This window comes from Mchenga conophoros, linkage group LG15, assembly GCF_057382185.1.
Source record: "Mchenga conophoros isolate Kocher_MC1m ecotype Shallow Benthic linkage group LG15, M_conophoros_male_GT1.1, whole genome shotgun sequence".
Taxonomy (NCBI): Eukaryota; Metazoa; Chordata; class Actinopteri; order Cichliformes; family Cichlidae; genus Mchenga; species Mchenga conophoros.
In genome coordinates, this window is record NC_140540.1 from 7,339,011 (window position 1) to 7,482,287 (window position 143,277).

At 40.5% G+C, this 143,277-nt stretch overlaps 11 protein-coding genes and 2 pseudogenes across 16 annotated transcripts; 4 read left to right on the forward strand and 9 right to left on the reverse strand.

The window, feature by feature from the left end:
- Nucleotides 1–2,280: 2,280 nt before the first annotated feature.
- LOC146557640 (leukotriene B4 receptor 1-like) lies at nt 2,281–5,842 on the reverse strand. The gene is made up of 3 exons (XM_085247698.1): nt 5,819–5,842; nt 3,802–3,821; nt 2,281–3,154 (listed from the first exon to the last, which is right to left on the reverse strand). The coding sequence occupies exons 1-3, from the start codon at nt 5,840–5,842 to the stop codon at nt 2,281–2,283; spliced, it is 918 nt and encodes a 305-aa protein (XP_085103824.1).
- A 9,072-nt stretch (nt 5,843–14,914) lies between these two features.
- LOC146557641 (uncharacterized) lies at nt 14,915–16,357 on the forward strand. The gene has a single exon (XM_085247699.1). The coding sequence runs from the start codon at nt 14,915–14,917 to the stop codon at nt 16,355–16,357; it is 1,443 nt and encodes a 480-aa protein (XP_085103825.1).
- Nucleotides 16,358–18,610: 2,253 nt separating this feature from the next.
- Nucleotides 18,611–19,605, reverse strand: LOC146557642 (leukotriene B4 receptor 1-like; annotated as a pseudogene).
- A 4,893-nt stretch (nt 19,606–24,498) lies between these two features.
- LOC146557643 (C-C chemokine receptor type 8-like) lies at nt 24,499–25,482 on the reverse strand. Its single transcript, XM_085247700.1, has one exon. The coding sequence runs from the start codon at nt 25,480–25,482 to the stop codon at nt 24,499–24,501; it is 984 nt and encodes a 327-aa protein (XP_085103826.1).
- A 4,010-nt stretch (nt 25,483–29,492) lies between these two features.
- On the reverse strand, nt 29,493–30,467 carry LOC146557644 (leukotriene B4 receptor 1-like). Its single transcript, XM_085247701.1, has one exon. The coding sequence runs from the start codon at nt 30,465–30,467 to the stop codon at nt 29,493–29,495; it is 975 nt and encodes a 324-aa protein (XP_085103827.1).
- Nucleotides 30,468–35,889: 5,422 nt separating this feature from the next.
- LOC146557645 (leukotriene B4 receptor 1-like) lies at nt 35,890–37,743 on the reverse strand. The gene has a single exon (XM_085247402.1). It carries the CDS (start codon nt 37,741–37,743, stop codon nt 36,769–36,771), a length of 975 nt encoding a protein of 324 aa, XP_085103528.1. The 3' UTR covers nt 35,890–36,768.
- Nucleotides 37,744–39,717: 1,974 nt separating this feature from the next.
- LOC146557646 (putative G protein-coupled receptor 33) lies at nt 39,718–41,641 on the reverse strand (annotated as a pseudogene).
- Nucleotides 41,642–41,843: 202 nt separating this feature from the next.
- On the reverse strand, nt 41,844–72,393 carry LOC146557647 (clathrin coat assembly protein AP180). 6 transcript variants are annotated; one of them, XM_085245774.1, is made up of 23 exons: nt 71,697–72,393; nt 71,302–71,580; nt 61,264–61,406; nt 60,718–60,793; nt 59,032–59,134; nt 58,791–58,884; nt 58,567–58,678; nt 58,340–58,446; nt 58,186–58,227; nt 57,598–57,671; nt 56,843–56,855; nt 56,617–56,750; nt 55,974–56,047; nt 55,753–55,767; nt 54,979–55,149; nt 52,566–52,664; nt 49,594–49,668; nt 48,435–48,509; nt 46,100–46,186; nt 45,044–45,105; nt 44,090–44,167; nt 43,873–43,984; nt 41,844–43,213 (listed from the first exon to the last, which is right to left on the reverse strand). In XM_085245774.1, the coding sequence occupies exons 2-22, from the start codon at nt 71,429–71,431 to the stop codon at nt 43,898–43,900; spliced, it is 1,851 nt and encodes a 616-aa protein (XP_085101900.1). In that variant the 5' UTR covers nt 71,432–71,580; nt 71,697–72,393; the 3' UTR covers nt 41,844–43,213; nt 43,873–43,897. The 6 variants fall into 6 exon arrangements, 4 of the variants coding, with proteins under 4 accessions (XP_085101900.1, XP_085101897.1, XP_085101898.1 ...); XM_085245771.1 differs by lacking the exon at nt 49,594–49,668 and having other exon boundaries at nt 45,074–45,105; nt 71,697–72,378; XM_085245772.1 differs by lacking the exon at nt 49,594–49,668 and having other exon boundaries at nt 45,074–45,105; nt 46,100–46,171; nt 71,697–72,377.
- Nucleotides 72,394–74,539: 2,146 nt separating this feature from the next.
- On the forward strand, nt 74,540–79,943 carry pgm3 (phosphoglucomutase 3). The gene is made up of 13 exons (XM_085246821.1): nt 74,540–74,693; nt 76,550–76,758; nt 76,860–77,044; nt 77,147–77,214; nt 77,409–77,542; nt 77,687–77,882; nt 77,965–78,122; nt 78,222–78,305; nt 78,395–78,493; nt 78,599–78,718; nt 78,803–78,925; nt 79,158–79,331; nt 79,455–79,943. Exons 2-13 carry the CDS (start codon nt 76,552–76,554, stop codon nt 79,542–79,544), a joined length of 1,638 nt encoding a protein of 545 aa, XP_085102947.1. The 5' UTR covers nt 74,540–74,693; nt 76,550–76,551; the 3' UTR covers nt 79,545–79,943.
- Nucleotides 79,944–80,009: 66 nt separating this feature from the next.
- On the reverse strand, nt 80,010–86,091 carry ngs (notochord granular surface). The gene is made up of 12 exons (XM_085246822.1): nt 85,969–86,091; nt 84,273–84,499; nt 83,977–84,142; nt 83,590–83,739; nt 82,373–82,492; nt 82,172–82,267; nt 81,761–81,895; nt 81,563–81,673; nt 81,375–81,485; nt 81,159–81,283; nt 80,363–80,632; nt 80,010–80,247 (listed from the first exon to the last, which is right to left on the reverse strand). The coding sequence occupies exons 2-12, from the start codon at nt 84,467–84,469 to the stop codon at nt 80,154–80,156; spliced, it is 1,575 nt and encodes a 524-aa protein (XP_085102948.1). The 5' UTR covers nt 84,470–84,499; nt 85,969–86,091; the 3' UTR covers nt 80,010–80,153.
- On the forward strand, nt 85,216–93,140 carry ccnc (cyclin C). Its single transcript, XM_085246823.1, has 12 exons — nt 85,216–85,358; nt 85,711–85,817; nt 86,000–86,084; nt 86,311–86,380; nt 86,483–86,534; nt 86,638–86,693; nt 88,002–88,037; nt 88,128–88,219; nt 88,322–88,389; nt 88,486–88,565; nt 89,099–89,217; nt 91,859–93,140. The coding sequence occupies exons 1-12, from the start codon at nt 85,327–85,329 to the stop codon at nt 91,911–91,913; spliced, it is 852 nt and encodes a 283-aa protein (XP_085102949.1). The 5' UTR covers nt 85,216–85,326; the 3' UTR covers nt 91,914–93,140.
- A 1,321-nt stretch (nt 93,141–94,461) lies between these two features.
- faxca (failed axon connections homolog, metaxin like GST domain containing a) lies at nt 94,462–105,380 on the forward strand. The gene is made up of 6 exons (XM_085247296.1): nt 94,462–94,932; nt 98,080–98,215; nt 98,396–98,592; nt 98,684–98,901; nt 99,534–99,650; nt 100,589–105,380. Exons 1-6 carry the CDS (start codon nt 94,673–94,675, stop codon nt 100,891–100,893), a joined length of 1,233 nt encoding a protein of 410 aa, XP_085103422.1. The 5' UTR covers nt 94,462–94,672; the 3' UTR covers nt 100,894–105,380.
- A 2,426-nt stretch (nt 105,381–107,806) lies between these two features.
- On the reverse strand, nt 107,807–111,315 carry pou3f2a (POU class 3 homeobox 2a). Its single transcript, XM_085247381.1, has one exon. It carries the CDS (start codon nt 111,186–111,188, stop codon nt 109,791–109,793), a length of 1,398 nt encoding a protein of 465 aa, XP_085103507.1. The 5' UTR covers nt 111,189–111,315; the 3' UTR covers nt 107,807–109,790.
- Between the last annotated feature and the right edge of the window lie 31,962 nt (nt 111,316–143,277).

Below are 143,277 nucleotides of genomic sequence, written 5' to 3' on the forward strand. Positions count from 1 at the left end.
GTTACTGGTGGCAAGGAATTTATATATATATACACGTAGTTCCTTGGTTTCCTTGTATTTTGCCTCCACTATACCCCCTGTTTCTGCTATGTTAGTATAGTTCCATTGCTGTTCTCTTATTTACTTTGATGTAATTGTTGGGGTTTATTTGTTTTTTTTTTAATTCAAAGGTGCTTTATTGGCATGACATTTGGTTTTCCCTTGTGTTTTGTCTTTACTATTACTTACTGTCCCTGATTTGTTTAAGAGGATCTCCTCCCACCTGTTTACATTAGGCCATTACTCCATTTTTTGTGTTATTTTGTGAATTACAAGGTTTTGGACATTTGAGTTTCTTTGTTCTGTCCAATAAAGGCTAGCTTTAAGTTAGCAGTATAATGTGTCACATATGACCCTTCCGAAAGATATCCAGCAAGTTTGAAGCAGAAATATTGTTTCAGTGACAAGTTATAGGCGGCAATCACTTTTTAGCAGCTGGAAAATGGCATATTAGCAGCTTTAATGTTCCCTTAAAGGGTATTCAAAGGTTCCAAGGGATTGGTTGGGGTATAGGGTGTCATATATAACTCTTCTGAATGATTTCCAGTAAGTTTGGAGGAAAAAAAAGTATTTTAGTCACAAGTTATAGGCGGCAATCAGTTTTTGGCAGCTGGAAAATGGCATATTATCAGTGTTAATGTTCCTTTAAAAGGTATTCAATGCTTCAAAGGGACACTTTGGGGTATAATGTGTCACATATAACCCTTCTGAATGACATCCAGCAAGTTTGAAGCAAAAATATTGTTTCAGTGACAAGTTATAGGTGGCAATCAGTTTTTGGCAGCTTGAAAATGACATATTATCAGTATTAATATTCCTTTCAAAGTTATTCAGAACTTCTAAGAGACTGTTTGGGGTACTACTATGTGTCACATATCGTGAGTAGAATAAACCAAAGATTAGAATACAATGTGCTCAGGTTTCCTTAGATAATAGGGGCAGGTGCAGATCAGAAGAACAGGAAATGTTCCATAAGTTTGTTTTTTAAGGATGACTTGGTCAACCCTTGTTTAAAGGACAGTTGTGGACTTTTATTCTCAAAGCATTTAATGTGACCTTAAAGCTCTCAACCTCTGAATCCCAAATGAGTTGGATTAGCTATAATTCCTGGTGTGCAACTGTGTAAAGTAGGGACTTTATTGACAGTGGGGGTTTGCCTGTCATAAAATGAGGAATAAAAGTTGCCTCAGTAAGATAAACAGTAAGAGGCAGTTACAAGCCAGGTGAGGACAGTCCCCCTGTCCCCGGTTGAAAAGATGGTGTCTCAAACTGATGGTTCACAATCCTCTTATTAAACAGCCGTGTATGTGAACACACTGTAAGAGCTACAGCATACAGGACCATTTGTAAATCGAACCGTGTGTTACTTTTGCCCTTTTCCTTTTTCATTAATAACAATTAATTATCTTTACCTTACATAACATATAACAGTGAAACTTGTAAATCATTGCAATCATTAACAACCTTGTTCCCTCATCAACCAGGTGCTAAGGAACCACTTGCAACTCAGAATTGCACCTTAACAGCCGTTTTTTCTCGTTCCCGTTCCTTAACTGTCTCTCTGTGCATTAAAAATCTCACGCTTCTACTGTATAATTTACACCGCTTGATTTATCGCACCTTGTGGCTCTATAACTTTCAAAGTAAAAGCATCAGCTGGGTCCAAGCTGCAACAAAATAATAGCCAGTACAATACTTAGGTCGGCAGGGCATAATTGCAGATGCCGTGTAAGTGCATCCGCCTTCCCTGCATGTCACCGCAGACCACGCCCTACCACATACCTCCATAGGCCGACTGAGGTGGGGCAGCCATCCGGCCGAATCTACTCCCCTCCCCCCGCGAGCGGGAGAGGGAATCGGCTTTAATAATAAACAAGAATTCAGAAAGAAAAGAAAAACAAAACAAGAAATGACAAAAATGAAAAGAAAACTGAGATTATATATGAAGATTATATATGAAGATTATATATGAAGTAAATATATAAAGTTTGCATGCTGAATTCAATTTAATGTGTACATTGATTCTTTTTAATGCTTTTCCTTATTTCTTTTCCACAAACATGTAATTCCACAGCTGAGATGTTGCTTAACCTTAAAAATTTTATATTTACACCAATCACCAACAGCTTTAAAATGGAGAGCACCACACTCTGTGTGTAACAGTAGGAAAAACACGTCACCAAAGAGCTTTCACCTTCGAAATATTACTTCTGCACTGACATCACTTGACAAATATAGATTTTAAGGAATTCTGAACTTCTGTATTAACTGTTGAGTAATTTTTTCGCAGCAGGTGGCCAAACGCTTAGAAGTAAAGGCATACAGGAGTGGATTCACGGCACTATTTACAAATGTTACTGATCCAAGTATGCGCCAGCTGTCTTCAAAAATCTTCTGCAGGTTCTCATCATTTGAGTAAATAGCTGCCACACCCAGCACAGTTACGGTACGATATGGGATCCACAAGACAACAGAAGTCACAATAATGCTGGTAATCAGTCTGGTGGTCCGTGGATTGTTGAACAAGGGGGCCTGATTTACTTTTCTGTAGAGACTGATGTATGAAAAAACAATAGCAAACAGTGACACAGTTCCTACAAGAGTCTCTGTCAACACCACAGCCATCCTCTGCCCCTTGGAGGCGTACTGACTACTGCATGTTAAATGGTGCAGTTTTTCCACCGGCTGTTGAAAGACTAAAGCAGGAGTGGACAGGATGATCACAACCAGCCAGAGTGGAACCAGCAGCTTCCACGCTTTAACCTCATGTAAACTCCTCTCAAGGTACACTGCCTGAAGGTAACGCTGAACACTCAGCACAGTCACAGTCAGCAGGCTGCTAAAAATGCTGCAATAAATAAAGTACATTATGAGTTTGCAAGAAACCAGGCCTAAAGTCCAGCTTTTGAAGAAAGAGTAAATCAGTACTGGTGTGGTAAGCGTGCAGAGCAGGTCTGACACAGCCAGGTTCAGCATCAAACTTTGACTCAGACTGGACATGTTCTTCCAGTTTGGCTTGAGAATGATGACAGCGATGTTTCCAGGGAATCCCAGCAGGAAGCAGATGGACAGCACCACCGCACCAAGTGCACCACTGGACCAGAAAGAATGAGGTAAATATCCAGGAGTGGAGGAAATGTTCAAGGTAATCGCAGTAGAGTGGAGTTGTGCCATGCTGCAGGTTTGCTAACAATGTCATGCACCGAGAAAGAGATGATGATAAATGTGCAGTCAAATGAGTGAAACAGAAACTAATAACAAAGACACTGTGACGCCAATGCAAATGACAAAAAAACAAAAAGCCAAATTAAATATAACATTTGCATTTAGTGCAGGATTTTACATGTCATGCCGCTTTCTATTCTTATTCTTTGGAAACAACAATTTTGTTACGCTCTTTGCAGTCAGTTTGACATGATTATACTCAAGAAACAGAAGTTGACAATATGAAACTAAGACAATGGCATCTCCATATGATGATAACATGAAATTAAAACCACTGGAGCAGATCATAAACAAACCTTGAGGCGAGATTATTTTGCAAACTGTTGTTCACACAAAAATGTGCTCAATAAAACTGCATCAAACCCTTCTTGCGAATTCTTTAGGTATTAATGCATGTAGTACACATCCTTTACTATTCAAATGGAGTTTATGCAAAAGTTCAATAAGGAAGACCTGTAATCACTCATCTTGCTGCTTTCCTGGATGTTCGGCTGCTTTTCTGTTCTTTTAATGACTACCACTTTTCCACACTCAATCTCAATACTGAAATCATTACTCTAGTCCGATCATCTGGTTTCAGTTGTTGCTGTCAGTCATTCTCCTTTTCAGAATCCCTTTCCATTTAACAACCTCCTTCCAATCTCCACCTTAGACACCTCAGCCAGAGCTCCATCCAGCCTCATTCATCTTCACCACCACCAGTGTCTGGAGGGTCCTGTCCTAAATCCTATTACTGCATGGATTCTGTTCTTCCATGGTGGGTCATCAATATAAAAATTGATTAAAGCCAGAAAAAAGGTTGTGTTGTTGGATAATTGAAACAATGAGATGTTAAAAGGAACACACATCATTTTAATTATAAAAAAATAGTGTGCCATCTGCTGGTCACTTAACTCTTGGCCTCACTGTAAAATGCAGACAGTGGTATTTCTCCCAATCACTTTGCTATGATAATATATACTCAGCACGTTTCTGTAGAGACTGATGTATGCAAAAACAATGACATAAAATGACCCAAATCCTATCAGGAACCCTGTCAACAGCGAAGCCACACTCCGGCCCTTTGAGCAATAGTGAGATTTGCAGCATGTTATTGCTCATCTTTTACCAGGAGAAACACTAAAACAGGAATAGACAGGATCATTGTGACCTGCCAGAGTGGAAGCAGCAGCCTGCTTGCTTCAACTTCATCTAACTTCATCCCAATGTAGACCATCTGAAGATAATGCTGGACACTCACAAATCACAGTCGGTATAAACATTGCAGTAGCCGAGCTACATTGCTCGGCTACTGCAATGTCCAGCTGTAAAGGAAAGAGTAAAACCACACTTGAATAGCAAGCAGCATGCATAGCAGGTCTGACACAGCCAGGAAGCAGGTAGACTTTACCGCTGTGGGAGATGTTGAGTTGTTCCTTGCTGCAAGCCAGATGGCAGTGTTGTACACGGAACGACTGATAGTGATACATGTGCACTCAGGTGAACAAGATGTAGTCGAATAGGAACAAATAAAAAGGAAACTTTAATGCTGAACATTTGCCTTCATGGTTTCAGGATTTTTGCATAGCTCTTTCCATGAATCTTTATTTTTAATCTATAGATTCCTACAGAACACCAGTGTAAGAACACCTGGAAGTAGAAATCAAACACTAATTTTTATACTCAAATATTTATGGCTATATTTATTGGATCTTTTCTACTTTTTAAGCACTTTGAGACACATGGAACTAACATGAGGACATCTCCATCTGATGATCATATAAAAAAAACCCAGAACAGAAACTAAATGAGACTCAAGGTGTGTTTTGTGACCAAATTCTGTTTACACAGAATGTGCTTAATAAAACTGCATTAAATCCTGTTGTGTTTCCTGTAGTGTTAGAAACCAAACTGCACCACTGGTGTTGTTGTAAAAAGAGGAAGCAAAATGTTGTTGAGCGATATAGTTAAGATGGCGAACTGATGAACACACATGAAACGTCCTGCTGCATTATGTAAGTTTACGTGTTGTGTTCATTAAAAGGCACTTGTTCCTTGCTGAGGACTTGTGTCAGCTACCATCCTGCTATTCGTGCAAATTTTTTAAGCATTCATGTGTATAATACACATAATTTACCATTAAAACTATGTGGGATCATGTTCAAGGAGAGGGGAGGAGCTTGTGTAATAAATTGACTACAGCTGCATGTAGCAGCAAAACTGGCTGTTAAAATAAAACTGCAGGGGTTTCAAAAAAGGGTTACCCTTGGCTCATTTATGTGGCATTTGCATGCTCATTCAAACATAAATTTAAATTTAACATGGCTAACTGCAAAAATCAGCAGCAAATTTCCTTTAACAAAAGCATTGCTGTTCTATGCACATTTCTGTCACGGTTCTGGGTCGATTCGACCCAGTATTTTGAGTTCTGATGTTTTGGTTTATTTTTGAAGGTTTGCTGTGTTTTTCGGGTGACAATTTCATGTGTATATATTTGTTGAACCCACCCAGATCGGTGTCCACATGGCTCAGACTTTGACCTCAAACATGATGCTGTCGTTAAATTCAAACCTACATTCATTCTGCTGGACTGGTTCATCCATCTGCATGTCTATAGATTTTTTGGTAACTTTTGCCAACCAGAAGTATACCTATACAAGGTTGCCTCAGGGATTCCAGAATAGCCCCACTCTTTATGCAGAAGCTCTAAGAAAACCCATGTCATTTTGCATGCTTCCTGCCCCAGGTAAATTCCTGCTATACGTTGATGATATTTTGATTACAGGCTACACACAGACTAATTGCGTAGCAAACACACTGACAGTTTTGCAACATCTAGCGGAGCAAGGCCATAAAGTCTCACAGCATAAATTGCACTTGTGGAGCCAAGAAGTAATGTACCTTGGCCACAGACTGACAGGACAAGGCAGACAGCTGTTAGACAGCAGAAAAGTAGCTGTACAATACGCTTCTAAGCCTGTCACCAAACAACAAATGATGAGTTATTTAGGTCTCTGCAACTTTTGCAGATGTTGGATACCTGAATATGCACTGCCCAACCTTTGCAAAACTTGATCTATGGCAAACACTTAGCTCTGAAAGATGAAATAGAATGGACACCAGAGGCAGACAAAGCATTTATTGACTTAAAACTTGCCCTGCAAACAAGCACAGCTTTAGCTTTGCCTGACTGTGACAAGCACTCTCCTTCCTGCGGTAGTAGATGGTGCCGAACACAGCTGTATGCAGAAGCGAACTGAAAAAATGAAACCCCGACCAGACATTTTTAGTACACTGCAGCCTACTGTTTTAGAAGCGAAAGCCCTTATTTCCTCTTTTTCAGCACAGAGTGCAGAACTAGCGGCTATCATACGTGCATGCTGCGCAAAGGTCGAGAAATAGAAATATATAAATATTCACACTGACAGTCAATATGCGTTGCACACCAAAAAAGATAATTCAGAAATTACTGAAGGCAATAACTTTGCAGACCGAGCAGCAAAGAAGGCAGCACAGCAACCTGTACAGACTTTGATGTCTGAAACCTCACATCTAATACCCCTTGGTAAGTCTAAAAAAAAGTACCCCTTATGAGGTCCTAGAGCCAAAAATCGACCACGCCATAAAAAGTGCTATAAAAAGATTATACATTAATATTTTTTCCACTTTAAATTAGCCAATCTTTTAGACCTACTTCTCCTTGAAATATTCATGTCAAGTTTTAATTACATTTCGCGGATTTTAACCCTCTTGTAAAATTATGATATTATTTTATGCCATGTTATACCCCTAATTAAAGATTGTGAATTATTATGTAGTTTTAGTTTGCATTATTCTCCTGAATTAGAAGAAGCTGATAACTATTGCATTAGTTAATTTTGATTTGCAAACAATGATACATGCCTGTAAGTAAAACGCTGATTTTGCTGATTATGATACTACAAATAAGCTGTTAAGTAGTCTGCAGTGCAAAGGTGGGCGTCTTGCCTGCTAGTCTATTTAACAGTGATGAAAATGATATTAAATAAATCTCTCAGTGTGTTGATACAGGTGGCTATGGGGCTGGACCAACTGCCCCCACAAGCACGGCGGCCGAAGCAAAATTATAGTAATGGACACAAAATCAGCAAGAATCAGCAGCTGTGGAAAAGACAGCAGCTAGCAGAGAATTAAAGGAGAAATTAAGAGAAGTTTTACATATAAAATTGCGGCCAACAGACTTGTGGAGATTGGGAAGGCGCCTGGAGCATCACAACAAGAAGGTGAAACAAAAACACACACAAGCAGAGAAATGTGAGAGAGAGGCACGTGCTAGAAAAATGCCTCGTTTGAGAAAAAACGTTAAATTAGCCCATGTACAAACGCACATACACGCAATGAAGAAACAGCTTACACCCATGAACACGTGAAGATTTTCCAGCAAGTTTAAAGCAGTGAAACTTAACATACACCCGCCGTTACACAATAAAGTTTATCCACTACTAACAAATAAACCCTCTGGGTTGCAGGACAACAACTTAACTTCAAAAAAAAAAAAAAAAAAAGAAAAGAAAGAAATACTAACTAAAACTGTACTGAATGTTCACAAAACTAACTAAAATTAACTAGATTTATAGCAAAATGTGTTTGGTTGCATTGATGTGTGCGTGCCCTGCTATAGTGAAATTAAGGTAGTACGTTAGTCGAGTCGTCTGTGTTGCTGCTCCGTTCACGCGCAGAATCAGGTCAGGAAAAGTCGGGAGACAGCGCCAGAATAGAATTGAGGATGATTTTAATATGACTGTTTTGTAGACATAACAAGAGTCTTGTAGTGGAGAGGGACGTAATGTCCTCCTGAGACCCAGAGAATAAGAAAAAACAGGGAGAAAATATTTTCGTTTTTTCTTTTTTTCTTTTTTTCTTTTTTTTCTTTTAAATGAATCAAGTGTTATTAAAATAACAATCTCATAAGATGAAGATCAGGGACCAACCCAGAAGTCACTGACACTTCACTAGCTGTAAACTATTGGTTTAGGAATAGGTGATGGCACTGAACTGTCTATTTCACAAAAGTCAATTTATTTAGGATATCTGAGGAAGTACTGATTTTATTTGGAGACACAAAGGAACATTTGGCACTTCCCTCATCTCACATCTGTTTCATTGTTGTACCCAATCATTCTACAACTGAAATGCCTTGGACTGCTAACCATTTCAGGCAAGTGGAGTGAACCATATTTTGCTAGACTCTCATCAGATTGGGGCTTCCTTTTATTGATCTTTGGAGAGAAGTCTTCATTACTGGTATTATTCAGGTCTTGTTCACATGTTTGTCCCAGGTTTCTCAGCCAAGAGGAGCTTAAACCCCAGATACTGTGAGTTCTTTTCACACATTGAGATCACTGATAACTCTCAGCAACGACGTGATCTCGTAGAAACAATTAGGTGTTATGGATTCAACTATAATTGCGACACTTTTTTTTTTTTTTACTTTACTGGAAAAGATTTCTGCATTTTACCCATATTTTATTTTTAACTCAAAATCAAAATTCCAGATTCTACTACATGTTGGTTTTGCACCAGATAGGATGACAGATTTCAGGTGGCCCTGTGTCTTTCTCTATTACATCTGCCACTGCATCTCGATAATCTTCTCTGTGGCTTTTAGTGGGTCCTGACCCTCTCATATTTTGAAAAATCTATGTTTGAATCTCCCTTAATAATTGTGTTAAGAATTCTCTCCGCCTTTGTCAAAAGTTGGGTATTAGGAAAAAGTGAAATAAATATAAATATAAAGTCCCAATGTGTAGAGCACACATTAATAAATTAGTCATGTTCCCTGTGAAAGTAAATGAGCCTAATTCTTAAAGACCCCTGAAATTATTTACCAGATGTTTATTTTTTGAATAAAATAAAAATCTGAGTTTAACAAAACATTTTAAATGTAAATATCAAGCTTACCTTTCTCTCTTCCATAAAATATGCTTGTGGGCACGCCAGCCATTTTGAAAAGGTGGGAAAAACAATTGGCAAGGCCACACCCCCACACATGTGACATAATTTTAAAGGTACTGTTGTCCTCTCTAAGAAACATCAGGACTTAGAGGAGTGGCAAGTAGAGTATGAGAGCTACAAGCAAAAAACTAAATGTGTACTACAGTGCGCAAAAATGAATTACTGGGTCATCAGGGGGTCTTGAGGGACATTTATAAAACAAAAAATCCCACAAACCTTAAAAGTGCACTTGAAAAGCTCACACAAGAAGGTTAACCTAGCTTACCTAGAAGACCTCATCAGGGGGAGCACGCTCCCCCTCGTTGAAGAGCTCACCCACTTAACTCGCATCCCAAGAAAATAGCTAACCCCAGATAAGGCAGCGTGATGTATCCCGAGATAACAGGACTGGGACATCTAAATAAAGGTGTGAAACAATCGCCTTCAAAAGGTTATCAATTGACTTCAACCAAAATTAGGACCACTCGGTGCGGCAAGAGTTAATAGTTATTAGTCTCAACACCCAAGGATAATTAGAAGAGCATGACTGATATGATGGAACTGAGATTTTGTTACACTTAACTTTTGCAAAACACAAATAAAACTAAATTGAAACTAAGGATTTTCAGAAAATAAAAACTAGACTAAACTAGCAAAGAATTGGTAAAAACTAATTACAACTGGCAAAAAATTGAAAATCTGGAGTCGAAACTAAATAAAAGATAAAACCTAATGAAAATGGCGAAACGTTTAAAACTCTGGTGCAGAGATTGGCAAATCTGACCAGGAACGTTATAAAATGGATTGTCAGAACAGTCAGCGTTAAAGCCACTTTTGACAGTCCATACTAGGATGGCATTGGACATCTTGGGGGTGGAAAGGGGTTGGTGTGACCAAGGTGTGGTTTGGCTTGTCGTATGTATATTTGAGATCATATGGCTCTGGATGGACCAATTACCAGGGCATGGAAGGAGGACAGACTCATTAAAGGAGGAGAAGGCATTTCCTGGGATTGGAGATCCTCTGGGTGAGTGGTTGATTAAAAGCATGCATAAAATAGAAGTTATCTGTTGTTATTGATTGGTAATAGATTGATAATTGGCCACATTTACAGCTGTATTGACTTGTTGTGGACGTAGTCGACTTCAGGTTTAAACACTCTCATTAACAGGTTGAAAATAGTGATATTAAAGGAAGAGTATGCAGCGCCACCCTGTCAGACGCCAGTGATGGTGGAGCTCACTGATGAATCAGGTGAGCTGGATTCATGGCTGATTCAAAACTAAGATCCCCCTGCTGTGGTCAGTAAGGGGAGAAAAGGGGGAAATAAAATCAAGAATTAAAGAGGCATTTATAAACGTTTAGGTGTCAAGTGAAACGGGACAAAAGGGGGTGTTATACTGTTATTTTCAATGTCAGCATTATTATTGTATGAGAATCATGCAACAAGCATTGCATCGATGATCATTTATTGAAGCTTTTGACCTTATACTAACATCTGTGTTCCTGTGATTGTTATAACTTCTGATGAATCTTCCATTTACAGGTGTTAGGATAATGATATAATTTTTCATTGCAGGTGTAACCATGATCATTTTTATACATATTGCAACTTGTTGCTCATTGTGGAGTTGTGCTCAAGTTAGTAAGGGTTAAAAGCTACAGTCAGCGCGAATGTCTGACTGATCTATTGAGGGGAAAGGCTTCGAGCATAGAAGGCCGCACGCGCTTACAAAACACTGATATCATGTTATTCTTTGTGATCTTTTCTTAAATTATGTCTTTAAGGTTAGTTTAAATAGTGGCAGTTAATTAAACGAGATTTATTAAAATATTAAATACCTGAGTCAGAACGTTACACGCGGATCACCTTAAGAGTCTGGGAAACTTTGTAGCTGCCTAACTTTTTTTTTTGAATGTTCTAGCTCCGTTGATTTGACACATTGGAATGTGTCAAAAAAGGGGGGGAAGGTTGAGCTTTAACATCAAACCAGGATTATTTGAACATTTTATAACTTCATTTGTGTCTTTAATAATTTAGGAATGGTAAAGCTTAAGCTAATAGCGGTCCGAGAAGACGGACCTTTTAGAGAATCAGTGAAAAAGCATAAACTATCACTTTCATGTTTAATCATTACTCATTGAAATGAACTGAATAGCGTTTAGAAGATTTGTTAATTTTTTGTCTTTTGTTAAAAAGAGGGGTTTCAATAATTTTCAGACACACCTTGCAAATGTGCTTATAACGAGTTGGCACTCGGCCTTTTGAAGGTCAGAAGCTTCGTTCGGCGTGACTGTCCGGACTGATAAAGTGTAAGAAATGCCTTGAGTGCGGAGGGCTAAATGCAAACATGCTTACACACACATAAGATATGATTAGAATAAGTCCCTGGGACATTCTGAATGTTTTAGACCAATTCTGAATCACTAGAGGGTCAGTAGATAATAACATTAGATTATTAGGGTTAGGAAGAGAGGTGTTTTGGTTTTCTGTCTCTTACAGAGAAAGGAACAGACACCAGACGAGGTCACAGAGATGCGAGGATCCTCCGTAGCAGAGTCAGACACAGTGACTGCCGAGACATCAACTGGGTCCAAGGGTCATGGCGTTTGGGCTCCAGCTAGTCACCACAAAAGGATGGATCCCATAAACACAGCAATAACCATGAAGGGGTTGGCGGAAATCCGGGAACACCAGACCAACGAAGCTCGAGAGGCTTTTGGGCAAAAAGGGGACACCTTCCTGGTCAGAGGGCCCGGTGGCGCCAGTGTCCGGCAGCCTCGCCTCTGTCAGTGCGCCCCAGGGTGGCTGTGGCTCCAATGTAGCTTACCATCATCAGTGTGTGAATGTGTGTGTGAATGGGTGGATGACTGGATATGTAAAGCGCTTTGGGGTCCTTAGGGACTAGTAAGGCGCTATATAAATACAGGCCATTTACCATTTACCATTCCTGTTCCTTTTTCTGGAGAATACACAGATCGTTGTTTGAAATCGGAGCAGAATAATCCCCTGATCTGTGTTACGACTGAAGGGTTGTCTAACCCCTAAGGTTGAAGAATTAAGAGCAGAGGATCACCCAACTGGACGACACTGGTAGCTGCAGCAATAAAATAAAGGTTAAGAGCTCTTCGGACAGAGGTTCTAGTCTACGTCTGAATGGTATAAGGGAACACCAAATAAAGCTGTGGGAGAACAGGGGAGTGTCATCTGGACCTGCTATCCTTGTAGTAATAGTTTGTCTTGCACCTGACTTGCGCAAACACAGAGATCATCTTACATATGGTTTGCCCCTCAGGGGGACAAAGGACCTCAGGAGTGAGAAGAGATGAACCCGGCCACACTGGGCTACAGGGTGTTTGTGAGGTCATTATTCTAATGACCTCATCAGGGGGAATTGTAAAATTATGATATTATTTTATGCCATGTTATACCCCTAATTAAAGATTGTGAATTATTATGTAGTTTTAGTTTGCATTATTCTCCTGAATTAGAAGAAGCTGATAACTATTGCATTAGTTAAACTGATTTGCATTACATTAAATTGCTGACTTGTTGTGAATGAATGATATTGTTTTATGATGCATTATATTGCTGAGTTATAAGAAATACTGTTCGCAGAAGGTTATTGTCTAATTTGTCTGAGTAGAAGAGAACAGAGTGTGCTGGAGTTTTCTGCCCCATTTCAGCAGGAGCAGATAAACAGGGAGCCAAGGTCGTAGCTTAGGCGCTGTGTGAGAGAGAGCATGTGAATGTTTAGGCTTTTTATGATAAGGTGGAGGCACCAGAGGTTATAAAAGTTTGAGCAATGCTCCACCATTTTGAGATTTTGAGGCTGTCTGCATCAGTGTCCATCTCCCACGTGTGTGATCATTAAATCATCGTTTGACTCAACCCGGCCGGACCAGTGTTGTTATTGTGGTTTTTTCTCTTGTCTCCATCCCCAATATTTTGAACCTTAACACTCTATATCCCGGTTTTGTCACATGAGCGCACGGCCGTTTTTGGCGAAAAAAATTAAATATTTTCCATAAAATACATTTGAAAGTTATATTTTATTGTACTTTTAATTAGGCCTTTGGATGGACTAAAGATTGGCACCAACAGTCATTTCGATCGCCTTTTATTTTTTTTGCAGGAGCGCATTTCATAAAATGCACACACTATCGGTCCTAATCGACCACGCCATAAAAAGTGCTATAAAAAATTTATATATTAATATTTTATTCCACTTTAAATTAGCCAATCTTTTAGACCTACTTCTCCTTGAAATATTCATGTCAAGTTTTAATTACATTTCGCGGATTTTAACCCTTTATATCCCGGTTTCGTCACATGAGCGCACTGCTTTTTTTGCCCCAAAAAACAAAAAACTTGAATATTTTCCAAAAAAAACATTTGAGGTAATATTCAATTGTTATTAAAATTAGGCCTTTAGATGGACTAAAGATTGGCACCAACAGTCATTTCGATCGCCTTTTATTTTTTTTTTCAGTACCAGAAAATGGTCTCCAGGCGGCAAATGCTCCTCCTCTAGGCCGAAATAAGTGCATCTTGCCGGGGTAAGTCGCGACGATTACCGGGGCACGATCACCGGGGACCCCTTTTTCCAGCACACACCCGATACCACGTGACAACAAATACGTCATTTCCTGTTGACTAAAAAAAAAAAAAAGCACCCTCTCACGGTCCTAGGGACCGAAAATGGTCCCGCCCGATCAGCGGGCGAAGTCGCTGCTGCACGCCGGAAATGAGGCTTCATTTCCCGCAGGTCTCTCTAAGCAGCCCGCTGTTTTCCAGCCCGGGGTCAAATGTGGAGCAAGGGCACCACCCGGTGGACAAATAAAAAAATTACAATTCTAAGGCCTCTTCTCCAAAACAAAAACGAAACCTAAGCCATCACCCAGATGTTAACGGTATAAATCCTGCAGTGAAAAATAGCGTTTATAATGGGTTTCAATGGGGCGATTTATGGCTCTAGGACCTCATGTGGATGGCGGTTTGTAGCTTAGCCACTTTAAGCTAATCTAATAAACGGAGACGGCAATTCTAAAGAAAAAAGGAAAAAAAAGGGTTGGAAGGTTTGGCTATATTCTATTCAACACAGTGAAAATGGCCTAATATTAAAAAACGCTGTGGATGAAAAATGGCTGTAGGTCCTACAGAGGGATACCACTTGATGTACTTAAAGACGAACAGAAAGCCGCACCTATTGCAGAGCGTAAGAAATGGCTAAAGTGTGGAGCAGAACTACACAATGACTTACTGACCTGTAATGGCAAACCAGTACTGCCAACATCCCTACACTAGACAGCAGCATTAGCGACACACGGAACAGCACGTGTGTCGAAAGGGGGGAATGTCAGATATCCTCCCTAAGCACTTCACGGGAGACCTTTTTTCCAATGCCTCTCACTAGTGAGCCTATTAATAAGTCTATAAGAGAAACCACCCTAGCAGAGTGGATGACTAAATTATTTGAGAATAAAGAGATTCTCTCCAGTGTTTTGCAGGTTGCAACCAGGTGATTGGATCCACCGAAGCCACTGCAAAAAAGTGAGTGACAACACAAGCATAGACGCCGGTTCCCCCGACTCCTAGGTGTTCCCTGGTGGAGGAAAGGGCTGTTTGGGTATATCCCGCCCTTTTGTCTTCTCGCCAGTGGTCTACTCACCTGGAGCCCGGGTGTGCCTGGTCATCATGAAGAACCTTGTCCTCATAATGACTGGCATTGCGCTCCTAGTGAGCCTACTGATACTCACCTGGAGAGACAAGGACCCACAGCACCACCTGCAGAAGAAATGGTCATATGACAACTTACACCTGAAGGATATGGATAAAGAGCATAACCACCCCTGGCTGAACAATGCCTGGTACCGGTACGTCTACAACCGAGTACATACAGAAGACAACCACACTGGCTGCTACGTCTGTTCACACCTCCCAACAACAGCAATGCAAGCCACCCTATATGGAAAATCACCCAGCCTTTCCGAAGCCCTATGTATATTCTACAAGGCCACCAGCGGAACATGTTCCCCCGAAGACATCTTCGCCTTCAAGTTGGAGTTAAAAAGACAAGTCACAAAAATCGACCTGCGACGGTGTAATGGAACACTGATCAACTATAAACCTAATGAGGTAGTGTTCTGTACACCAGAGATCTCAGACTGGAACTACAGCTGTGATGACCGATACTGGGTACACCTGAATGCGACCAATGACAAGGGAAAATCTTTCAACGTCAGGAGGGAACCAGGAATACAACATCCAATGTGTTTCACCTTCGCATACGGCAACAGAAAGCTGGGGATGCACCAAAACTGCTCCCAGACTTTCCGCATGCCGCAGGACAGAAAGGCACGGATAAGCTTCCTGAATGGCACATATTGGGTGCAGGGTACAGCTTGGGCATGTGGCTCAAAGACATACTTCACCATCCCACCCAACAGCACCGGACTCTGCGCCCCAATTTTAGTGTCAGACCGCACATTCAGAATATTCCATCAGGACCAACCAAGACGCAAGAGGAGCACTGATGACGTGCAACCTCATGATCCAATCTGGGGCAGTGATGTGCCAGCGGAGTTCAAGTTGTGGACCACCGGACAGAAAGTCCTGCACTCACTTTTCCCATGGATCGGGAATGGAAAAAACATGCTAAGAATCGAGACTCTTGACTACCGATTTGGACTTTTCCTGAACAGCTCAACATGGATAAACAAGGCTCAGAATGAGGAAATCGACGCGATCAGAATAGTGGTCATGCAACACAGAGTCGCCCTGGACATGATTCTCGCTGAGAGAGGGGGCCTCTGTGTCTTATTCAACACCACTTGCTGCACCTATATTCCAGATAACGTGCATTCTTTGACCATGACCACCGCCCTGGAGAAGTTACGACAACTGAGTAATGCACAGCAACAAGACTATGTCATGAACACAGAAGATTGGCTGACCTGGCTGCTGAGCGGCAGCTGGAGGACCCTCATGATCAAAGGACTTGTCTTGATAGGAGTTCTTCTTTTATTGCTTTGCATGTTCTCAACTTGCATTCTACCCTGTATCAGATCGATGATTGACAAAATGGTACAGGCCACAGTGATCACCTATGTTGGACTGCCACAAGAAGATTTAGTATAGGAACACACACTCTCACACATACTGAATGATGCTACAATTGAAAATGTTATAAGAAGCAAGTGATTGTTAGCTGATAATAAAGTATGATTGAAGTGGTGAAATACGGTAACAACAGGGAGGAATGTTAGGGAGTTTTTATTGTTTTATTTGCTTATGCTTCAAAAGTTATGTTATACATATTTCACCAGACAGTTTTCTGTAGAAACAGGAAGCTGACCCTGTGACACTGACAAGAGACCAGCACAGAAATACATATCCGCAGAAGTTGACTTGCATTATATTATTCTTAGAAATTGACCTGCAACACACATACTCTGTGACACACACACACACACAGCTTGCATGCAGACAGACATCAGGACCTGCGTAACAGGAAATGTGATTATATTTGCATATTGACGATGTAACCTATAAAAATAAATGAATACTTCAGTTCGGTGTGATTTGCTCTGAGCTTTTCACCCGTGCAGCACGTTAACCTACACAAGTGTCTCATTGTTGTTTATTCACCTGACTGTTTGTTAACTGTAAATCTCTGACAAGATCAGAGTGGGTTGCCAGAGCGTTCTCACTCCCGAGGCGTAACATGTCGACGTTTTGTCACGTCCCGCGGCGTTCCTGAGGAACGCGAAAGGAGACCTTCGGCGTTCTTATGGTACGCGGCGGGTTATGGCTGGAATCCAGTGAATGACACTCCCGCGGTAATAGACGTTCCAGCCCTGTATTCCAGCCCTAAACCTAACCAGGTCTTTAATGATGTTAAATAGCGTGTTTCTAAGCGATTTGAAGAAAAAGAGCGAACATGTGTAGATTCAGTCCAGACGGTTCTCATATGTCCTCTTTTTTCCGAGGTCGTCATTTAGGAACGTGGTGGGTAGCCGAAAGCGTAATATGGTGACGATTTGTCACCTAGCGTAAAATGTTACGCTTTGGGAGTGAGAACGGGTTGGGGTTGCAGATTCCTGAGGACCTGCATGAAGCCTGTTGTTGTGCTTCATCTTTTTGCTTTGAGCCCGTGATGGAATTAATCTAGTAGTTTTTTTTCTTCTAATTTTTATTTTATTGACAAGGCAGACAAAATTTTATGTGTTTTGAATATGTTTATTTTGTTTGCATGTGAGAACGTTTTGAATTTTGCATTTTTGTAACACAACATATTTGAATGTTTTTCAGTGCTAACATAAAAGAAAAGAACCAATATTATAATGTTAGTGGGTTTTTTTTTATGAATTTAGATGTCTGCATCCATTTATACTGCACTCAATGATATTTAGATTAACATTTTATATTTTCCTACAGTTGAATTGTTTTAACCATCACACCATACAAGCTCATACAAAAAGTTTGCCTGTAACCAAAAATTAACCAAAACTGTAAAATATTATAACTTTGACAATAAAAGTTCTAACTTCTATGTACAGTTGCTTGCACAATGAAAAAGTCCAGTCTTTATTTTTGGGTAGTGTGGCGGAGGGCCTCGGGTTGTCCCTGTTGAACATCTACATTAAGTGTCATATCTCAGATGTGTGACCTCTGTAATAAGGAAAAATCCATAAAACATTGGTTCTGGGAATCCTGCCGCCTCTAGTACTGGTTTGTCTATAAGTGCTGTAGTCTCTTCTGTGGGAGTTTTCCATACATTCAATGTATTTCAATGGAAGGTAAACTGCCAGCTCTCTCTGGCTGTACGAGAGAGAGGTGGCACTTGCACCAAAACCACATTCAGTTCAGCACCCCAGTAAGTACAAAGCTACCCCCCCCCCACCCCTTCCCTCTCCCTGCTAATAGCAGTGACAATGCTATAACTAAGAGAAAAAACAATAATCCTTGGATATAGAATGCTTTAAAAAGAAACAAGAATTGAGAAAAAAGAAAACCAAAACAAGAAAAGAAAAGAATCCCTCATTCCGTATTTCCATAAAAACTAATGTGCAAAAAAGCAAAAAAAGAAAGAGAAAATGGAGATTATACCATAAATTAAGGTAATAATTGATTGCCTATAATGGTATTTCATTTAATATGTACATTGATTCTTTTTAGTGTTTAGTGTTTTCATAATTCTTTTCCACAAAGATGTATATCCTCTGTTTGAGGACCAGCTGTAATCAGCACACAGCTGGTTTGAGGGGAGATGTTGCTTAACCTCAAAGTTTATCGTTACACGAGCAATCACCAACAGCTGTCTGTGATAGAGTGGATGGCACACTGTGTGTATCAATGGGATAGAGGAGATTTTTTGACTTAATTTCCCAATCAGCTTTTGTCATTGAGTTGCTTCTCCAGCAGTGAGATCTGTGGACATAGTTTGGGAAAATCTGAACTTCTGTATGAAAAGTTGAGCAGATTTGTGGCACAGGCTGGACAAACGATTAGAAGTAAAGGCATACAGGAGTGGATTCAGGGCACTGTTTACAAATATTATTGCTGCAACAGTGCGCCTAATGTCATCACAAAATGTCAGCAGGCCCTCGTTCTTTAGGGAAATCGCTGCCATGCTAATTACATTACTGACAAGATATGGCGCCCACAGGACAACCAAGGTCACAGTGATGCTGGTAATCAGTCTGGTGGTCTGTGGATTGTTGAAAAGTACTGCCCGACTCACTTTTCTGTACAGATTGATGTATGAAAAAACAATGACAGAAAGCGACACAAATCCTACAAGAGTCTCTGACAACACCACAGCCATCCTCTGGCCCTCGAAGGAGTATTGATTACTGCATGTTGTCCATCGCTGATCTTCAGATAACTGTCGAAAAACTAAAGCAGGAGTGGACAGGATCATCGAAGCCAGCCAGAGCGGAAGCAGCAGCATCTTTGCTCTTACCCTATTTAAACTCCTCTGCAGGTGAACGACCTGAAGGTATCGCTGGACACTCAGCACAGTCACAGTCAGCAGGCTGGTATAAAGACTGCAATACACAAAGTATGTTATGATTTTGCAGCCCACCAGCCTAAAGGTCCACCCATAGAGGAATGAGTAAATCCACAGTGGAAGGGTAACCAAGCACAGCAGGTCTGACACAGCCAGACTCAGCATCAAACTTTGACTCAAACTGGACATGTTCTCCCAGTTTGGCTTGAGAATGATCACAGCAATGTTTCCAGGGAATCCCATCAGGAAGCAGACGGACATCACTACTGCAGGAACCAGACCCCTGGAGTCCAAGGAAGGATGAGGTGAATCTCCAGGAGAGGAAGAGATGTTAGAAGTAACCATGGTGGAGTTGAATTGTGCCATGCTGCAAACTTGCTGACTGTTGTGCACTGAACAAGTGATGATGATGATAAATGTGCAGCCACATGAACAAGTCGTTACTTTTGATGAAGTCAAAGAGGAACTAATAATAAAGATACTGTGATGCTGATCCAAACATTTGCATTGATGGTTTCAGGATTTTTGCATGACTTTTTCTATAAATCTTTGCATTTATTTCCATTTATTCAGAGAGCACCAGTGTAAGAACATCTAGAAACAAAAATTAAACTTTATCACTTTGATGTCATCAAATTGTAGATTTTCTACAATTTGAGCCATTAAACATCATAGAAGCCTAGAAATGTGGGTGGACAGCTATGTTTTTTTTTTTTGTTGTTGTTGTTTTTTTACAATGAGGACAGCATTTATTGGGAGCTGTGGATGTGTTTATTTTATTTCCAGCTGGGCATTTCTGGATTTTTGCATTTTTGTATCCAAGCATATTTGCATGTCTTTCGCTAACTTTCACATGAGCTTTTTTTAGACATAGAGTGGAAAATGAAACCACATCAAATGTTTTTTCCACCTGCAAATCATCATAAGATTTTTTTTTTGTTGTTGTTGTTTTAACCGTCATGGTCCTGAGTCTGACGACTCAGTGTTTTGTGTTTGCATCTGGCCGGGCAATAACATGAGTGAGGCACAAGCTCATTATTAGCTCATTCCCTCTCTTATCCTGTTCATCTTAGTCTTGTCTCTGTCTGTTCTTCCTACCATCCCCTATATGTAGTCTGTCATGTCCCCATGCTTGTTTATCTTTTGTCTATGCCAAGTTTGTGTGTCTTAGCATAAACACTCACTGTTTACTAGAGACAAAGACCATATCTATAATCACCCTCTTGGTTATCTGAATCTCCAAAGACTGTTATTTCTCCTGAGCTAATCCCTCCACTAATCTTAACCCCAGGGTGAGAGCAGCCAGGGCCAGGTTCCAGCCAGTCCCTGAACCTTTCCTTGTTCCTAGGGTGAGGCTTTCCCATACCCAACTTGTCCCTCCAACTCTCAAGGTGAGATCAATTGGGGTCTATTCTGTCCATACACTCGTCCCTCTTCCTCGGGTGAAGGTAACAAAGACCCAGGAGGTGAGATGGTGGTGCTCAGTGGCAAAGACATCTGATGATTTGATGTATCAGAACTGTTATGTGCAGGCCGGTGTACCAGGTGTTTACATCTGAGTCAGACAGGAAGCAGGACATGCATGCAGTAAAGGGAAGTTGCAGAGGAGGGTGGCTGGGGTGTTTTCAAGCCATAGGTGGAAATTGAGGAGCGTGAGCATAGGGACTTAAATGATGCAGTGAGATTCACACCTATTAAATATCCCAAGATCTGCCACTGGATCCTTGAAGTCTTTGTAAATACGTCTGAACATTGTGAGATTATTATATTATCTTATGCCACGTTAGACCCCTAATTAAAGATTGTGAAATCATTATGTAGTTTTAGTTTGCATTATTCTCCTGACTTAGAAGAAGGTGATAACTAGTACAGTTAACTGATTTGTATTACATTAGATTGCCGATTTATGGTGAATGAATGATATTGTTTTATTATGCATGCTACTGCTGCGTTATAAGAAATATCGTTTTCAGAGAATCATGGCCTTATTTGTCTGATTAGAAAAGAACAGAACATACTGCACAGGAAGCCAAGGTCATAACTTAGGCTCACTGAGAGAGAGAAAGAATGTGGATGTTTAGGTTTTATGACTGTGGAGGGGGGCTGAAGGTATAAGAATGTGAGAAACGCTCAGACACGACGAGATCAGGCGGACACCCTCCCGCGCTCATCTCCCCTCCGGATGGTTTATCCTCAAAAGTGTTGTATGGAATAATGAGAATTGTATGGAATAAAATGATTGTTGATTGAGCATTTATACACCGAGTGTTGTCCTTCCTTCAGCCCAAAGATCAAAGAACTGAGAATTTAACAACATACAAAGCAGTGGGTTTATGGGAGGCAAAGACCTGGTGTGACTTTGCAAGAAAGATTTTTGAAGCAGGACAGTGGTCACGGTCCTGGGTCTGTGACCCAGTGTTTTGTGTTGTTTATTATTAGTCTTTGCTTTTGTGTTATTTAGAGTTCTTAGTCTTTTGGTTTCTGTCTTTGTCTCCCCTGGCAGGCATATCCCCTTGTCAAGCCCGCGTCTCTGTGTTATGTTTCCTGTTTTACTTTGACAGTCTGCATCCTATGTTAATGTTTTCAGTTTTGCTTCCCCTTGTTCGTGTCATGTTTGATTACTCCCAGCTGTGCTCTACTCCTTTATCTCGTTCCCTCGTTATCCCACTGCGTATTTAAGCCCTGTGTTTTCCGATCTCCTTATTCCATGGTGTGTGTTCTGCCTGTTTAAGTTAGGCTACATTCACACTGCAGACGAAAGCGCATCAAATCTGACTTTTTTGACCATATGCGACCCATATCGGCTCATAGGATGACAGTTCTAACAGCACAAATCCGACTTTGGCCACTTTCATATGTGGTACTGAATCCGATACATATCTGATGTTTTAGAAAGCGACTGCTGTTTGAATGGTCATGTCACATTAAATCCATCTTTTATGTCACTGGCACAAGACAGACACCAATTATCAGTGCCGGAGAAGACAAACGAGAAAGTATGGCAGTGGAAACTGGAGATGGAGCGAGTCAATAGACAGAAAGTGAGGTTTTGGACTAGTTTAGCATATGGGGAGACAATTCTATTCAAGCTAAACTTGAATAACTAGCACTGTGGCCGCCATTTTTACTTCCGTAAACAGAGCGCGTTGTGTGTGACGTCTTCTTTTGCGCATGCCGGCCACTTTGAGGGCCGTGAACCGTTCACACTAGAGCGTGTTTGCTGTCATATTTTATTTGTGGTGTGAACAACCAGACAAAAAAAATCGGATTTGATCAAAAAATCGGAATTGAGCATTAAGACCTGCAGTGTGAACATAGCTTTAGTTTCTGTTTTTTGCCCTCCTGCAATAAAAGCTGAGTTTTGCGTTCACGTTTGCCTCCTGGAGTCTGCATTTTGGGTCCTCCATTCCTGTCTGCTGCACACAGTCCATGACAACAGCAGAATCTATTTACAGATTTACTGTAAATAAGAAGACTGAGGTAAGGTAATTATTTTGTAGATTTATACATATAATACAACGGAAAAAAAAAGAAAATCAAGTTGTTTTAAAATGTGAACATGATTGAATGTAATGTTTTTTGATACAAGAATGTGTGGAAGAAAAATGAACATGGCTAAAAGAAATAAAAAATGGTGTAAAATTCTTTTTAATAACAAGATGAGGAAGACCCTGCAGAAAATGACTTTTGAGAAAGTCATTAATGGACACAGAAGTAGCTTTTCAAGAAAATAAGGGGAATTCATTTCTGCTGCAATATTGTTTTCTTAGGTAAGACATAATCAGTCAGTTGCTTTGTTTTTTGTTTTGGCTCATATTACCATGAAGTATCAAAGCCTCTACTGCGATCTAGTGGTAAAGCATAATATTGCTATACAAGAGGCCAAAAGCAGCGAAAGCAGATGATATTTTAAGCTGAAGAGTAAATACGCTAATAGAATAACAATTCTTTAACACGTCATGGGGCATTTCAGTGAAAGAACAATGCAAAGCTTCGTTGAGATTTTCCAGTGAATACAATCACAGAGGCGAGTGAAGCTGACAGTGAGTGAAGCTTTCAAAAATAAAAATACATTTCTCTAAAACCTTTTCTGAAGGAAGAAGAGAACACACACATGGTGCCAGATATAGTTGTACCTTTACAGGTTTTAGTTAAACAGTTGAAAATGTGCATAATATGATGCACTGTAAAAAAACAAAAAAACAAAACAAAACTGTGCAACAGTACATAAAACAATGCAAAATTAGTTCCACTGTAACCAATTACAACAGGGAAGTGATGTTAATCTTATTTACTGCATCAGTATTAATAATCTCATGCTATACAGAGTTGCAGGAGACGATTTAACTACTTTTTGTGTTGTTTCTACATTTAATGCATTTCTACATATTATATTACTTACATATGGTATTTGGGAAATTTACTTTATTATTGAGTGTTGTGGATGTTTTCCATTTAAATAAAGCCTGCAGACAAGCGGTGAGCGGTAGCTAACATTCTTTAATCACAAACAAAGAACAGAAAAACCAAGCTTGGTGGAGAGCCTGCATGACCCCGGGGCAGACAGTCAGCAGTCTATTCCTGAGCCTAGCATGGCTCCCAGTTAAATACCTACTCCAGGAACAAAAGGCAGTACACAGTTGTTTCACACCTTAAGGTTCACACTCCCTTGCTACCTCCCAGAGTCATCGAAGAGACAAAAGATTCTTCCTGTGGAGTTGTCTGCTTCCCCCCAACTTCCTTACCAGACCCCCACCATCTGTCTAACTGCATGAGTGTGAGACATGCTAAAATCCAGTGGCACCAAGGCATTATACAATAAAATAATGTGATTAATACATAAATAAAAGAAATTCCTATACACTGAGTAAGGTCAATCTCTAGTTAGCCAGCTGCTCTCATCAAATCCTCGGGAACATAGATAAGCACAAACACATCATCAGAACTGGCAAACATTTCTCTAAGAAATATTAAAACTATTACAAAACATTTTCAGCTATAGTGAAGTCATTTTTCATTGTGTTCCCACTCTTACCAGGAAGAACACACAGCTGCTTCCTCTAATGTAATTGGTCTTTTAATTCTTTCAACATTTGTCTGCTTCCCTGTCAACAAACATGTATTTTCACATTTAGAGCTTAAACCAAAAACTCATTGTGACAAATAGAGAGCACCACAACCTACATGTAACAGCAGGAGAGAAATCACTTGACCAAAAGATGCCTTTTCCAGTGTCACAAGGGAAAATTAATTCCCCTGAGAGCTTTTAACATTGAGATATTGCTTCTGCACTGATATCTCTTGACAAAGTCAGATTTGGGGAATTTCTGAACTTCTGTATTAAGTGTTCAGCAAATTTTTGGTGCAGAGTTGTCAAACGGATTGAAGTGAAGGCGTACAGGAGTGGATTCACTGCACTATTTATAAATGTTAGTGCTCCAACAATGCTCCAGCTGTCTTCACAAAACTTCAGCAGTCCCTCGTTTTTCAAGGAAATAGCTGCCACACCCAACACATTTATAGAAAGATATGGCATCCACAGGACAACAGAGGTAACAATGACCCTGGTAATTAGTCTGGTGGTCTGTGAATTGTTGAAAAACGCTGCCCGATTCACCTTTCTGTAGAGATGGATGTATGTAAACATTATGACAGAAAGTGAAAGAAATACTACAAGAGTCTCTGTCAACACCACAGCCAACCTCTGGCCATCAGAAGAGTGTTTATTTTTGCATTTTGTCCACTGTCGTTGTTCCACCAGCTTTCGAACTACCAACTCAGGAGTGGACAGGATCATTGCAGCCAGCCAGAGTGGAACCAGCAGCTTCCATGCTTCAACCTGATTTAAACTCCTTTGCAGGTGAACGACCTGAAGGTAACGCTGGACACTCAGCAGAGTCACAGTCAGCAGGCTGACATGAATGGTGCAATACACAAAGTATGTAATGAGTTTACAAGATGTCTCACCTATCATCCAGCTATTGAGGAAAGAGTAAATCCACACTGGAATGGTAAGCATGCAGAGCAGGTCTGACACAGCCAGACTAAGCATCAAACTCTGGCTCAGACTGGACATGTTCTCCCAGTTTGGCTTGAGAATGAGGACAGCGATGTTTCCAGGGAATCCCATCAGGAAGCAGATGGACAGCACCACTGTAGGAGCCATGCCTGTGGACCAGGAGGTGATGGGTGAATATCCAGGAGTGGAGGAAAAGTTAAGGGTATTCACTGTGGAGTTGACTTGTGCCATGCTTCAAGCTTGCTGACAATGTTGTGCACTAAGCAAGTTATTATAATAGATGTACCATCAGGTGAACAAGTTGTTCTCATTTGATGCTGTCAAAGGGGAACTAATAAGAAAGAAACTGTTGTGTTGACGTAAACACCTGCTGTCATTGTTTTCAGGATTTTACATGCCTTCTGTATGCATTCTGTCAACACCCAAACTTGATTCATAGTCCATATCTCTTAAGCTTGAGCATACGCTTTCATATTTAGGAGTTCATGCTATACAATTGGAGATTTTGCCATTTTTTTCCAACACTGACACATTTAAAAAAGGGAGAAATGATAATATCATATAATAAATCAAAATAAAGGCTGACAACACGAGACAAACAATAAAATCCCCGTCTGATAGTGATGGGCCACAGTGTTTCGAGGCTTTGAAGTATGTGTCAAGAAATCCAGGAAGTCCCTTATCAAGCATGTATTGAGGCTCGCTTGCAAATGAGAAGTGTAGGGACTAACGCGTTATTAAGTAACGTGTTACAGTAACTACGTTATTATTGTGGTAACGAGCACGGTAACTAGTTATTATGCCAAAATGAGGAACGCGTTAATCGTTACTGGGATTTAGATAGGGTCGTTATTCGTTACTTCTTGTGGTGGCTATCGCGGAGCTTCCACAGATTCAGTAACATTAGCTAGTGATGGAGGCCAGCGGGTGGATGAGGGAAAGAGGAGGCAGGAGGAGGAGAGACCCAAGGCGGCCGCCGGTCCGAGTGTCAGGTGAACTGAACTTCAGGTAAGAAGTTATGACCTGATGTCTATCTGGGTCAGATATAAACCAAGTTTAGGTGGAGTTTATTTTCGTTATGCTGACTTTTTCGTGCAGGGTACTAGCTAGGATGACGGAGTTTCTATACAGCTGGGTGGGTGCCATGATGTTACTGATGTTGAACTTTATTATGTTCATAAGGTTAATTATTAGAATTGCCGTAAAAAACGGAATCATCCCATATTCAGAGAAAATATTACGCGTTTCATATTGAGGTGAAAAGGAACGCAGTTTGTCCCGGACTTTAGCTAGAATGAAAAAGACACAAAGCTGGAGTTATTCTGTGTCTTTACGCTGTCAGCTGCCTGTTCTCCTCTAATTCTCTCCCCCTCCCTCTCCTGTTGCTACTTCAATCATGAAACTGATCAATGATCAGCTGATCGGATTTTCTCTCTTGTTTGTTTATCGCCCACTTTGCGCCAGAAAGAGGAAACCAGCAGATGTCGCGTTAAACAACAGCAGCATGTTTAAGCTTGATCAGCTGTTGTTAGAATTTATTTAATATTCATTTCTAGTATCAGCTGATGTTTGCTGGAGCCACAGCTGTAAAAGCTGCTGGTCATTATGTCGGTTTGGATATGTGGTGAAACATGAAGATGAAACCAGGAGATGTCTTTACTGAATCATCAGAGCTGAACAGGTGATGGAGAAACAGGTTTACCTTTTGGGTGACATGAATGAGTTAAAGGGAAGTTATTAACTGTTTCTGAGAGACAAATAACACCAGGATCCTTTTCTATGTAGCTGACAGCTGGTAACTGTGCAGGGGCGGGTCTAGCAATGTTTTGCCAGGGGCGCCAGGTAGGGCATTAACAGGGAAACGGGGGCACAAAGAAATACTTTTCTTTCTTATTCTCATTTAAAATATCTAGCTTTTAAAAAATAATTATCTGAATCTTACAACAAACGATTGATAGATTGATGCATATATACCATCAAAACAGTGTACACAAAGAGGTGAAGAGCTGCTCCACCCATGAGGTGATCTCTACCAATAAAGTATTACAAATAATATGCCTGTAAATAATGAAATGTGTTACTACTATAATATACACAAGTCTGTTTTCTTTTTTTCATTCCATTGGGAAGTGTTAATTGTGTGTCAATGGCAACAACACTGCATCTATGGGTATCATCTAGGCAAGATTACTGTGGGATAGTTTTGCACTCCTGCCTCTCAGCACAATGTGAAACGGTTTCTCCAAAGCCAGAGTGGTTATTAGCAAAAAGAGAAACTGAGTCTAAGCACAATGGAAAAAATATAATATCTTGATAAAAATGATAAAAGTCAACATCCGCACAGTATTCATTAGCACAATCACTGTCTCATCATTTGAAAAGACTGTGATTTTAACATCAACATCTCATGTCATGGATTTGGATTGGATTTATTCAAAAATATACTGAAATCATACTGACAAGGTTTTTGACATTGATAGACTTCTACTACTGTCAACCGCACATCAATCAACATTTTTTTTGATAAATGAATGAGCCACATACAATCAAATTAGAGTCGTTGTTTTTTTTTGTTTTTTAATTCTAGGCAGTGATTACGTCTATGTTGACACTGTTGCATGACAGCCAAAACAACGTCACAAATAATTGAAATGACAATAATGGTTTTGACCAGCAGGGGGGAATGTTTACACATGAAGCCTTAAGAAACTAACCTTTTTTTAAAATCATTTAAATGGAAAGCTACAAGTCTCCATGAGGCTTCATCTGTCACTATCTGACAACATGTTTAAATATACATTTATTATAACCGTGCTATTTTACATGGAAGCGTTAGTATCAGCAAACAGGGGTGAGTCTAAAAGGGGGCATGGGGTGTACTAGACCTTTTTTTTTAATGGCTTTCGTAACCAAACAAAGCAATTATCTTTATTATCTCACATCAGTATAATTTTATATGAATTAAGCATATTTCACAAGATTTTCAGTAATTATTAAATTGTTGTGTGTGGACATCGGGAACATTCTAAAATTGTTGTAAAAACACCAATAACTAATTTTAGGGGAGGAAAAAGGATCACAATGTACACCAGGCACAACTGTACATGTTGCATCTGCAAGACAAATATAAGAAACTTAAGTTCAGTATCAGTAGCTTGCTAATATAACACACTACCTTTACTGTAGTTAACAGAGGTGTCAACTAACTATTTTTTAACTACTGAACCAACCCTTTGCTTTCATAATATTCAGAGGAGAGTGGGCTTGCTAGCAAAGTTAATGACTGAGGTAATGTTAGTGGTTTCAGTTTTTTAGCTGCTTGTACCCAACAGTTAGGATTCAGTACACATGCCTCTTTAAATTTAGACATATGTATCTATTTTAATGTGTCCTTCCCTCATACAGACTTGTTATTGTTTCTTTCAGTAGATTCATTATGACTTGTTGGTGTCAAGTCAAACCTGCCTTACTTACCAAAAAGGTAAATTTTCAACCATAAGCATTTTAAGGATGTTCAGAAATTACACATCTCAGTGCTGTGGTGTTTTAGTGAAAACCCTAAAACTGCTCCTAGGTATCCTACTTATAGATAACCATATTTTATTATGACTATTATAACGACTATGGTTTTTACTAGCAGTAACTGTACATAGTTAAACAACGTACAGCAGTGGTGGTGTACATGGTTTTTGGTATTAGTAACAGATGGATAAACATATCTGTATTTATAAATGAAATACCAAGGAGGAGTAATGATATATAAATGATAAATTAAGCACTCACTACAACCATACTAATACTTACTAATGCTTAATAGTGTTACATTATTATAAAGTGTTTTATTAAAATACACACAAACCCCCATTAGACAGTTAGTATAATAAAAAAAAAACATAGGATTGCTGTATTTTTAAACCCATTTACTAGTTTAACAAAAGTATTTTGATTTTTATTTAATGGGTGTTACATTATTATGACATTAATTATGGATTAAAAGTAAAAGTATAACATTGCATATAAGATACATAATAAAATCCAACAGCACTGTTATGTTAGGTCTGATTAATTGTATTAGAACAGTGATTGGCGATATTATAGGTAATTTTGTTGTTTACACACAATTATTTTACTGTATATTTCTGTTGTTGTTGTTTTACAGTGCAGGACAGAGAAGATCCAGCATCACAGGGGGAAAATCATTTGATAAAAAAATCTAAATAATTAAAGAGCTTTCAACGTTGTCATCTTACGTCTGAAACGGTATTTGCTGACTTAGATTGTGGGGTAATTCTGAGCTTCTGCATTAAATGTTCAGCATTTTTTTGGCACAGAGTGGACAAGCCATTAGAAGTAAAGGCATACAGGAGTGGATTCACTGCACCGTTTGCAAACGTTAGTGCTGTAACGGTGCCCCATGCTGCTTCGCAAAACTTCAGCAAGTCCTTATTGTTTAGGGAAATAGCTGCCACACCCAGGACATTTATGGCAAGACATGGCACCCACACGACAAAAAAGGTTACAATGATACTGGTAATGAGTCTGGTGGTCTGTGGATTGTTGAAAAAGGCTGCCTGATTCACCTCTCTGTAGAGGCAGATGTATGAAAAAACATTGACAGAAACTGAAACAAAACCCACAAGTATCTCTGCCAACAACACGGCCATTGACTGGTTCACCGAATAGTATTGATGTTTGCAATATGTCCAATCTGACTGTTCTACCAGCTGTCGAACCACTAAAGCAGGAATGGACAGGATCATTGCAACCAGCCAGAGTGGAACCAGCAGCTTCCATGCTTGTATGTGGTTTAAATTCCTTTGCAGGTATACCACCTGAAAGTAACGCTGGACACTCATCACAGTCACAGTCAGCAGGCTGGCATATATGCTGCAGTACCCAAAATATGTTATGATCTTGCAGCCCACCAGGCCCAGGGTCCAGCTGTTGAGGAAAGAGTAAATCCAAAATGGAACGGTAAACATGCAAAGTAGGCCCGACACAGCCAGGTTCAGCATCAAACTCTGGGTCAGACTGGACATGTTCTCCCAGTTTGGCTTGAGAATGATGACAGCGATGTTTCCAGGGAATCCCAGCAGGAAGCAGATGGACAGCACTACTGCAGCAGCTATACCACTGTAGTCCCATGAAAAATGGGGTGAATATCCAGGAGAGGAGGAGATGTTAGAAGTAACCACAGCGTTGGTGAGCTGTGCCATGCTGCAAGCTTCCAGGTAATGATGTGCTCTGAGCAAGTGATGATAATAAATGTCCAGTCACATGAACTGTCAAAGAGGAACTAACAACAAGGAAACAGTCATGTCAAAGTAAACATTTACACCCATGGTGTCAGGATTTTGCATGGCTCTTTTTATACATTTTTGAATTTATTACAGGTTATAACCATGTACCAAAGTTTGCTGCTGTTTCCACAAAAATGTGCTGAATAAAACTCAACCCAAATCCTGCAAATACTGTAAATGCTTTATGTCTGTAATACACATCATTTGTCAGTAAAACTTGAGAATTTTTATTTTTGCATTTATTTATTTTTGGATTTTGCATTTTTCTACCTATACACATTTGCATGTGTTTGTATAACTGGCATATTAGTTTTATTTACAAATTGAAAGGATCATCGTAGTCTAATGAGCTTAGAAAGAAAAGCATGTGGACTTCTTTAAGTTGCTTGAAGATGTTTCACCTCTCATCCGAGAAGTTTCTTCGGGGCTAGAGTCAAATGGTGGAGAGTCCCAGATTTAAGCTCTGAGTTAAATTGTATTGATATAGCACTGAAACACAACACCATTTTTTTTTTACCTTACAGCACATATACTGTAAGATAAAGACCCTACAGTAATACAGAAAAAAAACAACCCTACAATCAAATGATACCCTATGAGCGATCATTAGGTGACAGTGAGAAACAAAAACGGCCTTTCAACAAGAAGAAGCCTCTGGCAGAACGAGGCCATGTACTGGATTGGTTGGGGTAAATGAAAAGAAATTAGACTTTCACTTAAAAAAATCTCTAGAATCTGTTATTACGGTCACTGATAGGGTAGGTGGTGGCAGGTGTTTGGTTATGGTTAGGCAGTAAAGTTAATTAATTTGGTTATGAAAAGATTGTAGTTGGAGTTACATTTGCTTACTGTATGTACTCTCAGTTGTTTTCTGTTTGTTATTCACTAGACTTGACAAAACATGTCCTCAGGCTTAAAACTTGTATGAAATTTAGAAGAATAATAATAGAATAATCCTTTAATTGTCCCACAAGGGGAAATTTGGGTGTAACAGCAGCAAGAAAGACACATATACAAACAAACAGTACACAAGACACAGAACAGAAACATAAACAATTTTACATGTTTACATCAAGGACAATTGTTACCAAAAACAGAGTACTGTACCTTTATTAAATTAAATAAAATTAAATGAAGTTATGAGGCAAATCCTGGTTATAGTGTGAATTTGTTGATAAAATAGTGCAAGTTACAGCGCTGATACAAGCCTCTGTGTTTGTTCGGAGCAGTTTTGATTGTACAGTCTGACAGCTGTAGGAAGGAAGGACCTGCAGAAACGCTCCTTCATGCATCGAGGATGCAGCAGTCTGTCACTGAAGGAGCTCTGCAGTTCAGCAACATTTACATGCATTGGGGGGGGGGGGGGGGGGGGGAACTCTGTCCATCAGAGATGTTATTTTGGCCAGAGTCCTTCTGTCTCCCACCACCTGCACTGGGTCCAGGGTGCATCCCAGAACAAAGCTGGCCTTCCTGATGAGTTTATCCAACCTCTTCCTCTCAGCTGCCGATAAACTACTGCTCCAACATACAACACTGTAAAAAATGACAGATGCCACCACAGAGTCATAGAAGGTCTTTAAAAGCACTCCCTGGACTCCAAATTACCTCAGCCGCCTCAGCAGGTAGAGTCTGCTCTGACCCTTCCTGTAAAGAGTATCAGTGTCGTGGCTCCAGTCTAGCTTATTATTCAGGTGAACACCCAGGTACCTATACGAGTCCACTATCTCAATGTCCACTCCCTGGATGTTCACCAGTGTCAGTGTGGTGGGTCTGCATCTCCGGAAATCCACCACCAACTCCTTGGTTTTCCTGGCATTGATCAGCAGGTGGTTCTGCTGGCACCAGTCCACAAAGTCCAGTCCACTGTCTGTACTCTGAGTCATCCTCACCTGTGATGAGGCCGACTATGGCAGAGTCGTCAGAGAACTTCTGTAGGTGGTAGCGTGGGGAGTTGATGGAGAAGTCTGCAGTGTAGAGGGTGAAGAGGAACGGTGCCAGCACAGTTCCCTGTGGGGCCCCCGTACTTCAGACCAGCGTATTAGAGACACAGCCCTGTGACCTCAATGCCCAATAAAGTATGATCATTAAAATCTAAGGAGCTTAGAACTGAAGCAGCTTCTCAGATGAGAGGTGAAACGTCTTCAAGCAACTTAAGAAGTCTAGACGCTTTTCTTTCCAAGCTCCTTAGATTATCATGACCTGGATGACTGACAACCTACATAGACATAGGATCAGGAAAGTGATTACAATCAATAATATTCTGTTTATCTGCTTAAAACTTTCACAGGTGAGGAAAAAAATCTAATTGATATTATACTCTAACTTAAGGTAAGATTGTATCCAATTCATTAGAAAGTTTGAGTCTTTTGAGATGTCTCCTTTTCAACAAACATCTACAATATTTTCACAGTTGAGGACCAGTTGTCACAAAGCTGATTTGAAGGGAGATGCAACCCAGTATCACAGCAAACTAGAAATACTGGTCTACCCTGTTTATTTCATACTTTGCCTCTCCAAAGCATGAAACATAAATATATGTAGAAGTTTTGGTAATTTGCTGCAAGCTCCAGTAACAGCAGTGGGAGGTATTTTGTTTCAAGGCAACATGAAAATAATTTGAATAAAAATACTTTTGTGTTTTATTTATTGATTTATTTCTTTATTGATTTACTTTTTTTTTTTATAGTTTTGTATTTCTTGCATTTCATTGCTAAAAAATGTCACACTAGTTTTATTTACATGAATACATCCTTAGAATATTTGCAAAGAATATTTTACATACAGATAATGAACATTTATTTTCATTTTTTTGGGCAGTCTGTGCCCAGACTTATGGGCCAGCTTTTGAGGACAGAGTAAATCAGCACTGGAATGATACCCAATTCCACGTGAACGACCAACACAAAGTGGTGTACGTCCTGGGCCATCTGACCTCAGGAAATCACATGATAAGGTGGGGCCAGGTTTCACAATGAGCTCACCCGAAACCCTGGCTGATTGGGACCCACACCCAGTTTCACACCTTGGCTCAGGCGATTAGAGGATCATCAGGGGGTCCTTTTGTCCCTCTGTGGGGGGTTACTCCCACTAGTTTTAAATCTGGGACTCCCCACCATTTGACCTTAGAACTGAAGAAGCTTCTCAGATGAGAGGTGAAACGTCTTCAAGCAAATTAAAGAAGTCCAGACGCTTTTCTTTGCAAGCTCCTTTGACCATAGAGGTAGGTGTTTCAATAATATAATATATATGATATGATGTTGTTAAATTTCTCCCTTTAAATAAATGCATGTTGTGCTAAACAACTGTTAAATTGTTTCTGACAAATGTGGCTGTTCAACTGACTAATCATTAAAATCAAAGCCTGTAACATACCTTTATTAATTTTTATATTATTTTGAATGTTTCAGTATTTCAGTGTTTCAACATATTTAAAATGTAACTTCAGTACCTCATATTGTAATGAATATTATAAAAACACCTCCTATATGTTTCAGCATCTTTGCAGAGGTTTCTTCCTGTTAAAAGGGAGTGTCACCAAGCACTTGCTAATACTTGTTGTCTGTTGATGTTTTCTCTGTATAATTGCAGGGTTTTACAATACAAAGCGCCTTGAGGTGAGTGTTATTGTGATTTAGCATTATGTAAATAAAACTGAACTGAACTGATGACATGATTTATAGACTTGTAGTGTCAGTGCAGCACCTTCTCTGCGCTTCTTCTTGTCTATTTCTAACTCTTTCTGTTGTTAAGAATGGAGAAAGATGGTCAATTCTGGTGAAGGAGGAGCTCCAAAGCAAACATTTATTCATTTTTTTTCATTAATTGTTGTTTCCACCTCTGTTTAGTTTCAATGCAGTTTTATTTATATGTCACCAAATCACAGGAGCAGTTTTCTCAAATCACTTTATACTGTAAAAAAAAAATTACATTAACTCAGAATCTACACAAGCCTCTAAAATCGAGAAAGAAGAAAATTAAAGATGTGGAGAAGCTGCTTTGGTTGTCATGAACTCACTGAATGGTAAGTTTGAGCTGTTGTCACTGTCATAGATATGTAGTAGTGATGTACGACGTGACTGATTTCCATTCCGATCTAATGGCAAGTCAAATTCAGGCTGTATCGATGGTACTGATCTGATGCCAGTACAACAACTTGTGTTTGGAAAATCAAAAGTAGCGTATTTCAAACTGTAACTTTTCTAATGAATACAAGACATGGGACTTCTTGTTCTTATTGTTTAATTATGAATAATTATCATAGAAGAAATTAAAAAAAAAAGATTTGAAAATATTCAATTACCAAAATGTGACTGAATGAAAATAATAATACAGCTGAGAAACATCTTTTTAGACTTTATAGATCCATATTATTTTAAAGCTATCTTATCTAGAAAATATTTTGCGTTGTATTTTGGGATTTTTCAAGCCTACAGCAGTTGTTTTACTGAGAGTGCCCTGTATATTTTAAAGATACCTAGTCTACATAATCCACTTTTAATGCTCTACGATTTAAAAAAAAAAAAAAAAAAAAAAGGAAATCTGTGGTTTTAAGGATGTGGGGAATTGTCAATGGAAAATTGTACTTAGTAGTCAGTATAATCTTTTAATGATATAAGTTTGCATATGGTAGAATACTGCATGTAATCATTTGTGTTTAGAAGTATATAGTTGTGGCATATTGAAAGAATGTCTCATCCTAGGAGGTCTGTAACATTCCAGGGTGTTCTGGCGTTCACCCCCACATCCTAGGAGCATGGGAAAGGTTGTACCTTGTTTTATTGTTTTACAGTAGGATTAACGTAGCTATGTTAGTTTTAGTCTAAGTGCCTTTTTTACATATAGATGAACTGTTGGATTTTCCAGACCAGCAGGTTAAGGGAAGTCGTTTATGGGGTCACACTCTGACACACACACACACACACACACACACACACACACACACACACACACACACACACACACACACACACACACACACACACACGTACACCTCCACATTCCAATGTAAGGAACAAGTGCTCACTGAAGTATATAAATAAAGACCAGGGCAGTCCTCAGTGCGAGTCTCAGTTCTGGAGGCTGCCCTTGCTAGCAAGAAGTTCTGTGTTTCTCTTCTCTGATTCTCTACTGAAGAAGTGTTTTAGAGTATATCTCTTAACAGGAATTCACTCATTTAAACACAGATACAATAGAATAGAATAGAATTAAACTTTATTGTCATTGCACATGTCACAGGCACAAGGCAACGAAATGCAGTTTGCATCCATCCAGAAGTGCTTTAGCCATGATATAGATATATTACAAATATATATTAGCAATAATATAGATATGTGAGTATATTACAGAAATGGGTCTATTATGATATGTTATAATGTACACGGTATGAAGTATGTTATGAATATGCTATAACTATAAGTATGTACAGGCTGTAGTGAGGCAAAAACCTAAACCCAGATGCAAGTCACTTTCCAAAATTCAGCTACAGTGCTACATATTGCCAGCAACTCCACATTTTGAGTGAGCACACATGAGCAGTGATGCATTTAGACAGTCGAAATTAGGATATCATTATGAGAGGCGGAAAAAGAAGTAGTTCCTACCAATCATTTAGACAATGCAGATAATATAGATGCTTTCCATTATGTTCCTGTTAATCATAAACTACAAATTTTCCCCAATTTACTATGGGAACTTCTAGATAAGAGCTAGATTATTTCTAGAACATAAATATCTGGTATTATAATTGATATTTCAGCATCAATTCACAAACCAATAGTAGTAGCAGCCCTGAGTGGCTTAGTTGTCTCAGCAGGCTTCTTTGGAGTAGCTGGATGTAGTTTGCTTAGTTAAGATTAAGGAATTCATGTAGCTGGAGACATGCTACACAGGTCCTCTGGCTAACAACTAATCTAAAGCTCAATCTGAAGTATGATCATAAGAGTGATGACAGTCGATAAGAGTCAGTTAATGGGCCTCATAGCCTTCATAGCAGGTGAAAAAATATTTTGGAGAGTATGATATAAGTTAAGGAAAAATTATATGTAATTAGAGGTCATTTAATAGGTACTTTGATTTTTTTGAATGCTGTTTGAATTCTCTGGTTGAGAACCAGCTCAACGAGTAAGTCCATTATCCGCAACAGCTTGCTGTGACAAATAGAGATGACCACACACTGTTTGTATCAGCAGAGTAAAAATCATTTCTCAGGGAGCTTATATCAATGAGGTGCTGCTCCTGCAGTGACATTTCTTGACCGAGAGCGATTTCTGAACGTCCTTCTTAACTGGTTACCAATTCTTTGGCCCAGAGTGGACAAATGAATAGAAGTAAATGTGTACAGGAGTGGATTCATGGTACTACTTAGAAATGTTAGTGTTCCAACAGCGTTCCAGGTGTCTTCACAAAACTTCAGCAGGCTCTCATTTTTTAGGGAAATAGCTGCCACTGCTAGCACATTTATGGCTAAATATGGCACCCATAGGCCAAAAAAGGTCACAATGATGCTGGTAATCAGTCTCGTGGTCTGTTGATTGTTGAAGAAAGCTGTCCGATTCACCTCTCTGTAGAGACTGATGTATGAAAAAACAATGATAGAAAATAAAACAAAACCAACCAGTATCTCTGTCAACAACACAGCTATTGACTGGCCCTCTGAGAAGTATTGATGTTTGCAATAAAACCAATGTGGTTGTTCTACCAGCTGTCGAACCACTAAAGCAGGAACGGACAGGATCATTGCAGACAGCCAGAGCGGAACCAGCAGCAAGCTTGCTCCTACCTGAGGTAAACTCCTCTGCAGGTGAACGACCTGAAGGTAACGCTGGATACTCATCACAGTCACAGTCAGCAGGCTGCCATAAACGCTGCAGTACATGAGGTATGACATGAGCTTGCAGCCCGCCAGGCCCAGGGTCCAGCTACAGACAAAGTAGTAAATCCATATTGGGAGGGTAGCCAAGCACAGCAGGTCTGACACAGCCAGGTTCAGCATCAAACTCTGGGTCAGATTGGACATGTTCTCCCAGTTTGGCTTGAGAATGATGACAGCAATGTTTCCAGGGAATCCCAGCAGAAAGCAGGTGGACAGCACCACCACAGGAAGTAGCCTCCTGGGTTCCAAGAAGAAACTAGGTGAATATCCAGGACAGGAGGAGATGTTATAGGTAATATTGGTGGAGTTGAGTTGTGCCATGCTGCAAGCTTGCTTGCTCGGGTGTGTACTGAGCAAGTGATGATGACGATAAATGTGCAGTCAGGTAAACAAGTTGCTGTTTTTTGATGTAGTCAAAGAGGAACTGATAACAAGGAAACTGTGAGCTATGCAAAATCCCAAAGACACCTGCCACCATGTTTTCAGAATTTTGCATAACTCTTTCCACAAAAGGAAATATGGACACGAATAACTGGGAGTTTTGAATCTTTTTATTCATTTATTTTGCTAGTAGGAATCTTTTGGATTTTCCTTTTTGATTTTTGCATTTAGTAGCACATTTGTATGTCTTTGGTGAAATGGAAAATTTCTTTTAGTTTGAGATGGAGTGGAAAATAAAAGCAAACATATCTTCTGTCTTGGACTATCTGAAAAGGATACAGTTTCTTGTCCTTTTTTTTAGCTTTGTAACTCTGGAATATCGTCAGATCTTCAGCCTTTTTTTCAATTCTGACATATTACCCTAAAGCCAAAAGTTTTTGTGCTGTTGAACTACATTTCAAGGTTGTTGCTTGGCTCTGCGGTCTCCACCAACAAGTCCTATCTGAACAGGATATAGTTCGTTGTTTGTGTTTGTTTGTGTAACTTGGACTTGAGTTAGAAAAAAACAAAATCCAAGGATTTACCCACATCCCCTTACTCACACAAAGAGCTCTACTAATAATGTGACCTGCAATGCAAACATACATGGAGCTCAGAGGTATCCCACATGAACCAAATCGTAGGTCTCCATGTTGAACTACTGAGAAAAAGAACACACTTTGATTACACCTAAAATGTTGAACACTATTTTTCACACATTGAAGTTTATGTCATATAATTGGATATTGACCTTTTTGTGTGGGGTCTGTTTTTTTTTTTACATTTGCTTTTAGTAATTTGATCAGTTTACCATCATGTTACCCTGTAATGAGAGAAAGGTTGACTCAGACTAACAAAACGATGGTCCGATCATCAAAAAAGATCAAAATCTCTGGAGCAGAAACTGCTGAAACTGCTGACTCTTGCCTGATATTTAACTGCAAAAGTGCAAGGTAAACCCATACCCATGTTCCTCTCTTTGAACTCTTATTTTAACAAAAGCTTTATTGTTTTGAATGTGTTGGTTTTCTTTGCACCCAAGAGCTCTTTGGTTTTTGCATTTTTCCTCAGCATGGGTATTTGCATGACCCTTTTTTGTATGTAACCTGTGTGAGCTGTTTATCATGGACCCGAATGCAAATAACTGTAGGGAGGAGTACACTCATTAAGTGAGTATTAGTTCAGAGCTCCACAAACACAGAGAATTCTGGAAGAGAATCCAAAAACCCCCCAGAATAAAACAAGAAATCACCAGGAAATACACATAGTCAGGGTTATGTCACAAAGCTCCAAAGGAGCAAGAACAAAAGAATAACTGGAGACTAAGACAACACACATCCATGCACCCTGTATGTGCCCGTAGGTCAAATTGGTTCAAAAGTTTGCTGGAACAGGGAAGGCAGTGACAGATTTCACAAGTGATGAGAGAAAAGATAAGTAGCGTCGTACATGTTTTCATTTACAAAAAAAAATAACATACAAGAAAACATTTCATCTTTTGAGCAGCTTTACATATACTGATGTGAACCAACAGTAAAACAGATAAAATGGTCGTCTCCGATGTGGTTTTAGTATCAGAGTTACAATTAGGTTGTGGTTAGGTTGTGCCTAAGGGTTAGGTTTAGGCATTCATATTTGATTGTTAGATGTCCTCACTAAGATATAAAAAGAAGTGTGTGTGTGTATTATTTATTTACTTATATGAAGCAGCATTCAATTATAAATAACAAAAAATGAAAATATTCCTCTAAATATGTTCACAAATGATACATTTATATTCCTGTCAACTGACATTTTGAACTGCAAAAGCATGAGATAAACCCTTGTAAGATCTCTCTCTAAACAACACAATACATCTTTATTTAATAAAAGATTTTATTTTTTATACAGGAAGGAGAAAAATAAGTTGGAATGATTTTTTATTATTATTGGTTTTGTTTTTGCTTGGAAGCTGCTTATTGTTGACCCAGATGAAAAAACACAGGAGGCTGGAGTAAACTCAAAGCAATCATTTATGCTGATTAGTAAAAAAAAATTCCAGAACACGGGGAAATCAGCAAGGACGCCCCCGTAAAAAAAAATTAATAATGATAAGAATTAAAAAATTACATAAATACATGAGAATGAGGGGATACGATAACAAGTGCACAGCTGGAGATAATAGACCTAATGAGATGGGAGAACTCAACAGAAGAGCACTGCGCCTTTTTAACTTACATTTTCTTTGTGAATTATAACTATAAACTATATTATCATCATTAGTATTAGGATTAGTATTATGAAATATACTACTTATTCCTTCTTTGTTAACTCGTGATTTTTGGACAGGCTGCTTTCAGCATTGGCAGGGTCGGTGGTTGGCTAGGTTTATTCTGCAAAGCTAATTGATTTGGTTTTGGAAATTTAAGATCTACTTGTATGCATCTGATGTCTGAAGTATGGCATGCAATAGGGGATGGTAACAGTTAAAGATGATTATAATGATGATTTAAACAAGATTAAAAACTATGGAGATTAGACTATAATTTATGGTAAAATATACGTATATCACTTAATACTGGGTACTTTGTTTTGAATGTTTACCTGATTCCATGTCAACAAACATTGCATTCTATACAAACATGTTGTTTTGCAGCTCTGGGTGAGGACCAGCTTTAATCAGTACACAGCTGATGTGAGAAAAGATGTCATCATTAAACCACCAAATACCTACAGCTTGCTGTGACAAACACAGAGTACCACAGCACCTTCATCACTGAGCAGTTTCTGCAGTGATATCTGATAACTCAGGCAGCTTTTGGAGAATTCTGAACTTCTCCATTAAATATTTTTAATATTTACAAATGGTACAGAGGCAAAAGTGCCCCAGTTGTCCTCACAAAACCTCAGCAGGGGCTTGTTATTTAGGGAAACAGCTGCTATCTCCACAATATTCATGGCATAATATGGCACACGTAGAACAAAAACAGTCACAACAATGCTGATAATCAGTCTCGTGGTCTGTGGATTGTTGAAAAAGGCTGCCCGATTCACTTTTCTGTAGAGACTGATGTATGAAAAAGCTATGACAAAAATGCCACAAATCCTACCAGGAATCCTGTGAACACCACCGCAATCCTCTGGCCCTCAGAGGAGTAGTGAGCTTTGCAGCATATCCAGTGCTGATCGTCGTCCAGGTTTTGAACCACTAAAGCAGGGATGGACAGGATCATTGAAACCAGCCACAGTGGAACCAGCAGCCGCCATGCTTCAACTTCATGTAACCTCCTCTCAAAGTGCACCACCTGAAGGTAACGCTGGATGCTCATTGCAGCCACCGTGAAACAGCTGCCTCTAGCGCTGCAGTAAATAAGGTGTTTTACCCGACACAGTATGTACCAGCATATAGAGGAAGTGGCTCACATCCAGAAATCCTACTAGTGGCTGGACAAAGATCAAGTGAAAGACAGCAAAGAGGCTCTAATCATGGCAGCACAGGAACAAGCTCTAAGTACAAGATCCATAGAGGCTGGGGTCTACCACACCAGGCAGTACCCCAGATGGGTGAGAAGGGATTTTTTTTTTTTTTTGGAATGTATACATATGCAAAACATGCAATGTTCACAAGTGCTCAATATGTCCCCCTGCGACAGATAGCTAACAATCATATTAGATTCATTATATGAATCTAATAATATGATAGCACAACTTACATTTGCTTTTGCAAGCATGACTAGAGTCACTACAACCTCTGTTGTTGTTGTTGTTGTGCAATTTCACATTTAGATTTTCAAGGCCACTGCTACCTACCAGCAACCATGTGAAACTCATGAATCCCCTCTTTCTAACAATATGTGCTTCAATTGTTAATTGTGAATATCCACCTTTTTTTTTTTTTTTTAGTTTCCTTTTTTCATTATTTTGGGTAGTGTTCATGTCACAAACACTTTTTTTGTTGTTAAATATAAATAGTGCTGATAGAAACCAAAGCAGGCATAAGTGATGAACTGAGGTCACTGAGATCAACAGATGTGTCTTTTATTGCATCTCATTTGGAGTCACATGCAGGTGGGGTTGAGGGAGGGGGGGTGATGCCATCCATGTAACAAAAAACAAAAGAAAGGAATCCTTAATTTTTGATATTCATCCACATTCTTCTTGTTTTTAGGTGCCATTTTTATTTTTCCTTCAACACTTTGTTAATGCCACAATGGATTAAGATACAGTCACTTTTTGAAATAATACACAGAACATCCAGCGTATACTCGAGTGCTTTACAGTGAGCCCGTTAGCAGCACATGAACAAATGTACCAACTGCTGCTCTATCACAAATCACCCAAAAACAACTGAGGCCAATCACAAACACTTCCTCGTGTCTTTGTTTCCACCTTAACTTGGACTCATCGTATGTAGAGATAAAACAAGGAATGCAGCTCTTTCAGAGTGCCTCCCAGATTCACCTGTTTCACGTCATGATGCAGTACCACTCCACACCAGCAAAGGGCGACACAGCACACACTCTGAGCAACATTTCCACTCAATATTTGTTACAGCTTCAGAGGTATGTACAAAGTGGGAAACTTTTTAGTCTACTTGCATTTTTATCCAACCATATAATTTAATGTAACTAAAAATATATGATACACTTTTTCACTTAAAATAAAGAAAATATGTATAATCTGTCATTTAAAATAGTCTAAAATGCATATGTCAATTTTTGCATGTTTCATACAATCCCTAAAAAAAGATAATGTGAAAATGAAACGAAACACTGTTTAATGTCTTTAGTGATAAGCCCAGATTTGCAGTGCAAGTGGTGTTTAAGTACATTTTGATAAGGAGCTTTTGTCCAAAAAAACTTGAAGTAGACAGGTAGGATGGATGGCCATCAGATATATATGGGTACAACCAAGTCTTTAATGACAATAAACAGTATTAGTCTGAACAACAGAGATAGAGGAGTGGGAGTTGGCCAGTGAAGTTACACCGAACACAGTCCACATTGAACAACACAGTCCTCGTCTGGGAGATGCGCAAAGAAACCAACATATATCCACCATTCCAAGTCAGCTGATACGCCAAAATCCAGAATGAATCTAAATACACATTTACTGATTTTTTTTGTTAATTTTTCTGTAGTATATTAAGTAAATGTTAACACTGAATAACACACACACCCACACACACATAAACGGAATTCTCTTTTTCTGTATCTAGGGTTCACATTCACAGTTGTGCTACAACATTAGATAAAGAGGGCAGGTTGCTTTCAGGGGTCGTGGGGGGGCAAAGATCGAAGAGTTGATGGCTGGCTGAAGAGGCTGAGAAAAAAGGGGGGGGGGGGGGGGTGCAGACATCCACTTCCACAGAGCTCCAGACACGATGACAAACCTACACAGAGAAAGAACATGGTCTTGTTTTAGCTTTCTGTCAGAGGAATGTGTTAGCAGACACAACATATTGCATTATTATTATTAAACAGCATGAAACTGGCATGTGATATCTGATTTAACTGTCACAAGATGTTTTCCCTAACCATAATGTCACACATTTGGTTTCTTTACCTTATCGGTACTGTTGTGGATCCCAATCCAAAGCAGCTTTTAGCACATTTTGTTTTGTGAATGCTGATCACTTAAAATTTGTGAAGTCTACTTTCAGAAAAAATCTTGATATTTGCCAGTGACTTCTGTCTGTTTACAGAAAAAAAAAAACTCAGAAAAACCACCCTTAATTTTATCTTCAGGTCTGGGAACCACTTTTCCAGCATCAAATTGAACTTGCATGTGGTTATTGTTTAAGGCTCAAATTCTTCTCCTTATGCTTTGCTATTTCATGACATATGAGATATTTTAGTTTAGCAATTGCACAACAGGTTTACAACAAGCAACAAGCATGTCTACATCTTAAGCAGAATAACTGATGGTAGTAGTGCTGTAGATTACTGTTATGCTGAAACCCCAGCCTGTTCTACAGAGAAAAACTATACGAATGTTATCCGTAATGAGAGGAATCTGCAGTTTCAGCATACTATCAGTAAAGATGTGTACCTTGGGGGTTTCTGGATCAGTCAGTCTACATGAAGTCCTTAATATTGAGGTCATCCAGAGCGTTCCTGGGTGGTGGAGGCTTCCTGGGGCTCTGGGCGATTCCAGGAGACATCTGTAAAACACCTTATTTTAGCACTCATATTCCTTCTTTTGTCATTGTAACCTGTGCAAATAATAATATTTTCCATTGTAAAAAAAAAAAAATCAAGTGTGTTACCGGTGCTCCTGGGGTCACCCCAGCGGCTGGGAAGCCTGGTCTCGCCATTGGCATCATGGGAGCTCCAGCAACTGGTGCCTGATGGAATGGAAAAGAGTCAATAAAACTAGATGTCTGTTATTTTATGGGTGTGTGAGGGCCACCCAAAGGGGGTGATTGTCCATTAGTTATCCAGTAATGTCCTGCCTGGGCATTACTAGACTGGACTGGAGGTCTTACCATGGTGAAGCTAGGGTGAATCCCCATAAAAGGACTGACACCCATGGGTATGGTCTAAAGGTGTGGACGAGAGGGGATGGAGAGGAGGAGGTGGGATGTTACTATACTACATTTCAGATGAAAATATGGCAAAATGAACACAGAAAACAAAAATTTAAGGTAAAAAAAAAAGGACAGACACACCGAATGCTGGACAAAACAAACTGGCACACAAGAAACGAGGACACGCCACAACAGAAAGCCCAACTTCATCTTCAGTTTTTGTTGTCTATTTGCATATGAACAGGGGTTCAGAGAGCAGTGAAGCTTGTTTCATGTAGCCTTCAGATGGAAGCGTCAAACCAACTGCAATGTCCAGGTTTGCCTCAACTCAATCAGGTTTCAAAGAAAACTCAAAAATTAATAGCTGTTTCCAAGCAACAGCTTCTTAATGCAGTACTATCACTTCCCCCTTCATCACTCTCCAGTAAATATTCCAGAAACACACATTAGGCTGAATTAAATTTATGCCCTGCTTCCTAGCTTTATGGTACACCTGGAACCTGGAGAGCTGGGCCATATTGAAAAGAAAGAGGACAAATCTCCAAAACATAAGCATTTGTTATAAGTTTTTTTTTTCCTGTTTCTTTTCCATATGGTGATGAAGGCGACACTTGTGACTGCTGCTACAGGTTTGCCCTATCTGTCGCTGGCATGCGGCTCCACTCCATGCTTTAAGACACAGACAACATTTACCATCGGAGCACCCCAACTTGGGGGAGCTACCTGAGGGGCCGCTGGAGTTCCCATTGTGAGATCTTGGAAGGAAAGAAAGAGAGAAAAAAGGTACTGCAAAAAAATCTGTCGCATCATTTGTAACTTGTAATTTACTGCAGTGATTTCTAAGTTACAAGACAGAAAGTCAGTTAAAGTAGATGTTTGCCATTTTAGTAGATGAGTTTCTTTGCTTTCTTTTAACAGAGGTGGAAAGATTAATAAGTTGGCTTATCTTTAACACAAGCACTCTTAAAGTTCACAAGAATGATTTACTTTCATAAATAATTTTAAGTGTAAAGAAACATATTTGTGGTTTATAGGGGAGTTAGAGCTACTGCTGCTATTTTTACTTGACTTTTTTTTAAATTGTGAACTAAGTGTCAGATGGAGTCACACACTCAAAAAATGACTCTTTGCCCTCATAAACTTTAAGCAACTCACTCTGTGAGTTTGGTGCTATCAGAGGTTTCTTCCTTTTAAAAGGGAGTTTTTCCTTCCCACTGTCACCAAGCACTTGCTCATAGGTGGTCATCTGATGATTGGTGCTTTCTCTGTAATTTTATAGAGTCTTTACCATACAAAATAAAGCAACTTAAGGTGATTGTTGATGTGATTTGGTCCTATAGAAATATAACTGATTTGAACTGAATATTGAATAAATGTAATGATTGTACGCCACTCAAATAAAATTCATTTCACCAAATTCCCAAATGTTTTACATTGTAACAAAATTATAAGTATTCAAATTACTTAGTTAGCATTTTGGGCATGTATACCATAAATAGGTTTGGCTCTGTTAAATATAAAAGAAAATGTGACTGCCAGCACATCTAACGTTCCCAAGACTGCTTTTCTCTTTTGTTTAATATGTAAAGAAGTAACTCTCAAGCCTTTCACAATTTATTTAGAATGAATAAATAAAGCAAACCTTGCAATTTAAGAATCTCTGCTGGAGAACAAACAAGCATATTTCTCAAAATGTTAATTTACTGCATTACATAGTCCAGAAATCTAGAAATCTAAAACTCTACTTACTACTTGCCATGTTAGCCATAGAGGTGTCAACATCCCCAGCCTGGGGAGTCACTGTGGGCTTCATTACATCCCCTAGGCCATCAAATACTACAGCAGGGAGGAGGTGCAACAGGGAAGGGAGAAGATGGACAGGGGAGGGAGATATTAGTATCCTTCACTACAAGCAATTCTCACACTCTACTACAACTCAAGAGCAGGCCTTCTTATTACTTGGGATATTACCATGACAACCAACAGATGTCTCCATGACAACAGCGAAAAGAGAGCATTGAAATGTAACCTACTGAGGAAGAGTTGGTTCATTTAAAATACGACATATGGTTTCTTTTTGGAAAATACTAAATCTTAGTGAATTTCAATCATGTGAAATAGAATATAACATAAAACCATCGAATATATGACTCAGGAGACATCTGTTATGATCAATTGCAGTAAGATAAAGAACTTTAAAAGTACATATATATGTGGGACAGATATAAACCTGAGCTTGCTTCTGCATAGCATCAAACATGATGTCAAGAATGCGACCGTTAATGTAGTTTTCCCATGAGTTTGTGACTGCTGCAGAAACTGGCATGAGGGCAGAAGCACTGAAGCTAGAATGAAGCTGGGTTAAATGCTAAAGAAGCACTGAATAATAACTGCTACTTCACACAGTCCTCATAACCGTCAAGCATCTGGTGTTTCAGGAGAAAGTGCAGCTGAGCTTGCCTTGCACCACCGCAATGCAGTGCACTGTGGGAAATTAGCGTGTTAAAGAGCAAGGGGACTCACCCAATCAAATGGCAGGAAGCAAGAAATGAGCCAGCCCAAGAGCCAGATGGAGAAAGAGAGCGAGGGAGAGAGAAAGAGAGGAGAGTAAAAAAAAAAAGCACAGATGCCAAAGAGAGAGGGGGGAAAATGCAATGAGGTTTCAATAGAGTGTTTTTTTTCTAAGGAGGTTATTGTATGGTTGATAGAAAGGAAGGAAAAGAGAAAGAGTTAAGCCTTAAAGCAGAAGTATTGCAGACCATTAGTTATATAATATGAGACCAGCAGCACAAAAGGAGAGGACCAGGAACCACATAAGCAGGGATCAAGTATTGAAAGGTGAGAAAGATTGGAGGATTTTCCGAAGAATATAAGTCATCATAAGCAAAATGTGATGCTGTTATCATGAAACTGAAGCAAAAACCAAGCCAGCAGAAACATGCACCATTTTGTGTGGCACAAACAATGTTGATGTATGTTGCTGTTAAAAGTTAATAAATACAATCCAAAGAGAAGCTGCTGACAGCAAACCATTTCATTAACCATTACCAAAGTTAATAGAAACAGTAAGTGATACATCCACTGACACGAAACAGCTAGTCTGGCAAGCAAACCGATTTTAAGATTATCAAAGAAAGTGTTAGTAAAATATTGTAAAGTGATATTATGGTATTAGCAAGACAACAACAAGGAATCATGAGTGTTATTACAAGATGAACAGCTGTAGCCATGGATGAATGATCAGGTTAGGGCCTCTGAGCTAAGCAGAAACCCCAACCTATTCTTTTTTGGACAGGGCATCCAGGGCCCAAAAGACAGGAGAAGCAAGGTCGATAGATCTATTAACACATAAAAGTTCCACAATATGTTTAAGTCATGTTAACTCATCAACCAAAGCCTTACTGTATTCAAACAATATATTATTACTAATATTATGAATCAAATCCTTTTGTGCTGTCTGTCATTTGCAGAACATGCATGTGAACCTGTTGATGTCAAGTATGCAACTGTTTTTGTTTTTGGCAAGTGTCAGAAAAAAAACAGAGTAGCTCCTCTGTTTAGCAAGCCAAAGCAAAAAAAAAGTGGTCCTTAAAAGAGGAAGGAGAGTAGAGGGGAGGACTTTGGACTTAAGGAACTTGAGCAGCACTGACTTTGCTGAGAGCATGGTCTGAAAGGTGAAGTTCTGATGAGTGAGTAGTTTGTTACCGCATATATATTAATAATATAGACTCATATTGAAATAATTGTTGAGTGGGGAATTCTATAAATGAGCGTGCTTGTTCGGTACCATGACGCCATCCAGTCAGTCTGTGAGGACCTCTGGTTAATGTTCTCTCTTTTATTCCACGCTTACAGACTTTACAAAACAATACCATCAGTCTATTTCCACTTTAAACTCGACAAAAACAAACCTTAATACAGAGGCTTTAGCTCAGGAGCCTCCAGACCTGTGCTCATAATATCTGTTATGAAATCCATCCATGACCACAATACATGCAGTGAGAGGGAACTATTTCATACAAACATGATGATATAACCTTCACTGATCACATTCAGGTTGGCACTTCCACATCTGAGGATTTACCTGACATCAGTTCAGCACCGGGGGCAACAGGAGCAGGGGCAGCAGCAGCAGCTGGGGCATCTCCTCCTGTAGGCTCTGGCAGGTCAACCAAAAAACATAAACACAGTCCACCATTCATTCCATGACAGGGTCGCAGTGGGTCGAGCCATTTCCATCGCAGCATTAAGGCAAAGAAGGGGAACAATCAGCCTTCAGCTTCACACTATTAATGTCAGACAAAATGCTTAGAGTTAGAAAAGAGGGCTTGAAAGCATGAGCGCAGGATTTTCGATTTCAGAAAATGAAAACATCACACACACATACTGCTTATAAAAATGGCCTTTTCACATGTAACACTCAGATATACACAGCAAGGAATTTTAGTTGTTAGATTTGGGCTCATAATCCTATTTTTCTAGAGGATAAATGAGAGCAAGTATAATTGTGCTGAAGTAGTGTAGCCACTTTTAGTTTAACAGAAAGAAAATCTTGAGCCAGAGTCATTATTAGCAGTTGATAAATACTTTGACTCATCTCAGCTATCTGTGTGCGAATCTCCAATAATGTATCCACCCACATGAATAACAAAAACAAAATATACAGCAGCAACAATCGCAATAGCTATGATCATAAAGGAGAAAACCTGATGGTTTCAAAATCACTTGTTTCATTTTATGTCCTTCGCTTCCTCAGCGTGAACAAGAGAGGCAGAGTGAGGGGAGGCGGTCATGTGAGTTACCCACCACCAAACAGATTCATGATGGCTCCTGTGTCAATTTTGGATGGGGGTGCTGAGGAGAGGATGGGGGCAGAGGAGCTGAACACATCCGCTGGAGGAGGCAAGGTGGAGATTATGTTTTTAGACCCCAAACACGCACAAATACACACTAAACACACACACACACACACACAGAAACTATTCATTATAATGCACAGTGCGCTTTTATCAAGTTCAGTTTCAGTGCACGCAGTACATGCCGGAATAAGAAAAGAGGTAAGTGTCATTCACTAAATGCTTCAGACAGCTCAGTGGCTTTCAGCTGACCCATAACAGAGCAATCTCATTTCCTTCTTTTCTTCCCTGATCAAACCCAAGGACAAAGCTGAAAAACACAAACAGCAAGACAGGATATGAGAGTAAGAGCACGCGCAAGATGGCAGATTGAGTGCAAAAGGGTACCTGCTGAAAACAAGTCAGCACTGGGAGCGAGGTCTGTTTTGGAGAAGCTCGTGTCTGGCATGGAGTCAAAGATATCTACAAATACATGCGCACCCAAGACAGGAATATTAAAAAGCTCAAACTCTTTCAACTGGAGAGGCAAAGCTGCAAACATGTGCACATTTTCCCTCATAAAAATAATGACAAAAAAAATGGCAAACAGCCTCAAATCAGAGTCAAGAAGACACCAGCCTGCCTCAGTATGATGCGATAGTTACTAATGCCGGATCACACAAATCTCCAATGTTTACCACTGAAAAGGTCAATCCCAGGGCTGGTGGTGCTGGCGGCAATAGGAGCTGAAATGGTTGCAGTGGTGGTGATGGTGTTGGATGAGGAGGTGAAGAGCGGTGAAGGGGAATGGGAAGGGGAGGGCTGGGGCACACCCGAGCTAAAACAGGCATCCAGGGAACTAGCCGGGTTATTGCTCTCCACTGACATCATGCCGAAAAGGTCTAGACCTGAAGACGCTGCATTGGTGCTACCATCTGAGGGAGCAAAGGGGTCTTTTGGGAAGAAATGGGGGGTGTTGGGGGTAGGAAAGAAATGTAAAACATTGAGAGAAGGGGAATGTTAGACATTGACTTTGATACAAAAGAGAGCAGACATATGGCACTGAGCAAAGGTTTAGGTCAATTCTAGACATTAGATATCTGGTCCCCCGCAGAGGCCTGATCCCAATATCAATGCGTCAGTCTGTCTTTACACAAAAAGACAGTGAAAAGTGAGAGACAGGCTGACACAGAAAAACTGCAGCAAGTGCTTCAAGATGCTTTGAAAAATGTTCCTTTGAGAACTGGTGCTGCATCAAAGAAAAAGTGCAAGCACAACAATTACTGATTTGAGGGTGAACTTATGAAGCTACTCACTGCATTATTTTTCAACATTTTTGCACAATACTGTATGTTTTATGTAACGGTTACAGGAGTACCGCAATAACCACAAGAAGGAGGTCAGAGAAATGGAAAACATCAGATGGGAATGATAGGAGGTGAAAATGTGCAGAGCTCCAACATACTCCTGCTGTCAGTCGTAACAGTTACAGCTATAAATAGCATCTGTGATGGGAGAGAAAATGACAAACAACTGGAGCGGATATTAAATCCTTTCACAGTCCATAACGTTAGGAACTTCAAATAAAACCAGGCAGTCTTCTCCATAACAGAAAGTCTAAAGTTTTCTTGTGATGACAAAAGACAAGCATGAATATTCTTGCTCTTGAACGCCACTAACAAGATTTCCCTTCCATACCCAAGCAGTAATGATGAATGAATCCATACTACCTGCACAAAGACGTGAGTTTAAACCCTCATTAACCTTTACACATTCACAACCACAGGCATCTACATCTTTCTCTGTAAAGTTATAACATTTTCTTCTTTCACAGTCATAATAAAAGAAATACAAAAACAACATAACAAGCAATATATTCCATTAAAGTCCTGTATTTTAACAACTCTTTGTTGTGCCCATGTTATCTCCATGTTCTGAGTTCAAACTACGGAAATGCACAGAAGTCGAAAGAATACCTTCCTAACTAGGAAAATAAAGTATGTAAGTAAAATATAGTAATTATTGATGAGAAACTCTGACTCACACAATTGCATTCTTCTACCGTGACACTATCGAGAGTGTGCTGGTGCACGCCATCCCTGTGTGGTACGCTGGTTGCACAACAGCTGACAAGAAGAGACTACAGAGGGTCATCAGAACTGCAGAGAAGGTGATCGGCTGTCCACTCCCCTCCCTGGACTTAATTGGCAGCTCAAGATGTCTCTCCAGAGCCAGGGCAATTATAAAGGACCACCTCCATCCTAGCCACCACCTCTTCAACATCCTGCCCTCTGGAAAAAGGCTCAGATCCATCAGGTGCAAAACCAACAGACTAAAGAACGCCTCTGTCAGTGCGCCCCAGGGTGGCTGTGGCTACAATGTAGCTTGCCATCACCAGTGTGTGAATGTGTGCGTGAATGGGTGGATGACAGGTTGTGTAAAGCGCTTTGGGGTCCTTAGGGACTAGAAAAGCGCTATACAAATACAGGCCATTTACCATTTACCATTCTTCCCGTGGGCTGTCAGAACTCTTAATGCAAACTAAGAGTGTGTAAAGACTTCCCCAAGACATCCACCCTGACACTGCTGTTGATCATCTATGTGCAATATCTCAGTCTTTCCATGTTCTGTGCAATATTTTTGGCTCATGTGCAATTATTTTGGTCCCAGTCTGTTTCAATGTTTCCTACACATACACCATGTATATAGTTCCACTCACATATGTATACATGTACACTGTTTTTATTTTATTTTATTCTATTTATTTAATTATTTATTTCTTTTCCGCCTTCGTTGTATATTGGTTTCTCTTCTTCTTACTTTATCACCTTTGTGGTTCAGCTACCCAATTTCGCTGTGCAAGAAACTGCACAATGACAAGAAAAAGCTCTAAGTCTCTAAGTCTAAGTCTCTAAATAAATATGCGCATTTTGAAAAGTTACAGGAGAAAATATAAAGCCACGATAGCGTGACTCAACGTACACAAACAAAAGCTAGCATTATTTTAATAGTTACACCTGTACCTTTTCTACTGTGAGTAGGTTTTTTATTACTCTGTGTAATTAAAAAAAACAAAAAAACAACAACTTTGAAACAATTGGTTTTTATTTTAGATAGCTGTAGCTGTTGAAGCCAGCAAATCTCTAAAGCTAATTAAGCTAATATTAGCATCACAAATTAGCTCACAGCTTCTTTCCTGTTGAGGTTTTGAGTTTTTAGCTAACTTGCTTTGCTGTGTTGATTGTATGTTTTCATGCAGAAAACATGTAAAGAAAGAATTGCATAACTGCATGTTTTTTGTTGTTGTTGCTTTCTCATGTATGCCACTGGCTGACACACATACACACTCTCTCTCACACAGACAGATGTTGGTCACCCACCAGTTCCAGCGTTGGCAGCTGGGGTGGATGTAGCAGCAGCCCCACCTTCAGCTGCTCCTGCGGAGGCCTCAGCGGCAGGAGCAGGACTTGCGAAGGCTTCTGCAAAACCCCAGGAGAGGACAGAAACGCGGAGAGAGACAGATGAAGAAATAAGGATAAAAAAGAGAGAGTCAAAAAGCCAGAGGAAAACAAGACTATTAAGAAAAAAGAACATAAGATTAAAGCGTTTAAGTTGCAGAAGCATTTTTAAGCTGTTTTCAGCTTTTAGAAACAGCAGCGTACAGAACTGTTATGTGACATCAATGACTGACAGGTGAATGAGCAAATGGGAATACAGACAGGAGGCATTACAGCAAGGATTAATCTAGTGCACAAAGAGCCGAATAAGCCAGGACTCTACAAGTGTTACAGCTGCCATCTGTAGCTGTAGACATGTGACAGGGTTTGATAGAATTGCTTTTCAGAGATCAAAGAAAAGCATTACGGCCTATCAAACAGGACGCATGAGTGCAGCAGTGTATATACAAGCCAAAAGTGAACATGTGGTGAGTATGTGGAGAATATCTGTAGAAATATTAAGTCTAAATCTGATTGTACATTTTGTATGGATTAAAATAATGTGATTGCTTTCCCAAAAAAGCACATCACATAAAACTGCGTACCACCGATAAACGATTAAAACACAACTCATCACTAAACTGCTTGTTAGTCATTCTTATTATCATATTAGCTAGTTCATTCATTTAAATTCTATATTGAGATATTTTTCACATCAGAATTTCACTTTTAGTAATTTAAATAATGACACTTTTCATGACACTAAAGCATTGTTACTGCCCACATAGTTACACACTTTACCCAAGTAAATTTCTTCCAAGAAGGAGCAACCCTGAATGGTGACAAGATTTCATGTACCTCTCCAAATCTGATCAATTCTGCTCATAACATTTTGAAACAAAAGTTGTAATTGCAGTACTGTACTTAGCTGCGGTGTGCTGTGGAAATAACAGCTCATGGATAATTCGGACCACCCTGTGCACCACTTAGTGCACAGTACTTTTAGTAATAGACTGATTTTTTGTTTGTTGCTACATGATCAGACACAGGAAATCTTTTATACTACACATTAGCCACTATACCACTCTCTGTAATACAGTAGATTATTATTATGTCACGGAGCACAGGAAAAGCAAGCCAACGGTCCAGAACTACAATCCTGGCTGTGCACAAATTCAGCCAAGCAATGAACTGATCAAGAACAACTGGCATGCAACATCTCTCAAAGCTATGCTAGAATGATAGTTTATTGAACAGGGTTTGATGCATCAACTGCAAATTAACAATGCCCTATTTTGCCCCCAAATCTTTATCTAGCAAACCTTTCAACTATGATGAGAAAAACCCCACTCAGCACAGCCACGCATGCCTGGGAGTGGAACCTAACCAGTCAGCCGGCTTTTTTGTCTTTGGCCTGTGGTGGTAACGCTGTCTGGATTTACAGTTTCTTGTAAATCTTGTAGAGTTTCTATCAGAAGAAACTTTGCAATCTTCACCTTGTAGTTAGACCCTTCATGTTCACCCAATATGTGTTCCTGTCACTAATGTGCACACTCTGTGAGCCCAAAGCAAGAGGCACACCTATTGAGTCTCCTCACTAAGAAACACTTTTAATAACCCTGCTGAAGTATAGACAGTGATAAGTTACAGATTAATCTTGTGAAATAAGTCAGCATTGCTGCAGGGTAGCTGATAGTTCCCCCAACTCTACCCTCACATGACAATGAATAGCGTCACAAGAAAACGAACATAGTAACCTCCAAAATGGCAAACCCTAGTTCACAAACCATCTTTTCTACACAACCTGCATGGAAGCATTTCTTTCTTTTCACCTTCTTTTAACGCTGAGTAATATCAATGCCGGCCAAAATTACGATCAGCATCTTGTTAATAAATTGATGTTTTTAGGGCATCAACGTCAAAAAGATGCTAACAGAGGCAGGGACTACTACACTGTCATGAACTGTGGCATTAGGAAATGAAAAGTGAAAATTCATGTGATAAGTTTTTCTAAACATTGAGTAGCATTGTAAGCTATTAAGTGTATATATTTTGACATGGTTAATCCATAATCAAATGTATTTAGTCTGTTTAAATATAACTAAATAATGCGGGGCTATAATTTTAAGGCAGTTGATAGGGATGTGCATCAATCCAGTACGCAGTGAAAGTTTTTGATGATACAACTTTGCTTGCAGTGGACAGACAACAACTGCCATAATTCAGCAAAGTTCTGTCTACATACTGTACGTGTTTGAGCATGCAGTCGTCTGTGTTATCATATCGTGTGATGGGTTTTACAGTTGAGCTTCCCAGAGTGATTCCTTCGTAGAGAATTTTCTGGAAGCCCACTGACCTCCCAACAGATCCACATTGGCGGCGCCAGGGGAGGTGGCAGCTGCTGTGCTAGTGGGAGGAGCTAGAGAGACTCCAGGTTCTGCTGCTGCAGGAGTGGGCGATGCCGCTGCAAGGGAGGGGGTGGGCTCAGCTGCGAGGGTGGGTTCAGATAGCAAGGAATCGCCCATTTCTTCCAGTACCATCAGGGGTGTTTGAAATCCCCATAGAAAGGAGGCAAAATAAACCACAAAAGAGGAACCAAAATAGCCAGTGGAGTCACCGTTGTGAGAGTGAAGAAAAAAAAAAGCCAAAAGAAAGGTCAATCCAAATAAAGCCCAATAAAGATCATTTAGAAGTGGCCAAAAAAAAGAAGAAGAAAAACCCGTATTTTTAAACAAATTAAAAGTCGCCAAATGATCCAGCATTGTCCAGTCATAACCAAGAAATAGATATTAAAAAGCAATCAACCAAAATAGCCCCCATTATAAACCAAAAACAGACAATGGAGTATGTGGAGGGAGGGGAGGGAGAAGGCAGAGAGAAACAAAGAGAGTACTCAGACTAAGAGAACAGCTTGAGGAGACAAACAGGGAAGTAACCATGTGACACTGCTGCAATGTTGTCTATTTTTATATTTTCTAAATAGAGAAACAATATATTGCCTCCAGGTTGCTTCAATTTCATATTACAGCAAGAAAACCAGGAAAATCAAGGCAACCTGGAGGAGGTTTTACGAATGGACTAGTCTGGACCAGATCCTACAGGTGAAGTAAAGAGGAGGAGTTGCACTCACCTGATCCAAGAAGATCTACGGAGGCAGAAAACAAAGAAACAGGGAGAAGATATGTCTTGTTCTGGGGATTTGATTTGATTCTCTAGTCAACTCCAATGAAAATAGACTGTTACGTGTTCACTAAAAGGACTAGATTACCTGTCGTTCTTTCTAACAATGACTGCGACGAAAACCATGTGCATGATACCAGCAGCTGTTCTAAAGGAAGGAGGGCCACTTACCTCCCCAAGATGTGGGGGCAGCTGATGGTGCTGAAGGGCCAGTAGAGGCCAGTGGATCCAGATCTAGCAATGAACTGGAAGATGATAAAGTTTTAACCACACTTTTCTGAGTGAAAATTTTCTGCTGCACATGATCAATAGTTTACTTGCACTTAATCAGCTAAAATAGCACTGTTGGAGTGACATTTTGTTACCTAGCACTAAAAAAAGTGGAGACAACATCGTGGGAAATGTCTTGCTTCTGAGATCATTTACCCATCATCCAAATTATACATGTGAACTAAATGAAATTATAAACTAAACTGGGCAAGCAGACACCAAAAAATCACAATTCGTGATTTCTGTCTGTCTGTTAAAATTCTGTCATTCCCAATCACTTCCACTTTGTTATAATACCACTAACAGCTGACTGTGGAATATTTCATAGAGAGGAAATTTCACACTGGACATGTTGCACGGGTGGCATCATATCATGGTACCATGCTGGAATTGGATTGATCAATTCTGATGGGTGGTGATTACTTTTGGCAATACTGACAATACAGATACACTGTAAGTATATGGTATTTTATAGATGTTAACAAAATCCAATGTTTTTTGAAAGGTTGCATTGGCGGGGTATTTACTAGAAATAGGAACCTACTCTTCAGCCGGTTCAGGAGCAGCTGAAGCAGCAGCGCTGCCAGCACTGTCCCCAGGAGGAGGCTGCAATGTGGGAACAGCATTTGAAGATTTGGCTGGAGTTGACGTTGGAGACACATTGTTTGTAGGAGATCCCTGGAAAGTAGACAGACAAGCCCCCTTTCAGTGCTGATTCACAATATAAAAGGCTAAAGAAAAAAACAGACTACTTTAAATGTGCATCTTACCTTTGTTGGAGACCTGAAAGTGGAAGAACAAGAGGAGGTATAAGTGATGTGCTTAAAACAAACTGCTTGACAAAAGCTCAATTTTACAGATCATTTTAAACTCAATATCGGGGATTCAAACAAACATTTAAGATAGACTGCATCATATGTGATCATATGAAGAGTTAATTTCCAAAGTACCATAATATATAATCAAGTATGAAAACAAGAATAAAATCCAGCCCATAAGATTTGTTAAATCAGTCTGATTTTGCCAGCTTTTATTTCATTTTCAGTTTGACTTGGGAATGAAACCCTTCATATAGCGATTCACATTGCATATTAGCGTATGCCAGTACACATGTGGTGACCTGCTGTTTACCAAAACATGTGTCTCCCAGAGGTCACGCATGTAATCACACCGACACACACATTTCCACATGTGAACTATTCGATTGATCCAGTTCATAATTCACATGTGAATAATGTGCCCATTTATTACCTGGGGGAGGGTGGGGCGAGAGGTGGGACAGTAAATACATCTAAATAATTAGTAAACTGCAAACGAAACATAACACATATGCTCACCCTTCACTGGTGTTTCCAAATCAACGTAAAGGAGAGTAAAAGAGAGGAGGGGTTAAAGGAAACTGTAGAAATACAAAACCTGTTTCTACCAATATTTCTATTGGCTACTTGTGAAAACAAAAGCGGGAGATAGAAAGAGTTATCCTAATGTTTTTACTATGACGTTGCAAAGAAATGTTACGTCTTACCCCTTCTTTCCACCTTTTATATCCTCCAGGCCATTCATGTGGGTTTCCAGAGATTCTAGGATACTGCTGGGAGCCTGAGCAGAACAAAGAAATTTCAAACTGTAATCACAACTCCACACAAATCTTAAATCATCTCCTCAGATACATTCCAGCCGAGGTTTAATCACCAGAAACAAGAGTGAGAGAAAATCCCACCGCATTAGTCACATGCATGTGTCTATGCACACACAAACACAAGAGTGATTTGTGTGTTTTGTGTGACTTGTTTGTCAAATTAAAGAAAGGTCAACGTGCCAACACTTCATCCTGTAAACAGGCACTCAGCCAAAATAACCCCTTTGTTTCTGTGGTTACCGGTTCCTCGAGAGGTTTAAAGGGGCAGTCCTCGTCATCCGAGTCTGCTAGATCCACCACTACCCCTGGGTGGAGACACTGGGTGGGGAGATGGTGGTGGGTGAGACATGGGCTTCTGTGTATGCATGTGTGTGTGAGAGGAGATGGATGGTATTCATATGCATTATATATTCTTGATCCCATCGCTTGCAAAGTGGGATTAAAAAACCCTGAGAGCTGTGATATGTAACTTACATAGTTGATGTCGGGAATGTCATTTTTGTCAACTCCAACTGTCTGTTAAAGAAAAGAAATATATATATATTTAAAAAACAATATTATCACACTGCACAGACTCAGTTTTTACAGTCACTATGTGAGTCAAAAGAAAAAGGACTGCTGAGGCTACCTCAGCCAGCTTCATGAATTCTCCAATCTTTGTCACCCTGGTCAGGAAACGCTTGTAGATCTCCAAGGCCTCCTTGCATTCACTCTTCTTCATTTTGAAGAATTTCTCTACACACAAAAACAAGAGGTTTGCTGACTGACAAACACCTTGTCCATCTTTTTTGATTATCATCGGTGAAATGAACAAAAAAAACCCTGCAATCTATTCACTTTAAGTGGACTACTAACCTAATAGGTTGATGATCCCATCATTGTAGGATGCAAACAGTTTCACCAAGTCCTTGAAGAGAAGCAGAAATGCAGCATTGATGATCCCATTGTTCAGCTCCTTGGGATGAACCTGAGAGGAGACAGGACAGAGATAAGTAGGGCTGTCTGAGGTTCTGTTCATCCAAATAAATAAAGAAGAAGAAAAAGAGCGAAAAAGTGTGCAAATCAAAGCAAAGACGCACATCAAACTCCAGGAGTGTGTCAATCTGTGTCTGCAGAACAGGCATGCCTTTCAGCAGCTTCTCAGTGGTCATGGTTCTCATCACTCCATCAGCGCTGAGGTAACACAACAGAGAGAGTATTTTACACAAAAGAAGAGCCACAGGTTTTAACCACACACTAAGTAAAAGCATGTAAAAGAAAATGCTAATGGCCAAACAAGTGTTGCTATGAGCAACTGCATGCACACCGTGTTTACCGTACCCTTTCTTGACTCTGGTGAAGTCAAATGCCATCTGGCGGTAAGCGAAGGCTTTCTCATTCAGGTATCGTCCATACCGCCTGATGAATGTAGACATGTCATAGCCTACACAAAATGAAATCAAAATTAAATGATTGTTGAACAAAAAGCTAATAGGCTTCTTGCTGTCTGCTCGTATTTGTTTCTTGATTATTTCTATTATTTGTCATTTGTTTCTCAACAGCTCACTTCATGCATTGATCTCTTTTTGTCCTAGTGGGAAAATATTTTTTAGAACCTGCAGTAAACAGTGTATCCCTAAAGCAGTCAATATAACAGGAAGCACAATTTCCCCGTGTGTAGCTGAGATAGTTTGGTCCATAATTTGCTGAACGCACAATTTTGTAGCCTCTGTACATTACCACAGTGGTAATGTACCACATCAAACAAAAAATATTTTTATGTAGCCCCCATTTGCAGAGGCTAAAATGAATCTGGTGAGACCTGTCATCTTATTATTTCATGACAAATGAAGTCACAAGACACAATATTTGATATAATAAGGTTTCATAGCTTTTCACTGTAATTTTAAGAGCCCAAAGGGATGTCAGTGCAAGTGAGCGAGGTCGTCATTTGGCTAAAAATACACCTTTGTGAGGGCCAAATCAGTGATCTGGTACATTCTTAAAAGGAAAAAATGCATTGGCCAGTTAAGCAACTCTAAAAGGTCCGAAATACATCAGAAGACAACAAAATGCATGATGACAGCATTTTTTCCATAGTTAAGAAAAAGGACACTCTTAAGAAAGTAGACATATCATTATCAAGAGATGCATTCATGAATGGAAGATGGCTTATAACAAGGTGCAAATCACTGGTTTCACTCAAAAACAGAAAGGCCAGAATTAGATTTTCAGGACTGGATAATGACCCAAAATACAAAAGCAATGCAACAGTTTGTCGAGGAAAAAAATAAAATATTCTTCAAAGGATCACCTGATTTTTCAGTTATTGAATAAAACCGTACATGGAAAGACCCTGCAATAAAGGTGGCTGCAGTAAAGGCTTAGCAGCCACCTTGCAATGGAACAAATACAGCATTAGGTGATGTCCATGGGTTCTAAACTTCAGCAACCATAAACTGGGAAGGATTTCCATCCAAGTATTAAAAACAGTCCTTATATTTAAAATTATGTTAGTTTGTCCAATTCATTTTAAATCTCTGAAAATGGGGGAGCTGTGTATTTAAAGGGCTGTAATTCTTCAAGTCTGTACTTCACTTAGATTGTCTGGTTGTGTACAGAGATGAAACTACAAAAATTCTATCCTTGTCCAACAAATTATGGATCTCATTAGTTGACACCGATTAAGTCCAAGCGAAAGGTGGAGCAGGAAAGGAGGTGGTTTGAAAAGCGTGCAACAAATTAAACAACACCCTAGATTGAATGTATATATGGAAGGGTAGCGGCTGATCCATCAGCACTGAGATCAGCTGCTGGGATTGTAGCTGATATGTGATATTTGTTATTTTCCTGTTAGTTCCTATTTTTCCTAACTTTATGTAGGTTCTTCTCTAAAATCTGTAACCTAAGGAGCAAAGGATGAGAAAGTTCAGTAATGTGCGGTTATTATCAGATTATCCATTTACAAAGAACGATACACAACGACACAAAGGGAGGATATTACAGTTGATCAGACTGTCGTCTTACCATGAGATCCGGTTTTGTCAATAAAGTTGCTGAGGTTGAACAAGGATGTCCTGGATGCCAAGTACTGAATGAACCTCTGAGAAAGAGAAAGAAAACCCAGTGAACATTCCTGTAGAAGTCAAAGCTGAAAACTACAGCCAACAACACAGCATTGACATCTTTAGTAAGGGTTTTCTTTGTTGTGCTTTTCAAGCTTTTATTCCATTATTTAATAGCTTTTACAGGAGTAATGCACAGTGGACCCATTCCACTAACTTGTGGTCAAAGCCTCTATTTATTTGTGAAACATCAGGCTTCCTGCAAATGCCTTGAAAGACCAATTTCAGCTCTCTAAAGTGGTAACTTCACACCACACCAGACATTTATTATTTATTTCAAAGGGGTGGCTGTTTTTGTCAGCAATTAGAAAAAAAACTTTACTATATTAAAGTATACTATAATATATACTATTCAGCATTTCTATTGATCTTTTATCCTGATTAGAAGAGATTCAAGCTTAAACCAAACTGCTTCACATGTTAAATGGTCTATTTACTGTTCACTAACCTCATTGCCATAGACACACATGTGGTGTGTGGTGACGAGGGCCTTGAAGACGACCACCCAGCTGGCGTTGGTGGATCGCTCAAACAGTGTGTCAGCCATCTGAGGGATGTTCACGTTGGTGGTATTGGTGGCTGACACCAGGTCTGCAACACAGCAACAAAGAGTTCTACTCATCTGTCAAAGGTTCTCTCACAGAGTGCTTTAACCTTGTGGTAACTTTAAACAGCTTATTGTCGTCTTCTTCTTCTTCTTTTAACTACAGTGGATTGCCTGTCTCCATCTCACCCCATCACTTACATCCGCTTCTGTCATGAAAAGAATCTGCATGCTTTCCTTTACTACATCTAAGGGTCTTCTCTGTGGTATTCTTCTTTTCCTCCTGACTGACAGCTCCATATTCAACAGCATGCCTCCACCTCTCTAGGCTCTCTGCTTTGATGAAAACCAACCCCACCTTCAATCGATCTGTCACTTCTACCTTACACCTCACTACTGTCTCACTGTCCTCATACATGTCCTGCACCACCCTCACATGCTTCTCTGTCATGCCTGACTTCCTCATACAGTACCCCATCATGTGCTTTCTCTAGATCTACAAAAACACACTGCAACTCCTTATGATCTTCTCCATTCAAACCAAATATCACGTCTGTAGTGCTCTTTCTCTGGATGAAGCCATGCTGCTGCCCACTGGTCATCACCTCTCTTCTTGATCTAGCTTTAACAACTCTTTCCCATAGCCTCATGTTATGGCTCATTAGTTTTATTACTCTGTAGTTACTACAGCTCTGCACATCACCGTGTTCTTGAAAATTGGTTCCTGTAGACTTCATCTCCTTTCCTCAGGCTTCATCTCACTCTCCAGGATTGTATTAAACATTCTGGTCAAACAGTCCACTGCCATTGCTCCTAGACATCTGCATACTTCTGCAGCAATGTCTCAAAGACCAAACACCTTTCTAATCTTTATTCTCTTCATAGCTGCCCCCCACTTCCTTTTTACTAATCCTCTGTACTTCCTGATTCACTAACTTTCCTACACCCTTCATTAAATAGCTTATTATATGTTATTAAAAGGGAAGTGAACTTATTCTTAGACACACGTCTGCAAGATTTTCTGCCCTGATTTAACTGCTCTGATTAAATTTTGATTAAGTGAGGAGGCAAAGTGCTCACTGCAGAGCTGCACCAGACAGTTATGAAAATATTGAGGCAGGAGAAATACCTGATGCACATACCAAATGTTGGTGCAAGAACCCAGCCACCCACCCACACACACACACACACACACACACACACACACACACACACACACAGACTCACATAAGGGGGGACACACGCTGACAATGCAGAGAGAGAAAGAGAGAGAATTATGCTTTGTCATCTCTCCCTGGCTGCCAGTTCAGATACTCAGACAGAGAAGTCTCCAGAAATAAAGAGTCCTGACTATTGCATCAGTAAAAAATATAACAGAAGGTACAACGTACTTTGACAGTAATGATACAGATAAGATGAACCTAGGCGTAACCCAAATACCGAATCTTTTGGTTTTTCTGTTTTGAGAAAAACCAAAAGATTCGGGTTTTGAAAAGGTTGGACTCATGTGATTTCTCAATCTATTTCAGACTCATGTTCTTCTTGTGAACACTCAAGATTTTCATTCTCTATATCTAACATACCACGGCTGATAGCAAAAGAAAACTGAGTTTTTGTATTGAAAATGTAAAAAAATAAATAAATAAAATCTAATAAGCAGAAATAAAGATAGAGACACTAAAGACACATGAATGGTCCATGGCTTGAAACTAATAAAGCTATAATCACTAATCATGCATTACACCTACAGAAGCTACGGCTCAATCATGGACACTTATGATGTGAAGCTCCCAGTGCACCCTTTTTGCGCTGATGTTAATGTCCGTGGGCGCTGGTGACTTTTTCACACTATGCACCTCAGCACTCAAGCACCCCAATGTGTGACTTTATGTGTTCTCGACTGACCGAGTTACTGTGCTTCCACTTTGCATTAATGCCACTTACAGTTGATTGTAAAATATCTAGGTGGGAAGAAATTTCACAAACTGACTTTCTGTAATGCTTAAGTGAGCTCTTTAGAATGACCCATTTTTTCAGAAATGTTTATAGACTGCATGGCTAAGTACTCAGTACTTGATTTTATATACTTGAATGAAAGCCCTAAATTCAAAGATTAAGAGGTGTGGGCCAATACTTTTGTCCATATACTGTGCATCAGCATTGCTCACAAGCTTAAAATAATGGTATGATGACATGAACTGTGAACGGTTCTGCATCAGCCATGCCTATCTGCAATGAATAATGAACAGTTTGTTTATTCTTTTTTCCTTTGTTCATGCTTTGATTGAGTTTGGCATCAGTTTGTTTTCTTTCCAATAAAGAAAGGATATGGCATGCGGCTGAAAAGTAGGCACAAAAAGTTTAGTTGAAACAGAAGAAGTAACACTTTGAGAGGGCACTGACAGACATTTATGAAGTGTAAATAAAGAAATCTATCCATTGGTAGATTTTGTATATGTTGTGCTCACTGTGGCAGTAGAACAGATGAACATTTCGTTTTATATGTTCTTGCTCGCTTAAACATAGCATAGTGTAGCTGTACATTGTTTTGTGTCCTGCTGACATTGGCATCTGAACAACAAGGACACAACTGAGTGCATCCATACAGAAAGAAATGCAGCAAATATTGGCAGACATCTGTGATAATGGAGGGAGTGGAAGGCCATTCTATTCAATAGACCTTGAGCTTGTTTCAAATAGGTAGAGAGCAAACTATAAATTAAACCAGACCACAAGTCTGCAAGGTGATGAGAAAAGGGATGACAAGAAGGAAGAGAACAGTAGGGAGTCAGATGAGTGTGCAATAAAAGAAGCGATATACGAGTTTGAGCAATGAAGCTGCTCAGGGTCCAGACAACAGGCTGGTTGGGGGGTTGGGGGTTTTAATGCTTGGGGTGCTGTAAACAGATTATTACTAATCACTGATCCTGTTCTTTTCTGTTGTGGTTGGTTGCTACACCTCACACACCCTGTTCTACACACTGCTCATCACCTAACACGTCTTCATTATCAGCTTTTTGTCTGTGGCGTTGTAGGATGTTTCACTGATAATCTGATGGAACTGATGATCTGGACAAAATGAAAATAAACAGCAGGTGGATGTGCTCCATGAATGTGTTTTAGCTGGTTCACAGTGATGATCACAGCTCTTCCTTTGATCTTTGTTGAACTAATTACACCCCAGTCCATCTGTACAGCTTCACCAGATGGTAACAGCGACACTTCAGCTGCTCCAAAGATGTCTGATGTTTTTAATGAAGGTTGGGGTGACATCAGTCCTTCCACTGTACATGTTTAGATATGATTTAGTCTCCATTTTCCCACTTTAGTGTCATTTAGTCTATGTTAAAGAAAATCTTCTCTCATTTTTTATCATTTCAACCAATCATCCCCTTCCTTATTTGAATATACTCTATGTTTTGTTAAAGATTGTCCTGAAGCTTTTTCAAACACACACAAACAGAGTCAGGATCCACAATGGCTGAGATTAGATTATATAACATTATCATGTCACTGGCACAGCTACAAGTTTAGATTTCTATTAGCAGCATGAGCACAGCACTAACCAAGAGCCATTTTCTCAGATGTCCAGCTCATAATAAATATCAATTTACATACATAATCTCATCCGTTTATGGATGTTAGCTATGTTGCCATATTAGCCATATCACGGGTTGTAATCCATGCTGCCGTGTTGTGGTACCATAACCCGAAACAAACACACACTGACATACAACTGGTGTGCCTATGTGTGCATAATGAGGATTGGCTGAGCTAAATAAAGACTCTTACGGTAATCCACGAGTTCTAAGAATGAACTGCGAGGCCTCACACTGTGTATTTCTCTGCACCACAGTGTCTCAGTGTGCGTTTTCTACCCTACATCTTAGTCTGAGGAATGAGTTTTACAGTTACACAACAAAATCGTGCACCAGCCCGAATATTCTAGATAATGGTAAGCAGAACACATCTGCTTACTGTGCTACATGTGTAGATTTATAATGCTATCAATAATACTTTAGGCGGTTGTTCATTGGAAATATATAGCACATAAATTTCAGACCTAGCATATACAGCTAGCTAAACATTACAATTTCTATGGTAAATAAAAGTTAAATAAGGAGCTTTTAATGTGACCAGTATCTCATATGGGACCTCACTGCACCACTTAGCAGAATGTTTTAATCAGCTAACATTTTGGGAAACATCTAACTTGCTAACAGAAGGTACCATGGATTCCCGACCTGACCGAGTCCTTTTTTCTCTTTTTTTGTTGTTATTGTATTTCTTGTTCTTGTTTTTTTTATTGAGGACTGTACTACTCCACAATGAAGCTCAGAATTTTATGGACAATCGTGTTTTTTATCACATTTTTTACGGCATCTGTGTCCGGAGAGCGCGTGGAGGTCCGACCGCCAATTGTTTACAGCAGGGATCAGCTGTTAGCCCTCGGGGCCTCCGCTGTTCTGCCTACCGCCAAGCGAGCCAACATCCCCCAATAGGTGAGGAGGAAGAGACGCGGCATTCGGGCCGGGATTGGGCGTCGCAGTAAGGTTAGGAGGTACCGGCCAGCGATTCCATCTGTTATTATGGGGAACGTGAGATCGCTCCCCAAAAAAATGGATGAACTGGTGGCTCTAACCCAGCGTGATGTGCTTCACAGAGTCGTGGCTAACCACGCTAACTCTGGACTCACACATAAACATAGATGGTTTCCATCTGGTCCGGGCAGACATAAAAAAGAAAAGTGGTAAGAAGAGAGGAGGGGGTTTGGCTGTGTTTGTGAACGATAGATGGTGTAACTCTGGTCATTTATCTATCAAAGAGACGCTAGGCTGTAAGGACATTGAGCTGCTAGCGGTTAGCATGAGACCACACTATTTACCGCGAGAGTTTACACACGTCATTATGATAGCTGTGTATGTCCCGCCCTCTGCTAACGCTGCAGCAGCCTGTGAGATCCTGCACACTGTAACCAGCAGACTCCAAACACAGCATCCTCAGGCCCTTTTCCTGATCTCTGGGGACTTTAATCACATCTCCCCATTCTCCACTCTCCCCGCCTTCACCCAGTATGTCACCTACCACACCAGAGACAATAAAACATTGGACTTATTGTATGCTAACACCAAGGAGACATACAGCTCATCACCTCTCCCTCCCCTGGGGGGCTCAGATCACAACCTGGTTCATCTCCAGCCTGTGTATAAACCTTTAGTACACAGAGAACCAGTTGTGAAATGCACAGTTAGGAAATGGTTGGCAGAGACTGAAGAGGCCCTGAGGGACTGTTTCCATTCTACTGTATGGGACAACCTCTGCAGCCCTTTGGAGGATGACCTCAACAGCATCACAGACCGCATTACGGATTACATGAACTTCTGTGTGGACAACACCATACCCATCATAAAGGTACGGTGTTTTTCTAACAACAAGCCATGGATAAATCCTGAAATAAAGGCTCTCCTCAAGGAGAAGAAGAGTCTTCTCCGGTACCCATACCAAAGACCTCCCATCCCAAGGACCTCAGCAGCTACAGGCCGGTAGCCCTAACATCACATCTGATGAAGACCCTCGAGAGGTTGGTTCTAAACCATCTGCGCCCCCTGGTGAGGTCTTCATCTGCTGCAGTTTGCTTACCAGCCTGGCATCGGGGTGGAGGACACCATCATCTACCTCCTGCACCGAGCTCTGACTCACCTGGAGAAGCCTGAAAGCACTGTGAGGATCATGTTCTTTGATTTCTCTAGTGCTTTCAACACCATCCAGCCACGACTTCTGAGAGACAAGCTGGAGCTATCGGGAGTGGACCACCACTCTGGACTACCTCACAGAACGCCCACAGTATGTGATGTCACAGGGCTGTGTCTCTGATACGCTGGTCTGCAGTACGGGGGCCCCACAGAGAACTGTGCTGGCACCGTTCCTCTTCACCCTCTACACTGCAGACTTCTCCATCAACTCCCCACGCTACCACCTACAGAAGTTCTCTGACGACTCTACCATAGTCGGCCTCATCACAGGTGAGGATGACTCAGAGTACAGACAGTGGACTGGACTTTGTGGACTGGTGCCAGCAGAACCACCTGCTGATCAATGCCAGGAAAACCAAGGAGTTGGTGGTGGATTTCCGGAGATGCAGACCCACCACACTGACACCGGTGAACATCCGGGGAGTGGACATTGAGATAGTGGACTCGTATAGGTACCTGGGTGTTCACCTGAATAATAAGCTAGACTGGAGCCACGACACTGATACTCTTTACAGGAAGGGTCAGAGCAGACTCTACCTGCTGAGGCGGCTGAGGTCATTTGGAGTCCAGGGAGCGCTTTTAAAGACCTTCTATGACTCTGTGGTGGCATCTGTCATTTTTTACAGTGTTGTATGTTGGAGCAGTAGTTTATTGGCAGCTGAGAAGAAGAGGTTGGATAAACTCATTAGGAAGGCCAGCTTTGTTCTGGGATGCACCCTGGACCCAGTGCAGGTGGTGGGAGACAGAAGGACTCTGGCCAAAATAACATCTCTGATGGACAGAGTCTCCCACCCAATGCATGTAAATGTTACTGAACTGCAGAGCTCCTTCAGTGACAGACTGCTGCATCCTCGATGCATGAAGGAGCGTTTCTGCAGGTCCTTCCTCCCTGCAGCTGTCAGACTGTACAATCAGAACTGCTCCCAACAAACATAGATGTTTACATCAGCGCTGTAACTTGGCACTATTTTATCAACCGATTCACACTATAACCACGGTTTGCCTCTGATCTGTATTAAATTTTATTTTATTTAATAAAGGTACAGTACTCTGTTTTTGGTAACCATTGTCATTGATGTAAATATGTAAAAATTGTGTATGTTTCTGTTCTGTGTCTTGTGTACTGTTTGTTTGTATATGTGTCTTTCTTGCTGCTGTTACACCCAAATTTCCCCTTGTGGGACAATTAAAGGATTATTCTATTCTATTCTACCAGTACTCTAGTGTTTATATGTGAAATACAGTGCATGGATAAAGATATTTGATGGTTAGCACAGGTTAGCATAAGTTCTCAAAACAGGGGAAAACTTTCTAGCCTTGCTTTATCTAAATACATCAAAATTAGCCAAAGCTAGTAAATTCATCTCACGCTGACAACAGGAAATTAGGAAGTTAGTGCTCCCACACCACACACTCCCTACAGCAAGTAGCTCCATTTGTTTGAGTTGGCAGAATTTTTATGCAGATGCAGACCCAAAAGGAAGTTGTGTCTCTTCCCTTTGGGTCTGCATCAAACCAGGGATCTTTCACTTATAATCCACTACACCATAAAGCCTCTTCCATGTTACTCTGCAATCTGAAAATAGCAATATTCCACGTTCAATATATACAGTGTTTCTTTAAAACACTGTTTAGAAACTTAATCTAACTAAACAGACTGTGAAGAATTAAAAAATAGGACATTACAGTATGTTGAAGTTGTCAAATATGTAAGTTAGTATATTGTACTGTCTGCTTAAGTTAGCATGCTAATTAGCTAGCACCAGGTGACGGAATAGCAATGTTGTCCGGAGAGGATTTTTTTTTTTTTACAGTCTGTGATTCTTTACTCTTTTTAATCATGCTGAATGAAAGACAGTCAATGAAAAAAACATAAACTCAATGATGTCTGATGTCTTAGCAGTTTGGTTTCTTCCTGCATTTATACTTCCTCACACATGCTTTAGATGCCCCCTCCCAGAGTCACTGACAATAGGCAATACCAAGGACTGGCCCACACAGCATATAAGTGAGGTCATATCATTAATCCAGCAACCCCTTCCACTTATGAATTGCATCTTTAAATCGAGGAGATGTAAAATGTTAGTTTGTGAAGTTTATAGATGCCAGTGGGCACGTGTTCTACATCTGGAAAAAGCCAGGCTGACTCAGGTACTAAACTACTGACTGAATAATCTAAAGCTCGTATGACATAGTTCTAGATCAGGTAAGAACACTGGGACACTCTTCATAACAGCAATTTTATACCAATTTGACATTTAAAAAACGGACAATCAGTGCCTGTGGTGATGAGAAAACGCTACTCTTTCATTGACCTTGGGTGGATACATTAACTCTGTACATGCCCTCCATTGTTTCTTTCACTATGTTTGCCATAACCATGCATGACTAGACAAACCAGAAATACAAAATTCAATGCAGTGTGTCATTTAACCCCAGCACGTTTCATAATAAAATCAAACACAGACATCTAAGTCAAAAGACAAGGCGATTTTTGCTCCAAAGGAAAAGCACATAACATTTTGAGCTTTTAGTTTGTAGTTTATTCATGGGTGGAAAGGCACCTGTATGTTCTTACTAATCCATATTTACACACCTGCTTCTTCTAAGGCTACTTATTATGTTGCTGAAGACAATCAAATCAGTAATTTGTTCTCATAAAAGTGGACCATGTCACTAAAAAGGTCAGACAGTTAACTGTACTGAAAGACCAAAACAAATGTCTCAGTTTAATAGCTACACATCCATTGTGATTTCCTCTGCAGTCTAGTGATGACAGGCATGTCATTTCCACTCTTTCTTCTCAGAGTCCCCTTCTGTCATTACACTGCCCCCTGACACTATTAATCTGTTCCCTTGGCAACTGCACTGCACAACCACCGCTACACATGCATGTCAAGCATTGAATAACCCTAATAATCACCAAGCAATAACTAAAACCTGTAGTTGCATAATATATTTAATATTATTAATCAAAAACACTGAAAGCTAGCTAATTAGAAATGTTTTGATCATTAAAAATTACCCTAGTGAGCCTTTAGTTGTTTATTAGATTTTTTTGCTATGTGTGGTTCTTCATAGGTCTTCATAGTGAAAATGTGTTTTACTGTTTTGAGGTGAGGAATTTCCTCCAGCCAAGACTGCAGCAGAGGCACAGTGGCCTACATACCAGAAGTCTGTTGAACTGCCCTGTTGAATTACCCTAGAAATAGACCCAGTATAACCTATTTGATTATGGAAATAAAAGACACATGTTTATGTTATAGCTTACTAAATGAAAATATATAGAGAAATCTCTACATGTCTGCAGCAGTTTTATGTCCTTGGACAAAAAGGCTACAACACGTCCACACATGCACATGTCCAAATCAGCACCACTGAAAGCTAGAAACACTGAAACTATCACATGGAGCAGCAGAGAATGAGGAAACAATGCTCTCTGGTGTAGTCTAGCTTTTGCATTGTCACCTTTGGCTTTGTAAATTATGCAAGACAGCCATTGGCTGATTTTTAAATTATTCAGCAGGGGAGTGGATCACAAGATATAAAGTCCTAGCAGAAGACACAGGACCAGACTAGACCTGACCACACACACACACAACCTTGGAAAACACACAGGCAGACATACAAGAAAAAGAGCCAATCAAACTATCCAGAGCAGTGCCACTGCTTTGGGTTGACTCAGTGTTTGTGGTAATGATGATTTGTGGAGGTGGCTCCTGCTGTCATCTGTAGATGTGTCAATGAAGCTGTGAGGTTTGTAATTTAATTCAGCTGTGACTTTATTGGTCTTAAATGGCTCCACTCTAACCCAGTTAGTGCACAGGCTCCTGTACGCTGCACCACCTCGGTTACAGTCGGTTTCAGCATGGAGTAAAAGAAAGTGGCTTTGAAACAGCAGGGGAAGGGAAACTTAAATGGGTCTGTCAATCTACCTTAAAATCATACATGTTTCTCCTTCCCAATCTCTCCTTCTTTCTCCCTGGGTGTCCACCATCTTCGCTGGACACAAAGGGTCAACAGAGGGGGTCATCACCATGGCTACTATATCCTGCAGCACACCCATTTAAGTAAACGGAACGAACAAGCCCATAATGCTGGCATGGTCTGCGTGTGTGGCTGTGTAATATGTAAGGCCTAGGACCTATAAAGCTACAGTCAGTGCAGTGAGGATGAGGGCCACACTTACATTCCAGGTGCTTTTTCTTGGGCGCCATCACTTCGTGAGTGGTGGCTTTGCAGACAGCCCGGGCCATATCCGATCCCGTTAGCTGGTACTGCGCAGCGGCAATGCGATCCGTGAGCGTTTGCCCCGACATTTTCTCCTAGTTGTTTCGACCTCCTCAGGAATTTATTTCACCACAGGACGGTGAGGGGGAGGGGGGAAAAATACGAATACAACCCAGCTTCTTCCCTGCGGTTCAGTGAGATGAGTGCGTCCCTCTCCCAGATAATATAGGCCTGCGACCTTATGTGTGGGAGGGGGTGGGGGGAAAGCAGAGAAAATGAGCTGGATAAATGTTATTTTCGCAGTAAATCGTGTGGTCACGTTGTTAATATTCGCCGTTGCATGAGTAGACTTACGCAAGGTTGTGAATTCCCGGTGGCTCGTTCTGTTATAGGCTCCGAGCGTTCAGTTCAGCACCTTGGAGAGCTAAAGCCACTCGGTTATGTAACAAGCTGGCGACGAAAGCTATTTTCTCAACCCGGTGAAATTTATTCCAGCAATGGAATAGACTCGTCTAATCGTAGAACAGTGTTTCTGAAAAATAAGGTATATAAATCAGCGCTGCATAAGTCGGTCAAATGTCCCTGTTGGGGGGAACACCGGTTTTGGCTCCCTTTCCCTCCTTCGTTGTTGCATTAAAAAAAAAGCTTTTGAATAAACGAAGAACCCGCAGTGCAAAGCAGGTCGTCAGATTGCGGCTTTTCTTTCCTCTTTGATCCGTCAGTCTCGGCTCGGAAATGCCGTTTCAGGCTGTGGTCCTTTCCTCAGATAGAAAATTGCGCACCGCTTCCCGTCGCCAACACTGCGCAGCGCAAGAGGCTCGGGAACAGGAAAAGCGAGGAGGGAATTTCCTTTTCCCCTTCCCCCTGTGGTTTGTTTATTTATTTGACCTGTCTACAAGTCCATCCAGACTCTCCTCTCGGCAGCTTCTCGGACAGCGTTGGGTGACACACGTCGCATCACCACGTCTCTTAAAGGGGTGTGGGCATGGGGGGGTCACAGTACAGAAATCGCTATCAATTTGCGCCAAAGGGTTAATACACCAGCGTCATGGTGGCATACTAGCTGCTGCATGTGGGCTGTATCCCACCGGGGCTGCTCGTAGATCACGCGGAGTGACAGATGATGAAGGTGAAACAATTCCTGCTCTAAGCAGGCTCCTTTTAAATATGTGATCGGCAGAGGTATTTTTAATCACACGTTAAACCACAAAAAACTACTGATCACAATATTTTTTTGTTTTGTATTTGGGAACATCACGTATTTTGTATTCAGAGCAGATGATATTGGGGATGTATGCCATATGGTGAGTTAGCGTATTTGCTTGTAGCTCAACTCTGCCAGAGAGCTCGATAATCACGATGCATTCTGGGTAGACCCGGCCATGTTGTTGTTCACGTAAAACCAAAGTTAGTCATTTATGCTGCTATTATGAGCCCTTGGCTTATCTGATATTGTGAATCTTGTTTATGTTCTTGTTATTTAGGCTAGGTTTTTTAATTTAATTATTAACAAGATAATTATTTTTAAAAAAAGATGGACACCAGCCTGTAGCCAGATTTGGGCTTATCCAGGTTAACTTCAAGGTTGACCCTGGATTCACTTCTTGCCAGGCTAAATTGCCATGGTGACTTACGCTGCCGAACTAGTGATCAGTAGGTGTGAAACTACACACATACATATATTTAAATATAATATGAGTAAAAGGTTTGGACACACCTAATTATTTAATGTTTTTTCTATATTTTGATGACTATTACAGTGTAGATTTTCACTTAAAGCATATGGAATTATGCAGAAACAAAAAAGTGTGAAATAATTAGATCTTCAAAATAACCACTCTTTGCTTTGATTACTGCTTTGCACACTCTTGGCATTCTCTTAATGAGCTTCATGGGGTCGTCACCTGGAATGGTTTTATATAGTTGTGAGTAGACATATACACACTTATTCAAACTATACATTTTAACGCATGTCATAAATTATGTTTATATATATCGTTTATATTCATATTTATGTCAGTATTTTTAGCTTATCTAAGTTTTATTGCACTGTGTGAAGAAGTATTGCCTTCATTTTGTTATGCTTGCATAATGACAATAAAGTCTAGACTCTTGAAACTTTTAACTCACACAGTTGACATTTTTTTCCTGCTTTCATATAGGCTAAACTTTATTAGTTCAGCAACTCTTTCCCCTTTCTTACAGGCCAAACCATTTCAAGTACACAGACATTCATAAAATGCTTTTAAAACCACACAGATGTACAGTACTTACCCACCCATAATGCTGATTTAAATGTAGAAGCTGGGTTACTAGCATTCTTTACTATAAGATCAACACAGAATGCAACATTTTCTCAACAAAACATTTGTGGGACTCAGTCAGGCAACCAGTGAGGCTTGGCTCTGTGATTCATGCAGAAAAACATTTTTTGGATCTTTGGCCCTGCAAAGACACTTTGCATAGTTTCTTTTTACTTGGTATTTTTAATGCTGCAGGTTTACATATTTCTTTTCTTTTCCAGTTTATAATTTTACATCTTATAGCACCACATACATCTTTATTAGGCAAAAGGTTTTACTTGGAATTTTAATATTGCAGTGTCATAATGCCCTTACGTTTCTACACTATAGTTACACTAAACTGTACAGTGAATCTTTCAGAATTAGAGTAATTCATACGTTAAATTGTTTTTCATGTATTTTATTATGGTACAGTGTTTCATTACAGCACTTCATGTTTTGGTGCAGCAGCAAGTGGAAGGGCTTGTGGTGATGCCAGTCAGAGGGAGTCGCAGAGACTTCTGTGTGTCTGAGGTGTAAAATCCTACCCAGATTTCATTGTCGCATTTCAAAAGCTGGCTTTCCGGAAACAAAGGAATAAAGATTTTGCTTTCGCAGCTGTCCTGCAGCCTGTATCCATGAAAGAGATGTCTGATATGAAGTGTACGGGAGGTGCCCAGTCAGGGCACTATAATGCATGACGTCGGCGACGTCACGATCCAGTGCTCTGCAGAGCTCTAAATAGAACCCTCAGTTGTATCACTTCTGTATTTTAATTTTTACTTCTGTGTTGTTTTACTTTTGTTTTTGTTGTCTTTCTCATTGTGAAAATGAGCTGGGAAAAAAAATACAATAATTAGGAAAATAAAATGTACCGACAGTAAAGTATAAAAAAGAAACAAACAAAAAAAAACGCTCGACTCTGGCTGAGCATGCGCTGTGTATTCGCAACACGTGACGTACGCGGAAATGAAGCCACGTCTCCCGTGAGAAGGGAGAAGGAGGAACCTAGATCCAGGAAGCTTTTCACTGACTGCACTGTAGTGGAGATACTTCAGAAAACACAACAGTAAGTAAATTAAAATTAAGCGAATCTGCTGCACAGCGCAACCTTTGGTTTAAACACAACGCGTTTATTGTAGTCTCTTTGTTTATGTGGCTTGAGACGATTTTATGTAACTTATTTTACTTGGGAGAAGCACGTAACTTTCTTTGCCATTCATTTGTTGTGCTTCATTTTATTGAGCTTTATACTTTGCCCTCATTAAGTGCTGTCAGTGTTTAGTCCAGTCGCCGTGTTTTTAATCTATTAAATATGGTTAAATATGATAAACAGCATTTTAATAAAGTTTTATAGTAATAACCTTCATGGTTTGCTAGGCTTGTTTTGCAAATATGTTCAAACAGTAAAGCTGGGACACACACACACATAACATATACAGGTGGTATTACCTTTGCTAGAGCCAAAATTGTATTTATTTATTTATCCTTTTACTAAACTGCCTTCAAGTAAACAAACAGGCATTGCTGTCAAACATGTTCATCAAATATTCCAGCCAGCAAAGAAAAACAGAATATAAACAAATAAATGAAGTACCTTAAATTAACTCATTCCAAGTATTTCTGTTTTAAAGCATTCCTCTTTTCCAATCATTTTATACACTGAAGATAAATTGCATAATTTTTAAATGCAGAAAAACTTGGAATAAACAAAACTACACTTATAAATATAAAACTTTCCAATAATCAAAAGGCTTACACACCGAAATTCCACCATGGCTCTTTATAGAAACCCGAAACTTAATCATATCATATTCTAACACAGGAAATGCTTTTTTTTTTCTACGACAACCATTAATGAACAGTGTCTATGTAACTTAATTAACAGCGTGATAATCAGAAAACTTGAAACTTAACTAACTTTTAATTACATCAACATTAATGTTATTCCTCCAGCTTTTTGTAAAAGATATGCCAGGATACTAAACCATAATGTTAATTTTTTACAAATGCTCCAACCATTTTAACATAGTACTTAGTACATGAGTTACTTCAAGCTCGATGACATTCATACCTCTCGTTTCTACCGATTTTACAACATTGCTTTTCTGAATAAGATGTTCTTTATTACTCCAATGAATTTGGTTTTATAGTTCTGTTTAATACAGCTAAAGTGTATGCTGGATTTACTAATCTGGCAGTGCAAACTTCTGTAAAAGGAATTCTTTTTTTCTTCACAAAAAATGTGAAGAACCTTTTTAGCAAAGGTTCCCTGAAAAATGTAATTCTCTGAAACCTTCAGAGAGGCTTCAGGAACCTCCAGGGAACACTACCTGAGGAGTTACCCAGAAATTATTTTGTGAAAACTATTGTTTAGAGGGAGCACACCCTGAAGATTCCCTCTAGGACTTTATGAAAAAGAGTCTTGAGAGAAGATGCGTAGAGTGTTTCCTACAAATTTAGTGTTTGCAATTTTCTTTTTTTTAGGAATGTTCTCTGAGGGTTTGTTTTGTAAAACCTTCATTTAACCATCATAAAACTTTCATTCAAAATTAATTTGTGAAACTTTAAAGACAAACTTCAAAGGGAACGTTCTTTAATAACAAAGACTTGTACAAAATTCTCCAAAGAACATTTTTCGAGAATTCCTTATTTAAAAACAATATCAGGGAACTTTTAGGGAACTTCAGAACTCCTCTAAATAGTCCATTGTTTGTTAAAGAGTTTATTTTAAAAATTATCTGTTAATAAACAGATAATTTTTTTTGATAAGTGTTATGGTATGCATCGGTAGCTTGAATCCCCTGCTTTTATTGCATAATAATAACTGTACATGTTATAATTCAAGTAAGGTTAACATGGCGGGGCTTTTAAGGAAGATCTTAACACTTTCTCTGCCACTGATGCTTTTCTGATATGTTTCAGCAATGGCCGAATTTCAAGAAATATCAAAGCTGTCCGCTTTGCACCCGAAGCCCGCAGGGCTTGTTTTGCAGTATGGTACTTCTGGCTTCAGGACCAACGCCAAACAGCTGGACCACATCATGTTCAGGATGGGTCTGTTGGCCACAGTGCGCTCCAAAAAGACCAAAGCAACCATCGGTGTCATGGTCACTGCATCGCACAACCCAGAGGTTAGAGGGATTCATAAGCGCAAATAGCTATGGTTTATTTTCATCATAAATTACAACTTCAGCCCATTCCTGTTTGTCTCATCATGTCTGTACTTGTGTAGGAAGACAACGGTGTGAAGCTTGTTGACCCAATGGGCGAGATGGTGACACAGGACTGGGAGGAGCATGCCACCCAGCTGGCCAATGCAGATCAGGAAGACTTGCTCACTGCTCTGAAGAACATTATAGAAAAGGAGGCCATTAACATGAGCCAGGAGGCTAATGTGTTTGTGGGAAAAGATACTAGGTATAATGTCTTACTACAAACAAATAAATCAAAAACTGATCAAATATAAACCTGTGTGTATGAGTAGAATAGCTTCTTTACAGTCGTGTCCTCTGCCTGTAGGAGCAGCAGTGCCAGCCTTTCACAAGCAGTACTGGATGGAGTTTCTGCTCTTGGTGGTCACAGCAAAGGTAAGAGAAGTGGATACCTAAAAGATATTCCTGTGATTGGCTGCCCCTCAGCTGGGTTGCATTAAAATATATGCTTTGCAATGTATTAGTTTCCTTCTTTGCTTGGCTTTTTTGTTTTTGTTTTTGTTCTTTTATTGTTGGTTCTTCTTCTGGCTCCTTATCTGCCTTTTTATCCTTTCCATCTGTCCTTTCAGACTATGGTTTGGTGACCACCCCTCAGCTTCACTACATGGTCTGCTGTCAAAACACGCAGGGTAAATATGGAGAGGCCACAGTGGAAGGATACTACACTAAATTCTGCCAAGCTTTCATTCAGCTCACCAAGAATGTAAGAAGCAGAAGTGTGTCGTGTGTTATTTTGCGCTTGCATTCAGTCACTCTTTGTTTGTTTGTGTCAACGTGTTTTATGATACATTCATTCATCCAGGAACTACTCCTTTCTTTCTCTCCTCCATGGTTTTCTTTCCATTAGATGTCCAACCGTACGGATGACCAGAAGCACCTCTGTCTGGATGGCGCTAATGGCATTGGGGCTCTGAAGGTACGTGAGATGGAGAGTCACCTGAAGAAAGAGCTACAAATTTCTCTTAATAATGATGGCAGCAAAGGAAGGCTGAACCACCAGTGCGGAGCCGACTATGTGAAGGTGCAGCAAAAACCCCCAACAGGTGCGCATAGGGCCAGTTAAATTACTTGAATGTACTGTAATCGTTTTAATATGCGAGACCTGTCTTGCATTCTCACATGAAGGCATTAAGATTAACCCAGGAGAGCGATGCTGTTCCTTTGATGGCGACGCCGATCGAATAGTTTATTACTACACAGACTCTGAAGGAACATTTCACCTGCTGGATGGAGACAAGATGGCTACCCTCATCAGCACTTTTCTCAAAGAGCTGCTCACACAGGTATACTCTAAAAAAAAAAAAAATCATGTAAATGACATACGGGCACGCACTTACCAAGAATCGCTGTTCTTTGTATTTTTTCTCCCTTGGAATGCACAGGCTGGACTAGACTTGAAGATAGCAGTAGTGCAAACTGCTTATGCTAATGGAAGTTCAACACACTATCTGGAGAACACAATGAAGGTGACAAAAAAAATTCCACAGAGAATTCAGGTGTTTTATTTAGTATTTATATGGAGAGGACGGTTCTCACAGATTTATTTGACAATTAGGTCTTAGTGAGGTGTACGAAGACTGGAGTGAAGCATCTTCACCATGTAGCCCAGGAGTTTGATGTCGGTGTGTACTTTGAGGCCAATGGCCACGGAACAGTGAGTACACACATATGCACACATATTTAAATGCACTGAAAATCACCTGTAAGGCTAAAAATCAGAAGTAATGTGTCATCCTGCGTTTGTTTGTGTTTGGATCAGGTGTTGTTCAGCAAGGCAGCTGAAGAGAAAATCCAGCAGCTGGCTGAGGACACAAACGTCAACGACGAGAGGAAGAAAGCAGCTCTCCTGCTGCGAAACACGATCAACGTCATCAACCAGGCACGCTCACGCTGACATCAATGTTGAACTGAGCTCATGCAGACAATGGAGCTCTGTTGTTAACGTTGATATTTTCTTTTAAAGACTGTAGGAGATGCCATTTCTGACATGCTGCTGATTGAAGCCATACTGGCCATCAAAGGAATGACTATCCAGCAGTGGGACACCATCTATACCGACCTGCCAAATAGGCAACTTAAAGTCAAGGTGCTCATATTGTATAGTTATGTATTATATCCAGGATATAAAGTGTGACTGATAGAAAGAAATACGCACTTTACATTTAATTTATTCCATAGTATGATACAGCAGTGCCGAACCAAACTAAGGAGGCTTTTATTTTTTTAGATAAACGTTTGTCTACTATAACCCTGCACATAGCCAGTTAGAGATAGTGGCTCCTGAGGGTGATCTTTTTTCTTTTTCTTTTTTTGTGTAGGTGGCGGACCGCAGGGTGATAGACACAACAGACGCAGAGAGGCGGGCGGTGACCCCAGCAGGCCTGCAGGAGGCCATCGACAATTTAGTGAAGAAATACAGACAGGCTCGCTCCTTCGTGAGGCCCTCTGGCACAGAGGATGTGGTGAGAGTATATGCAGAGGCAGACACGCAGGTGAGAAATCTATTTTCCAAGTTTTCTCTGTTATTGATTCTCAAGCCAGTGTTACTGAGGTTAAAAAATATCTGGAAGGGAAGGGTTTTGTGAATAATACTCTGGCTCTCTGTGTTGTTTCAGGAGAGTGCTGACGCCCTGGCACATGAAGTCAGCCTTGCAGTGTATCGCCTTGCTGGAGGAGTTGGGGATGAACCCAAACCATTGCATTAGAACCACAATCACACAAACACACCATATTGATCGATCAGAATTACAGAATTGCTGATCATTATTTTATTTTTTATTTTTTTAAAGTCAGGTGATACCAAATGATTTTATATTGTCCTTATTTTCTTTGTATTTCTGTCACTCTGATGATGGGGTACACATGAGGGGAATTAATAAAGGTTGGGGGAATTGTGTGTGTGTATATAAAATTTAAACAGTCAAACAGCTGGTTTTAATGTGGGTGGTCATTTCACTTGGTCCCAGATATTTGTGAACAGTTATTTTAAATAATTCCCTTAATTTTCATTAAATCATGTAAGTTTACATAATGACTGTTGAATCGGCTTTGCTGCTATTATTTGAATTAAATAATGGAAAAAAGGAGAGTGGGTTTTTTTTTTAATTACAGTGAAGTAACACTGATAGAATTCTATGATTGAATTGACAACCACAACTATTTTTGCTTGCTGTTTATTTTTCTTACTTTCAGTGACATGCTCATGTCACACAGGAGGGTTAGATAAGCAGAGGCTGAGAGCGAGTTAGGACCAGGCAGAGCGGAGTGATGACGGCACACCAGATGTACTCAAAAAGAATCACAGAGCTGGGGGTTTATTCTTCATCTGTGTCATCGGCTGCTCCGGAAATGACGATGGTGCACTCCTGTGTGTCACTTTCGTAAATGTCCTCATCTGTCTTAACTGTTCTGGGAAAGGGGAGATCAGACAGAATAATATGATTACTGTGTAGTCACTAGAGATCTGGCTGAAAATGTTACAGGTTTTATGTGTCATGCATTCCGTGCCAAAGTCATCCTCTACCTGATGAGGACCGTCTTTCTCTTGGACATCACTGTTGCCTGCTTCTCTAAGTTACCATCAGCCTGGATGTCTGATGAGGCTGCTGCTATTCGGCCAGCACCTGCAGCTCTCTCAGTGCTGTTACCGCTTGTATCACTCAAAGATCCACCCAGCTTTGAAGGTGCTGAGAGAGCACATTTGCTATCACTGGAAGGAAGTTGCAAGCCTCCAGTCAAGGAAAGGTTTTGGACCATGGTGCCCAATCGGCTGTCTTCCCCCTCAATCAGTTTTCTAACACACAAACATACGAAAAAAGAAAGGAAAACTGATGACAATTTGAACCAAAGTTTTACCGGTTTACATCCATCTGATCTGTTGCCCGATTTTCTTTCCACATCTTGTGTAATTTTGCATACCTCCACCTTTTCTTCCTGTTTTCCTTCTTGACAGCCACCCTTCCACTAAGGCCATTTCTAATGAGGCTTCATTTATCAGTTGTAAATGAATGATTAATAGCTCAGTGTTAAGTGGTTTACCAAATAAGGACAGGTACAAGAACTGGACTGAAAATTAGTGAAAAAGGGTGGCAATGTCCAAAGAAAAACATTGAAAACCTTCACAAAGCCTTGAGAAAATTAGAAGGGAAATCTGTTTCTTTGGAAGCAAACTGTAAAGAAAAAAAGGAGTGTCTCAAGACTTTTGCATAATACTATTTATTTTCTACTTGATGTAAAAGCCACACACCCACATCTGTGTGTGTGCACATTAACAGTTTAAGTGTTCTAAGTGCTTAAAACCTATTGTAATGCTTGTTCACCTGTAGGTGGCGATCTCAATCTCCAGAGCCATCTTGACATTCAGGAGGTTCTGATATTCTCGCAGCAGCAGAGCAGTCTTTTCCTTGCTCACCTTCAAATGCACTTTAATTCCCTCAATGTGCTCCTGTTGAAATTACATCAGAGGTGTATGTTTTTTGTTGTGATCAGGCCATAGGATGACAAAAAATATCTCTATAAGTCAGTCAGTTAGTTACCTCTAAGCCCTTCTCTTCATTCTTATATTTCTCCAATCTGTGACGGATCTCGGCCTCCAAATACTCATTCCTTGTCTTCAGTACCTCCAGTTCATGTTCTTTGTCTAGGATCTAATTGTGCATATGTACACTGAGTATCCAGAAAAGTTGCAGAATGAACCACAAGAAGAACAGAAAGTAACACTCACATTCTTCCTATAGGCAGCAATTTCCTCTCTCATACTTCGGACTTTTTGAATATGTTCACTGGAGGTGTTATCAAGATCCTGAAACTTGGTTCTATACCAGGTCTCCATTTCCTGGACAACACAGAATGAGATGCAAAGAGATCTAGAGACTAATTCTCCAGAGTCGGGGCATACTTCAGCTTCATCAATGCCACTTACCTCCAGGTTTTTGGCAGCAATGCTGTCGTACTGAGACTGAATCTGTTTTAGGGCAGGGGAAAGGTCTGGGAGGCCAAACATGAAGTCAGATTCAGAGGATGCTGAAGAGATGTGCAGGATCAACTCCTCAATTTCCTTTCAGTAGAACAAAAACAAACACGGGTGGGGGACAGTTAAATGAGCTAGGAACATTTTCAAATCTACCACTCTGCCCCACAGATAAATCAGAACTTGTCTGTTTGACTTCCTCTGAAGTTTTCACACCAAATAGATAACTGCAATATTTATGGTCTTACTCACTCTGTCCATCAACACGAGCTGGATTTGACAATAACCAGCAAATTTACAGCCCGTTAAACCACTGATGGGGAATATGAATGACGTGCCAACCACGAGGCAGCTATGTGTTACCTCTTTGTGAACTCTCTGCAGGAAGGAGAGTTGAACCTCCAGATTTTCCAGCTGCCTCTCCAGCGCAATCCGGGCTGAGGTTGCTTCGTCCACATTCTGAGAAGAACAGAAACAACAGGGATATAAATGTAATTTATTTTCACAAGCAGCTGCTAAGTGTCTTTATTCAAAGTTACAAATTGACTTTTCATTGTGTCATACCGGGCGTAGAGCCTCAATCTCATACTCTGACTTCTTCCTGGTCTCCAGGGCTTCATTATATCTTGCCTTCAGCGTGTCCAACTGGCCCAACATTGCCGCCTTGGCTGCCAAAGACAGATCCTGTACAGGCCACAGATACAACTGTCAAACTCCTGTAGAATCAAAAAACAGTGCTACCCCTCTGCGCTAGCGCTACCCAATGTGGGAAAAGAGGTAAAGGAGGAAAACAGGACACAGTTGCAAACCATTTGACAATACACAAAAAAACAAAAACATGAAAAAGAACCGCATCATTTATGTGCAACAAAATATTACAAATACACGCACACACATAAAATTTTAACACTTTGGCCAGCTTATCCCAGCAGGGTACTTATTTTCCACACCAGAGTTTCTGCAAAAAGAAAGAAAAAAAACAAAGAAAAAAGAGAGACTGTGGAATCATGACAGCACAAGAACAAGCTCTAAGTACAAGATTGATAGAGGCTGGTGGGTTTTTTTTGTTTGTTTGTTTGTTTTTGTTTTTTGCCTGTCCCGTTTGGTTCTTTAGCCATCAGAATTGTTGTCTGAAGGCCTTGCCGTATTGGTCCATTTGATCGACCTCTGCTATTATTATTTATTTTATTTTCAGTTGTTACAGACGGGATAGACATGGCTGGGGGACAGGAAAGGGAGAAAGAAAAGGAGAGAGGGGGAGGGAAAGAAAAACAGAGGGGAAGAGGGACAGTAAGAAGGGGCACTTATAAAGAAACAATCTCCTGGATCACCTATTGAGAGAGAAAAAAAGAGAGCAACATAATAAACACAACACCATCGCAATAATGTAGCTTAGTGTAAATAACAGTAAATACTAAATATTGGATGTTGTAGTGCAGCACGCAGAACCGGCAGCGCACAATGTCCTTTGAGGTAGCAGTCAACAAAGGTGTAGTTTGTGTCTGTGAGCAGTGAACACCCGTGTGTGCACCTGTGCATACACCTGTGTGGATGAGCGTGCTTGTATTCAAAAGGTTTGCCCATGTAACAATCTGCTAGAGGGTGTGGGGAGCCATAGCCCCGTCCCCCAGGACGACAACAACACTCCATCAATATTTTACTGCTGAGGGGTAAGAACTGAACAAATAAGGGAGTGAAATAATGCAGTGGTGACTACAATAAGGACCCACACCAGCTCTCTCAGTTTGCCACTTAAAAAGTCACTTGACTCTCTCTCTCACCCTTTGCTCTCTCATTTTCTCTGCGTCCCTGTTCACTTCCTTCAGCTGAGACTCGTAGAGTTTCCTAAGCCCAGATGATCTGTCATAGCTGCTTCTCAGGGCCTCAATCTCAGCCTCCAGCTGCTTGTTTTTTGACTCCAGTGTTCTCACCTAAAGCAAGGAGCATGAGAAACAGGTTAAAAGTAAAAAAAACCCAAAAAACCCCCCAAAATGTACAATGTGCTACCATTTCATCTTAAAAGGTTATGAAGCACTATGTGTAATATTAACTTTTATGTTCTTGTTCATTTCTGAATAAGAAAAACAGACAACAGAGCAGACCTGTGTGTATGTGTTTCAGGTTTTATTATAAACACAGAAGCAGAATATGGTTGGACTGCAGATTACTTTTTCGATATACACTGTCAGACGGTCATTGAGGATGACCATCTCCTGCCTTTCGTGGGTACGAGTCAGCATAAAGGCCCGGTTCTCCTCTGCAGCCACATCCAGGTCCAGTTCCAGCTCACCATCCTTAGACACACCAAAGCACAGAGCTCCCATACTTGTACTGCTTTAGGAAAGGAAGAGAAAACTTTTTTCTGATTGATGTTAGTATTTTTTGTTTCACACTTCTTTAAAAAGACAAATCTGAACACAACTAACATAAATAACCAATAAATACATTTTTACACGTTACCCACCTGGTCAGTCGAGCCTTGTTACTGAGGGCCATGCGCCCCCTTGTCTCACCACTCCGGGTGAAGCTTGCTGACCGATGCCGGGTCTCCTTCCGGGTGGGAGATGGACTGGAAGCCCGCAGCTGGCAGGCAGAGCTGGCTGCCAAAGTGCCCTCGAAATGACGGCGGTATGAAGACATCCTCTCTGGACTGCGGCTCATCCTGGCAGACTTCACTTATGGAGCTGAACACTGGAAACCGGACGCTTACTTTGTCTCACAGTCTGTGCTGGGGTCTTATATTCTCCTCAGCCCTTCCCTCAGCACCTAAAGAGGAATGTAGAACCTCCCCAACCAAAAGGTGCATGTCCCTACAAATATCTGTCAAGCTTACGCCAAATAATTTATTAGACCTATGGACTGCTGAAAGAATATTACTGACAATAATGACAGAATTTTCTGCTGAACTACTTTTAAAGCCTCCTTTAAAGCAACGTGTATATGCAGTGCACTGAAATCTGAATTTAGAGCCCATATTATTCTCAGCAATATACCAGTCACACATTTTGGTGGATAAAAACTTCCAGACAGAAGGACAGACTTACGACGACTGACATGTGTTTCTTACTTACTCACTGTTTCTTAGTGTTGTCTTGTGTCTGGTGATTTTTGTTTTACTTGTACAGTGCAATGTTAATAGAATCAGGCTAGCTTGAATATAAAATATCAAAATGTTACTGCATCATGTTACTGTATTACTGTAAATGGTAACTGTATCATTAACACAATGATATTGACTGGACATGGACTGCTTTAGTCCTTTGAATAATGTTACTTTATTCAAATTAATTATCAATTATTTAAAACTCAAATCAACACTGTCTGAAGAAAAAAAATCCCACTTTTGACATTTTAAAGGATTTTAAATACAATCCGGAACCATCCCCTTTCGTTTTCCGGAAGGTTTTTGATGTTACTCTAGCTTCTGCTTAGCCTAACTACTTTCCGTCTGGTATTCACTCCTTTGCAAGCGAGTAATATCAGTTTAAAGCTTACTTCTCTACCTCAGCTGCTACGATATGGCGGGGAATTTTTGGCAGAGTTCTCATTAGTAAGTTTTTATTAAAACTTCGACATGTTACGGTTTTGTTTATGAATTCGCCTTCTTTGTTGTGAGGCCTAGCTGTGTTTGCGGATGCATCGTATGACGACGCTAACAGTTTCTCCTAAACTGCTGCTAGGATCTAAAATAGTCAATATAAATAAGACCGAAAGAAAACTCAGTAAGATTGTATATGCCATAAAACGTAATCATGCAAGCGTTCTGTTATGTTGTCAGCGACACCAGAGCCGGCGGCTAAAGCTTAGCTTTATGTTGTTATTGTTGTCTTGCCTGCTAGCTTCATTGCTCACGTTTTGACGTCTAAGCGGTTTAAAACAATATTGTTTCATGTATTTGTCAGTCTGCAGTGGGTCCTGGATAAGCAGGACCTGATGAAAGAGCGCCAGAAGGACCTGAAGTTTCTCACAGAAGAGGAGTACTGGAAGCTACAGATTTTCTTTGCCAATGGTATTTGTTATATTTGGCTGATAGTAATTGATAGCCTACCAAGTTATGTTGGTATTGTTCGTGTAAGCTGTGTTTGCTTAAGAAAAAAACATCTCCAGGCTTAACAGTTATTTATAGCCAATCTATATTGGTATAATAAAATGCGCTATACCTCTTTTCATATTTAATTCTGTGTCTTTCAGTGATCCAGGCTTTAGGTGAACACCTGAAGCTGCGTCAGCAGGTCATTGCTACTGCAACTGTTTACTTTAAACGCTTCTATGCCAGGTAAACGGATCCCATCCAAATAGACTAAAAATCTTATTTTTATACTCCTGTGGGAGTGGCAGTGAAATGTGTCCATATACTCCATTCAAAAACATCTATCATTCAATATAAAATGTTTTAGGTTATTGTGTTCAGTTTTTTAAATAGTTGTTTTTATTATTATTTTTTTTTTTACGTTAATACCTACTACTCAAACAAATAATTTTCTTTGTCTTCTTCTATGTAGGTATTCTCTGAAAAGTATAGATCCAGTTCTCATGGCTCCTACCTGTGTTTTCCTGGCTTCTAAAGTTGAGGTATGAGTGTTTCTGTGCTGCCACGAAGCCTCGAAGTTCCTTACTGTCTTTAAGGTTCCCACTTATTAACTGATCTGATCTTAATCATTTTTGTCCTTTTAGGAATTTGGAGTTGTATCCAACACCAGGCTGATCTCTGCAGCAACATCTGTGTGTAAGTGACTGTGTTCAGCAACATATTCTTTAAATTTAAAAATAAATGTGTTTTTTCTCCTGCAGTGTAGGTTGTATAATGCTGTTTTATTTTTCTCAAACAGTGAAAACAAGATTTTCCTTTGCCTTTCCAAAGGAGTTCCCCTACAGAATGAATCATGTAAGTAAAATATCCTTGCGGAAGTTAATATAACAGGCACAGCATCATAATATAAAGAGGTAAAGTGATCTTTTTTATGACAGTCAAAAATACCGTTTTGAGTTTTGATGGTAAATTGCACAGGACAGAAAGAGTTGAGGACATTAGACATGAAAAACATTTAAGTTGTTGTCTTATGTACATGATATTTTAGTAAAGCAGAGATTGAGGAAAAAATGGACAGAATTCAATTGATCTGAAAAGTTATTTATTAACCGCCATGCCGCTTTACAACATAACAAGAACCTTTTACTCTATATCACAGTGTCATGGCATTAATGTCTATTAATATGTGAGATTCCCCAGCTAATGTTCACACCCTTGTGATGAAAACTCAGTTACTCTGAGAGATAGCATTGTACTGTGTGCTACAGTACGCACAGTTGTTGTGCACAGCATCTCACATTGTGGTGGCAAATGCAGTGAGCTGCCACAAGATTATTTATCTAGCATCACTGCAGGGTTTCCGGGACATCACCAGCACAGCTTTGACATGCCCTCTGACCAGAAAAGTGTGTAAATTATTATTTATAGAGGGCCACTGCAAAGTGATAAAAGGAGGGAGTGGTTCACACAGCAGGGAGGGAATTTGCAAGGTGATGCTACTCATAAACATAAATTTTTGTGTCTGCTTTTGCAGACATAGTAAAAGAGAATGATGGAGTAGCACACAGACAGTTCTAAACAAAAAGCGGTGTAGATTGTGAGCAGTCTAATATTTGCTGGTGGAGTTTTTATCAGAAGTTTAATTATTTCTAATTGTGCTACAAGTGACTGCTTATCTATTTGAATGTTTACTAAACCATAAAAATTCAAGAACGGGTAGCTTAACTTCCTCAAGTTATAAGTCAGAGAAAATAAACAAAGAGGGATAAATAAAATTGTTATTTTGCATGTTAATTGAGAAATTTTGGAATTGCTTTATTAATTATTATATATACACTGTATGTATGTGTGTGTGTGTGTGTGTGTATGTATGTATGTGTGTATATATATATATATATATATATATATATATATACACACACTATGTCACGTATGTTGAATAGTATTTAAAAGCTTTGCAAGCTTTTAAAGGTGTATAATATATTATACTGTCCAGATGGTCTTCTCTCAGATGTCTTGGTTTTTAAGCATTTTTAATTTGTTTTGTGAGTAAGTTATCTCTGTAAGAAGCTGCCATGTGTTTTCTTTGGAGTCTTCTCTGAACTAGTTTATGTTGCCATGCATGTTGTGTCCTAAACCCAGTCCTGCTTTGTGTATTTACAGATATTAGAATGTGAATTTTACCTTTTGGAGCTGATGGTAAGTACAGAAAGATTTGTGTCTTTAGTGCTGGCTTGACTGAGTGTTGTGTTACTGATTTATTGATGTAATATTTTTCTATGTTTTCAGGACTGTTGCCTGATTGTGTACCACCCCTACAGACCACTGTTGCAGTATGTGCAGGATATGGGACAGGAGGACATGCTGCTGCCTCTGGCCTGGTACGATACCATCTGCTTGACATTTGTCGCTTTTGTTTATTCGATTTAGTTGTTTTTGTGTGTCCTCACTCTGTGCCTGCCCTGCCAATGTCTCTTTACCAGGCGAATAGTGAATGACACGTACAGGACAGATTTGTGTCTGCTCTACCCTCCCTTCATGATCGCCCTGGGTAAGACTTGTACCCATGCATTTCAGATTGTTCTCTAATATAGTTACTGATTTTAAATAAGCTTTAACCTGATCAGTTTTTCTTTTCCTCCCACAGCCTGTCTGCATGTTGCCTGTGTGGTGCAGCAGAAAGATGCCAGACAGTGGTTTGCAGAGCTCTCGGTCGACATGGACAAAGTCAGTTTGATATCAGTTTCAGTGTTGTAGAGTTTTACCCATTCGTACTTAGCCTCATAACATATAGCAACTTGAGGTTCCACACATTGTGATATGGCAGGCACATTGTTGCCTGTTTAAATCAAGTTTTTACATCTTTATTCTCACTTTGCCACCATTAACTGCTGATGAGTTATCTGCGTTTAAGTAGCACGAGGTCATGAGATTGACCTAGTTATTAAAATCACTGCTATCCTTTTATGTACTGTATGTGTATGTGCTAGTAATATTTTGTGCTCAAATATTAACCACATAAAGTGATATTTTTGCTATGGATTTGAGCATGTAACATACTGACACAGACGGATCATGTCATTCACTTCATGTATATGATTTTACATAAGAAAATGTTCATTTTGTTCAATGACTACTGTATATTTTACTTACAGGAAAATGACCCATTTTACTTTGATTTAACATTTGTGAGTTTTCATTACTGATGTTGCGTTGCCTCACGTTGTCTTGTGTTTTTTGTGTGTCTATTTTTTGTAAAGATCCTGGAGATTATCCGTGTCATTCTGAAGCTGTATGACCAGTGGAAAAATTTTGATGATAGAAAGGAGATAGCTGCTGTCCTAAATAAGATGCCAAAACCCAAACCACCTCCAAACAGGTATGTAGTGTACTTGTTTCTTTCTCTTTAAAAAAAAAAAATCCTATATTTTAAAACACACAGGACAGATTAAGTAGAGTAAAATATCAATCATATATATTTCACCTCTGTAATATTCTTGATATTTAAATTGAGCCATTTGTGTATATATTTTAGCTATTTTTTATATTTTGTAAACTTCGTAATATATTGTATAATTTAATTAGTTTAGTCTGTTACTGTTATTGTTTTGGAGCAACTGTAACTCACATAATTTGCTTAGGGATTATTAAAGTATTCTGATTCTTACAAACCAATTTATAAAAGAAGTTGGGAGGTTAGACCTTTGTGCAAATAAAACAAAAATGCAAGGATTTGGTGCAAAAACAGAGATTTTGATAAAGTGGTTTGATCAACACAGTTTTAGTTTTAACATCTGGTTTGTTGCCGCTACATATTTTCAGTGTTTAAGTGATTTTGAAATGACTTTTATCTCAGTTCATGTGTACATTTTACAGTGTTTTTCCTTTTTTATGCAATTTTTTTTTTTTAATAATGTGAACAACACAGTGCTGCCTGTACAGTGGCTTGCAAAAGTATTCGGCCCCCTTGAACTTTCCCACATTTTGTCACATTACAGCCACAAACATGAATCAATTTTATTGGAATTCCACGTGAAAGACCAACACAAAGTGGTGTACACGTAACAAGTGGAACAAAAATCATACATGATTCCAAACATGTTTTACAAATAAATAACTGAAAAGTGGGGTGTGCGTAATTATTCAGCCCCCTTTGGTCTGAGTGCAGTCAGTTGCCCATAGACTGCCTGATGAGTGCTAATGGCTAAATAGAGTGCACCTGTGTGTAATCTAATGTCAGTACAAATACAGCTGCTCTGTGACGCCCTCAGAGGTTGTCTAAGAGAATATTGGGAGCAACAAAACCATGAAGTCCAAAGAACACACCAGACAGGTCAGGGATAAAGTTATTGAGAAATTTAAATCAGGCTTAGGCTACAAAAAGATTTCCCAAGCCTTGAACATCCCACGGAGCACTGATCAAGCGATCATTCAGAAATGGAAGGAGTATGGCACAACTGTAAACCTACGAAGACAAGGCCGTCCGCCTAAACTCACAGGCCGAACAAGGAGAGCGCTGATCAGAAATGCAGCCAAGAGGCCCATGGTGACTCTGGACGAGCTGCAGAGATCTACAGCTCAGGTGGGGGAATCTGTCCATAGGACAGCTATTAGTCGTGCACTGCACAAAGTTGGCCTTTATGGAAGAGTGGCAAGAAGAAAGCCATTGTTAACAGAAAACCATAAGAAGTCCCGTTTGCAGTTTGCCACAAGCCATGTGGGGGACACAGCAAACATGTGGAAGAAGGTGCTCTGGTCAGATGAGACCAAAATGGAACTTTTTGGCCAAAATGCTATGTGTAGCGGAAAACTAACACTGCACATCACTCTGAACACACCATCCCCACTGTCAAATATGGTGGTGGCAGCATCATGCTCTGGGGGTGCTTCTCTTCAGCAGGGACAGGAAAGCTGGTCAGATTTGATGGGAAGATGGATGGAGCCAAATACAGGACAATCTTGGAAGAAAACCTCTTGGAGTCTGCAAAAGACTTGAGACTGGGGCGGAGGTTTACCTTCCAGCAGGACAACGACCCTGAACATAAAGCCAGGACAACAATGGAATGGTTTAAAACAAAACATATCCATGTGTTAGAACGGCCCAGTCAAAGTCCAGATCTAAATCCAATCCAGAATCTGTAGCAAGATCTGAAAACTGCTGTTCACAAACGCTGTCCATCTAATCTGACTGAGCTGGAGCTGTTTTGCAAAAAACAATGGGCAAGGATTTCAGTCTCTGGATGTGCAAAGCTGGTTGAGACATACCCTAAAAGACTGGCAGCTGTAATTGCAGCAGAAGGTGGTTCTACAAAGTATTGACTCAGGGGGCTGAATAATTACGCACACCCCACTTTTCAGTTATTTATTTGTAAAAAATGTTTGGAATCATGTATGATTTTCGTTCCACTTCTCACGTGTACGCCACTTTGTACCGAATACTTTTGCAAGCCACTGTAGTTAGTGTCATACTGACGTAACACTGACATGGGGATTTCCATGTTAGAGGTGGCTGAAAAGATGGAGATGATTAAAAAATAGTCTCAGGTGAAAATGATTGTAGACGGTTGTCTCATCAGAATCTGTATTATTTTTTTTATTTATTTTTTTTAAATTGCCACGTTTGTACACAAACGAGGATTTGTCTTGGGTGTCATGGTACAAAAAAAAATAAATCAAACTGTGGTACAGAAATGGAATATATGGTGTTTACAGTATCTTTAAATATTATTATTAATCCTCATAACAGGAAAAAAATGTATGTATGTACGTACGCTAACTACCGACAGATATTAGAATAGAAATTAAGAAATATGTAAAGGTTGTGCAAAGTGTAGGTAGAAAATTACTGTACATGTGAAGATGAGGTTTGAGCTTCTTTTCTCTGGAAATGGTTTCACAAGTTAATTGTTTTTAATTGCTGTGGGTCTGCTTTCATTAGTACAGTATGTTCTTGTACACTTGGACTTCTCACAGTCTATCTCAGTGACCTGTATGCACTTCATTTTTCTCTCTGTCTGCAGTGAGAGTGATCAGAGCTCCAATGGGAACCAGAGCAACTCCTACAGTCAGTCTTAGCATGCCGTCTGTATTTCCGTGGGAATCCATAATGTCGACGTGGAGGATCTTCTTGTAATGTCACAGTGCAACCATTACAGTGTCACTTGGAAACAGTCACAATAATCAGAAATTTGATCCTCAATCAACCCCCACTCCCCAACAAACTGAGTGTCTTTACCTTTTCCTCCTTGTCTGATCATTATGGGTTTGTGGACTGAGCGAGAAACACGGAAATGCCTGCAGTGAACAGCAAATCGAATACAACAAGCCATGACGTTGTCTCGATTAGGCTCCAACTTGAAACGAACTTAAAAGCCAAGGAACATTTTGGGGGTGGAAGGGAATGTAGGGGGAACAGATGTAATGGTTCAGTAGACACTCGTCATTGTGATGATCCTGACATCCTTGAACAGTCCAGAGGAGTGAGTGTTTACACGTCGAGCTCCGTGGGATTTGAAAAAACAAAACTTGATCACGAGCACTGTGCGTGCATGTCTGTGTCTGTGTGTACTACATGTGAGCGGCCACTCTGGGTGGGTTTTAATTCCTCAGGGATTGCAGTAGACTTTTTTTTTTTTTCCTGTTAATTGATTTTGAGCTTACAGGGTGGATCTTATTGGTTATCACCCTGTTCAGCTGTGATGGGATGCACCTGCCCTGTTAAGTGTCTCTGCTGGCTGATTGGTAAACTGTGGCTGGAGAAATGCCAAGAGAAGCTCCTCATGAGGGCACAAATGAGCTCTTTGAATACAAGAATTTACTGTTTTGAATTATGACAACCCACCAACCCCCACCTCCTTGTAAATAGCCTTATGATACTTTACTTTTATCTTTCATGCTTTTGCTTATATAAGAAAAGTTTAATGGAAATCATGAGCTGGTTTGTGCTTCAGATAAAAGTGCCCCTGTTTGTTTTTATAGTAAATATTTTTTCCATTTACCCTACTTTAGTTGTATAGTGCATTATCTAACACTTTTTTTGTTTTTGGAAAAACCTTTGCTTTTAATTTGTCAAGGAACATATTTTTTTAAATGTTTATCTGCAAAGTTTTGGTTGTACCTTATTTTAATTTACTCTATTCCCTGAATTTAATCACTGAGTTGTGGCAATATGTGTGTGTAAATGTCTCTATATTTTTGTGATGTAATACAGCGGAAGCTGTGTGTGTGGCTGTACTTAAAACAAGGTGCTTGAAAGCCTTACAAAATAAAAGCTGCTGGTTAAAGAGAGAACCCCTCATGAAAGCACATTGTCCCATTCAGGTGAACTGCATAGTGTGCTGCTATTGTTGCTTATTATTATTATTTTTCTTTCAGGCCTTTTCTTTTTTTTTCCTTTAAAAAAAGAAAGAAAAACAGATGTGGCACGGTGCCCTCTGGCCTTTTTCCTGCCATTCAACAACTCTATTGTTGGTGTCCACTTTAAAATAGGGTGTGATCCTATGATCCTACATGGATATATCTAGTTCTAGTTAAAGAACAAAGAAAATGTTATTTTAAGGCTCATTTCGAAGCTCAGTTATGGTAATAAAGTCTATTGTGTATTGTCTACTTAACAAAGTGGGCCTTCGTTTTTGTGTAATGCACATTGAGGCCTCTTCCAGCATGTTACAAAAGTCATAGGAAATCCTTTTTACCAACAGCAGTGTCTGCTCAGAGCAGGGGCTGTGGTGGGACCCCTAGTGTTGATTACAAAGAGTGACAGCTGACATGTACTGGTAGAAAATTCGGAATGTGCACAGCCTGGGGCTCCAAGTGGCGACATTAAAAATGAGGATAAATTGTACGTTATGATTATGAAAATGAAGCACTGAAGGTAGTTGACGCCTTCGGGGTACAGTCAGTTCCCGTGACGTCGCTTTAGCTGCATAAGGGCAGCGGAGGTAGTATGGCAAGCTATGTGATGTCTCCTTCAAAATAAAGGTCTAAAGTCAAGATTACACATGAACTGACAAAATGCGGAAGCAAAACTATTTTTAAGTGCTTCTTCAGGAGTACTTAATCATAACCTTAACGTAAAGTCTGTGACAAATCTGTTGGCAACCGCACCGACAAGGAATTAAGTTTAAAATAAGTGTAACCCCAAAGAATTAATCATGGTCAAAAGATACAAAAGCCTGTTTGAAGTTCGACTTTTAAAGCTACTACGCTTCAGTAAACTTGAAACAAATCTTCATATTTTCTCATTCTCTGTGGCACACCTGTTCATTTTTGTGACCTTTTATTGCCACAAATATTGTGCTGTTTCTAATATTTTTATTAGCACTGTTGCCTCATTTATAAGAGTTTTATCTGTTTTAAAAGGTTAGATACAAAGTATTGTCAAAAGGGAAGGAATTTTGTCCTGTTGCCACTCATTCATTTGGCTGTCCACCAGTAAAGTAGCCTTATTATTTTGTAGTAGTTTAATAATGGTTTGTATTTAGCTTTGGATTTATCTATTTTTGTTCGGCACTTTTCTTGACATTACTCGAATTATTTTGCAAAGGATGACCCGCAAATCCACTTTTATATTGAAAACATAACCGGAAACCCTTTTGTGTTTCACTTACTCTTGACAGTAATTATAAAAAGGGGGACATAACCTGGGAGCTCCGAGCGGGCTTCAGAGAAAGTCAACCCCGCTACGGGGACGGGCTCCGGGCGGGATGCTTGTGTCCGGTCGGCTGGTCCTCGTGCCGTCGCCTCTCACCTGCATCCGCGTGCACCCATGAAGCCCCCGCTGATGAAGCTCTTGGCTGCCAGGGTGAGGCGGAAAGTGGCCAGAGACAGAGAGCATGTACTGGCGTGTCGGGTTCGCCTGGACTCGGTCGTGTGTGGCTGATCTCGGACCGAACCAGAGCCTCTCCTCCGGTCTGCTGGGGTCCGATGATCAGCTCTCGTTTTACGGGTACATCATCGCATACCCACTGCAGGACTGCGGCGGGATCATGTCAGCTTTGGGCTCGGACTCGTGGTGGCGGAAAACACTGTATTTGACCGGAGGGGCTCTGCTCGCTGCCGCTGCTTATCTGCTGCACGAACTGCTGGCCATCAGGTACCAACAACAACAACAACACAGGGACTGCCAGAGAGAGGCAGACCTCAGGATCCCTGTACGCAGGCCTCCCAGGCCAGAGCACAATCCGTGTGGATTTGATCTGCTCATATTTTCACTCCAAAGCTGTATTTTCCACTGAGGTCTGATATTACTTAATCTCGTCTGATTGGGCTGGGTGAGAGTGGAGACGGGGGAGAAGGAGTCGTGAGTGGGGGTGGGGGTGTTGTGATGTAACGGAACCTCCACCCCTTGAGCTTCCTCCTCATAAACACACACATATTAGGGGAGATTTCCATCTTCGCTAGCTTATTTCTGTGATTAGTGATATGATAATAGTTTATTAGTGTTATTGTATGTCCGTGTGCTACCACGGCCTTCACATAGCTCTGCTGCCAAATGAAAGGACATTAGAGGCAGTAGGTCGCTTTCATTAGTCTCTGCTAGAAGGACGAGGGAGGTGATGGAGGTTAACACTCCCGCTGGTGTTTAGGTCCAGTCTAAACGCTGCAGTGGTGTGTCGGTCTTTTATAACCTCTGATGTAAACACCTTGAATCATGAAGGTTGCGGGAGGGGATATGGTAGCTTTAAAGTAGAAAGAAGCGCTGTGTGCTTGATTATTCATTTTCAGGGTGAAAGCTTTGACTGAGCGAGTTTATTTCTTCGATTTACCCGCAGTCCAGGCCAGGGTCTGTGCTATGTTACAGTTTAAAGGGTACTTAGTGTTACTGCAAATGGCACTGACGATGTGCTTTTAAGATGAGGAAACGGAAGCTTCCTCTGCGGTTTTTTTGTTGTTGTTTTTTTGTACCTGTATGAGCGGATATGTTGCAGTTTCCCCCCTGCCTCCCTTTCTCTACATCGTCCTGTCAGCAGCCATGCGTGCTGTAGGCGATCCTCTTCTATTCTGGTGTCAGCGGCTATTTAAGCACCGCACTGAAAATAGACAGCTCCTCTGCACTCAGCCGCCTGCTTGTTTGTCGTTTCAGCACTTTACACGGCGGACAGCTCCTTGTCCTAATTCTGCATCCTCTCCGCGTGAATGTGCTGCTTTTCGTCTGGCTGTGGTTGTGGCAGTTTTGACATTAACCGGTCGGTGATTCGTTATTATAATGTTACAGTTTTCATGCAGACAGCCCACGTGATGCACATACTTACGACCTTTTCATTTTCATTTTTTATTTTGCTGACGAAAGCAAGAGAGTAACTTAGTAAAAACTAAAGCAGGAGGACATTAACTGTGAGGAAATGTACTGACAGTTTCCTCAAATAATAAAAACCAGATCAGAATAATCTGGAGAGCGGAGAGCCAATCAGAGTATGGAAGTGATTCAGTCAGAAGGTTAGAGTCGCAAATTTGATCTGGCCCCGGAAACAGTGCAGCAAAATTGCTAATTTTGGTATGATCCAATACCAAGTAAATACTGGGCCACTATTGCCGATACCAATATCAGTACCAATACTGATTTCAGTGTATAAAGGCAGTTTATGTAGGGGAGAGTAAGTGTGTCATGACTAATGAGACGAATCACTATCAATTTTCAAATTTTAGACCACTGAATCGCTGTGATTTTTACTTTCCACAATAATTAGTTAACACAATAAAAACACAACGTTCACCTTTTCATGGATATGAAACTGTGTTGTTGTCGTTTTTTGTTTGTTTGCTTTTTGGAAACGTTTTGGAGTGCAAATGTTCCTGTCTCTAAAGGACTTTTTTCAAGTGTGCTTTACGCTGTAAATAAATCCATGACAGTTAAAACAAAAAGGTTTCAAAAACACAATTCAGAGGGCGACATACCTTACTTAGAGGATAGAAACAGAGTATCAGCCCTCTTGTGCTAGTATCAATCCAATACCAGTTCCAGCGTTGGTATTGATGCTATCCATATTTGGATCGATCTGCCCACTACTAGGTACAGCTAGCGCCCATGACCCCCGTTTCTCACGGAAATGCAACAAAATTCTAATGCTTGGTAGGAAGAGAAGAGTAGACATATGGACATAATTTACATTTGATGTCAAGGAAAACAGGACGCTGGAAAAACTCTCAACAGTAAAAACACAACAATTTTTACACCAACATATTTATATTTTGTCACCTGAATCAGCTTCAGATCTAGTCTGCTATAATCTTTAGATATTTGGCCAACTAAAACTAGACTGAAAGTAAAAGATTTGAAAAAAATATGGCTAAAATTAAATAAAAATGTGCTGTGCTTCTGAGACTTACCTTAACCATAAAATCTGCTAAGTCTATCTTTGTATGCTCCCCAAAACTGGCTAAATACATACACCAACCTTATTACTCTAACAATAACCACAAAAATAAGTGCTTTATGAGCAACTGTGGTGGCTATCTCCATATTTTTTTGTTCATGGACTCTTCTACAGTTGCAGTATAGTTCTTTATCTTGTAATGGGCTTTTGGCCAGACTTCGACTGTATGAAGCTAATAGCTCTTCTCCCTTTAAGGCCGCCCTCCAAGCCAGATTTCCTCTGATTGGCTGCCCTTTGTAAACCCGTGTGCCTGTGCCAAAACTGACTATTCAATGATGCCCACTCTCACTGACATCAGAGGGGCTAATAACATCAAATAATAGAAAAAACTACACTCTCTATATAGTTGATACAAAATACTTGGTTAACACTCATCCTAACTTAAATTTAAACATGGTCTAATGTTATATCAAGTGTTTGTACATCTAAGATCTAAAGATTTGTGTCATGCCGACTTCCTTTTTGTTCCCTAAAAGCGGGAACAGCCTAATTGCTTCCCTGTTTTCAGCTATAATATGAAGTAGACTACTAACAGGCGGCTATGAGGATGGTATCAGTCTTCTAATCAAAGTGAAAAGCAGGGATGTATTTGAGGCTGATAGATTGGTCTTAATCCATCATATTTACAATGTAGCATCAAGAGAAAAGGCTAAACTTCTGATGAAGAACACAATCCAAATGAAAAAATGCTGAAAACTGCAAAGGACTAAATGTCTATGTAGAAATATAGAAGACGAGTGCTATGTCCATGTATGCAGTTGACTCACACCCAACCCACACTCTACATTTTAGTGTTTAGTTGTTGTTTTTTCACAACCCTTGGAGTGTATGTGACATGCAGCTCTTTCCTTCTTTGCCTCATACAGAAAGGAGGAAGAGCTGGACTCTAAAGATGCAATCATACTCCACCAGTTCTCCAGGCCCAAAACTGGCGCCCCATCTCTGTCGCCTTTCTGCCTTAAGCTGGAGACCTACCTCCGTATGGTTGACCTGCCCTACCAGGTATGACTGTGTTTATGTGGCTGCAAAAGAAAAACAATATTTTGTCTGTTATATAATAAAATGAATTTATTAAAAATAATCTCTCCTGCAAAGGTCACTCAGTTTCTTTTGCAGCATTTACCAACCACTTTGAGAATTTTCTCATCATCTTCCCACCCCCTTTCCTTAATCCTCTTCTAGAACTACTTTGATGGGAAGCTTTCGCCGCAGGGAAAGATGCCATGGATCGAGTACAACCAGGAGCAAGTGTGTGGGACAGAATTCATCATCGACTACTTGGAGGAGAAGCTGGGCGTGAGCCTCAACAAGAGCCTGACACCCCAGGAGAAGGCCTTATCACGCGCCATCACCAAAATGGTAGATGAGCACTTCTACTGGTGAGGGACCGCTGAGATTCAAGCTGATTGTTTTTGTATTAAATGAGTGCATCTGTGTGTCTGTATATATAAATATATATGCATCTCACAGGACCATAGCTTACTGTCAGTGGGTGGACAACCTGGAGGAGACCCAGAAGATGCTGTCGGTGAGCGGTCCACTGAGTGACCTACTCAAGTGGATCCTGAGTCACCTGACAGGTGGGATAGTTAAGAGGGAGATGTATGGTCACGGGATTGGACGGTTCTCTACCGAGGAGGTGTACGCCTTAATGGAGAAGGACATGCGCACCCTGGCCACCCTGCTAGGTGAGGGTTTTTTTTCCAATTTAAAATAGTATGAGTCAGCCTATGGGCAACTGAATCTATTTAAGTATGCATTAAGGTTAGAAGTATGTTTATCCAGAAGACAAATGGATTCAAAACTTAGAATCCAGAAAATCACCCAGATTTAGATGTGGTCACATTCGAGTCTTCAGTGGGAAAACACTTTTTTTTCTTCCTTTTTTTTTGCTTTGTTTTGTAAATCTACAAATCACTTTGTATTGTGAAGCTCGATCTCAGTGTGTGTCACCATTTTGGTTGCATATTTTACCCCAGGGCCAGATCAGTGGCTTTTCAATATGCGCCTTGAGACCTATAACCAGAGACATCACTTTTGTTAGCAGCAGTAGATGGAAAAAAACTGAAGGGATTGCTGAACACTGACCTGCTGTGGTAGAAACTTAGCATTGCAATCACTGTCAAACCGGGTAGTTCATGGTAGACAATTTGCAGTTGTTTGGCCATGACAGGTGGCTTCTCAGGTTAAATGTTTTTCACTAAAGGTGTCAGTTAATCTGTTACCAGTATGTGTTTATTTATTATAAAACAGAAGAAAATGGAATTCAAGGGGGGAAAGCTTCACTGTTTGACTTATATTTTTCTGTCTGCTGTCTAAGGTGATAAGAAGTACATTATGGGCTCTAAGCTTTCAACAGTAGACGCCGCAGTGTTTGGTCACCTGGCCCCTGCTATGTGGACGCTACCGGGATCGCGGCCAGAGCAGCTAATCAAAGGTGAATTCACCAGAAAGGCAGTCTACCTAATTTCAAGCAAACTTGCACTTGAGTGATGTATGTACAGTATACACAACTCCAATTCCAAAAAAGTCAGGATGATGCATAAAGTGTAAATCAAAACAGAATGCAATGATTTGCAAATCTCTCAAATCCATATTTGATTCATAATAGAACACGGGAAACATATCTAATCTTTTTCTTTCTGAATTTTTATATGAAATATAGAAATATAGAAATGTGAACTTTTGCATGTTCTAATTACACATTCAGCACAGAATTCATACATTTGAACACTATGTATGAGAGGAAAACAACACAATGTCCTTTAGCGAAAATCATAATCAACTGATGCAAGATGAGAAACATCAAAATGAAAATGAAATTCACTAAACTGTAAATCAAGTTATTTGTTTATCTAAGAGAATAAGAATAAAATTAATAATAAGAAACTCTCTGATCTTTGACTTAGAAACTTTTTTAACCTTTTCTGCTAACCTTTAAAGCTCATCAGTGCCTAAAAGGACCAATGGAAAAGTGATGAATTATCATTTTATTACTATTTATACATAAAAATCTGTTTTCTTCTTCTTTTAAATCTAAGTCATCATTACTGGAAAATAATATTTCAGTTAGGGCCACTTTAGTCAAAAGAAGGTGTTATTTCCATTAGGCAGTGCTCTATATGTGTATACACAACAGCCCAAGATGGGATTAAAATGAGCAACTGGTGTTTAGGTGGGTTGCAAAGCAGCTTGTAGGCAGGCTAGAGCAGTTGCACAGAAATCCCCAGTAAAGTGTTTCCTGAGCTATCAGCTGGCGTTGCTATTTGCTGTTTTATGGACTGTGAGATCTAATCCTATACTCACTTATATCACTGGTGTCTCAGTGAGATACCTTATGGGCGCTGTACCTACTGAGATGTTTGTTCCACCCAGGTGAGCTGATCAACCTCGCCATGTACTGCGAGCGCATCCGCCGACGATTCTGGCCCGAGTGGTTCGTCGACCTGGAGGACTTCCGCTACAACGACACCACAGAGGGCAGCGACTCGCCCTCGAAGCTCCCCGACCTCGGCCTCTACTCCCGCACGGACACTTTCCAGGACGATACGCGCTCAAACACTTTACACACTCACACGCCACAAGACCCGCCATCGTCTCAGAGTGACCCCACGGGCCACTCGCTGTACGACTCTGACATGGACACAGAGTGTTCTGAAATAGACCAGCCGAAGTGCTGACGAAACACACACACACACTTATAGTACACACTACATATAGGCACGCCGCAGGAGGGAGCTGCATCCCACCTATGTTCTACCTCTTAGAACAGAAAACAACAGGGGGGTGTATTCGGTGTTCGCCGGCCGGGACGTTGAGGGTGTAGGAGGGTAAAGTGCCAACTGTAGTGGAGGAAAGATTGCAGAACAAGGAAAAAAAGGTACAACAGAGATGAAACTGGAAAAGAAGTGAAGAGAAAAAAAAGAAATGTAGGTTTAAAAGTGAGAACTAGACGCATTCAAATCAGGAGTAAATGACGCAGTTGCCGAGAAACTCCTCCACATCAACTGCAACCACAACCTTCTACCTGTTGTCTGTTGCGTGCCCACTGTTGTCCCTCGTAGCAGCTCGCACCACCCAGCAGCGTTTTGCGTCTGTGTGTGTGAGTATTTGTGAGTGCATGTGTGTGTGTGCGTGTACCAAATGAACCTTTAATACATGAAAGGATCTGTACAGAATCCATCAGAAAGAAAACATTTCAGTGTAAATATATAAACGAATCTGACTTCATTCTCAGATTTAATAGATAAAAACTGTATTATATATGAGTATAAATAATATAGATAGGCTGGAACTATAGTATTATGTCGTCTGTCATATGGTGTAAATATTCTAGGTGTTTATCTTATGAATTCCTACCCTGCTGGTCTAAGATCAGCTAGAGGAACCCTGTGAATTCTTTTACTGTATGTATCCGATTACAGGGATATTACAGTATTTAAACAGTTGAGAAAAGAAAAATCATAAAACATAATAGGTAGTAAACTCCCAGTTTCCATTAACATCTTGTCTAACTGAGGCAATTATTTTGCCTCCAAAAAATCCCCCAAATCTTAATGTACGCTGCTGTATTTAGGAGATTTTACATGCATTCAAGCATTGAGCGCACGCCAAACAATCGTGTAGATATAGAGCGATAGATAGAAGACAGTCTGAATCAAAGTGCATGGCTGATTCAGGCCCATAAGTCTCTCTTAGCACCCCACATTGATAATCTTTAGCTACATTTCTTAGTAAGCCTAGTGTGATGGAACGATGTAGCTTGTTTGTCGGTGCCTCTGGCCAAATCAGCCGTGCGAGCATGTATCCAATGGATTATGGAAAAAAAGCACTTGTTTTCTTTCAGCATTTCTGTCAGAAAATGTTACGTAAAGCAATAAGAGACACAGACACAGGTTCAATTTATGCCAGGCTGTGATAATTGTGGTGTGTGATGGTAAGGAGCAGGCTCTATGTGCGCTTGTCGTTCATCAAGCGCACGTACCGACAACGTTTTGTATGCATGGAAGAAAGGGCGAAATACTATTTATGTTCCTGTGCACATTAGCCTCACATCATTTTAAAAATATTTAGCTCTAGAAGTTTGTTGTCTGTACTTACAGTCCTGGTATAAAGAAAGCACACCCTCTTTCAACTCTAAGGTCAGAAAACACGTCAGGACATATTAAAAAGTCACATGGTCTTACCAGATTCTAAAATAATGTATATATAGCCTCAGGTGAATACCAACGCATGACGTATTACACTGTGTTGTTATTAAAAAAAATTAGCTGAAATGCAGAAGCAGGATGTGAATAACCAAGTATACCCCATGGTCCAGTAGCCATCTTTAAGCATCAGTAATCGGACGTAATTGTTTTCTCCATGACGGAATCAGTCTCTCACATTGTTGTGGTGAAAATCTTTTCATGTGGCTGCAACACAGACCAACATCATCACACCTCCACTCCTGTACTGGACAGTTGGTGTGACGTATTTGTGTTAATTTGCTTTGTTTGGTTTTCTCCAAACATGGTGCTGTGCATTATGGCCAAACACCTCCACTTTAGTCTCATCTGTCCAAACGGCATTGTTCCAGATGTCTTGTGATCTGTGATCTACATGTGAACTGTAATATTTAACATGCTAACTGAGGCCTGTAGAGTCTCAGATTTAGCTCTTTGTTTTTTTCAGTTTCTGTAAACATGGCACAGCCAGACTTTGGGGTGAATTTGCCAGGATGTCCACTCCTGGGACGACTGAAAAATGTTTTCCCCTTGAGATTAATCTTTCTCACTGTTGAATGACAGACTTCAAATTGTTTGGAAATCGCATTATAACTCTTCTCTATGAACTTTGCAGAAGTCTTTGCTCCTTGGCAGTGTGTTAACGCAAACAAGCGGCAAAACCTTTTCCTTTCAGAGAATTGCTCACACTTCCTGATGATCAGTTAATGAAGTGCATTTGATTAACAGCATCCGGTTGCTACTTCTGTGGAAGCAGTGAGGGTGTACACACACTGCATCTGTATTTTTGGCTTAGTTTTAGTTAAGTAAATAATGACATGGTGTAATAATGCATGTGTTATTTTTCACATCAGGTTGTAGTTACCTCATTTAAGGATCTGGTAAGGACCAGATGTGCAAAACTGTAAAACTTAGTGTGGGTGTTCTTTATTTTTCACACGACTGTACCTGAGCTAGTTAGGTGAACTCAGCAATCACAGTCAGTCCCAGACATTTTATTCGACCTGTCCTACACTCTGTCCATAACGGAGTTACAGAGTTGCTGAAACTAAAAGTTCTGTTAGGGAACTTTAGGGGAAATTACAGATCTCACAGTAAACAAATTGTGGAGGTGATCAGTAATTACAGTTGGAAAAACTGTAATGTGAGGCCTTTAATGGGCGTATACATGATGTCAGCCAGTAAGTTACACTAAAATATATTTGGCGTAATTTTAAAAACTGCATCTCCAGTTAGTCATTTGTCCACCAGAGAGCACTGGAAGCAATTTTTTCAAATATGCTCACAACTCCTGCTGCTCTCAGTTCTAATAACCACATTTATAGGATAACATTAAAAATGTCTTTTATGCTATAATAAGTTGTTTTTGTATGTTTGAGTTTTTCAAATGCTCAGAATTGTCTCCAAAATGTGCAAGCGTGGCTTCGTTTGTGGGGATGCTGCATGTATGTAAGACTAGAATTAAAAACAGATGTAGCATCAACTTACCTCTAATTCGAAAGAAGAAGCAACAATCCTACATAACGAAGGGAACTGATGAGGAAAGAGTCCAAAGGATGAGAGGGCTTTTTATTTATTTTTTGATCCTTAAGGCACTATTACGATTCTGATGTCATTTTAAAACCATGAGTTTGAATGTGATGATGCCTCGCTGTTGAATTCTGCTCGATAAAACAATGCCATAAGTTGCTAGTCCAAACTCTGAGTCTGATCTAAGTCTTTTGTGGGGACACAGCAGACACTGGGTGTGTGTATGTGTAAGTGTGTGTGTTCAGCAGCTGAATTTCAGTGGAGTAACAGACTGAAACTAAGAAGCTAATGAACTGAAAAGTTTGGTTTGGTGTCTTAAAACCCCTGGCCTGCATGCTATTGCCTTTTAATGTTAGTAGTCAGATTCAGCCTTATGGACGCTGAAGCTAAACTGTTTACTTCATACCAGTGCCAGTGTATGACTTCTGTTTTTGTATGTTACATTTATTTATATATTATATTTAGTTTATGCTATTTCTATTAATTTGTTAAGATGGCTGATGTGCTTGAATTTGATAAGCAATTCTACTTTTTTTCTACATTTTGCACTTTAGTTATGTTTACACGTGTTATGTTTCTATGTCTGAAAATCACTGTCAGACTAATGATATGCATTGGTGTATTAGTGCGCTGCTAGATTTTCTTCAGGCTTCTGCTGACATATAACTCTTATAAAAGCTACACATGTCCATCCACAGCAGTGGTTGCATGTATATCCACAACCTGGAAAGTTTTCCAGCTCATACATGCGGTTTGCTGCATGTCTGACATTTGCTGCAGACTCTGCCTTTACAAGACACAATAACTCAGCTTCACCCTGCAGTGATTTATGTTCACTTGAAGCCGAGATACCAAACTGACACTCGATCTTCTGTAAGCAGGGTGAGGTGAGTCATCCTGCTGATCGGCTGATCATCAGTGTCTCCTCTCTCCCGTGCGACTTCACCTCTGGCAGTACAAATTGCAAAAGTCCTCCTGATAAGAGTCTGTTGCCAACTCTGTCTGTCTCAGTGTTCCTCTGCATTTCGAGGTGAGAAGTCAGGGTTTAAGCCCCGCCCTGCGCGTCACAGTTCCCATTCTACCCCGATTCCTGCTTGTAGACTTGTAGAGGCCACATTGCGCTGTTGTCTTGATGTTGTGCGTGCGGAAAAACACTTGTGGTATCTTGTTGGACTGTAAATAAGTGAGCCAGAAAAAAGCCAAACTAAATATATAATTTATAAATGTATATATATATATAGATATATATATAGAAAGACAGAGAGAGTGAGATAAATGAATATGACCTGAAAGAACATGCTCTGCAAGGGTTAAAAAAAAAAGAGATTCTTATGAATGTATCATAAACAGAGATAAATGCTGTATGACAATGGATTACTTCTAATATTTCATTAAATATAACTGCCATATTTTCCTCTGGTTTTGTTTCCGTCATTGTGTGGATTGCTGCATGCATGAAAAATTAGAATATTTCTGCATGAACTGTTCAGTATCAACATGTTGAACTGGGTATACTCTGGCATATCTATCTCATAATCCCTCTCCCTCTGTGCTTGCTGCCATACGACAATACTAAGCCCACCCAACAATGCTGAAGGATTAGCTCTCTGCCCTTTTCTTTGGGCTCTAAGGGAAACAGAGAGGAAAAAGCAGGGTATAGAAAGAGAAAAGGCAAGTTGCGGGAGCACCAATGTAGAGACGGAGCGTGGGTTTGGGTGCGAAGCGGGCTTGAAAAGGGGAAGAGACAAACAGCTCGAGAACAGATGAATGATATTTGATAGCTTTGGCTGGTTGCGTTTCTGAGACCATTGTGCAAAATCCCTGGGAGATCGCTTCCACACAAGATAGGGGAGACAATTCAGGACTGACAATGACACCAGAGTATAAATCATCTCTGGTGAGTCAAAGATGGCATACAGTGTCAGAGGGAGCAGCTGTGTGTGTGTGTCTAACACGTGGCTGAATGCATGATATGTGAGGTGAGACAATGTGTGTAGTGAGAACTAAGCGTGTCTGAATGTGTGTGTGTGTGTGTGTGTGTGTGTGTGTGTGTGTGTGTGTGTGTGTGTGTGTGTGTGTGTGTGTGTAAAAATATGAAAAATGCAGAGGATGCCTGTAGGAGCGTGAGGGCCGGGAGGAGGGCAGATGGTCGCTTGCTGATAGGACGGAATCCAGGCAACGGGGTCCTCCAGAGAGCTGGGTTCAAACCAGGTTTACACACACACACACACACACACACACACACACACACACACACACACACACACACACACACACACACACACAAATATTCACGCTTATCTCTTTCTTTCTCTTTCAGGCACTCTCTTTTGTTGCCCCTCAACTGCACACACCAGTTTCAAGTGGTGTCAAAATAAAAGCTTGTGTATATCAAATGATAGTAAAATAAAATACAGGTGCACAGTTAGACAGATTCCTTGTTATTTTAAGGTTGATAGCAAATTATATATCTACATATTTTTTCATTTACTTTAACTTGACCTATTATTGAATATTCGAAATTACAAAAATGTGCATTGTCAGTTTGTTTAAATAAAGATATCCCAGTTCCACATTCTCAAAATGCAAAGTGTCAGAATGTTTTTAACCACCATTCACCTAGAAATTTAACACAGGTAAATAAACTTTGCCTCCATCTCCCCTTTAATTGATACTACAATAAACCTTTTTTTTTTAGAGTATGTTTGATCAAGATTGTGGTGGAGAAATGCAGGAATCTAGTAAAATAACATAATAACTGGATCTAAAAATTAGGGGAAAATTGTGAATCTTTATAGTAAAGAAGGAATTATAATAACAATAATAATAAGAATAATAATTTCACTCAAAAATGAGTAAAATTCAAAATCTGTATGTGTTCTTCACTTTTTACCTACTTTTTTAAATTTAATGCCATTTTTAAGCTTGTGTGTCTTCTCTTGTTCTGTAACCTCAACACATAACTAATTGCCTAATGATTATTCATGAAAATCGATGATTATGGAATAATGGACACACTGGCCTGTAAAAAATAATAATTTTGAACATCGGCATTCACCGTTCAAAAATCGACCACCTTACATTCAACTTAAGGCTCTTGAGGCTTCCTTTAAACCACCAGGTGGCGTCAGGACACTTTCCGATTTGACCACCGATCAGGCCAAGGTGTAATAAAACATACAGTACAGACACGAGGTGAACAAACCCAGTGCAGAGATGTACTGTTAAATGCATTTCCAGCTGGTGAAGGCTCGCACAGGTTCTGAAACAACAGTTTAAGCTTCATTTTTTTTGTAATTTAGACTGAAGCCACAACCTTTTAATCTCTATTTGAAAAACCCTGTCGATATGTTCTTTTTCCTTTTTTTGCACAACATTTCAGTGTTAATTTATTTGCACACGTTTCCCATTTAAACTATTTGTATATTACTTCATCGTACATGAAAATGATAAATAGGACAGGTTTATGGTTATTTTTAGTGTGCATGCTGATGGCAGCAGGCCCAGTTATACATAATAACACTATTGTTACATCAGCTTCTGTACCTCACCTGCAGTGAGGCCTATATACCTTCATTTCACATCCTTTACAGACAGGCCTGCTTTTTATTTATTTATTCATTGCCTAATAACATTTTTTTTAAATTTTGCTTCGATGGTCAGAAATTTATCTCGCCGTGCTTGTCGATCACATTTCGCATTTATCCTAATAATAATAATTTGAAGTCACTTGCTGAGCATCTTCTGTAACATCCATCACACAGCAGTATCAGAGCACATCAGCGGTAGCAAACACTTCAGCGAAGCAGGTGAAACATTTTAAACAACCGAGACGAACTGATAAAATCCCCAATTTTAATGCGAGTCCGCACACAATAAAAAATACAGTTAAATGCGACTTTTTCCCCTTCTTTCTTCCACCCTGAAGCGCAATGAACGTGCAGGACTGCAGAGTTTTAGAAAACAAATACGCTTTAATGACAAAAAGCATTTAGAAATTGTGCAATCGTTGATTTCTTTTTCCTCTTCGTTTGATCACAGATTTCAGGTCACTGCTATTTTGTTTTGGTTTGCCTCTTTTTTCCTCTCCACCCATCAGAAACTCAAATTCAGCTGAAGATTAAACAGGGTGTGATTACAGTATTTTTTTTTAAATTTCACAAATATGGGGCCTTATTTTAATCGAGGGCGAATTGTTATGTAATACCTACCCATAAATAAAAAATGCCATGTGCGTATTGCAAAACGTTACATAAAAATATTGCTATGGTTATTTTTTATGATTGGCGATGAAAAGGGAGGTTATAGACCTACTTTGATGTTGTTAGGTAAGACTTATACATTCAGGTTTGTTATTTTTTTTGTACACTGTCTCACATTAACAAGCTTTGGTCTATTAAAAATGTTCCTCTCCAGTCATCAGTATTCCTCAGCTTTATTTGAGTTTCCACTTTCTTTCTTTCTTTTTTTCTGTTTTATATATATATGTATATTTATTCTTCATAATTTGGTAAAAGAACCTTTTAGTGGGTTTTTCCTCCCACATACACTCCTACTATCAGATCAGGTTATCAATCACAGGATTTCAGTGGCACAAGAACACGTGTCTGTGTTTGTGCTTTGGCACAGACTGACAGAAAAGAAACTGAACATACAAACAACCAAACGAACGAACGAACGAAGCAATACAAAAACGAATGAAGATACATCCCACAGATCGCCTTCTCCGTGAATGAATGAGTCATACAGTAGTAGTAGTAGAAGTATAGCCACTGTGGCCAGAGCTGGTACCAGGATATATTCAGTTTTTTTCTTCTTCTCAGGAAAAGAAGGCAAAATGGGCTGGATTGTTCAGAGTGTTCCAGCCGGACAGTCTCGGTCTTTCTCGTCACAGCATTTTGGAAAAGTACAGAAATAACAAACAGCAAAAACACACTGTAAACAGGCGCACAGAAATTTCTGCACAAAAGGAAAAGCCTTGAAGTCCACCAATACTCAGTCTCAATTGTATTATTATTATTATTTATTTATTTTATTATTATTATTTGCTGATAAATTAGGAATGTAAAAATGTAAATACTTTCACATTTTATTATATTAAAGCAATACTGTATTTTTATTGTGAATAAGTCCAGGTCGTCACAATAAATTTAGACGAATACCTACAATTTTACAATAATAATAATAATAATAATAATAATAATAATAATAATAATAATAATAATAATAATAATAAATTATCTGGCTGGTATTGGCTTAAAATTTTAAACATTGTACAGCAGGTGTCTGCCATTTCAGCCCTCTCTTGCCACAAGCCGCGAAGAACCCCTGTTGCTTTTGTTATGATGGAAAAATGGCGTTTATTTACCCACACTCACTGCGACTAAATCATCATGCCCGAAGCGAGTTTTTATGTTTTTTCTCCCCGCGGACACGTCTCGTCCGTGTCACACTCTGCCTTTTTTTCATCTCTTCTTCTTCTATTTTTTTAAATAACATATTTGATGATGGCACACTGGCGCCTGGGTCTGGCATAAAGAAAATGTCGCTGTTTTTTTCTTATTCTTTTTTTTCTGGTTAGCACACACCACCCCGATACGTTTGGCAGTTCTGCGGCATGAAACCTCTCCATACGGCTCTGCTATGAGTATTTTTAGCGCTCGCGTGCCACTGCGTGTCCCCACTGTGTCTGTCCGTGGGTCCAACATCTAAACTGGCTGAGGTCCAGTTCCGAGCGGTCCAGCACAGAGAATAAAAGAAATAAGGAGGCGTTATACCTCCTTTAAGGGGTCCGTGTTTTTACTCGGGATTGAGAACTGAGGTCACTGCACGGGAGTTTGTCCTCCGTGGCGAGGAGGGGTGTCCCCGTACATGTCCTCTCCTCCAGGTATCTGTCCCCCAGCGGGCGTCATCCTCTTCTCCTTTTGCCGCCGGTTACAAAACCAAACCCTCACCACCTCCTTCTCCAGCTGCAGGCTGTCCGCTAGGGAGTTGATCTCCGCTGCTCCCGGTTTTGGACATTTGAGAAAATGGCTCTCCAGAGCCCCTTTGACGCCCACCTCAATGGAGGTTCTCTTTTTCCTTTTCCGTCCCTGTGCCGCGATTTTATCCAAGCTGGTGGGGCTCCCCGAGGTGGAGTCCGCCTCCTCCAGCCACTTGTTCAACAACGGTTTTAGTTTGCACATGTTTTTGAAGCTGAGCTGAAGCGCCTCGAACCTGCAAATGGTCGTCTGAGAAAAAACGTTCCCGTACAGTGTCCCGAGAGCCAGTCCCACGTCCGCCTGGGTGAAGCCAAGCTTGATTCGCCGCTGTTTGAACTGCTTGGCAAACTGCTCCAACTCGTCAGAGGTCGGCGTGTCCTCGTCAGACTGATCCTGATGGCCCCCGTGCTGGTGATGGTGTGTGAGAGACTGCTGGTGGGCCCCGGGGCCGCCTCCGTGTTCACTGAGGTGCGGACTGTGGCTGTGGTGGTCCTCTTCGCGCAGAGGGTGGTGGTGCATCCCCCCTTGCTCTCCCCCCGGCATCAGACCGAAGCCGGACTGAGAGTACACCAGGCTCTGGCCCTCAGATGTCGCCATACCGGAGATGTGCGTTGTGGCTGTGCTGGTTCGCCATGCTCTGGCGTCGTGATGCGCCTGCTGGTGCGCTAGGTGAGGGTGTCGCTGTTGCTGCTGCTGCTGTTGCTGCTGCTGCTGCTGCAGACTGCTGGAGTTCTGCAGCTCCTCTCGGTCACTGTCATGCAATACGGGTTTCACGTCCTGTTCTCCGAGGGGACTAGACGGCCAGGGTGCCCCGCTGTCACCGTGAGACAGCGCCGTTATCCACTGGTGCGCGTGGCTGAGCGGATGCCCAGCGCCCGGTAACGTGCTATAGTCGTTCTGGAGCAGGGTGTGCGCGTCCCTGTACGCTGCCGCCTGCTGCATGCTCCCGGACTCCGAGTGCGGCGGCGGCGCGCTGCTGGGGGTACTGAGGACGCTGTAGTGGTTGGACGTTGCGGTCGCCATAACTATCGGAGCCAGAGTGATAGCTGGAGTTAAAAGGAGGCTGCCTTTGACAGTAACTCTTTTGCGCCACGGGGCAGCTAGGCGTCTCTCTCCAGCATCTCCCGGGCGCTGTGCCAAGGGGACGCAGAGGCGCGCACCTGTGGTCCGCCTCGCTCCGCTCTTTATTGGCCAAGAACGGTTGACAGATGTGGTTACCCCTGACAGCACCCCGCTCATTGGTCACGGGAGATTGTACAGAAACCCCAATCACTCTGCCCAACAATACAGGCAGTCCTGCAGGATGCTAGAGTACTACAAAGTGGAGGGAGAAATCAGGCAGTGTAAACACAGAATAGGCAGAAGAACCTGGGTTGTACTAAAAGAAAAAAAAAAAGGGGGGGGGGGGGGGTGTCTGACGTTTCTGTCTTTGTTTTAAAGTACTTTTATAACCTTGATCTGGGTCACTGGGTCACAAGTGTTGGATTTGTGCGTCAAAACGCTGCGTAAAAGTTACACACGAGATGAAGACTTTACATATTATTTATTGTAGGATAGCCATCACTCCCGTTTTAATAGTTTTTTTAAACGCAACTTTCAGAGAGCAAAATGTTTAAAATTACCAAACATTCCGACCACGTCTGATTCCACGCGCGTGAAGTTGGATATCTGGAGGTTATTTTGCGCCACGAAAACAAAGCAGCGATCGTGACGAGAAACTTCCAGCTGCCTCTCTGCCCCCAGGACGCTGTCCAGAGAGAGGGGCTGCGTGCTTCCAGCTTCTGCCCCGTTACCATGGCGAACGCAGTGAATGGAACAACAACGCCCACGTCACAGCTGCAATTCGCTCCTTCTTTTCGTTCCGTTCCAAAGGGCTCATTGGGGCCGCGCTCTCGGCCGACGGGACAAATAATAGGGAGGAGGGGAGGGGGAGGAGGAGAGGGCAAATCGGGGCCGAAAATAGAGGAGGCTTACAAGAATGGATCCCTCTGCCTGCTCTGAGCCCACTCCACCCTACACCACCCGCCCCCACCTCCACCTGCCTGTTGGGTAAACTTTGAGATGTGGCACGCGAGGCTTGGCTTTTCAGACAGCAGGCCTCGACCTTTAATGTGCGGATGAGGAACAAAATGTAGAAAATATTTCCTCCTTCAGCAAATTTGTGCTCTCCAACATGAGTTTTAAATGGTATACCCACAAGTCCCATAAATACCATTTAAAATATCCACTTTATTGCACTTTAAAATCTCTTAGCTGATAATTAATGCAACTTTAGACTAATCCAGGAAATCCCACACTTATTTGACAGCTAATGTTACCTGTAACTATGAAGATTGAGCTTTTAAACATAATCTGATGCACTGATGTTTGATTAAAGCTGTGCTGTAATGACGATTTTAATGTATATTATCATATAAACACTACTTTGTGTACATTTTGAAGACTTTGAATTCTCCATGAAAGTGTTTTTAATGGAAACTAAGCTTTCACTAAAGGCTTTCAGTACCTCGTTTATCATTGTAGCACAGGATCGTTAAGGTGTTGGGAAGACAATATCAGTTAAGTTAGTGAAAATTCATCAAAGCACTAATTTTTTTGCAGCATCTGCTGGTCCTATCTTTAAATTAATGCAATAATATTGAAATTAAACTATTCTTAATTCTGCTGAGTCCCCCTGAAACCCTATTAGACCCCTCGGGGGTCCCTGGACCTACTTTGGCAACTACTGGTATTTAGGAGATGTGATTTTATTGGCTCAAAGTGGGGCACTGACTGTAAGATATCATAGCTATTAGGAGGTTAAAGGAACCTCAAAGGACCAAAAAACATCAATGTTTCACCTTCAAACAGGGATGCTGTGCAGCATCATGGGCATCAAGGAACATCTGTGTAATCTATATATATATATATATATATATATATATATATATATATATAAAATAAATAAATTTAAAGCCAGAGGGACTCTAAGGCATGCAAAGAAAATAGCATTTATAAGGTTATTGAAGACCAAGGTGACCTACAATAAAATTTCGTATAAGAACTGATAGGTTAACCAATAAATCCTTCAACTGATTGAGCCGAGGATGCATAGACATAAACTGACGCGCTCAGATTTATAGGGATCGAAAGAACACTGGCTTATGATTAGGGTGTAATTCGGAGAATTACCAAATGTGTCGCCAGGGGCTCTGGCAAGCCGTGTGTTGAGAGAGGCAAAACATATTACCCTAATAGACTAATATGCAAACTACTGGCTGCCCAATTACAGGACTTAATAACGCATAAACGATGCGGGTCCTGTTCTTACAAGACGAAGAGGTCGTTGTTAATTCAGTCAAAGGGCCGGCTATGCTGTCAACACAGGCAGCGCTTTTGCACACACATGCAGTCTTCGTTTCCCTGTCTGTATTCACGAGTGAAAGTTAATGATGGAGATTCTGAGCGTTAAATTAACAGTAATTATGGCCCCAGTGCTGTAAAGATTCAATTTCTTCCCAAGTCTAATGGGCCAAAGTGTCCCTGTGCGCAGGCACAACTCTTTATGAGATATTTATGATTGAATGATTATGATTGAGATGGAACGAAAACAAACACGCACACGGAAAAACCCACAGAAGAAAGGCATCTGTTCCTTTTTTTACATTTCCTACATTTTTGCTGTATTTGAATTTGTTTTTACTCTCTCTGTTTATTTATTTTTTTGGGTGTAGCAGTGCAGCAGGAGTACTACATTAAAGGCCAGCACTTTTTGAATCCAGATGTGAAAAGCCTTTTTTTATTGGCTCCTGTGTAAACAGTACCACCCGCTCTCCCACACTGCTTTGAGAACGAACAGTTCAAGTGTGAGGTGAAGCCATTAATGTGAGCGAATGTTTGCAAGCACACCAGTACTCTGGCTGCTTTCACTTTCTCTAGACCAGTATGTGACCAGCCCATGTCCCTCCCCCTGTGGGAACTCTAACACAGGGGTAACTGGGGCAAGGGGGGCTCCTTTATGCTGCCGGACACAGGGAGATAATGGCCATTCCTCCACAGCTGGCCCACACAATCAAAGGAAGAGGGGGCTCGGAGGATTCCAGCTTTAACCAGCCCATTGTCTGGGCTAATTACATCTGAATGCAAGACTCGGAGAACCCACCTCCCCCCTGAGTGAAACCTGAACAGAATACCCCAAACAACCCTTCAGAGATGAGGGAGAGTGCACAGACACGGGGCGCACACACACAGAAAAATATAAACCCTGGACTAATTCATTACCCCTAAATGTAAGCACACAAACACTCACGCGCGCACACACACACACACACACACACACACACACACACACACACACACACACACACACACACACACACACACACACACTCAAGCCTCGTTCATTACCCATACACACTCTTGTCCCCAGCAGGCTCTTATCGTAGTTTCGTGTCTCTCACTTGCTCTCACACACACATACTCACTCAGATGTGGCACTCAGCATTAGATCAGATCTCAGCTTGCTCCTCTCAGAAGAGATGAGGAGGTCTTAGAGGACTTAGGTTGAATAGAAAACACAGAGAAGAGCCATTCCCCATTGCACCCCCAAAATCCCAATCTACACCCTCCCTCGCGCCCCCAACCACCAGTGCTCGACTCCATCTGCAGCCTGAAGTACGTGGCCTGGGCTCCGTTCGGTGCGGTCTGTTAAAACTACATGTCAGGAGGTGATGTTTTAGTGTTTTCGGTTGTTTTTTGGGGGTTGGAGTCAGAGAATACATCCAGCTGGATTGATATGGATTTCCTCCAGTATGATGAGCACTGCAGTGAATGCGGGTGTTTGAAACAAAAAGAGCAAAGACAGAGAAAAAATGTGTTGCTGTGATGGCTTATACTAGAAAGTGCAGGTACAAACACAGTAAATGGCTTTAAAAATGTCCGGAAGAGTTTACTGCTTGCATCAGAGATTTTGAATGGATGTTGGAATTTAGGCTGAAGCTCTGAAAGAGTTTTAAATGCAAGAACCAAAAGCAGCTGAAATCAGTCAATGATCATTTGCTCCGAGAATTAAAAAATGTAAATTTTTAGCATGGCATTTAAAGCAGTTGGTGTGCGAGTTGAATAGTGAAGGACGACGGCTGTGGGTTTGTCGTTCAGAAAATTTACAGATGAAAGCCGTTAAAATGTCAGCTAATCTGTAAATGATGACTTTTAATCTGAAGTTGAAGTGCCAATGATAGTTTGGACTAAATGACAGAAATGTCAGTTGGAGTATAGTTGTGTAGTGAGTTAACATGCAGAGGCTGAAAGCTGTTTATTAAACTTTAATGTCAAGTTAATGACTGTTAATCTGCTGGTGTGCATGTGGGCACTGAAAATGCCAGATGAAGTGTGAAGGATGAAAGCAATTGAAACCACTACCGCAGATAGTTTAAGTGCATCGTAAATAGTTGTAGAGTCAGTTGATGTGTAGTCACATGGAGGGTTGAAACATGAAGCCAGTGCAGAAGTGCCAAAATGCAGTTCCCTGAATGGCCATTTGAGGCTGGCACCAAAACTCATATCAGTGAGTTGGTCGCCTTAAATATCAATTGTAAAATCTTCAACTAAATACCAGCATTATCCATGTTTACAGCCTAGTACCAATCTGTAAAGATAACCTTTTCATTTACATTTTATGAAAGATTAAATGTCTGCTTTATTATTACGGGCATTGCAGTTTTCAGTTGCAGACTGATGCCGACTAGGTACCTTCTGCTGAACCGGACCTATCAAACATATTTGCAGGGTTGGTTTAATTTGGGTCATTTTGCTGCAGTCGTCTAGTAAATAACATTTAATTCAGTTTTTTATATAGAGCCAAATCATAACAACAGCCACCTTGAGGGGCTTTATATTGTAAGGTAAAGATTGTACAATAATGTAGAAAAAACTCCAACAATCAAACGACTCTCTGAGCAAGCACTTGGTGACAGTGGAAAGGAAAAACTCTATTTTATAAGGAGGAAACCTCTGGCAGGACCAGGCTGCCATGACTGGTTGAGGGTGAATTAGGGCATGGCTTGCTGTGCAAACAGTCATACCAACAGCTCATACAAGAAGACTATAATAACTTAGACTTTGGTCCTTCCATGCTACATATACAAGCATATAGGGAAACAACCTTTCTCAAGAATTTCCTGTCTTTGGAGGAGGTCTTGTTTTTTTCCCAGCTGATGAAAAACTATCTGCTGCAGATGAGCCGTATCTGAAAGTCAAGTCTTTAAGAAATATGAAGAAATACATTAAAGGCATGACACAAGACCTGAGACATGCAACTGACTCATCAGTTGATCCATTGACTCTTCAGTGAAACCTCATCAGAAATGGTCTCAATGCAAGGTGGGCTTCTAAGGAAGGAAAACAGGGAGAAAAGGCAGAGAAGAGTTATGCCAAATTACACAAGAACTGGACTGAAAATCAGTGACAAAAGGTTTCTTGGACCTGTTGATGAATACAAATTAGAAACTTTTGGTACAAGTTGTTGCCAATATATAGAGAGGTCAAGAGAGGGGTACAAGAGTGAGTGTCTGGAAACTGTCTGATTGGCACCAGATTAATTTTTCAGCATGACAATGACCCCAAACACACTGCAGTACACACACACAGCTGGATCAAAAAACAAACAATATCTTCCTCCAGAGCTTGGACCTCAAAATTACTGGAGCAAGATGGAATAAAAAGGCAGCCAAAATCCAGTGAAGAGCTTTAAATGCCCTTTAGGAAGCCTGGAAAACTATTCCTGAAGACTACTTAATGAGATGACGAGAAATCTTGCCTGAGAGGTAAACAAATCACTGCACCAATTTTCAATTTTTCTAGCAAAATACAAAGAAATGAGGGGGTAGCTCAAGACTTTTGCACAGTGCTAATGGTTTGCATGTATATAAACAGCCAATTTCTCTTTTCCTAGCTTGTAAGTACTGATATATGGACATATACACCAATTTCCATGGACACGTTTCACATTGTGCGTTTGTGTACGTGTGTGTGTTTATGTGTGTAAGAGGTGGTGTCAGGGTTGGGAGGTCTCACTGGTGCTCAGTTTAGCATTGATTTATTCTCTTTCTCCAATTTATTTCCCCTTCGCCTGATCTGCCTCTGGGAGGACAAATGGAGGAGAAACACCAAGCGCAGTAACTATCTCACACACACATGCAGACACCACTAGCTGTATTTTACACAAAAAGTGACAAATGTTTCAAAGTACAGGAATACACTCAAATACTCAAATTCATATTTCTGTATAGGGGGTGGAAAGCCAACACACACATATAGTCAAATACCTCTAAAGCCTAGATCTCGATTTCCAGTGTTTCTGTGGTGGACCAATCAGACTGGTGACCATTCTGTGGATCTATAAATTCACAACACTCCTCAAGTCCCAAGACACCAGAGCTACTATAAGACTTCTCATGTTGTCCCATATAACTGTCTTCAGAGAACCTATAAAGACATAAAGGGATGCTCCTACCTCTAGCTGAGTGGTCATAATTCACCGGCAGGTATTTTTACCGTGACATTGCTGTAGAGGTGCACAGATTCATCTCTCCTCCTTCTTTAAAATGTCCTACACAAACTCCAGTCAGGGGAAGCAGTCGTATTTTACCAGCAGCTACTTGTCACAGCCTGGTGTAATGGTTTGGAGGTGTAGGGTTGTATTGGAGTGTGTGGCCTCGTGGATACAAGCTTAAAGCCTCGTGTCACTTCTGCTTTGGGGGGTGATAACAAACCTCTCCCTTTTCTCCTCAAGCAGAAAAAGAGCACATCAGGAAAAGGGGGAGTGCGGGACGGGAGAAGGGGCAGGTAGGTCGTTAAACCCACTTGAAAGCTCAGCGCCTTGATCGATAGTCTTGGGCCAAGCAGGGATTAAAATCAGGCTAAGTCTGTTCCAATCAATACTGATGGCTAACCCTGGGGTTAAAGCAGGAGTAAATCTCCATAAACGTCCATACACAAATCTGCACTGCGCCCTACAGTACAAATAAATCTACAGCTATCCATGCAAATGGACACACAATGGGTTACTGTGTGAGCACAGTCGATATGAATGAGTCCTGTATAGGCCTTCAGCGAAGACAGAGACTGGTTGTTTGTACCTGGGTATACACTGTTTATGTGAAAGATTGAAGTAATAAATTGGAGTTTGTCGATGAAAATGAGCAGAGTGAGTAAAATCCTTATAAAGAGGTGCAGAGTGTTTAAATTGAGAAACAAACAGCAAGTTTCCATGTTTGTGCGTACACACAATCAGAGAATGATTTAAAGAGCTGAAATGTATGACTGACTGCTTTGCACCCTAACCGAGGAGGGACATTGCTGTCTAGACTGATCTTACAAACATAGGTCTCTCTATTGATTAATAATACAGATCAATGCAGGTATTGACAGGAAAGGATGTTGTATTTCGATATTCCAATCAGCTAATTTTTCTAGTGTAAAGTTTAATGTCTCTTTCTTAAATGGTTATCGGTTTCCTCTAATCATTGGGGACAGATCACAGACCACAAAAAAACAGGAACCAACAGAAGTAAAATGAATAAAAACTGATAACTGTTGCTATAGTAGCAATAGTTTGGGAAATATTTTATATTAAGTCAGGAGTTTCTGAGGGTTAAAGACTATGTTGACGGTTGGGATGGGGGTGGATGGTGGTCAACCAAAAGTGACATCGCATCAGCTAGCGTGAGCCGTGATTTGGTGTTGTTTCAGCTTGTCATACTTTTTTTGTTTTTTGTAATGTGGAATGCGCCAGGTTGAAGACACCATTTTCAATCGATTTTTACTTTTCAATGATGTATCAGTACAAGAACTCAGAGACTCTCAGATTATTCAGAGGGAGATGCTGCAACAGCTTGAAAAGATTAAACTTTCTGTAGAAAACTCTGGAAAAAAATCTCTTTGCAATTCCTTCTACTCCTATATCAGCACTGATATGAAGGTTTTCTTTGTGTAGTGAGTCCAAGTGTTCAGGAGAAGATTACAGTTGTGATGGGACTATGGTGATGTCATTGTTTGTGTGTGAAACAGCAAACGTATCAATTAGGCCATTAGATGAGAAGACTTTATGGTGAGTCTCATTTAGCAGTTATTTTCACATTTAGTGTATACTACTATGTGTATATAGAGATATTAGCTTTAAATTGTGTGCTAATATACTTTTATTTGCTATTTTCAATACATTTGGGGATTCACAGTGAAATGTACAGATACCAGTTTCTTACTGGGATGTCCTTAACAGTCAAAGATTTGAAGGTTGAATATTGTAACCTTACTCTGATCACAATTTCAGTATAATTGGGGGGCCAAACAACTTGCTAGCCAATGCTAGCTAGCTAACAACAACTTTGTCTTTATCAAACATTACTGTTTAATGTGGTGTTAAATTAGGTTTATGAGTGGTCAAAGAGTTAGCAATTTTCAAATGTTTGCTAATGCAGCTAGCTTAACAATCCATGAGATGTTGCTATTATTATTCGCAATGAGTCCACAGCTAGTTTGTGAAATTCAGACCTTAATCTAGTAAGTACTGAAGTTTCTTGTGGTCATGTGTGTTTTGCTTGAGATATCCACCATATTGGAAGTGAAACAACCACTGGCCACTAAGAAAAATTTATTATTTCAAAGAAGTTGGAAACAAGTGTGTTGGACCAAAAATATCCTTAGGATTGCTTTAGTCGCCAGCAGATTGCCTCAGTTGCCCATAGATTTCATGGAAAATTCTGACTTGTCTGCAGATATTTGCTAATTACTAGCTAAGCAGTGGTAAAACTTCAAAAAATGTTAATAATTAAATTGAGACAGCCACACCTTTTAAAATCTGCTTGGTGCGTTTTGTGTAAACAAGACGGTGTGTTCCAGATGGTTGCCAGTTGGTTGGAGGTCAGTCTCTAAGACTTGAGCTTTAATTACTTGACCCTGCACTATCACCATGATTGTCACACATCCAAAATAGCGGAAAAGTTAGTCTTAAGAGATTGTCTGCAAAATCTCAATACTCTGTGCAATACACGAAGGTAGGAAAAAAGTACCCAAAAGAGACAAAAAGTTATTTTTCTACTGCTTTTATACTTTTTTTTCTCTGTCTTGTTTACATGTTAACAACTAAATTTAACACACGCTTACAAAAACCTGACAGTTCTGTCTAAAACCCCTTGAAACCAAAAAATACAAGCACATTGTCCGCTTTTCACTTAGACTCCAATGTGAAATCATACTTTTTTTTCTCCCCCCACCGAACACACAACACACAGTTGACAATATTTGGCACAGTCTTCACAACTCAGCTCTCTTGTTGTCTGTCAAAACGCTGAAGCAAAAGGATCAGTTGGCCACACTGATGACTCACAGGTGCAAACACTAGTTACTAAATTGGTCAATTACAAATCAGAACAGAGGGGCGAAGGTGAGTTCTCTTGCTTTGGAGATGAAGGGATGACAATGGTGCACAGAGAAATGGAAGGAGAGGGTAAAGAGGAAAAGGGCATAAAAGATAAAGAGGGAGTTGCATTGTGAAAACAGCTGGGTAAGTTTGGGTGAATTGAAAGATGGACATTTTTATTTTTATCAACAAAAATGTTTGAGGAGCTGCTTTTCATTTGGTTTTGCAAGGTTTCTGTTTACTGCCTTGTTGTGATGCCTTTTGTTTTAACGAGTGTAGTTAAAGAAGATTAAATTATCTCACAGTTGAGTTTACAAAAAAACATTTTAGATTTCTATTTTAGATACAGGACACAATATATAGATGTATATTTATAATGCATATTTCATATATTAAAAAGGGGACTCCACATTTATTCTATAAAATGTGCTTTTATTGTGGATCATGTCACTTGCATGCATCTCATCTCTTTACCAGAGAATCTAACTGCCTTTAACCCCTGTGTCCTCCATCACTCCTACGAGCTGTTGGGGGTTGTGAAACGAGGGCAGAGGGAGGGCTATTCAATAGACTTCTTACTTTTGTGTGTCTTTTTTAAACACCCAACAAACACACAGGCCCCCCCTCCAGTGCAGCACCCACGCCAAACCCAGATGCAAAGGCTAGAGTTTGGGCCAAGTAACATATATTTCCCCGAGTTTATAAGTAAACCAGTGTGTGATGTGAGAAGCATCAACCGCATCTCCTGGTTTTAAATAATTTGTGCTGAAATCAGTCACGCTGCTATGTTCATGAAGTTAAGATAAAGAGGACATTGTGTGTTCGAATGGATAACATGTGAGAGATGGTGTGAGGCATGACTACATTTAAAGATCTTTTCCTGAAACTTACCCAAGATGCATGTCCAGAAATCGAACCAAGATGGATAGGGGTAAGGCCTTGGGGAGCAGTAATGGTTGTTCTCAGTGTGGTAATCAAACTAATCTCTGTCTTGTTCTCTTACTTGTTTTCTCTTTCTAAAGCTCTTTTAAATCAAGTTTTTCTTTTTCTTTTTTGCTTTCCTGTGTTGCTTTCCTTACATGTACCTCCATTTTTTTCCCTGAGTATGAAATCGTCAAAGGATTAGTCCCCCAGTGTTTCCAGTCTCTAGTTACCATGGGATACAGATGTGCTCAAGTTCATTACAGTGTCTCTCAGCATGTGGAATTTCATAATGAACAGACAAATTCACTGTCAAATAAAACATGAAAGCAACGTGGTATTTGCCAAGAGGATATGTATTTGTGGAGTAACTCTAATATTGAAGGCTGTACTCCGATGTGTAACAGCTTATTTAATGAAACAATTGTGCATATGCAACCATATAACTGGAAATTTGAAGACAAGGTACCAGGATTTCTGCACGGATTAAATCTTATCTGATCTTTAGCTTAGTCGCAAGTATACAATTTGTCTTTATTCACCAATTTAAGTAATAACTTGAAGTACAGGTTGGAAAAAGAAAGCGAACTCCTGAATTTTCAGAAGCTTCTTTGGCAGAAAGAAACAGCAATGAAAGTTTCATATAGCTGCTTGCAAATGAGGAGTCATTTCGAACCATTCCTCCCTGTAAAAGTGTTTCAGTTCATCAATATTTCTGTCATGCCTCAACTGAACAGCCCTCTTCAGGTTATGTTGCAGCATATTAATGAATTAAGGTCAGGACTCTGACTTGGACATACAAAAAACAGGATTTTTTTTCTTTCAACCGTTCTATTGTTGCTTTACTTGTGCTTTAAATGTGTGCTATAAATCATTGCTTTGTCTACCCAAACTCTGCGGAGCTTTTAGTCAGAGACTGCTGCGATGACATTCTCAGATTTAGAATTAATTGTTCCCTCAGTGATTACAAAGCAACCCGACTGCACTATATGCTAAACAGCCTCAAACCATCATGCTTCCTCTACCATGCGCCATAGGTTTTTTTTTTCCCCCTCCAAATGCCAAAATGCCAAGGAATTTCACTTTTGTCACAGTAATACACAAAACCTTGTCCCAGGTTTTGTGTGTTGTGTGGAACATCCAGGTGATTTTGTGGTATCTGCCACTAACAACGTTGTTATTAAGTGTCTTTTTTATAGTGGACACTGAATCAAAGATTTGGGCTAGTTGTAGAGATTTCTGGCAGTTATTGTGCTCTTGATGTGATCTTTGCAGGATCACAGGCATTTTTCTCCTTAGCTACACTTTCCAGTTCCTCCTGGGGATTCCCGAGTCATTCCCAAGCCATATGAGGAACACAATTGCTCTGACTTGTGGGTCTAACCCAGGTGGCCTTTTGAGGTGCCCAAACCACCTCCAAAGGGACGGGCTTATGAGGATCCTAACCAGATACATAGACTACGTCAAATGGGTCCTTTTAACACGGGTTGAGAGAACTATGAATTACCACCATATAATCTGGTAGTAAATATATTATAGGGTTACCTAGGCTACCAGAACTTGGAATGTCCCCTAGCGACTAAACAGTTCACTTCCTGTGTGGATGGAGCTTAATTTCATCTCCTGCATTGGAATGCCTGAATTCAAGTAATGTTATTAGCAAAGATATTGACTTATTTTTTTCAGCCTGCACTTTATCACTCAGTGAGATCAGCAAGACTTTAAAAGTAGAACTTTTTGTGTGTTATTAGTGAAATTGTGTTTGTCTGTAAATGTGATTTAGACAAAGATTAGGCTCATTTTACGAGTAATTAATGCAGAAATCCTGGTAATTCTAAAGGGTTCACAAACTTTTCTCTTGCAGCTGTCTCATTATATGATTGGCAGATGCACAAAAGCGAAGAAATGAAAGCAAACATTGCATTTTTTTGTGAAGGAATACTGCTTTACACGCTTCTCCTCCATGCATATCAAATATGCTTTAGCAATTGAAAAGCATAATTCAGGGTGGAGGGAAAACAGAGGAGGCACTCTTGGAGGCAACCTAGCCAATTAATTTGCTGCTCAGATCTCAAAGCCTCACTGGAGAGGTGCTAGGCTACATACCACCAGGCTAATTTGTGTAGTAGGTCTGTATTAAATATATGCATGAGGCTAATTCAGTTAGTGTCGTAGCCCTGTAGCTGTGGTGAGTGCGGCGCTAGCTCCCATTAGCGATGTTTCTGCCTCCAGTGGAAATCAACAGAAGTCGAGGCCGATTCCGCTTTTTGCATAAAGCAAACAAAATTAAATTTGCTTCGCTAAATCAAAGTGTAGTGCCAAATGTGGGACTCTCTCGCGCTCTCTCCCCCGCTGTCTCTGCCTCTGTCTGTCCGTCTGTCTGTCTCCTTTTCTCTCTGAGGGATAAATTACTCCAGAATCATAAAAGAGTAAAAAAAAAAATTATAGAGAGAGGAAAAGAGAGATTTTAGTCAAGTGGGATTCCCCCTCCCAAACAATCCCGGCATGCTTTTGCTTACTGAGATGCGTCTCCAGCGTGTTGTGAGAATTTCTCTGATTTCGGCTGTCTTGCTCTGCATGTTTCCCTGTGTGTCTCTGGTTGTACGGTGCATGCATTTAAAGGATTTGTGTGTCTTGATCAGCATGATCTCACAGGAAAATTCACATTTATTTGTCAGGAAAATTAAAGTCATGTTCAGCGTGTGATGTGAACAAAAACGGAACAGACCATCTGGGCGAGTTATGTTTATTTGTTTTTTACATTAACGTTACAAAAACCGTGTTACAAACCATATCCAAACCTCATTTTAACTTACAGTTTGTCTTTTGACCGTGAGTTAAACTTCATTTTAAACATGTTTCATGCTGAAAATTAGACGTGATGGATTCTCGAGAATGGGATTTAATCATGTGGTCGTGTGAGAATTCATTTATTTTGTGCAGTTTTTATTGTCAGATTCAGGTGCCACTATCAATATGTGTAAAAGAGTGTGACAGAGTGTGTTTGTATTAGTGTGTGTGTTTGTGTGTGAGGGAGACAGATAGATAAGGAATGAGAGCTCCTTGCAGTATACTGCAGAGCTAGTCAGTTAAAAAAAAAGGGGGGGGGGGGCTTGGCTGTTCCTATTGAACTTGACCTGCGGGCCAGATCAATGTATGTGTGAGTGTGTCTGTGTGTGTGAGAGAGACAATCCTGGGGTGTGTGCATGTGTGTGTGCGCAAGTGCGTGTCCACGAGCGTGAGTGCGCGCTGCCAGATCAATGTGTCTCCGTGTGCCACAGAATGAGAGAGCACACTGATTACCCAGGGGGTGGCGGGAGGGAGGTGGAGGGGGAGGAGGAGGTGGGAGGAGGATGATGATACAGAGGGGAGGAGTGGAGGGGAGTGGAAGGGTAGGAGGGGGGGTGATGAGATTGAGCAGAGGACAGAGCTGAGACCAGGATCAGGAGAGAAGCTCAGCTCATTTCATTTTCATTTTCCCTTCATTTCACTGCGAGCTGTGCCGTGTGCCGGGGCATTCCACACGGATGGGGTGCCAAAAATTTAGATCCATAGCCAGATGGCATAGATCAGTCGGGAAATAGCAGCACAATCTGAATGCGATGGGATGGGTTTGGGAGGGTCAGTGAGCCATGCTTCTTGAGTCCTCTTGCTACGCTCTTTTTCTTTTTTCCTGTGTCCGTTAAGTGCCTCTACATTAATAAACTCTCACATGATCAGAGCGATGCAGTTTATATGACGTAGACATGAAATTCAACCAGCCTCAAGGCCACTGACAAGATTTCTTTATATGTGTATTAAGATGTTTGCTGTCTGTGTGCCTTGTCTTGCTTTTAAAAAAAATGTTTTTTATAGTTAAGAGTATGAAGGACTGTGTAGCAATCCTCAGCACTGCAGGGGCTCCTCTCATCTCTGTGTACGTGCATGTGTGTGTGGTGTGTGAGTTCTGTTTGCAAACCCCTGCCCGTGTCCAATCAGCACGTAGCCTGTGTAAAGTGTATGTGTGTGTGAAAGGCAGACAGAAGAGGCTATGAGTGGAGGTACGAGGTGATCTCCTGCCTTCTCTCTGAAGGGTTATACTTCATTTTCATATTTGGATGAGAATGTACAGCTAATAAAAATCGCACAGCAGCTAAAGAACTGTTGGCATTTTCACCACTTGCGGAGAAAATTAATTCCCAGATTTTTACATTTAATTGAAAATAGTCACATAAATGCCTTTTTTACTAAACAATCAATTGTAACAGGAAGACTCTTATTTTCAGTGAAAAGTGGAGCTCTCCAGTGTCTGCGTCAGGCGTTTCAGTGCACACTGCCAGAGAATTTTAACTAAACTCAACTCTGACCCCTAAATATGCCGGCTTTTATGACTGTGTCCAATGCTGTTTTAGCTTTGACAGGCAGTGAATTGGGCAGAGTGATGGTATCAGCTTTGCTAGGGATGTGAAAGAAGCTGAATTCGAGAAAGCCTCATTTTTTTTCTGCAGGGACTGAACAAACAGGACGAAAAAGACAAAAGAAAAGTTCTATCTTACCAGCAAAAAGTTTTAGAGTACCTCTATCCCTTATGGTTTATGGGAACCCATGGTTGACCTTAAATAGTACAAATGTATCTTGCAAACAAAAGAAAAAGGAAAGAATCATCTCAAACTCATACAAAAACAACCATTTTCAGGCATTAAAAGATGAATTAACTTGTCCAGGAAAGAAATGCAAATAATTCTTAGAGATGCCCTAACTTCTTAAAACCTTCTGCTGGTGCAAGCGCTGGAACAAACTGTTACTACGTCATCTGTGCTGACCTCAATCACAAATGTGATGGTGAAGTCAGATTCCACTGTTAAGTGCAGGATTCAAATACTAGATCCTTTTTTAAAATGATTTTCATGTAAGGTTGTGCTGCTATGAATTTTTTCAACAAATGTGCATTTCAGTGTAAAGCAAGCTCTTTGTGACAGTCTTTAAAACTTCACTTTAAACAGCTTGTAGCTTCAATGAACAAAACATTTAATTAAAATCTTGGTAAAGTAAAATCGTTATGCAACTTACCAATTTCAAGTAAATGTGCTCGTTATTATTATATAGTGCTTTTCTACTCAAGCACTCAAAATTCTTTAGACAACATGCCTCATTCAGCTATTCACGCAAACACTTTTTATGCCTCATTGCTTTCTAGCTAGCATCTTGCCCAAGGATACTTTGGCATGGTGCAAAAAAACTCAGCAACCTTCCAATAAATAGACGACCCGCTTAACCTCCTTAGCTACAGCCACCCTTCTTCATTCAAGTTCTACCATACCACTACCATTACTGGGTTATTAGCCAGTAACCTTTACCAGGAATGGAAAACATAGATTAACACTGAGTGACATTACAACCCCGTGTCATCTGTGTATCTGTAAGTGATACATTGCAACACAATAACCTGCATTACATTACAGTATCTGTGTAGCTGAAGAAGAAAAGATAAACGGCATTGCTGTGTTAGCCTGTATTAATATTGCTATTTAATTAAATGTGTTAGTTCAGTTACTTAGCTTCATTTTCTTTTTCTGCAAGTTAACATTGCATTGACTCATGAAGATGTGACTGTATTTGTCTGCAAACATTTATAAAAATAATAAAATCGGATACTAGTATCAATAATTGTATCACAAGACAGATTATTCGCTGTTTAACACATATGTTCAAAAAATGTTTTTTAAGATCATGAAAATCATTTAAATAAGCAATAATTTTGAAATTAAACACATTTTGCACCCGAAATGAGACCCCATCTTTACACAGTCTCTGATGAGCTATTTAATATTTCAAAGAAACTTACATGTTCTGCAGTGATCACAAGTGGACATGTGTTTTTAAAAAAATAATAGGTTCTAATGGTACATTGTTGTTTCATTGTTATTGATGCAAGTAAACTAGCGATAGCAAGGCTAATCTACTTGTTTCTACACAGCACACCTGTCCTCTCTTTTTCAGTCAAATCAGCATAATTTCTTGGCTAATCGCTAGCCTTCTTACACTAATGTGTGTGCACTGTGTTCAACTTGTTTCAGGTATATCTCAGAGATTATTGTGAACACAACCCAAAGTTAATCTTCTGAACTCCTAGCAGTTTCTCTTTTTCTACAAAAACCTAGAGTTTTGCCAAATTCTAACTTATAAGAGTGAAACTATAGTGACTTCCTCTTTAACATAAATTTGGCTAACAGACATTTAGCTGTTATAAGAACTTTCCGGTAATCTCTGGTCTGCACTTTCCAATGCAATCTAAGATAAATAATAAGCCACTGCATGAAGTAAGCATCATGTTAAACATTAAATAAATAATAACCTAACCTTACCTAATCTGAATAATGTTTAGGACAATATATACAAAGCAGAAAAAATATTTTACGTTAACAACATCTTGATAGCTGGTACACAAAATTCTTTATAGCTGTGACAACAGTTGGCATGAACCTCACAGTGGCTGTGGCCATGTGCTCGTGACGGTAGTTCTCACACACTGGAGTTGTTTAGTTCCCACACCATTTAACCTACATCATACACACACACCATTCATTCATACAAAGTTTCTTAAAGACTCAGCTGGAAATCTGGAAACCCATTGGCTGTTGTTAATGAGATATTACAAAATGTAAGTCTGAGTAAGAACTGGAAAAACAGAAGCATGTATTAGGAGGGCAGTGCTGGATTTACAGGTAAAGATGTGACTGTGTACATGACAAATAAAAGGAGTTTGAAGGTGAGGGAAGATTCAGGATGTAATAGGGAATGGACTAATTAAATGTTAAAGCATAGTGGCGCATCATTTCAGACATTACCAGAGACATTTATATTGAACAGAACTTACAGATTGTTGTTTTCTGACATTTCTAAAAAGAAGCTTCAGAAAATCTGATCAAATCAAAATCAGAAATGTGTGGAGGAAGCGTGTTTTCGAGGCTGTTTGACGATCTGATGAGCGGTTGGGACGATGGGAACTTTGTCACAGCACATTTCGCTTCTTTTGTTTAATGTGACTCAACATTTTTCTGTGAGGCTTGTTGTTACTCTGAATAGAAGTCATGGTGTACGTGAAGAAAACTGAAGATGCGTGTCGCATGTAGGCTAAGGTCAGAGTTACTTACATCTGAAATATCAAGTAAAATGCAAGCTGTGATAAAAAAAAAAGAAAGAAAAAAAAGTTGCCTATAAAGCAAACAGGGAACATGTGATTTGAATTTGAACTCTCTTCCAAGGTCGTCTCCTTATGTGTGTCACATTGCTCCTGCTATTCTATTTGTATATCACCCCTTTGAAGGAACATTCACAACACAAGTGCCTGCACATTTGTAATTCCACTATGGACCTCAAACTGGGACAGAGAGCAAACATTAACTGTTGTGTCCAGCCGAACACGTGACCCATCATATGTGGATGCTCGTAATTGCCCCTGAATAAACAACTGTGAGTAATCGAAACTGAAAGACCAAATTAATGCAGAAGCAGATGTTAATGGACAGTTCAGTTGCAGATTATTATTATTTATTTATTCATTTTTGGTCACAGTGATTTCCCAGAACAGACTAACGATGAGCAATGAAATGCTGTCGACTGAGTGAAGACGGCAACCGCCGGTTGTGCAGTCAACTTGAAACGACATCAATCATACGCAACCGAAGAAACACAGACAAAAAGTGCAGACTGATGTCCACTTTTAAACTCCGAACTACAGCTGTAAATCATAACGAAGTGCTTTAAAACATACTACTTTAAAAACTAGCTGTACATTCAATAAAAAAGTACAGTTTGCTTGTTGCTGACTTTAGCTTTATCGAAGCTGTTATGACGATTTCACACATTGCAGCAGTAGCTACATCCACGTCACGTGTGATATTAGGACAGACACACACACACACACACACACACACACACACACACACACACACACACACTGCTCTCTGTAACCCCTGCCTGTGTAGCTCTACCCCAGGAGGAAATTGAATTGGAGAGTTGACCCTGCCTGACACAAGGCAAGCACCATTGATTTTTATTGAAACATGAGCCATCAATACCGAGACTGCTTTTGATTCATGGGGTTTCTTTGCCCATGTTTCCCCAGCGAATGGTGCAGGCTGGATTTGATTATCACTTAAGTCATCTTGTTGTTGTAATTCCAGTTGTGGCACACATAAATGAATCCAGAACCTCATGAATTATATTAGAGAAACTGTTTCATTTGAAGCAAATTAATATTAGATATTTAAAAATAAATAAATAAACAAATTGGCTCCGCTTTCAGCGGCGACAACTATTGTTTTTGAAAGTGAACACTAATGAAATTTGAAGTTTATCGACCAGGTTAATAATGGTATTCTATACAGACTATGTAACAGACCTGAATACCTATACAGACGAAAGCAGTCACACCTTAAAGTCCTAGTGGGTGTTGTTTGAGAGTTTTGATCGTATCACAGAATCTTTATCAAATCAAATTATACATTTGTGAATTTGATTATTTCTTTCCTTAACGTACAAACCGCCCCCGTGTTTTTCCTTACGCTTTAAGGCTGTTAAAATGATCATATTCATCACTGACTGACACAGTTGGCTCAGTTCCACTCTTCATTAACTCTACTATATGAAAACACTGAGAACCTGGAAAAAGTCCAGATACACAACATACGACTTACAGGTAGCAGGCTGCTTATGAGAATAAGGAACGTAAGTGTTACAAAACCAGTGGTAAACTGTGATACACTTTCTCTGCTGATTGTTCTGAAAATATTTAAATTGGTCTGAAATATTAAATATGCTGATCCAGAATGCTGCAGTGAGAGTACTGAATGGGACTAGAAAGAAAAGAGCATATTTGTCCCACATTGGCTTTTCTTCAGTGCCTCCATGCTAAATCCAGAATCAAATTCAAAATCGAATTCGCACATACAAGATCTTAAATAATCAGGCCCCGTCTTGTCTTAAAGCTCTCATAGCATAGTACTGTATCACTCCATTAGATCATTTTACTCTAAGACTGCTGGTTTCCTTGTGGTTCATAGAGTATTTAAAAGTAGAATGGGAGGCAGAGCCTTTAACTTCCAGGCCCCTTTTCTGTGGAACCATCTCCCAGTTAAGGAGTCAGACACCGTCTCTACTCTTAAGATTAGGCTTAAAACGTTCCTTTTTGATAAAGCACACAGTTAGGGCTAGATCAGGTGACCCTAAATCCTCTCTTAGTTATGCTGTAATAGGCCTGGGCTGTTGGGGGCTTCCCATGAGCATTTCTTCTTCCTACCATGTGTTTTCCCTTCTTGTGTGTTTACACAACACTACTATATTTAATCATCCATCATTTTTCATCTCTATCTCCCACAGTGTATCTTTGTTTCGTCTTCCTCTCCTTACCTCCAACCGGTCTTAGCAGACAGCTGCCCATCCGTGAGCCTGTTTTACCTGAGGTTTCTGGTTTCCGAGGTTTCTTCCTGTTAAAAGGGAGTTTTTCCTTCCCACTCTAGCCAAGTTCTTGTTCATAGGGGGTCATGTGATTGTTGAGGTTCCTTTGTAATATTGTAAGTTTTGTACCTTACAGTATAAAGCTGTTGTTGGGAATTGGCACTATTTAAACAACAGGATTTCCACAATTATCCCCACTTTATCCAATTCAAGAAGAAGGGCTGGAGCCTAACTAAGCTGTGATAGGACAAGAGCTGCAGTACACCCTGGATAGGTTGCCAGTTTCTCACAGGGCTAACACAGAGACACAGACTTGCCTTTAGACTGTGGGAGGAAGCCAGAGTATCCACAGTATTTCAGATACATGCAAAACCAGTGTCAGTTTTAACCCCAGTAAAATTTCCCTACTTATAAACAATTTGGTTGGCTCCATATATTAAACAATGGGACAATGGGAGGATCTCCCACTCTGTGTGTGTGTGTGTGTGTGTGTGTTTGTGTGTGTGTGTGTGTGTGTGTGTGTGTGTGTGTGTGTGTGTGTGTGTGTGTGTGTGTGTGTGTGTGTGTGTGTGTGTGTGTTTCATCGTACTGGTGGGAAAGCTGTGCCCTCCCTCTCCCAGACTAGAGAGCTCTTTTGGTTTAGGGAGGGTGAAAGTGCTTATAGGTATTCACTAACGTGCTAACCAACTCACAGATTTGTATGATTGACTTGCACTGTCCTAATGTTACAGCGTGTGCCTCTTCTTTCATACACTGCACACTTGTGCTGTGTTTAAAGTGATAAGTAAATGTTAATAGGCCTGGCCTGATAACATCTTTTAAAAATAAGACATCTATTGTGAAAAAGTGACCGGGGTGCTCTTTTGGACGTCAAGACGAGGATGATATGTTCAGATACTTACACTGCATGCTTTGTCTTGGCTGCTGTAGCACGTCTTATCTTCAAGCTAAATATGATCACCTCTTGTGCCCAGAGTCACACCCTTGTTTGGATGATTTGAACATGGTCACACGCAATCATATGAAATGTTTTAATGGGATTTCAGTCATTGGATGCTGTGACCTGCTTCTCAGCTGACCACTTAATTCTATCAGGACTCTGGACAAAGAGCATCACTCTGCCTCTTGATCACGGTTATGACCACACAGCTCACAGCATTAATGAGCCCTTTACAGGCAAAATCATGTGCACATTCATGAGCACATGGACACAAAAACACACACTAATGCTTTTATATGAACTAATTACAGACAAACACGTTTGATCTGCGCTCAGGTACTTAACAACGCGCACACACACCCATACTCGCACACATTCGACTGATGAAAGCCAGCACAGTGCGGCTGTGGTGGTGCATACTGATGCCTAGCCAAGAGCTCCCCGCTGGGCTTAGCTTGATCCCAGTGTGCCCCTGATGGCTTGGAAACTCTGAAGATCTACTCTATGGTTAACCTGCAACATACACTCAAGTACGTGCATGTCCACACACACACACACACACACACACACACACACACACACACACACACACACTCCTCACAAAGCTTCAGTATGTTTTATTGGGCTGAATTTGGCTTTCGGCACACAGCCACAATTCACTGTCACCAAAAAACAAAGCACGAGCGACCTGTGTGAAGCTGTCAGTGCTGCTCGTAGCTAGGACTCTTTTCCTCACTAACACACGCTGATAGACACTCATATTTCCTGTGGTAACAAGCGTGAAAGTGGCCTCATAAATCCAAAGTGATTTTACAGAGACCACATCAGCGGCCTAAAGGAGATGTATTATGTAAATAAAACAACATGCCGTCTGTAATGCTGCCTTGTTGCTACCAGCAGATCATAATGACTCAGTGGGAGACCTTCAGTTGAATACAGCAACAGTTCGATTAGGTGTACATGAGTGTGTGTGTGTGTGCAGGCAAGCCCCCACGCAGACACACTCCTCCACTACATGATTTGATATTTCATCATAAGTCTGTATCCCAGCGTGATGTGCTCCTTTGTAGCCTGCTATGGTCCAACAATCTGTGAGCAGAGCACGGGGAAGGCAGGGCTGGTGCACTTCCGTGGTGTCATGCACAAACACACAGGCACCAGTCACACTGTTTATTAAAGGTGAAAGAGCGAGGAAGCGTGTGTGTATGTGTGTGTTTGTGTACAAAAGCTTGCATGCAAACACCAAATGGACTCGAGCACAGTTGGGTCTTCGCTGTGGGCCACAACAGCGCAAACATGACTCAGATTCACATATTCAGTCATTCACACACACATCCACACACACACCTACGCACGCCCTAACGGCTCGCCCAGCTCCGACCCGTGATGGATTGGCTGCACTCCTGCCGTGACAGACGAGCGATGGATGGAGAGCCGAGAAGATGAAGGGAAGAAAGGGATGGTGGAGGAGGAAGAGGAGGTGGGAGGGGTGGGGTGAGGGTGCGTTGGAGGAGAGAAAAAGAGCTGAGTGCAGTGGTCTTGGTGCCAGGGAGGATCTTACACGGGGGCCAAGCAGATCATTTCCTCCTCGGCAGCACGTGTCATTTCCTCTAAACAAACAGCCCTTCTGTGGACATGAGAGAGGCTGAAGGTCTGCCCTGTCAATCTCTCCCCTCTCTCCTCTGCCTCTGCCTCCCTCTGTCCTTCTTTATCTCCTCTATGAGCCTCTCTCTGTGTGTGTGTGAGTAGGAGGAGTGTGCATTATTTATGCGTATTAGTGCTGTGAATGAAAGAGCAAGAGCAGTGTTTGTGTTATGTTGAAAACTGCTGTGAACATCTGGAGGGGAAAAAAAGCAGCTGTTTTGAGTGTGAATGGCTGCTAAGGTGCAGAAATAAGGTAAAAGAAAAATAAACAAATATTTGCGCTTCTTAAATGTAAGCATCTGTTTCTATATTTTCTTCGATGCACTATGCAGGATTAGTTTAAAAGAAAGAAAACTTGTGTGTACAGGTGGTGCAAAGGTGACCAAACAACCTTGTATTTGCTGCATCCTGCACCCCTATCCTACACCTACATCCACATTTTTCTCCCTTAATTAATTCACTTTTTAAAAAATTAATGTAAAGATGCCTTTGCATTTATTTCAGCGAAGCGTAATCTGTACTTATGTGTGCATTACTGCAGAAACTTCGCCTGCCGTGTCGTCTCTGCAGTAAACAGCCATGTTAGGCATAGTGTCACACATGATTTGTGTTTTCCAGTCAGGAGTGTGCCTTGTGTGCTACCCGCCAATTTAACTTGCTCCTAATTATGCACTTAAAGACGTAATTAGGCCTGCTTGTTCGAGTGCTGCACACAGAGACATGACAGTAGGCCACATCTGCGGAGAGGGAAGGGTTCACCCGTGGTCAGGCAAATATGCAAACACAGATGCATTTTAACGAACATACGCTAACGTAACATACAATAGAAAGTGAGAGTATTTGCCCCCTTCCTGATTTTTTTAAATGTAATTTTTAATGTATTTATTTTTGCATTTATGTCACGCATACTTTTTCAGATTTATATTAAACAAAGATAACCAGAGTAAATACAAAATGTATTTTTTTAAATCAAGAAATCCCTTAAATAGAACCTGTTTGACAGAGTGAAACAGGCTAAAAGATATTTTTTTAAAAAAGCAACACGTCATGCCACGTTTTAAAGAAACTCAAAAACATCTGAGAAACAAAGTCATGGACATCTGTCAGTCTGGAAGAAGTTACAAAACCATTTTTAAGGCTTTGTGTCACAGTTGTAATGGCACAGTCGGAGCCATTATCCACAAATTGAGAAAACATGGGACAGTGATGAACCTTCCCAGGAGTGGCCAACCTTCCAAAATTACTCCAAAAGCGCATCGGTGACTCATCCAGGAGGTCACAAAAGAGCCCAGAACAACATCTAAAGAACTGCAAGCCTCACCTGCCTCAGTTAAATTTAGTGTTCATGACTGGGCAAATATGGCATCTATTGGAGAGGTCCAAGACCAAACCCACTGCTGACTAAAAACACCACATTGTCATCTCACGGGACAACTTGTTGTAATTGATGGAACCATGAATTTTTCTTTCTACCAGAAAATCCTGAAGGGGAATGTCCGGCCATCAGTTCATGCCCTGAAGCTCAAGTCACTCGAGTTATCCTGCAGGAAAACGATCCAAAGCACACCAGCGAGTCCACCTCAGAGTGGCTCAAAATAAAAAAAAACTGTTGTTGCCTTAAATCTGATTGAGATGCTCTAGTATCACCCTAAACAGGCTGTTCATGCTTGAAAAACCCAACACTGTGGCTGAATTAAAACAATTCTGCAATGTGAAAGACTCACTGTCAGTTATCACAAAAGCTTGATTGCAGTTCTTGTTGCCAAGGGTGGCACAACCAGTTATCAGGTTTAAGAGGCATTTACTTTTTCCACACAGGTTTTGGATAGCTTTTTCCCTTAATAAATGAAATCATTATTTAAGAACTGCATCTTGTATTTACTCTGGTTATCTTTGCCTAATATTTGGTTTATGATCTGAAACATGTTAACTGTATAGTGTGTGAATGTGTGTGTGAATGGGTGGATGACTGGATATGTAAAGCGCTTTGGGGTCCTTAGGGACTAGTAAAGCGCTATATAAATACAGGCCATATATGTCAACAAATCTGTTTTATCTGCTGTGGGTTTAGTTGGCATAAAAAGCTCATCATGCTCATCTTAATTTCAATAAAATCCACATTTATAAGTACACAGACATTTTCATGACTTTCAGGCTTACATATAATGTTTGTCAGCAAATAACCTAAACACACAATTGTGAAGCACAATCAAGACGTTAAAACATCAAATGTGCCAAAAATTCCCACTCAGCAATTATTTGCATCTTTCTCATGTTCGTTATATTTACAGCCTTGGTCTACTGGCAGCATTTTTAAAGAAATGCATGCACATGTTTATTTAATTAATCTTTTTGCTTTATTTTTTTAAAACATGAAGTAATTATAGTCTTGTTCGGGGGGTGTTGGGAGGCTAAAACATTCCACAGATCTAAAAGAAACTGAAATAATTAAAAGCTACCTCTTTAACTTTACACACAGTCAAACCTAAAAATATTGACTGAAGCAGATTTGAGTACTTAGCTCTTTTAGGCACAATATCTAACAATATCTAGCAAACCGCTTCAGTCAGCATGCCCTTACATATGCTGAGGTGTACTTTATACTTCTGACATCTTGCTTAGTGTTCCCTCCTCCTCTGTTCCTTCTTTCTGAATGACACTCTCTCTACAAAAAAGGGAGAAGTTACCACCTTTAAAATAACCAAAAAAAGTTAATAAATGTGATCAAAATAAAGATACAACACCATGGGAAATCAGACACAACTGCACAGACGCACCTAATCATTACCTCAACAAGCATGGTGGGGCTCCGAGGCACCGAGCTACAAGAAGAATGAAGCACCAGCCTTCGTCTGAACCTTGGGATATAAGCAGTGTGTGTGTGTGTGTGTGTGTGTGTAGCAGCCCTCACTCTCTAGCTGGCTGCTGCTTAAGAATCCAGTCACATCTCTTGCTAGCAGGCAGGCAGTAAGGCGCTTTCACGCTCACAGGTTTGCTTTGGTTGGGTCTAATACCCTTTCTCTCGCTCTGTATGTGTGTGTGTGTGTGTGTGTGTGTATGCACGTGAGCATATGCCTAAATCCAACTGCATGTGTGTCTTATACCCACCACTTCTTTGTTTCTTTACTTTGTGTTAACGTGCGACAGTTGTGTGCTCAAGTTTATGATGTGTGTGTGTGTGTGTGCGTTGGCTCTCGGTGGCACTGATAAACCCACTTAGACTCTCCCCTGATCTGTTCGCTTTGGGCTGGCAGCCCCCTGCCTTGGTTGAAACACACACACATACACACTCACACACACACACACACACTCACACACTCGGAGCCCTCTGCTTTAGTTGCTAGCTGATCTGTGACAGCCTGCCACTCAAACGCAGCTCCGTTGAGACACTGCACAAAGGAGTAGAGGAGGCTGAGAGAGGAGGGAGGAAGGGGAAGAGGGAAAGGAGGTGGTGTTGGTGGTGGTGGTGGCTGTGGTATTGGGGTGTGAGAGGGGGGTATCAGTGTCTTTCTTCCGGGTGCCTGCTAGCTCCCGCTCTCTGGCTGTCTTCCTTATCTCCCTGCTCCTCACTCTCCTCCAACTGACTGGCTTTGGCAGCTGCTCCTCACTCCCCAACACATCTCCCCTTTCCTGCGCCTCTATTCCCCTCTCTTACTCGCCCCCTCCCCCTATTTTTTTCTATTTCTTCCTGTCTTTATTTTCCTACCTGACCATATGTCAGTTCATCTCGCTCTCATTTGCCTTTTCAAGACAGGAGGACTTAGTGGAAGATGAAAGAGAATGGGAGAGAGAGGCAGGGCGCATCATAGAGACAACCTGCGAAGGCATTTGGCAATGAAAAAAAAGGGTGGTGTATGAAACAGGAAAACATGGCTTGTTGAGGGAATGCACTGAACCGACCAAAAGAAAAACAGAAGCAATGAAGGGCGAAAGCAGAGTGGAGGAGCAGGTAAAAAGCTGTGCTTGTAAATGCACATTTTTGTGTGTGTCCTGGTTGTGTTACTGGAATGAAGCTAACATACAGTAATAATGAAGCCAACAGCTTCCGGTGTTTGAAAATCCACCAAATACAAACACAGTATAGTGTCCAACCTGGACAAATGAATTAAACACTATCTACACATCTATATTTAAGGCATATATTTGTGATTCTGTGTATATGTATTAAAGCTTTTTAGCGTTAATAATAAATCACATTACTAAGCAAAGTGCTTGTAATAAATTATCACTGTCTCTGGATGCAGTTACATGCACATGTTCTCCCTGATAATTGGAGATTTCAGATGGACTGGTTTTAGCAGTATTTTTAACACGCGCTGCTTGTTTACATCTGTAAACACACTTAAAGGTATTGGAACAGAGAGACATGTTCCTACAGGTGATAAATAAGAGATGCATTTGTCTTCCTTAGTTGGTATCTTATCTGTCTGACACTGATCAGCAGCCAAAAGACGGCTTTCTTTTTGTCTGTTCAGAGCAGTAGCTGCTAGAGTTTGTAGACTATTTATTAAGTAAATGGAAGAGAAACACTTCAGCCAATTTTGGAAAGGTCACAAGCATATCTCGGCTACTATCAGACCAGAGGAACAGGGTACCACCTTTGCAAACATCTCACACCCAGAGACTGTTTATACCTTGTAGCGTAACTGTTGAATAAAAATTATATAAAATGATGCTTACATTCCTGCAGCACCTTTTCTTGTCACCAATGTCTCTAACGTAGCTGTGATGTCTTTGTTGTTACTCTTATATTGACTGACAGGCACCACAAGACACAAATGAAATTTCCAAAAGGTCAAAAAATACCGCTACAGTACCCCACACATTTACATGAGCACAGAGGACACTCAGAAATGAAGCAGCAGGTCAGATCGTTCAGATGATAGGATATTTCTTGTGAGTGGTTTACAAAAAGCTTTGCTTCATTCCTCTCCACTAGAATTCCACCTGTTCCTCTGGCTGAGATGTTTATATAGAGTGGATAATAGAGCGCTTTAGTTCTTTGTGCAAAATCTTATAATTAATGAGAGTACTGATGAGTTCTTCTTTGAGTTCTTTCTCGCTTCTTTCATTGAATAAAAGGATATCACCTACCTAACAAACCATCCTAACAGCACCCTGAGGCTAAAGTATGTGGCATTTCTCTTGTGAGTTGGTGGAGACCAAAACAGAGCAATACATGAATGATGAAAGATGATAAACATTCGTATTCGTGCAGCTACGGCCCATTTAGAATTAACAGCAAACCTAACAGTCATGACCTGTGACTGTGGGATGAAGCAGGAACGCTTGCAGAAGGATCCACACAGGACAAAATGAAAACTAGAAGTGCTCCAGCTGATCAGCGTGGGTTCCTCTGTGACTTTAGTTTTGTTATAATGAATAAATCCAAAGCGAAGAGTCCGCTTTGTGACGAACGTGATAATATGTGTGGCAAATCAGGTACAGTGCATCTTTAAAGGACTAAAAAAAAAGAGGAAAAAATCAATTTTCTCGTCAGCGTGTGGCTGCGAAAGCAACGCTACACCAGCTCCTGCCACTGCATTTCATTAAGGTGAAGACTGTGTGAAAGTGAGAAAACAGTGTGTGACAAAACAACTGAGATAATGGAAGCTTCTATATACGAGGCAGGCCAGAGGGAGAGAGATAAAGAAAGATGCAGCGGGACAGAGTCGGGGAGGGGGAGGACAAATAGAAATAGAAAAAAAACAGGGCAGTGATCCCCAACGAGCTGGGATGGATGACAGGAACAAAGTTGGCTGTAGGTGGAGTAAAGAGACAAAAGATGGAGTTTTGCCGTGAAAGAGAAAGAGCGTGCTCAGCAATATGGATCCATAGCCCTGGGTTAGAGAAGACGGAGGGAACTCTTCATCAGCACCTTGACTGCCGCCAATATCGCTGAGTCATCATCGTCCTCTTTTGCTCAACTGCAGGATTCAAAAAAGAAACCGAAAGCCTCCCCAACCATCACCCTGATTATTTCATGTCAGCCGTGTCACTGTCAGTATCATCACGTGCATCATTCACTATGAGAGAAAATCCAAACACTCACTTTTTAAAACCACTTTCAGATTGAATCAGAAATTGTTGGTGGAGTTCACCCCTTTAACTGTTCTTCCGAAAGCCTAGTGGGAGACGCCTGGAGCTATTGGGCATCTTTCCCAGCGCCAGCCTCGCACCTGCTCCTGGCAAAAACAGAATAACTATGCAAAACTCTTTTCCACTCTTGCAGACTCCCTCTCCTTCCTTGTTTCCTCTCTCCCTCTTTCAGTTTTTAATTAAACAGAAGCAGAGGGCTGCGAAAACCTGCTACTAATTACACAGCCACTGCCTCCCTCTCTCTCACTGTTTCTCTTCCTCTCTCCCACACGCTTCTGTTTGCTCCTTTCCTCTCCATTCCCTTCACTTTTCTCCCTCACTCTGAGCCGTGCTGGAGCTCCGCCAACAGCCTGTGGAATCACTTACCAGCTACCACGACGGGAGTGGAGGGGGGGTGGGAAGAGAAGGTACACTTGTCGGCGTGCGCACACAAAAATCCGAGACATCGCACGTGTGCACGCGCACGCTAAGATGCAGACGAGCCCATTCACAAGTCAAAATGTGCAAAAAGCAGGCTTGCAGACACACACACGGGTCACACTCAACACATCTGAAGGTTCTTACCCATTTAGCAGCTTTGCTTTCTCCACTGTAACTGTGTGTGTGTGTGTGTCTGTGTCTGTTTGTTTGTGTGCGTGTGTGAGTGTGTGTGGCAGGCAAGAGGGTGATCAGCTCCCTAATGAGAGAGAACACTAATCATATTTCACACTGACACAAACACAATCACAACATCTGTATCTAATGCGGTCCGCCCTCTTATTCCTCCCCCACTCTCCTCCACTGAGCTTCCCTCCCCATCTCCTCCCCTCATCATCTTCACCTCAATCCCCCCACCCCCCGCCAGTTTCCCCCTTCCTCAGTTTCACTTTCTTTTCTCCCATCCTCGTCCTCTCTCACCCCCCCCCCCCCCCACCTCCTTCTGAAGTAATCAAGCAGGGATGCAGACTGACACCTCTCCCTCTCTCTTGCCTTTGCTTCATACCTTCCTCTGTCTCCATTCATCAAACTGCATACCTCCTTCTTTCTCCCTTCTGCCTTAATACAGAGCTCCCTTATTCAAGCTTGCACTTTGGTGGTTATCCAATCCATCACATAGATCATAACGTACACACACACACACACACACACACACACACACACACACACTCTTGCCATGCATCTTGCAGGGGAGCGTGTGAGTTAAGAGAAAGAGCAAAAGATTAAATGAGTGTAATGGGAGGAAACAATGGCAGAGATAGCATAAAGACAAGTGTAGCGTCACATCCACAGAGGAAACACGCGGTAATGGCTGTCGGACAGAGGAGGGAGTGATAAAACGGGAGTGGTAGCTTGATGATAAGGGGAAGAGGGAGCAGATAGAGAGATAGCAGCTTTAGCTAAAGTAGCTGGACAGCAGGAGTGGGCGGGACACAGAAGCCCCCCTCTCTGCTGCAATCAAGCCTCTGTCACCATCTGGACGCCATTTTAAAACCATCAGCTCTGGCTCCCCATGTAAACAAGGGCGCGACCCCTAACATGCTCCCCTCCCTAAATGGGCTCTGTCTGGCATCTGCAGACCCCAAAATGGCTGACTTTGTAGGGTGAGAATTGGAGCCAGAATGGCAGACTGATGGTCATATGGGGGAAGGCGTGCTTTTCATTTGTGAGGCATTTCTGACTGCGCACAAACGATGTAAAGTTGCTCAAAATATGTTTGTTATATTGCCCAACCGATAGCGCTGCAGGAGAGGTCTGATTCAAGATAAGGAAGCAGGTTCGGGATTATCAGAATAGCATGTCAGAACCATGTGTCTCTCTATTCCCATGAACCGTACAGTAATTAACCTAGCATCATGCAAAAGTGGAAAATTACCAGTTGATTTGTATGCAGCGTTGATTTAAAAGGTAGTCACTAAAGGTAGTCCCTCCATTTAGTCAATATAACAGGAAAAAATCATTTATTTTTTCATTATTATTTGACATCGACTTTCTCAGTTAGTTAATAAACAGAAGAAAAAAAAGAGGTAACAGCTGATGGCTTCAAATAACCAGTTTTATCAAGCCACACTTAAAAATCTAATGTCTAATCATAACGGACCGGGAAGAGCAACAAATATTCATTTTGAGAAATCAAAACTGATAATTAAATTAAGAGGTCTGTGTTTTTTTTTTCTAATCTCAACTGACTAATCATGTAAAATGTTCTCTATATACTTTAAATATATAGTAGCAATGTTACCATTAAATGACTCTAAAGTGCTACATTTGCCAACATTAAACTTGTGTTTAAAGATTTTACTGTAATGTGCTGTAAATACTAAGGGCGATCGTGGCTCAAGAATTGGCAGTTCGTCTTGTAATCGGAAGGTTGCCGGTTCGAACCCCGGCTCCGACAGTCTCGGTCCTTGTGCAAAACACTTCACAAGGACACAACCTACTGGTGGTGGTCAGTGTCCGGCAGCCTCGCCTCTGTCAGTGCGCCCCAGGGCAGCTGTGGCTACAATGTAGCTTGCCATCACCAATGGGTGAATGTCTGAATGTACTGTAAAGCGCTATGAGGTCCATAGAGACTAAGTAAAGCGCTATACAAATATAGGCCATTTTTACCATTTACATGCTTTACAGTTAAATACAGTCACGTATTGTGTTGTCATTGTGATGTTCTTTTAGTATTCCTTCAGTAATCTCCAGAAGCAGTTTACTAGTGTAAGATGTATAACCGCGCTTGCTCTTTTAGGTACCCTGAATCACTTTCTTGTCTTTCTTGAACTAAGACAAGACATCAGTCTTTGTCATAACTCCCCTGCTCCTCACTCGGCACTGTTATGGGAGCGCTGCTGTATTCAGCACTTTAGCAAACAGCCGGAAGATGAATCACTACAGAAGTCTTGGTCGTGAAGGTGCATTGATGGCTGAAGCTTAATATTGGAAATCACACGTCCACAACATGTGAGTCTAAGGCTAAACACAACACAAGTGAAATAAACATCACAACGCCATTTAATTAATGCTTTTAGCTTCAACAGCTTTTACATGCTATCAGCCACCGCCTTAAATAAGAAAAAAAAAAGTACTGTGGAGCAGCTTGGTTGTAATATTTGTTCCTTAAAGACACGATCGCGGGTAGTCCAGTGCTGTATCACTCCTCTGGGAGAAAAACAAAATGTTTTTAAAATAGTTTTAACAAACCACCAAGAGAGCCGCATTTTTCTCAAAAACAAATGTTAGCTATTGTGGCTGTCCCACCAACAGGTTGACTTTAATTGGCATTTAGATGAATGCAAACAAACATGTAAACAAGCATTATGAATGGCAGATTATCAAGAATTATGATGCGCTTACATGGGTGTGGGACGTAGATAGAGAGATAGAGTCTGTGACAGTGAAAAACAGAGGGAGCATGTCAGGGGGATGTGTGTATTCCTGTGGGGGGCTGTGTGCATGCGTGTTTCCTGTGTGTGTGTGTGTGCGTGTGTGTGTGTGTGTGTGTGTGTGTGAGAACATGAGTGTTTGCGTGCCTCAGAGAGAGAAACAGTTGAAGATCTGATGCAAAGTTCAGATGCATGCACACACACACATGTGCACGCACACACACATGTGCACGCACACACACAGAAACATATCACAGGCAGCATAGTGATAATGACATGGAAATGATATGGTAATGATATGGTAATCTGGCAACATTATTCTGCCCACCAGAGACTAGGAGGGAGAAGAACCTGCCACACACACAAACACAGACACACACGCACACACACACACACACACACACACACACACACACACACAACCACACACACACACACACACACACACACACACACACACACACTGACAGAGAGAGCAAACAGAGATCTATGCACTGACATAGCAAAGAAGAGTAAGACCAGTGTGGGGGAAGGTGT

Excerpts from the sequence above, each read along its gene's own strand:
- LOC146557640 (XM_085247698.1), bottom strand. The coding sequence starts at position 5,842 with ATGAACCAGTCCAGCAGAATGAAT. Across the intron at positions 3,822-5,818 it reads ACCAGTCCAGCAGAATGAAT|AGTAATGATTTCAGTATTGA; the intron begins GTAGGTTTGAAT and ends TGATCGGACTAG. Across the intron at positions 3,155-3,801 it reads AGTAATGATTTCAGTATTGA|ACCTCATTCTTTCTGGTCCA; the intron begins GATTGAGTGTGG and ends TCCTGGATATTT.
- LOC146557641 (XM_085247699.1), top strand. The coding sequence starts at position 14,915 with ATGAAGAACCTTGTCCTCATAATGACTGGCATTGCGCTCCTAGTGAGC.
- LOC146557643 (XM_085247700.1), bottom strand. The coding sequence starts at position 25,482 with ATGGCACAAGTCAACTCCACAGTGAATACCCTTAACTTTTCCTCCACT.
- LOC146557644 (XM_085247701.1), bottom strand. The coding sequence starts at position 30,467 with ATGGCACAGCTCACCAACGCTGTGGTTACTTCTAACATCTCCTCCTCT.
- LOC146557645 (XM_085247402.1), bottom strand. The coding sequence starts at position 37,743 with ATGGCACAACTCAACTCCACCAATATTACCTATAACATCTCCTCCTGT.
- LOC146557647 (XM_085245774.1), bottom strand. The coding sequence starts at position 71,431 with ATGTCGGGGCAAACGCTCACGGATCGCATTGCCGCTGCGCAGTACCAG. Across the intron at positions 48,510-49,593 it reads TGCTGACTTGTTTTCAGCAG|AGCCTACAGGAGGAGATGCC; the intron begins GTACCCTTTTGC and ends TTGACCTGCCAG. Across the intron at positions 44,168-45,043 it reads CAAGTTGGGGTGCTCCGATG|GCACCAGTTGCTGGAGCTCC; the intron begins GTAAATGTTGTC and ends CCATTCCATCAG.
- pgm3 (XM_085246821.1), top strand. The coding sequence starts at position 76,552 with ATGGCCGAATTTCAAGAAATATCAAAGCTGTCCGCTTTGCACCCGAAG. Across the intron at positions 78,306-78,394 it reads ATCTGGAGAACACAATGAAG|GTCTTAGTGAGGTGTACGAA; the intron begins GTGACAAAAAAA and ends TTTGACAATTAG. Across the intron at positions 78,926-79,157 it reads ATAGGCAACTTAAAGTCAAG|GTGGCGGACCGCAGGGTGAT; the intron begins GTGCTCATATTG and ends TTTTTTGTGTAG.
- ngs (XM_085246822.1), bottom strand. The coding sequence starts at position 84,469 with ATGAGCCGCAGTCCAGAGAGGATGTCTTCATACCGCCGTCATTTCGAG. Across the intron at positions 83,740-83,976 it reads TGACAGTGTATATCGAAAAA|GTGAGAACACTGGAGTCAAA; the intron begins GTAATCTGCAGT and ends TCCTTGCTTTAG. Across the intron at positions 80,248-80,362 it reads AGAAAGACGGTCCTCATCAG|AACAGTTAAGACAGATGAGG; the intron begins GTAGAGGATGAC and ends CCCCTTTCCCAG.
- ccnc (XM_085246823.1), top strand. The coding sequence starts at position 85,327 with ATGGCGGGGAATTTTTGGCAGAGTTCTCATTA. Across the intron at positions 86,535-86,637 it reads CTCTGCAGCAACATCTGTGT|TGAAAACAAGATTTTCCTTT; the intron begins GTAAGTGACTGT and ends TTTCTCAAACAG. Across the intron at positions 89,218-91,858 it reads CCCAAACCACCTCCAAACAG|TGAGAGTGATCAGAGCTCCA; the intron begins GTATGTAGTGTA and ends CTCTGTCTGCAG.
- faxca (XM_085247296.1), top strand. The coding sequence starts at position 94,673 with ATGTACTGGCGTGTCGGGTTCGCCTGGACTCGGTCGTGTGTGGCTGAT. Across the intron at positions 98,216-98,395 it reads TGGTTGACCTGCCCTACCAG|AACTACTTTGATGGGAAGCT; the intron begins GTATGACTGTGT and ends ATCCTCTTCTAG. Across the intron at positions 98,593-98,683 it reads GTAGATGAGCACTTCTACTG|GACCATAGCTTACTGTCAGT; the intron begins GTGAGGGACCGC and ends TGCATCTCACAG.
- pou3f2a (XM_085247381.1), bottom strand. The coding sequence starts at position 111,188 with ATGAGCGGGGTGCTGTCAGGGGTAACCACATCTGTCAACCGTTCTTGG.